Raw genomic sequence first — 122424 nt, forward strand, 5'->3', positions numbered from 1 at the left:
CGGGGTTCAGAGAACGCCGCGACGGCTGCCACGTAAACCTTGAGAGTGGAGGGGGACCTGCCCTTGTCCAGCATCTCTTGAAGGAAAACGAGCAAAGACGGCACCTCGCATGACCGTGGGTCCAGATGTTTGTCGGTGCACCATTTTGAGAACACAGACCATTTAGACGCATAGAGCCTTCTCGTGGAAGGTGCTCTAGCCTGTATGATAGTGTTTCTTACTCCTTCTGGCAAATCAACGAATAGTCGTTGATCACCCATGCATGTAGCGCCCAGCGCCGTGGATGGGGGTGCCAGATCGTGCCGCGAGCCTGAGAGAGGAGATCTGCTCTGACTGGGATGGGCCACGGGGCTGTCTGCGACAGCTGAGTGAGCTCCGGAACCCAATTCTGACTCTCCCAACGCGGGGCTATGAGGAGCACCGAGTGGCGTGTGTCCCTGATCCTCTGAATTACCTGTGGTAGCAGAGCGATCGGAGGGAATGCATAGAGCGGGCGGCGAGGCCATTCCTGGGCTAGCGCGTCCTCGCTCCTTGAGAAAAATATTGGGCAGTGAGCGTTCTCTTCTGACGCCAAGAGGTCCACCTCTGCTCTGCCGAATAGCCGCCACAGTATTTGGACCGTTTGTGTGTTCAGTGACCATTCTCCTGAGGAGATGAGGTTCCTGGACAGTATGTCTGGACCGTCGTTCAGATGGCCCGGCACATGCGTCGCTCTGAGCGAGAGCAGGCGGCTCTGAGACCAAACTAAAATGCGGTGTGTCAGTAGGAAGAGATTCCTGGACCTGACACCGCCCTGACGGTTGAGATAGGAGACCACAGCCATGTTGTCCGAACGGATCAGGACGTGGTGTCCCCGAATGAGCGGGAGGAAGCGCGAAAGCGCGTTCTCGACCGCAAGCATTTCCAGACAGTTTATGTGTAAGTGGCTTTCCTGTGTCGACCAATGGCCGAAGGCCGGTGAGCCCTCGCAGACTGCACCCCAACCCGTGTTGGATGCATCTGTCGAGATGACTTTTCGGCGAGAAAAGTTCCCCATCGTGACGCCCTGTCGAAACCATTCTGCTACTGTCCATGGCTGCAGCGCCGTGAGACATGTCTGCGTAACTCTGATCAGCTGGCGGCCCGTGTTCCACGCGCGGTGGGGTACACGGCTGTTTAACCAAAGCTGAAGCGGACGCATGTGCAGAAGGCCCAGCTGAAGCACAGCGGAGGCTGAGGCCATGTAACCCAGCATCCTCTGAAAAGTTTTCAGAGGTGAGCGGGTGCCCATCTGAAACGAGGCGGCCAGTCGCTGTACACTGCGCGCGCGCTGTGTAGACAGGCGAGCCGTCATCGTGACCGAGTTCAAATCTATTCCTAGAAAGGAAATCGATTGACTGGGTTGAAGGGAGCTCTTTGTCCAGTTGACAGAGAGGCCCAGCGTTTTCAGATGGCCGAGGAGAACTGCGCGGTGCGACAGAAGCTCCGTCTGTGATTGGGCCAAAATCAGCCAGTCGTCCAGATAATTCAATATGCGCAGCCCCTGGCTCCGCAGGGGGGCGAGCGCCGTATCCATGCACTTCGTAAATGTGCGGGGCGCCAGAGATAAGCCGAACGGGAGAACGGCGTATTGATAAACATGACCCTCGAAGGCGAAACGTAAGAATGGCCTGTGACGGGGATTTATCTGGATCTGAAAATAGGCGTCTTTCAGGTCTAGAGAGATGAACCAGTCCCCCTGGCGCACCTGCGCGAGGAGTTTCCTGGTAGTGAGCATCTTGAACGGTCTCTTCATGAGCACTTTGTTCAAAGACCTGAGATCTAAAATCGGTCTGAGGCCGCCGTCTTTCTTGGGAACCAGAAAATAACGGCCGTGAAACCCCGACTCGGTCATAGATGGTGGGACTCTCTCTATGGCGCCCTTTTGCAACAGCGTCGCAATTTCTGAGCGGAGCGTGCCGGCGGCCAGCGGGCTGACTGTAGATTCGAGCCGCACGCGCGCACGAGGCGGGCGGCGGCGAAACTGTAGCAGATAGCCGTTCTTTATAATGCTTAGTACCCACGGGGAAATGCCTGGAATGGCTTCCCACGCTTTGGAGCATGCGGCTAGTGGCCGAATGGCTATATCGCCCTGATTGCTGCACATAGCGGGCTGGACACAGTCTGTGGGCGCGCTTTGAATGTGTGTGGCAACGGGATTTGCACTCAGAGAGGAGTCTATGGGCCGTGAAACAGAGCGAGCAGAGAGGGGACACGCGCACGAGCTCGTGGGCGTGTTTATGTTCTCTGATATTAGAGCGGGCTGTGCCCGTTTCATGTGATGGGGCTCTGATAGAGACACGGGGTATGTTATGCTTGTGTGTATGGGTGAGCACATGATTGTGGGCACATTTTCTACACAACTGGCAAATTTTCTCTTTTTGAGATTTCTCTGGGTAGCCGTAAAAACGGCTTTTTGTCGCTCGCAAGCGGGCTGGAACACCGGCTTGTTTGTGGCGGTCAACACTACAGCAGTCGGCGAAATAACGGGGACTGGCAGAGGGCGAAGCTTTGACGGCGGTCCGGCCGCAGCGGGAGAGCACCGTCGTTTTCTTGACTTTGCTAGGCAGACTTCTGATGATCAGGCTTCAGCGTGATCTTAGGTCGCGGGCCTCGTGGGGGCGGCGGTCTGCGGCGGCTGTCAGAGCGAGAGCGAGGGCGGCCGCCCTGTCTGCGCTGAGCTGTTTGAGTCTGCGGAGGGGGGCGCTGTGGTGGAGCTCTGGCAGGAGGCTCGCGAGAGCGGCCCGCGGAAGAGCTAGCGCGGCGGGGCAGAAACAAATTCATCGCCTGAGTAGCTTTCTGGACCTCAGAAAAGCGATCGACGATTCCCGTGACAGCAAATCCAAAAAGGCCCGTCGGGGAGAGGGGCGCGTTAAGAAACGCGGCGCGCTCAGAATCTCCCATGTCGGCGAGCGTGAGCCATAAGTGTCTCTCGGCAACACAAAGGCTGGCCATGCATCTCCCCAGAGCTTGTGCGGCGGCTTTAGTGGCGCGAAGGGCGAGGTCCGTAGCACTTCTCAGATCCGTGACAGCGGGGGAGGGGTTTCTACCGCCTTCGGCCCACTCACGGAGAATATCGCTCTGTAATACTTGGAGGACAGACATCGAATGTAGCGCTGCGGCGGCCTGACCGGCGGCGGCGTAGGCGCGAGCATGAAAGCTCGAGGTCGCTCTGCAAGCTTTCGAAGGAAGCGTGGGGGAAGAGCGCCATCTAGCAGAGGGCGGGCAGAGGTGTGCGGCGACCAAGTCCTCGACGGGCGGCATGGCTGAGTAGCCTTTCTCGGCGGCTCCGTCCAACGAGCGCAGCGAGGCGGATATATCAGAGCGGTTTCTAGCCGAGAGCGGGGCATTCCAGGACTTCGTCAGCTCTGCGTGAAGTTCAGGCAGGAATGGAGCGGCCCGGTTGCACGCGGGGGTCGAGCGCCGATGAAAAAAGCTGCCGTCCATCCGGTTCGGGGCCTGCTCGGGTGGAGGAGACCACTCGAGACCGAGGCGTTCGACGGCCTGTGAGAGGAGGCGCATTAGTTCCTCCTCTATCCCGGCGCGGACCCCCGCCGATTCTCTCGTGGATCCGAGAGATGACCATTCTTCACTGTCTGATGCGAGCAGTGAACAGGAGTCCTTCTCCTCCGCGGCGTCATCGGAAGCGACAGAGCGGCCACTCGGCGGCAACTGTATGTCCGGCAGGGGCGGGGAGGGAGAGCGGGAAGCGGGAGGCGGCGGCGGCGGCCCGCATTGTTCTGCTGGGGGCTCCGGCGGCCTCTGGGAGCGGCGTTTTTTCTTACGCGGCGAAGAGGAAGGCGGCGCGGGAGCGGATTTTGCTGCCAGAAGTCGTGCCCGCAGGGACGACAACGGCAGGCTCTCACAGAAGTCGCATCCTCCATCCGCGAGGGCGAGTTCTGCGTGCTCGAGTCCCAGGCAGAGAGCGCAGATGACATGGCGGTCTTTATAGGCTAAAAACAGTTTAGCCTATAAAGCTAGTATAACGCTAGTATATTGGGCATAGTGTAATGACAAATAAAAATCGCTTGTTAATACCACTAACAAGGCTGAAAATAGACCCACACTAACACGGTAGCATAATGAGGGTCCCTACCTTCAAACCGAAGCATTGAGAACTTTGTAAGTGTACAGACAGTTTAATAAGAAGATATTTTAAACATACAGTCAACTTCGCGTATACAGGCAGAAGCCATCTTTGAAATACAGCCTTTACCAGTCGATCTACGAACGCCGATCCAAGTGCGCTGGTGAGATGTGAACGAGCTATAAGTTGTGATAAGGTGAGCGCGAACAGCAGGCTTGGATCGGCGTTCGTAGATCGACTGGTAAAGACTGTATTTCAAAGATGGCTTCTGCCTGTATACGCGAAGTTGACTGTATGTTTAAAATATCTTCTTATTAAACTGTCTGGACACTGACAAAGTTCTCAATGCTTCGGTTTGAAGGTAGGGACCCTCATTATGCTACCGTGCTAGTGTGGGGCTATTTTGAGCCTTGTTAGTGGTATTAACAAGCGATTTTTATTTGTCATTACACTATGCCCAATATACTAGCGTTATACTAGCTTTATAGGCTAAACTGTTTGTAGAGATAAAACTATTTACATTCGATAATCATGAAAACAAATCTCAGATAACGGTTGACTAGGTAACAATTTGTAATTAGACCAAAGGTTCATTTTGCGCCGGAGTTCTCCTTTAAGTATAAATTTGAAGTACTTTAGATTGTTATTCAACTCCACTTCACCTCAGTGTCAAATATTGTACTTTTTCTGAAAAACTGACTTTTTACACATGGATATTACATTTTGATATTAGATATTGTTTAAAAAAATATGAACAATATATAATAGAAACACTAAAAATATGTATTCTAGTTCAGGGATAGGCAACATTCTGCGGAGTGTAGCTCATCATAGGACAGTTTTGCATGTTAAAATAAATTATGGTTTGATTTGAGTATGTGAGATAATTTCATTTATTCTTCCCTCTTTCTGAGAACAGTGATTGACAGCCCACGCCTGAGTCAGCCCTGCAAACCTGTTGGTAGACAGTAAAAATATTCACTCATCCCAGATGATGTCCCGCCGCCAGAGGCTTTACCAGGTCTTGTTGCGCCCCTCCCGGTCCAGCAGCACTACCAAAATCTCCTTACTCAGCTCAATAAAAGTCTACAGAAAAATGTTTTCTTCATATCTGTTTTATGTATAGGCCTAATGTTAATTTAAATTTGTATTTTTTTGCTTATCTAAACGTAACTTATCTTGTAAATGCTTGTAAAAATACTGTAAGTAAAAATGTAGCCTATAGAACTATTTATTTTGTTTCAGTTACAAATTAATTTACATGACAAAAAAAAAATGTAGCCTACAGAATCATTTATTTATTACATTTACAAGTTATAACTTGCATTACAAAAATAAAAATATGCAAAGAAATTATGTTTTTTGTTTCATTTACAAATGTAACTTTTAAAAGTAATGTATATGATTGTTTTGATTTACAAATTTTGGGGGAAAGAAAGACGGTAGGCAGGGTTGCCAGGTCTGTGCAACAAAAATAGCCCAAAAAGCCCATCTGCTTTTCTCCATGGGGCGGCCGCGGCCGAATTCTCCACAGGATTTGTGAATATGAGGGATGTTTTGGGGATGTTGGAGCGCCGAAATCATACTTACGGTTGTGGAAATCACCCCGCGAAAAAAAAAAAAGTTTACCCGCGGCAACAACTTAAAAGTAGCCCGATTCCACAATCAGCCTTCAAATGCGACTTTCAGAGGGTGCAGCCCCTGAATTGGAATATGTGCAGATGCAACGCAACCGGACACAATCAGTCACAAATCACAGCCAATCAGAAATGTGTGTGAGAGAGTTCTCTCTTTTTACTTGCTTTCAGACTCAACATATTTAAAAGCTTAATGTGTAAAAGTAAAACTAAGAACAAACGGCATGTTTGTGTCTTTGAAGGGCACTGGGGGAAGGGGACTTCCAATCAAAAGTTGGCATCCGAATCGGGTACATGTGATAATCACATGATCCAGTGCTTTTCATCCTTGCAATTTATATGTTCACTGAGGCACAAGTTACCTTGAATTGAACCCAACTTATCGCCTATCACCTTGTTGCTTTTACCATTTGCCAAATAAAGAGACAGTACACAGTTTAAATAAATTTTAATTAAATAAGCAATTCAAATATATTTGACCCATGCCTTTTATTGCAATCTCAACAGCAAAATTTTCTCAAAATGTATTTAGATGTTACATTATCAAGACGCAACAAATAAAGTGGCACAACCAATTTGTACAAGTGAGAAAAAGGCGGCTAATTACGAATTCACATGACCTCACTCGTACGAATTTGCTTGATTTGTCTAAACCCCGCAGTGATGGGTATAGGTTTAGGGGCGGGGTCAGGGATAGGCCATTCGTACGAATTCATACGAATAAAATATGTACGATTTAGCAAACCGTGAGATCGGGTTCTAGTGACATATGGTTTAATGTCATGGGGTGTCAAACTCAGTTCATGGAGGGCCACAGTCCTACAGAGTTTAGTTCCCATCGCTAATGCAAGTGAAAGTGAGGTAAGGCTTTATAGGTGTTCCATAGGAGATCTTCCCCTCACCCTTTAAAATAGTGATGCTCGAATGGAATTTGCCCAACATTTATTTAATTTTAAACATAATTTTTTACCTTCGCTATCATTAAAGATAATCCTTGGCAATTCTCTTAGGGGCTATTTACACAACATCGTTTTACAACTATAAACTTACATTTTGTATGTGTTTTGCCCATTCATTTACACGAAAAACAGTGTTTTGTGGGCCTGAAAATGCAAACTTTTAAAAACTTTTTACAAAGTGCAATTTTTTGAAAATGAAACCGTTATCTATGGAAATTTGTGAAAACGGTGATGTAATGTTCTGCATAGGCCTTTTACTTGTTCAGTCTATAGGTGTGTAGTGTTTCTGTATAGGAAAAACTTTTCTGTTTTTAGTACATCTGTCACAGGAGGTTGCAGGAAAGCAGATGAAGATGATGAGGATAATTCCAACACGAAGTTTATTGATGATACTACAAAGAATAAACAGACAAGCAACTCTAAATGTAACATAGACTGACCAGAGAAAGAATGCGAGGTATCAACTTATATAGCAAACACAAACGAGGATAATTAATAGAACACAGCTGAAACCAAGAACACGAATGAGGAGTGGGAAAACTGAACACTTAATAATAATTATCATACAGAAAGTATACATACTCGTTAATTGTTCCAATATATAGGTGTCTCGTTATATTTTGACTGGATGGCACAAAAGAGCAGTCAGAATTACTCCAGAGAGCAGATAAGATGCAAATAAAATGACAGAGTGAATTTGTTTTGGTTAATTTGTTAAAACATTTACAGGTTACAAGAGAAGACATATCCACATGTAAATTCAACATTATGATCTGATACTTATCTTGGACTCAAAACAAAAATGTTATAAAAGAACTACACAGATATAGGCTATACATTTTTTAATGTAAGGCATCATAACTGCAGCAGTGGCAACAGAGGTGATGTTGCAGGATTATTTATCCAAGGAGAAAGTAAATTAAAAGGAAGAGATGGCCAAAACCAAACATACTATCAATTAATTATATATTACATCATTTTTTTTTTTTTTTTACAAATGAACAAAATGAAAAGAAATGCAAGATTGCGTTTACTGAGCTAACATAAATTTTCTGCATCAAAATTAAAACAACAAAAAAATTAATCTTATAAAACTTTTTACTTACTTTTTTAGTTACTTATTTTGCCAAACAAGCTGTACCCCCCCCCCCCCCCCCCCCCTCCCCCTCTCCTCTCTACTCTCTCCTCTCTCCTCTCTCCCTCTCCCCTCCCCCCTCTCAAATGCAAGTTTGAATAAAAGCAGCAGCTACATGTATATTTCTATCCTGGCACGTTCTGTCACGTTTTACACAGCAGTTCCCACTGAAGCAATTAGCACATTTCTGGCATCTTCTGCTATGTCATCCAGAGCTCTCTTCAGCATCCCTGAGACTGTCATGTAAGACATTCCTCCTGCCACCACAGTTCCAAGAATGGGTATGAGGCTCGCAACATACTCAACTGCATTTTCAGCCACAACCAGCGATGCAGCACCCAATAAAGATAATATTGAAGCTGGGTTTATCCCAAAACGCAGAGGTGACTTCATCAGACTCTTCAGTTCTTCAATGGTCTTCCCAGATTTCTCACAGAGCTTCTGTAGGGTTGGATCATCCAGACCAAATGTATTGTAGTACGTTTCAATCTCTTTTTTGACAATGGCAAAATCCACAGCAACTGAAAGACCGGGAACAGGAACTGTAGCCACAATAGCAGACAGCAAGGCTACTTTTCCAATATTTGCCTCTAAAATTTTCTTCTTTTTCTCATTAATTTCCAGTGTAATATTTGGCAAAGCCAACATCAGCACACGTCTCTTATGCTGCGGGAGCTCTTTCTCCATTGTCTCCTGAAGTTTATTTAAATCATAGTTGCCGAGCTCCCAACCAGAGATCAGGAACACGACAGGATCCTCTATACCGATCTTTCTCAGACCTATTGACAGAAACAAGAAAGGGCATCATAAAATAAGAAAGAGATTTGTTAAATCTAAAAGATAGGCTATTTACCATTTTCAATATAATCCTTAATATTATTGTTGTTTTTACATTAGTAAACTACATTTGTTCAATGTAACAATTTTAAACACATCTTAAACTTTTTGTTGTTCAAATCATTGTCAATAACTTACCATTTTCACAATCCTCTCGGATGGTATCCAGTGTCTTTTTCTGGTCAAAGTTCTTCTTCTTTTTCTCAGCAATAATGCAAAAGTCCATTTTGGAACGAACAAAATAAAACTTTTTCCCCATTCTCATGATCTCTTTGGCCAGCTGAGTGTGGCATTCTCTGAACCGATCCGAAGCAATGATGATGAAAAAATCATAGCGTTCAAACTGAACCAGTTCAAGATACTCGTCGGCTTTGAAGTTTGGTGTTCCAATTCCAGGAAGATCCCACACCTTCACATTTTTGTATTTAGGATGAAGGTAATCTTTAGACTCCATAGTGGTTTCTACTGGGCCAGTTTCAGCAGAGCCTTCATCTTCATCTCCTAAACCCCTGAATGCATTGACAAACGTGGACTTTCCAGAACCTGACTCTCCCGTCACACCAATGTTAAGTTCTACAAGATCTTGCTGTTTGAGGTATTCTTTGATTGTGTTTATCGCTGATGGAAGATCCTGAGTAGATATGGAATCTTTAATATCCTCCAGGTCCTCCTGAGTTATTATACAATAATCTTCAAACATATCCATCTAAAAAAGTACCGTCAAATTGAACAGTGTTATAAAAAGAAACTGCCGAAAAGATTTTGCTTAAAGGGGTCATGAACTGGCTTTTTAAATTGTTTTATATTGTTGTCTGAGGTAAACAGGTTTTACATTAAAAAACATCAAAATGAACAAGTAATAGCCTATTACTAATAGACTATTTTCTACCCTAGTTTTGAGCCTAGCTCAAAAACGCTCGGTTTTTATGGGCATCTCGCATTGAAGACTTGTAAGTAAACGCCCACTGCTGTGAGTGGATCACAGTTTTGCATATTATAATGAGTTTCGTGTAATGCGCAAATCGGTGGGCGGGGCCGGCCGTGTTGAAGTAGGCGTTGATCTTCTTCTGCGGGGGTGGTGTTTTATCCTCTTTGTCGTCATAGTTCCCCACTTTGAAAAACGAGTCGTTTGCTGAGCCTGGTGTCAATAAAAGCTTTTATTGGACTAACAAGGACGTTTTTTAGTTCTGAAACTTACAGGATATTCTTATAATTTGATGACCTCTTAGATGTCAAAAGCTCAAGGAAAATGTGATTTCTCAGTTCATCACCCCTTTAAAACAACAGTTTTAAATGTCACAAGTACCTTTCTATGTGTTGGCCCATTTTAGCTGAAACTTAAAGGCCCAGTTTTCCAGACAGGGCTTAGAAAAAGCCAGGATTAGGCCTTAGTTTAATTAGAACATTTAAGTAGCTTTTATAAAAGTGCCTTAAAAACATTACTGGTGTGCATCTTGAGACAAAAGAATGGCATTGACTTATTTCAAGATATGTCAGTGCAGGTTGATTTCAGATAAAACATGCATTTTAGTCTGGGACTAGGGTTAAGCATGGTCTGTGAAACTGAGGGAAAATCCCCATTTTGATTGGAGGTAAAATGGGCCATCAACTAAATAGTCTTTTACAGTTTTTAAATTTCTGATTTAATTTCTGAACTGGCTCCATTTCTCAAAACTCTACACACACAACCTCAAACACGCACACAAGATGGAAAACGTCACACATCTCTTACAAAAGCAAACACTTCATTCAAAACTATTTGAACTCTTAAATTGTTTTTTGCGTAGTAACTACACACAAACCATTGCAGTTTTTCTGATTGTTAAAACACTAAACCACATTCTCTGAACCAAATTCTCAATAGCCTAAACCAATTTGTCGAATAAATCACTCTTTCTGTAAAATATTAAACAAGTTCAGGTATAAAACACGGTTTACAAATCTCATGCAGTCTTTTTTTAAAACTCTAAACACATTTTCACTCACTAAGACTTTAAAATTTCTCACTGTGATGCACTTATGTTTCAAAACGCTAAACACAGACAGGCAAAGGTTTAACACATACAACGTCATCGACTCAAAATTGTTCACACTTATTTCTAATGATGTGACCAAACCAATAATACAAGTCAGTTCAGAGTCCCAAAATTGACTCAAAATGTTGCACTGAATGTTGATACCAATAATGGATGGAAACAATATAAGAGGGAAGAGTAGTGTAAAAGAGTTGGTGAACAACGAGGAAGAGGAAGTCAAGAAAGAGCAAGGTGTGGAGAATGTTGTCAAAGGTGGATCTGGCTTTAGGGTTTTTCCCTTTGCCTACAGAGATGAATGTGCCTGTGATGAGGACAAAGTCCTCCGGCCGTACCCAACATGAAGACATGATGCAGAAGCAGAATCAATCTATCTCATTGACTTTGATTTTGCAGTTGCACCACTCTCCTGAATGTACTGTAACATGCTTTTCATTTAGAGTTTTTGCTGTAACCTTTTTGTATTTTGCAGTTGGGTCACTGTATTTTCACAGTATGCAAGTGCTGAATATACAGACATTCAATACTGTCCAATTTTCAGTACAATACAGAAATTCTGTGTTCTCCATTTTTTGATGTTGTGTCTAATGAATGATCTGTAGTGTTAATATGGACTTGTGTGTATGATCTGAAAGCATTGTTTAATTTTGAGCACAGATAAAATGGTTTTGAGGCAATTGTTTGATTTTGCCAGAAGAGTCAGAGGTTCACTGAATGTGGGTTGCAGATTTGGTTTTGTGTTTAAGGTTTTGAGAAAGTGAGTGATAGTTTCAAGAAATGTGTTTTAGCAATTCAGAAAAATTTTAAATGCCAATGTTTCCCAAATGAAACAAAAGAGCTGTTAGTCATGAGTCTAATGTAGAGAACTGTGTTTAGAGTTTTGCAAAAAGTTTATTTTACAAATGAAAAAAATGTAAAGCATATAATGACTTGTTCTGAAGATTAGATACATGAATTAATGGAACATGAACAACCCACGAATGCAGTCTCGGCACGCCTTAAGCCCAGGCATGTGAAACAGTGATCACGGCCGTCAAATGAGGATAGGAAACGACCGCATCCAGAAACACACGTCTTGAATGACATCTTGAAAAAGATGCAGTGTCAAACTATGTATGCTCTTTCAGGAAACTGCTCTCTCTGCCGAGCATACATGGTTATGGTTGCGGCTACACAAACAGGACGATAGTGCAAGCCTGATGTGAGCACTCACATTCTCATTGAAGGCGCAACATTCGAGCTGTAAAAACAGCTGTTTTGCTCTCTGTGCGGCCAGCGCTGTCTTTCGCTGTAAGCTTTGAAGAGCCGTTCTCCCGAAGAAGCAGACTCGTTTTCTTTTTTTTTAATAAAAACACTCTCAGATAAGATTGCAGAGCAGGAACAGTACAACCGTCGGCTTCGAAGCAAAAAGCAAATACGCAGCAAACACATTTACGTTGTGGCAACGTCCATGGCACATTGCAATTTTACTATGGCAACGTCGCTGTCTACGAGCTCGCAACATTGCAACAATGTAGAATTGTTGTAGACAGGGCTGTAGCAACATTGTTGCGTGACATTCAGCAACAGAAGGGCTTCTGAAGTGAAGCGATGCGTTCGTGTAAGAAAAATATTTTTTAACCCTTGAACTTGACGCACAATGTAATGACGTAATTGCCCAGCCTTGTTTGTTTAACCCTCTGGGGACCAGAGTGTTTTTGGGGCCCTTTGGATGTTTTGACATGCTCTGACATTTGTGCTTTTTTCAGTTGCTTATAAACATATTAATGGCACAGGTGAAATTAAACTCTATTTAGCACAAACAGGTCTACCATAATGTGTGAGCAACATGTATGTACATGTTTGTATTTTTGAGAGAATATTGTTTATGCGTGGTTATTGAAAAAACTAAAAAATAAAGTTTTTGAAATAAGGACACAAAAAACATACTAAATATGAGTCCACAAGACTTTTGACTAATGTACGTTGTTGCCTAGAGTTTTTGCTTCAAAATGATCTGAAAATCATCCTTCCTAATCATTCACATAAAACAATAGATTGTTTTAAATTGTGAAAAACATTTTTTTGTTTGCCAAGGCAATATGCGGATGGGCGGAACGGCCCAACCCCTATCATGAATAATTAAGTGGTTCTCAGACAGTGACCCTGCATAATAATGAGCCTTTCATTCAGGGGTGTCACACAAGAAAGAATGTAAGGACAATATATATATATATATATATATATATATATATATATATATATATTGTCATTGCATTCTTTCTTGTATATATATATATAGCCTACATGTATATATATATATATATATATATATTTTGTCATTGCATTCTTTCTTGTATATATATATAACCTACATGTGTATATATATATATATATATATATATATATATACACACACACACACACACACAAACACACACATATATATATATATATACAAACAATCAAAATATAAATGAAAGCCAGAAGCACATTTTTAGTCATACCTGGAAACAAATCCTGGTCAAATGCTATATGGGCCATTCTACAGAATTGGTTCAAAGTTACAGTTGGAAACATCTTGAAAAGAAAATAGTCTTTTCCCATAAATGTCTTATAAAGTATTATTTTTTAAAGTAGACCAATACAATAAAAATAAACCAGTCGCATTTCAAAGTCGCTCGCGAAATGACCGCCAGGTGGCGCAAAGGGACATTTATCAAAACGTAAGTGGGGCTAATGTCAATTAACAACAGTAAGGATGAAATTCTACAAGTTATGGTAATTTACAAATAAGCCTACAACAAACATTTATTTTTAAACAAATATTTTTAAATATGCAACATGCACGTTTAAACAACAAACAATACAATCTGAACCAGCGCTCCTGTATTGAGACATGCAGCGCGTTTCAGTTACGATCCTGGTTCCAGTGGCCTTAATACATTCACGGCTTTTTAAAATGTCACAAAGCGTTTTGAGATGGTTTTGAATGAAATATTGAAGTTTATAATTAGGGTATTTTGGCACACCACGCCGAGTGGCTATGCATTATTCTAAAATCTGGCTTTATTCTGGCATGTTGAATTAGAGTTTGACAAACGCGGCGGCGCGTTCATTTGGATTTATTTTTCTCATAACAGCTAAAAGAACTTACTGCGTAATTGTTGGTCATACAGATAAGATATCATCTTTTAAAACTGTAAAAGGTCTACTTTTATTCATGTAGGTAGGCTAAAGTAGGCCTACACTCACACAGGCTAACGACAAAACGTTTTCTCGCTCATGTGAGAAACAAACGTTTGGGCATTTCTCAGTGAGGAAATTAATAGCCGAGCGGTAGAACTTACGGTTCATCATCAAGATGACACGGGTTCAAATCCCGATCAAACATGGTCTACTGCAAATTTTATATTTATTAATGCAGAGAGATTTGTCTAGCTCTAAAACTCTGTTACGCCATACAGTTTTTTGGTTATATTTATAAAATAAAATTACCATGCATTTCCATTTTACACTAGGAACAATAGTATCGAACACAACGACACTGCATCTGTACCAATCGTACGAGGCTACCAATCGTAATTTCAAAAGCAGTTCTGTAAAAAAAGTAATTTTACATATATAGCCTATATATATATATTTTTTTTTTATTAGGCCTATTATTATTATTATTATTTTGATTCCCTACAACCTAGAGTTTTTAAAAACATGGTTTTAAGTAAAGTGTGATTTGCCAGAGGGGACGGGGATTTCCTTCTGGTCTAAACATCCCTGCTTCTGCTGAATTATTTGAATCCCCACACCCCTCCCTCCACAGTAATCAATGCTATAGGCTACTTCACCAATAGACCATATCAAATATAAAATAGAGATATGCAACAAGCACGTTTAAACAACGACAAACAATAAAATCAAAACCAGCGTTTCAGTTGTTCATTAGTTCAAGTGGCCTTAATGCATGCACGGCTTTTCAAAATTTTACAAAGCGTGTTGAGATTATTTTGAATGAAATATTGAAGTTTATAATTAAGTGTTTTGGCAGACCACGCCGAGTGGCCCTATGCATTTTTCTAAAGTCGGGTTTTATTCGAACTTTTGCTAACGACAAAAACAGTTTATCTGTCGTCTCTGTCTCCGGGAACTGCGCGTCACAAAAATGAACCGAAGCCACTTCAGCTCAGTCACTATAAGAAATCGGCTCTGTCTAAAGCCTTTAAATGTCTAAATATTCTGGCTAATAAATGTTATCTGATTATGTAATCCATATGAAAACGAGAGGTACAGAGGATGTACTCAAACATGTAGCCTGTAAGCGCTTCCCAATGAGAAAATGACAAGGGTGAAAATCTCGCTCTAATTAAATGTAGCAGGCTAAATCGCCCTGAATTAAAATGTAAAAACAGATCAAATAATGTATTTGTCGAAATGTTGCGATATTGTTTCATTTAAGTTCATAATTATTCAATACATGTTATTTAATTTAGCAGCATTACCACAAAGCACCGTGGTTCGATATTTATTTGAATAAAAAAATAAAAAATAAAAAACTTAATTCACAAATTGCATGCCTGGTTGAAAGGATCCAAAGATCCATGTAGACTTTAATATTGAGTTGAACATTTTGTTCATGAAAACAAATTAACATGCGTTTTTTTCAGATTATATTTAGTTTTGCTTGGAAAAAGCTGGCCCAAACCAGTTTTATTTCATCAATTACTGAAATAATGAAATATTTAGTAATAAACTTTTATGATAGAAATATCACTAGGCTACATGTAACTAAATCATTTAATTCCTTCATTATCAACACTGTCTAGAATAGCGATTTAAGTGTGAATTGCGACTTCTCTTTGTGTTAAGTCAGCCTCAGACTCCGATAGCCTGTGGGGGGTTGGAGGGACAGTTCAGTGCTGTATCGAGCGCGCAGGACAATAGGCATAGGTGTTAATGTTCCTCTTTCATATGGAGAGCGAGGGAGACTAAATAAACTTGTTAAAAAGAGATTCAGCGCGAGAGAGGCAAAGAAAAACGCATGTTTTAATTTAATTATGTTGCTTTGGACAATTTTCGTTTTGTAGGCCTACTGTTTTAATTGTTTAATATAGCTGTCATTTCTTTGGCAATACAAATTTAAAATGTCGCAAGAATAAGATTAGCCTAGTGTTTCTTATTTTGCATCGCAAAAGAAATAAACTCTAAACCCGATGCAACCCTGTTTTAAATTAAAAAAACTGTCCCGACACTTTATTTAAACCTTGAAATGTTCGAACTTGGTTTCAAACTTAAGTAATTTTAGTGTTCTTTTACATTACACAATAATTTAGCAGACTAAAGACGAGCTTCTTCATTTTCATTTTCTGATGCAATCGGCTGACAATCTTCCTTCATCAGTTTTTGTCGTTTGTGCAGCGGCTGCGGTTCTACAGGAATGTAGCAAATTTATGTTGTAATAATAATTAAACAAAACTCTTGACTTTAAATAAGTAAACAGTTATAAACAGTTAGCTATTTAAGCATCAAGAAGGTAAAATATAAACGCTGTTGGCCAACATCTACCACTGAGCTATCGTCTGTACGTCTGTAAATGTTTTTATTGCAATGTTTTACTTTTTCATTATTTATTCAATTTCATTTCAGTAGCCTAATTTCAGTATTGTGATTATGAATTATTTTAACTATACGTTTCACTTGTTGAATTCATCTGCTACCAGCTTTCAATCGCTCTGAATCAGTGCGGTGCGGCAGCAGATTACGCATTAGAGAGAATAAACAAACACTTTTCAGAGTCTATGATTGTAGCGCCTCTTGGCGGTAAAAGGCAGAAAATACACCCCAAATTTTACCGCCGCGGTGGAACGGCTGATGTGGGCATTGTCATGGCTTGCCTCAACATTTGCGTTTGAATAGCGCGCGTCCTCCGTGGGCGTGTCAGATTAACGCGTAATGAAGTGTAATGAGCTGGGGAAAAAAAATCTGACAGCACTCTCTTTTCGTACAGATTACATAAACTGAGAATATTTGTTTTTTATATAAATTACATCATTGAAAAGAAGAGAATTCAAGCTTCATAAAGAAAAATCTCTCGTGCCTGTATGACAAGTATTTGCAGAGTTAGAGTTAATTTTTCGGACGTGTTTCAGAATGGACTGCACTGACAGAGAGAAGGCAAAACTCGCATCATGTTTATTTTTCTTTATTTGACAAAAAGCACAAAACTTTGTTTTTATTGTGAGTATACAGAAAAATAATAGACAATTAACAAGATCGATTGATGTATAACACTTATATGTACGATCAAAATCAACAGAGTATTTTAAGTCTATTTTTCTGCTATGTGAAAAAAAAACGGCAAAACGCGCGGGCGCGTTTCTGGTCCCCAGAGGGTTAAACCGCGAGAGGTGTCAATTGCCGTCATTACATTGTGAGTCAAGTTCAAGGGTTACTCTTTTGGCGTAAATCGATGCGTACGGCCATCTGTCGGAAGCTAGTTATTTTAGGCGAGTTTTAAATATGGATATTTTTCTTACACGAACGCATCGCTTCACTTCAGAAGGCCTTTATTAACCCCCGGAGCCGCATGGAGCACTTTAATCATGAATAGATGCGCTTTGATGGACTTCCAAAGACAGACACCCATTCACTCCATTTATAAAGCTTGGAAGAGCCAGGACATTTTACAATATAACTCTGAATGTGTTCGTCTGAAAGAAGAATGTCATATACACCGAGGATGGCTTCAGGGTGAGTAAATCATGGTCTAATTTTTTTTTTTTTTGGGTGAACTATCCCTTTAAGCAATGGCCCTGAATGTCAACATTGTGACAACGCTTGAACAACTTTCACCACACAACGTAGTTATAGCAACCTTTTGGAAACGTTGTTAGAAGGTTGGGTTCGTTGTGCCCGCGTTCTTTGTTGTGTATGCGACGAACCAGCTGCTCAATATGCTCGCTGCGAGGCAGAGCAGCTGATGCAATTGTCTCATGCCAATATGCATTGGCTCGTTTTGTTACACTCGAAGTAGATGGGATCTCAAAGCGATCCTAATCAGTAGGCTACGGACCGAACTGAAAGGGAACTGCATATTGGGCACGTAAAAACTTTTTTTTCACGTATAAATTGCACGATAAATGCATGCTATAGAGGCGCATTTCATGAGATCAGGCTGGGAATTCCAGGGCTGTCAAAATAGTTCCACTTTTAGTGTGTAGGCTATGCATTTTTTTAACTGTAATTTGTAGGTTAGGCTACATTTGTTGCATTTATCAAAACATGATTCATGAAACCATTCTTTTAGATCCAATAATTCAATATGAGTATACAAATCATACACTCATTTTAAGTTTCGTAAAATGATTTGCTCTGCACACTTTTCTGTGCTTATGCAAACCATGTGGACATCACAAGACATATTAAATAAAAAAAAACAAGTTGTTTAGAAACTAAAAGTGGAACTTGAGGCCCACGAAACAATTACACTTGTTCCTTCAGACCAAGTCAGCAAAAATACAAGCACATCACAGGCTTTAAACTCAGCTTGATATTGTAAACCAAACTTTTTGCAAAACTCTAAACGCAGTTCTCTACATTAGACTCATGACTCAAAACTAACAGCTCTTTTGTTTAATTCTTCTTCTTCTTTCAGGATTTAATGGCGGTTGGCAACTCATCTCAAAGGTGCATTACCGCCACCTACTAGACTGGAGTGTGAACATTAAACTGGCATCCAAAAGAGATAGAGGAACTTCTATTAAATTCTTTCGCCTAGCCCAGTGTTTTTTAAAAACAAAATTAACAGCTTGTGTATTTTCCCAGATGTTTTCCCCAATAAACACTCAAGTGTAAAACTTTGTTCATCCATTTGTGCCTTTAATTCTATTCTATCTTCTTCATATTTTTTGCAGTCTAACAATATATGTTTCACTGTCTCTTGTACATCACAATAAGTGCATAATCCAGTGGGGTGTTTTCCTATTTTATACAATGTTGCATTTAAACCAGTGTGACCCATTCTAAGACGTGAAACTAACATCTCCTCCCTTGGGCTTCTGCCCTTCCTCATGCTTGTGACTACTTGATTTTGAATACTGTATAGAGGACGTCCTGTATCCGCTGTGTTCCAATGTTCCTGCGATATTTTAAGTGATTGTTGTTTTATAATGGTTTTAACCTCTGCTCTACTTATTGGTATGTGCACATCTACTGTTTCATGCTTTATAGAGTTTTTTGCTAGCATATCTACAACTTCATTTCCTTCCACCCCTACATGAGCAGGAACCCAAAGGAAAGAGACAGCTACTCTTTTATTATGAAGTATGAGGAGCATGTGGAGTATTTGATGAATGATGTCTTGTCTACATGATGCTCTCCCAGATTGAATGCTTAATAATGCTGATAAACTGTCTGAGGCAATAACAACTCCTTGGTTCTGACTATTTCCTTCCACCCACCCTAACGCCAGTAAAATTACTAACTCCACCATGTAGACTGACAGGTAATCTGTTGTCCTCTTTTTAACTGCTACTTCATACCGAGGAATAAAAAAAGCTGCACCAGTACGGGCTGTTTCTGGCTGTTTCTGGCTGTTTTGATCCATCTGTAAATATGAATAATTCTTCTTGATACTGCTCTACATGATTTTGAACTATTATCCACTCAGGCATTATTTTTTAATTTTCTTTTAGTATTTGTTGTAAACTTATATTCACAGATGGTTTTATAAATTTCCTTCAAGGTGGTATTATTGAAATTGCCACAGTGGGTCCTATTTGCAATTGATTGAGACCTGCATTTTGAGCCTTAACATTTCCCAACCATCCAAAACTGTAAAAATTGCTTTTACTATGCTCTGCACACTCTTGTAAGACATTTTTTGTGGGGTGCACCATACTATGTCCTTGTAAATTAGTCCAATATGCCAACATGATCTTAACCCTCCTAATACGTAGTGGCATCTCTCTTGCCTCCACCTGTATTGCAGTTACTGGTGATGTTTTAAAAGCTCTAGTGCAAATCCGAAGTGCCTGTGCCTGCTCCACATCAAGCTTTTTAAGGTTAGTTTCCGATGCTGACATATACGCTAAGCAACCATAATCAGTGGCCGTTCTCATGAGAGCCTGATAGATGTTTATTAGCGATGCTCTATTCGCTCCCCAGTCACGCCCTGATAGACATCTCAACACATTATTGATCTTCTTACATTTATTTCTAACCTTATCAATATGTTGACACCAAGTCAGCCTCTCATCAAAGAGAACTCCTAAAAACCTCACCACCTTAACCTGTTCCAAATCTTGTCCATACAATTTCAGTGGCACTACTTTATGACTCTTTATGACCAACATATAACTTGAGTTTTTAGGATTGAGAGTTTAAAACCCCATTTTATAGGTCCATTGTTCAACTTTCAATATTACATTTTGCATTTTCTTCCTTAGATATTCTACATTTCGACCCCATTAAACAATATGGGGCTACAGACACTACCCTGTGGGGTACCATTTTCCACAACATGCCTGGTTGACTACTCTGTACCAACCTTAACTTCTATTGTCCTTCTATCCAGAAAGTCTAATACCCACCCGAATAATTGACCTTTTATTCCTAATTTGTCAAGTTTTATAAGTAATCCATCCTTCCACAGCATATCATATGCTTTTTCATCGTCGAAGAACACAGCAATTACACTTTCCTTATTAGTTTGTGCTTTCCTAACTTCTGCTTCTAAGCACAACACAGAATCCATTGTCCCCCTTACCTTACGAAATCCAGATTGATATGCTGAAAACAGACCCTTATCTTCCATATAATAACTTAACCGATCTGTTACCATCCTTTCCATACTTTTCCCTAATTGGGATGTTAATGCTATCGGTCTATAACTTGACGGGTCTACCGCATTTTTACCAGGCTTGAGTATTGGGACTATAACTGCCTGTTTCCATTCAAGCGGGATTCTACCTTCCATACCATATTGATCAGCCTTAACACCATCTCCAGTGACACATCTTTCATATGCCCTAGCATGCTATAACATACAGGATCTTTCCCTGGTGTTGTCTGTCATGCACTTAAGATAGCCCTTTTTAATTGAAACATAGTAAAAGGCAGGTCCATATCTCCTCCTGATACAGTTCTACTCTCTTTAATTCCAGGGTTTTCCAACAGTATCTGGTTCCTATACTGCTTATCCACTGCAGATACATTTCCAGAGCTGTGGATTTTTACAAAGGTTTCTACCAAAAGCTCTGCTTTTTCTGCATTACTAACTGCATTCTTATTATTACTACATAACACTGGCATTTCCATCATTCTTCTAATTGTTCCCCATATATCTGCCAACTGAGTTTCATTTCCAATTTTATTGCAATATTGTCTCCAATACATGCGTTTGGCTGATCTAATCATTTTCCTAACTATTGCTTGTGCCCTTTTGTACTTAACTAATGTTTCTAGTGTATGATAATAAGCTTTAACCTGTCTAAATGCTTTATTTCTTCTTTTAACTGCTATTCTACAGCTCTCATCCCACCACGGCACACTTTTTCCCCGTTTATTTCCTTTGCTTTTAGGAATTGTTTCTTCTGCTGCTTGTATAATGGCTGCAACTACTGCACTATTCATTTCCTCCACATCTGTTATATCTCTACTCAATATTTCTACACATTTAGTCTCATTAATTTCTTGAAATGTCTGCCAATCAGCTTTATCTAATTTCCATCTAGGTATTTCTGCTTCCCCATCCTGGTGCATCTGTCACCAGGTGACGAAGGGCGGAACCATTATTTCGGTGTTGTTTCCATGGGGAGCTATAATTTAATGTAACACCCCGCCGGTTGCCCCAGGAAAAACAGTTCGGCTGGATCCAAGGGGGTAATCCATCGACCGGAAATTGAAGCCAGCCGGGTGCCGCCATGTTGTAGCAGAACTTCACTTGCGTTAGCATTTCCATTGACTCCCATTCATTTTGGCATCACTTTGACAGCGAATAACTTTACATCTGAGGCGTTTAAAGACTCCATTTGTCCATTATTTATTTCTAAAGAAACACGACAATGTATAAAGGGCTCCATTACCTTCTATGTTACATTATGGCCCCGTAGAAACAGATTTAGTAAAAATAGGCTAACGGTTGCGTCATAACCACTCGACTCTCTGTCGCGCTGTACAGAAATTACCGTACAGACAGGAGGAGAAGCTCGCAGGCAATCGGGGGGACGTCCCGTCAAGGGAGAAGCCCATAGATAATGAGTCCATAAAAGCAACGGAATACTTACTCCTGCTCACTCACGCCAAAGAACTCTTTGCTCAAGTTCCCCGTCTCTGCAAGATTAACGTTGGCAATTTTCACGCACAGCTACTAGAGGATTAACGTCTGTCAGACAGGTTGCTTACGTCATCAAGCTTAGTTTGAGTCGGTTTGAGTCGGTTTGAGTCTGCGCGTCAGGAACGGAAGTGCTCAAAAATCGCTAAAAATGGGCTTCAACTGTCTCAACTGAGTTCCAATGAGATGGCTCTGTCCACTTCTTATACTGTCTATGGCTGGATCCCGCAAACGGGAGAAACGAGCGGCAGCTGCGAGATGGGCGGAGATTGAATCACGGCGCTCACGAGGGGGATCATAAAAGCGGATGTTTGAGTGAAGAAAGCACGCAGAGCTGGAAGGGCCGATCCGCGGCAGAGAAGGAGTCTAAAACGGCGATTCAACCTGGACGGGGAAGGAGAGACAACAGTAGCAGCTAACAGAGAAGTGAGACAGTTAGCTGCTAAGTGCCATGGGGAATCCTTATTATCTGACTCAATGCTTGTGTTGTATACAAACGTCTGGCGAGTTTGCCCTGAAGCCTATTGAATTCTGATGATGCCTATTGAAATCGGATGTCTGATGCTGTTGCAGCTTTTAATGTCAGTGGTGTGTGCGTAGTACATTTCCTGTACAGTCTGGATGTGCTGTTTCATCAACTCAGGAGGAGGGAGTCAGCTGGGATAACGAGCGGAGACCTTATTCACTGTGAGTTGGTGTGAGTTGCAGTGCTTAGTGTGAAGTGAACACCTGTTACTATTTGAAGTGATTGATGTATGCACCGGTGTGAGGATTGTCACCTTGTGTCTGTCCGTGTTCCCAGCCGTCACACTCACTGTCCTGGAGTGCTGAGTCAGAAGTAACCATTTGCTGTGTGATGAGTGTGCACTGTACAGGGTTGTAGCTCCAGTCTGTCCAGGGTGAAGAGGATTCGTGAAAGGTTCATGTATGGCTGTTTGATTCTCCTGTTCCAAACAAGAACCAGCATCTGCCCATTGAGCTTTCTCACACTGAAGCAAGCCCCTGCTTTGAGTATTTGAATACTGATGATTTGAAGAGGATTTGTGAAACCTTCATGTGTTGCTGTTTGATTCTCCTGTTCCAAATAAGAACCAGTATCGGCCCATTGAGCTTCTCACACTGAAGAAAGCCCTGTCATGAGTATGTGCATGCTGTTGACTTGAAGAGGAACTGTCGTGAGAATTCCAGATAAGCATCTGCTCCATTACTTACCCCTGGTGGTGTGAAGAGGAACTGTCGTGTGAACTCCTGGAAGCATCTGCTCCCTTACTTACCCTTAGCTGCCCGAAGAGGAACTGTCGTGTGATTTCCAGATAAGCATCCGCTCCCTTACTTACCCCTGGCTGCCCGAAGAGGAACTGTCGTAAGAGTTCCAGATAAGCATCTGCTCCATTACCTACCCCTGGTGGTGTGAAGAGGAACTGTCATGTGAACTCCTGGACGCATCTGCTCCCTTACTTACCCTTGGCTGCCCGAAGAGGAACTGTCGTGCGATTTCCAGATAAGCATCTGCTCCATTGCTTACCCCTGGCTGCCCAAAGAGGAACTGTCGTGAGATTTCAGATCAGCATCTGCTCCCTTACTTACCCTTGGCTGCCCGAAGAGGAACTGTCGTGCGATTTCCAGATAAGCATCTGCTCCATTGCTTACCCCTGGCTGCCCGAAGAGGAACGGCCGTGTGAATTCCAGATAAGCATCTGCTCCCTTACTTACCCCTGGTGGTGTGAAGAGGAACTGTCGTGTGAACTCCTGAGAAGCATCTGCTCATTTACTGGCCTCTGCTGTGAGGAGAACGACGGTGTGAATCCCTTGCAAGAGTCTGTTCCGTGATTTTTACCTTTGGCCGCCCGAAGAGGCCCCGCTGCGTGTATCCACTGTTAGTGCCTGCTCCGTCGCACACCCCTGGCGGCCAGGAAGAGGAGACACCAAGTTTTAGTTTAGGCAATTTTAATTCAATAAAATACTTTTTATACTTGATACCTTGTCTGGTTTCCTGGTGTCTCTGGGTAACTCCTCGGGGTGGTACGCTCACAGGGGTGGTCTGCGCCAGGGGGGGCCATCCCGACCTGTGACACATCTCTATGCCAATCTTAGTTATTATTGGATAGTGATCACTACCCACTGTCGATCTACTTATTACTTCCCATGCACTAACTCCTGCAATTCCAATTGACACTAGTGTTAGACAATAACACTTTCTGTATTACTTGAACTATTATACCGTGTGCCCCTTCCATCATTAATACACACCAGCTCCTTATCTATACATTTCTCTATTACTAATCCATTTATATCTGTATTTTTACTTCCCCATAATGTGCTGTGCATTAAAATCCCCACATACCACTACTTTACCCTGCTTTGATCCACAAACTAATTCCAACATATCAGTACCTAATTTATTGCAAGAGTTGTAAAAATTGACTATTTTTATACTATTTTCCCTTGACCATACTTCAATTCCAACAGATTCATATTCTTTCCCTTTACTAATAAGTTTATATCTTAGCCCACTTTTAACAAAAATTGCTACTCCACCTTTTCCTATTTCCCTATCTCTCCTAATTGAAGTATATCCATACAATACAAAATCCAACTGTGGTTTTAACCATGTTTCTTGCACACATATTACATGAGGTCCATCTGCTAAATCTGAAACAAAATTCTTGAATTCCTGTCCATTTGCTATAAGGCTTTGGGAGTATGACACGCCAATTCGTATTTCCATTTTTGGCGTGCTATCAACACGCATAATCGCTTTTCAGCGTGTTTATCAATGCCGTTGACTTAACGTTACATTACTGTATATATAAATATATGACCTACCCCAACCCCGTCCCTAAACCTACCCGTCACTGGGGTTAATACCATTTATGAGTCTTCCCGTACCATCCTAGGTAAAAAAATATCGCTCGCCAGATGTAGATATAGAATTTGCTTCGTTTCGCTCGGACATTTAACGGCGTACACATACACGCCTAATCACTCGGACATTTAACGGCGTAGACATACACGCGGATAGCTCAAAATGCGTATAGATAACACGCCACTTGACTTAAAAGTGGCGTGTATGTTTACGCAAAGTCATGATGTCATGTTGGCAATATAGCTAAAGAGCCACCAGCCCATACCTGTGAGTTTGCGCTTCCTGCCACTATCATTTCTTCCACTACTTCACAATCAAGCCCTTTTATTCCTAGATATTTTTCTGCTGATTTAACTATTATTTTGATCTTTTCTGTCTTTCTGTCTGTCTGTGCCGAACAGTTAATTACCTAAACCATAAACATCACAAACTCATTTTTACCCACAACTAACAAATCCTTTTTTGTCTCAGTTTTTTCACACTTCTCACAAGACCTACTTTTATTTTCTTTGGTTTCTGGTTTATAGGCTTCCTTTTCCTTAAACACTTTTTTTTTTACAGCTTCTGCATATGTTATTCCTTGCAGCGATCTCAGTCGCTGCACCTCCATTGCTCTCTTGCTAACTTCACACCCACGATAGGCTGCACTGTGCACCCAACCTCACAACATTTCAGCTTTACTCTTTCCCCACATTCCCCATACTCATGCTCACCTGAGCATCTACCACATCTTTGTTTACCCTTACACACTGCTGCTACATGGCCATATCTCTGACACTTAAAACATCTTAGTGGGGGAGGGATGTATGGCCTGACCTCATAGCTCAACCCCATGTATATCCTGCTTGGAAGTCTTTCTTCATCAACCTTAATCATAACAGACAGGCTATCACTCTTCTTCCCATTTCTAGTTGTTTTAAGGCGTTTTACCTCCAACACTTTTGCCCCTGTTACATTGTCTTTGATTTGTTCTTCTGTAACATTTATCGGTATTCCTGTGATAACTCCTCGGACCAACGCCTTGTTTCCAGTCGAGACGCACTTTATCTTCTTGCCATCTATTCTATTCAGTTCTAGGGCTTTCTCTTGTTGTATTTTATTCCTACAGAAAATCAACAACGCTCCATTTCTTAATACTTTTGCATTTTTGATCTCACCTATCAACTTGTTTATTGATTTTGTTATTTGAATCGGATTCCACTCACCAAATGATGACCCCTCCTGAGATAATTTCATGATCACTTTATATTCCTCATCTTGTTGCTTAATTACTATTGTCATACTTTGTTCACTATCTGTTTCATCTCTATGAGATGTCACTTTCTCCTTTTTTTCTACCTCTCCCGCCTTCTTCTTCAACTCCCGTCTCACTTCCTGTCTCCTCACTTCCTTCTGCCATTTCCTGCCCGTTCACAGTCTAGCTGTCGCCAACTGCTCCTCGTGTCGAGCCACAGCGACGCCTGCCCCTAAACAGAACTTCCATAAGCAGCCACCGTCACCCGCTCTCTTTTGTTTAATTTGGGAAACACTGCCATTTAAATGTCACACTCATTTACTGATGACCTACACCCAGTGATCTTGTGAAAACACTTATCAAACATAAATTGATCACTTAGTAATCAAACTTAATGTTTTGAGAAACAAATTTCTTTGTTCTTTTTCCTTGCATTTCTTTTTATTTTGTAAGTCAGGTCAAGTCACCTTTATTTCTGTAGCACTGTAACACAATACAGATTGTTCCAAAGCAGCTTCACAATAGTAAAAAAAATTTAAGTATGCTGTAAAGCAGGTCTAACAGTTCAGTTTTCAAACCGATTTTTGTGTTTATTCAGCTCAAATCAGTTTAGAGTTGAAATGAACAGTTATTGAAATGAACTGAATCAACTCTGAACTGATTTGAGCTGAATAAACACAAAAATCGGTTTGAAAACTGAACTGTTAGACCCGTGTACAGTGTATTTGTGCACATACACCGGTATGTAGGCCTAGGTGTGACAAACTCCATGTACACTCCACACACTGAACAAGCAAAACATTTTAAATTGTTCACATCTGTGTGTAGTTTGGCCTGTATGTGGCTAATCATTTGATGTTTGTGTGTAGAGCTTTTTTTTTTTGTAGAGTTTTGAGAAATGGAGCCTAGTTTAAAAAAAATGTGTTTAAGCATTTTTGAACAACTGTACGGTTTGAAAACTGAAAAGTAAAGTGTTACACATACCCCTTTTTATCTTTTCAAACTCACCTTTATGTTTCAGAGCACGAGACAGGAACTTGGACTAAGAATAGAGGAACTGTTGTTTCCTTCACCAACGTGAAATTCACTGTTGTAAAGAAAAGTTTGAAATATTCAATCAGGAGTGGACTGAAAACGAATGCACAAATTACTCTTATAATATAAAGTCTTATTGATTCAACAGGTATTTTCGATGTAACATTTGATTGCTAAAAAAATGGATTTGACATTATAAGCATTGAAGGAAACTTTAAATAAATTCATACTAGATAGCCTATTTTCTATTTCGCTTGATCACACTAAATGTGAATGAGGATAGCACAACAATTCTGAACATTTCCTTTTACAATATGAAAAATATTGCTGTCAAAAGTTATATAAACATCATTCTTACCAAAATCTTCTAAACAATCCACACAGCAAGAAGACACTGACAGACAGCAGATCTGAAATGAAGCTTGTTGCGCAGACCTATTAACTTTTACACTAGTCATAAAACAAAAGCAGAGATCCGCCCCAAAAAATACTTTCACTTTCACTGCCAAATCACCATAGGAGAGCGACATAAATATTTACCTAGACTTCATGTGTTGAAATATAGACATTAACGTGGCATTGATAGACCACCAGAAAAAAAAAAACAGATAGAAAGGCTTCTCTTACAATATAAGAGTTGAATATACGGCACAAAAAGTCACACAGAACATAGAGAGTGATCATTTCAAATCAAAATATCTGTCAGGTCCATTAAATAAATATGGTTACTAATTTTATTGATTAAATAACAGAACCACCCAATTGAGTATTTATAGATTCAATAAAGATTCATAAACGTTTATATATCTCAAAGTTGTTCATATTTAAATGATTGTCATTTTAGATGCTGTCAGTAACCTATGTTAATATTGTGCGTTTTGGGATCTATAAAAATGTTTGGTTGAACCCCACTTGACGTAAAATACAAGCAAATACTCATGAAATCACATGGCAATCACCAAAACTCCTTAGCGCTTAATAAGTAATTACAAATGATTAAACATTTAATATAAAATTGTTTTAAAAAAGTTATTAAAGTTACTATTTGACAGTAAGATATTTTCCCCTTCAAGGACAAAGAAAGTGGAAAGTGGATGAAATGCTAAAAGTTAGTTTAAACTAGTTAGTTAGTTTAAAAGTTAATCTTTTTTGGTTTAATTTAACCTTATTTTTTTAACTGCCCTGTTTTGGACACTGGGTGGATATCTGCATTCACTGAGGCTTAAAATACCATGGTATGTTAATTCAGAGCTGCATTGACATGTTTGTTTCCTGAAGAGAAACAATGAATGAATTGTGATGAAAGTACTTGCAAATATAAGTTAATGTGGCATATAACACACAAGAACAATCAGAAAAAAAAAATCCTTAATCCTTGATAAATAATTACAAATAAATACACATTTAGTTTAAAATAAAATAAAAAACTTTATTTCAATGTATTATTTGGCTGAATGGAGTAGGTCAGAGTATTCAAACCTGTTCTGTAATTTATCAATGAAAAGCAGTACAATGAGAATAAAGAGTCTCAGGATTTATCGGCACTGCCTCAAAAGAACCCGAGAACGATTGTACACACCCAGGTTTGAAGTTAATCACAAAAGGCTAAATGTTTTCACTGCAGTAATGAGTAAGAGACTTTAAGAATGTGAAAATCACACATGCAAATCTTTCAGCAACAAACAAAATAATGAAAAGGGCAAAATAAAATAATGTGATTACTGAGCAATGTAAGGAAAACCCAGACGTTTCAGCTGAAACTCCCATTTTAACAGTGAGAAAGATCATATGGATCTTTTATTTTGTGATCAAGATATACTGTAAATGAAACCTTACTTTTTACATTAATTTTAAGTTTTGTAAAATTATTTGCCCTGTCCACTGAACAAACTGCAATATCAGTTGATTTATGGCAGTTGTCACTGTGGCAATAGTTTAAACAGCTGATATTAAATCTTAACAACCTTTGACACTCCAGCTTTATCTGGCCAATTGTACTTGTATTTATATTTCAAAATATTGGGATGTAATTGCGCTTCTTAAGTTATTACATTTAAGTTTGAACCCAGATGCTATTTATTCAACACATTATGTACAGGTGGGTAACAACAAAGAAAGAGAAACTGAATGACTGAATCTGGAATATTGATCTTTGTATCTTTCACCAGGTTTGGAGGAGTCCGTTGATGAGCCAACACACAAACGGTAACTTATCACAAAGTGATAAATGTTTTTAATTTAATGTAGTCACGAGTAGCAGTGGCAGCTGAGGATTTATTATGGAAAGTAAATTGGAAGAAGAGAGGGCCAAAAGCAATCTATCAAGTAGAAAGACACAACACGATGTAAAGAAATGCAAATTTTGAGCAAATATTTGCAAACAAAAGTTATTTCTCCAAATGTAAAAATGTTATACATTTAATCACATGTCTGTATTTTAAATCAAATGTATGTTGCTTTGGATAAAAGTAACAGATAATTAAATGCATGTAATGTGAATACAGTGTGAAATCTATATCATGCAGGTCTATTAGATATTTTACATTAAATGTCATAAATGCTTTGTCTATAAATACCTCAATAGCAATTAGATCTAAACGCTGTTGAACATTCTTGTCTTTTACACTTCAGTCTCCAGTGAAGCGATCAGAACATTCCTAGCATCATCAGCGATGTCATTCAGAGCTCTCTTCAGCATTCTTGAGACAGTCAGATAAGACAATCCTCCTGCCACCAAACTGCCAATGATGGGAATAAGGCTCACAAGTAACTCAACAGTATCTTCTGATATTAGAAAAGACGCAGCACCCAGCAAGGTTAATATTGAACTTGTATTTATCCCTTGATGCAGAGGAGACTTCATCAGACTCTTCAATTCTTCTACGGTTTTCCCAGATCTTTCACAAAGCTTCTGTAGGGATGGATCATCCAGACCAAACACACTGTAGTACTTTCTCAGCTCGTCTGCTATGATGGCTATATCTGCAGTGATCGAAAGACCAGGAAGAGGAATAACAGCTATACAAGCAGACAGGAAAGCAACTTTTCCAATGTTTTCCTCCAGAGCTTTCTTCTTTTTCTCATTAATCTCCAGTGTAATATTTGGCAAAGCCAACATCAGCACACGTCTCTTATGCTGTGGAAGCTCTTTCTCCATCCTCTCCTGCAGTTGATTTAAATCATACTTGCCGAGCTCCCAACCAGAGATCAGGAATACGACCGGATCCTCTATACCGATCTTTCTCAGACCTATAGACATAGAAGAAAGGGCATCATAAAATAAGAGATTTGTTAAATCTAAAAAATAGGCTATGTACATTTTCAATATAATCCTTAATATTATTGTTGTTTTTGCATTAGTAAACTACATTTGTTCAATGTAACAATTTTAAACACATCTTAAACTTTTTGTTGTTTAAATCATTATCATAAAATGAAATAACTTACCATTTTCACAATCCTCTCGGATGGTATCAGATGTCTTTTTCTGGTCAAAGTTCTTCTTCCTCTTTTCAGCAGTAATGCACAAGTCCATTTTGGAACGAACAAAATAAAACCTTTTCCCCATTCTCATGATCTCTTTGGCCAGCTGAGTGTGGCATTCTCTGAACCGATCCGAAGCAATGATGATGAAAAAATCATAGCGTTCAAACTGAACCAGTTTAAGATACTCGTCGGCTCTGAAGTTTGGTGTTCCAATTCCAGGAAGATCCCACACCTTCACATTTTTGTATTTAGGGTGAAGGTAAACTTCAGGCTCCATAGTGGTTTCTACTGGGCCAGTTTCAGCAGAGCCTTCATCTTCATCTTCTAAACCCCTGAATGCATTGACAAACGTGGACTTTCCAGAACCGGACTCTCCCGTCACACCAATGTTAAGTTCTACAAGATCTTGCTGTTTGAGGTATTCTTTGATTGTTGTTATTGCTGATGGAAGATCCTGAGTGGATATGGAATCTTTAATATCCTCTAGGTCCTCCTGAGTTATTATACAGTAATCTTCAAACATAGCCATCTTAAAAAAAAGATCTGTCAACAGTGTTATAAAAAATGCTTTAGGAAATATGTAAAAACAGTTTAGGCCATGATATTTAAATGTCTGAAGTCCTTCTCAACAGTCCTTTATTTTGCTTATTATAGTTTGTCCTATAAAGAAAATCAAGACATGTATCAGTTTCTCAATCTCATATTATATTTCAAATCAAGATGCAAGAGGAAGTGCTGTTGTTTCCTTCACAAATGTGAAACTCATCGTTGTAAGAATTAATTACTAATAATGTAACCTGATTCATTTGCCATTTTAAACGTTGCATTTGATTGCTAAAAGAAAATTCAAACACGTGTACTCCACATGACAGTTTTGCTAGACACACATACATACTTGATAAATGTTTGTATTTTGCTGCCTCACAGTCATGTATGATGATAGCTCAGATAGACCAGAAATTCTGACTTTCAGTTTACAACATGAAAGTGATTGCTGTCAAGACATCTGGATGATCAGTGAAACAGTAGGAATTCATTACAATGGCGATCGTAAAGACCTTACCAAAATGTTCCGTGCAATTCACACAGCAAGAACTGACAACAACTTGAACCCTTTGTTTGCGCAAACCAACTTGTCCACTGCAATACTTTCACTTTCACTGCAGATGAAACAGTCGGAGACTTGTAAATACTTGTAAGATACAGTGTTGCCAGATTGGGACGGTGATTTCCAGCCTAAAAGCTCACCAAAACCCGCCCACTACAAGAAAAAACCGCCCAAAATTTTACTGCCAAAATAATGTGATATAATTTCATTACCATGTTATTTAAGGTTGATAAGCACAATTTGTATCTCCTTAAAACAAAATAACGATGATAAAAAAAATAAAAAAATAAAAAATTCCAGCAAAACAGATCAAAACAGGGCAATAATTAAGGATAATTAGCCAATATGACTCAAATGTCCAGGTGGACACTGTCAAAACGGCAATCAAGAAATGAACCGATGACTTTAACCCTCGGGAGTACACATTGCAAAACATAACGCAGAATTTAGCAGTCAAAATTCATCGTTGATTCAAACCTTTTTCAGCAGCTGTCAGGGACAAGTAGAGTGCAGTCTGGATGGTGTAAAGTTGCAGATGTTTGGTTAGGCTAGTGTGCACATATGACATGGACAGGAATCGTCCCATATTTGATTTCAATTCAAGTCATTCAACTGTGCTCTCCTCTCAGAGTTATTCACCATAGAGTGATCTCCTTCCACGTGTGCGTTTTTTAGAGTTGCTCACTAGACTAGTACTACTGTACACTCTTTTGTATAGTAGGCTGTCACTTTGCCTTAGCGATCACTTGAATATACAGCTACAACTTCTCGCGCTCAATCGCGTCTGCCTGCGGATCGCTGATTGGCTAAAAGTGCGTGCTCGTCGGTGATGTCAACACTAACGCCAGCTGACTCTGCATGAGCGTGTGTGTACAATAATGTCATGATGACTGATTTTATGGACTACATGCACTTTAGTTTCGTTTTTTTTTTTTAACCAATTAGACTTTAAAATGTAGATGTTTGAAAACCGCCGAAATGATCCCAAACCAGCCCAAATTTTGACCACCCGCCCAAACCCTTTTTTACCCGCACAATCAAATTTAAAACCGCCCAATTGGGCGGGAACCCGCCCAATCTGGCAACACTGGTAAGATATGTAAATAGTCTATATATGGCCAACATAGATTCCATTGGTTCATATCCGCGCATAAACAGCACGAAAGACGCAACGCGACACAATATGTCACAAATCACAGCCAATCAGAAGTGTGTGCAATTCTCACTCGCAACCCTCGCAACACGTTGCACAGATTAAGTGCGTAAAACTAAAAACACAACTCGCACATTCACGATTTTCGCGATGCTTCTCCATATTATGGTAGGCAATTACTTGTGGAACTTCAGGAATTTGTCATATAATATCAATGTTTCTCAACTTACACTTTCATTAATGCTTCTAGACGTCTTGAATATACCAAAACGTTCCACCAGAGGTCTCTGTCGCATTAAGGTTTTACATGATAAACGGTCTCAAACACTTCAGATGTGCTTTTCCCCCCAGAGAGAGATGTCTGTGCGCGCGCATCATAGGCTCAGGTGGTATTCTATGCATTTACAGCAAAGAAGACACAATGACCTTTACTGAAAAGCTTCTGTTAAATGGAGAGTCTGTTAATAAAATAGTCTGAGGGATGAGAAATGGGGTCATAGCCTGTGACTACCTTGTTGAAAGATAATTGTGGAACAGATGTGACCGTTTTATTGCAAGACAAAAATCATTGTGAGATCTGGATCTATTCACACAACGTATAGGCCTATTTGCTGCTTGCTTTTCTATGCAATGCCCTCAGAAGATAACTTAGGAGCTTAAGAAACCAGGTTACAAGGGCTTGACCAGGCACTACAATAAACTATATGGTTAACTTGTATAAAAATGACTGTCTGCAAGTTAACATAAACCCCCAACAACTATGCTGCTGTTAACATAAAAATGTAACACTGTGACTACCAGTTCATTTTGCTTATAACATCTAGGCTACATAGTTTCCTGAAAGATAGTTCAGATAAATATGTTTGATTCATGAATACAAACAAACACATCTTTATTTCTGTCTTTTTACGTCTCGGGGAGATGTTTTTCTTATTGGTTACTGTATTCCAACCCTCTGTCCTTTCTGTTGATGGTGTGATGCTCTTCAGATCATGAGAACAACAAGAAGAGAAACAAGGAAATTATAATCAGTGTAGCTTCGTCAGCATTGTCCTTATCAGGCGTTTCTGTTTACTGAACCTCTGTCCACCCATTATTTTCCCCACAGTTGAGATTTGTATGTTTGTGTGCCCGAATCAACGTGACGACTGTTATTTTTTATTTTGAAAACTACAGTTTTTGTCTAGGGAGTGTTAAGGGATAGTTGAGGTTAGATATCTCACTAAAACAACTTTGAAAGTCTATCACTCTCACTCACACACACACATACTCACACACACACATACACACACACACACACACACATTTGAACATTGTGTTCCAAGACACGTCTAGCTCTTTAGAATGTTCTGTCCTGCCTCAGCACTATTTACCAACTCCCCACGCTGTGTGACACACGTAACATGAAATCTTATACATCTCAGAAAGATCAGTTACATATGCTGCAGCTGCAGCTGCTGCAATGTACACACCAATACAAATACACAATGTATTTGCAGGTGGATACTAATAGATATAACACTAACGCATGTTGGGTTTCCATGTTTTATGGGAACATAGTAGTGTACTTACAGTGCACAATAATATATAAATAGTAAACTATAAGAATGAGTTCAATTAAAAAAATTACAAGTAGGACACTTGCAGTATAAAACTGCTAAATTAGTAGTTAACAAAGTATACTTCAAAGTGTAGGCCTACTTTCATTAACTACAAAATGTGCTACAAGAATCAGAAATACCTATAAGTTCCCTTGTATTATTGCAGTACAAACGAAAACGTTTAGTACTGTTACACTTAAAAGTATACTATTATACACTAAAAAGAGGGCCAATTTAGTCCCAAGTAGTACACTTACAGGTATACTAGTACATTGATGATTACTACATCACGGCTGCATCTGAAAACATAGGCAGCTGACTTGTTGCCTCGCTGCCCTATCAGGTAATGACTTTGTAGGCAGCGTTTTGCACACGAAGGTTCCTCACGAAACTGATTTCGGACAGACTTCTGAGGCAGCGTATACGGTTTAATGATCTACAGCAAAATAGAGCGAGCTTTGGTGAAAACTAAGTGAATATTTCATTACTAGTGATTTCTCATTAGAAATGACATCATAAGTGGAAAACATTGATACAAATTTTACATTTACACACAAACTGACGACCAGCCGCAACTTTCAGATGCCATCTTTATTTTTCTTGCTCAACTGTCACAGAATGGAAAGCACAGGATTGTGGGATATCAAAGGCAGCGAAGGATACATCTATGCTGGCTTCAAAAATCCATCAGATGAAGGTAGATGAAGGAGACAGGAAGTGAAACTAACATTCAGACATGTCTTTATGCCTTCCGAACTTGGAATGTGTCCTCCAAAGGCAGCATTTATCAGTTTTTGGACGCAGCCAAAGTATAATAAATACTGTATACTTGAACTTTACTTAAGTATACTTAAAATGAAGTATACTTCAAGTATACTTGAAGTAGGCGATACTTATTTGTCTTCTATCAACCCGATCTCATGAAATGCGTTAGCATGCATTGTATTTATCGTGCAATTTATATGCGAAGAAGAGTTTTGACGTGCATATGAAGTATCTCATAGCGTGTGTGCAGTGTGTGAACGAGCAACACACTCTGTACTGCAGCCAGGTAAAGACAATGTATAACCATCTATCCTAAACACTATTAAAAAAAGCAGTATCAAATAGGGACACGTTTTTGTTGGGGGATGGGGGGTCTGAAAGGCTACAACAGAACTTTATTGACTCATAGTGTTTCAGTATTATTAATAAGAGTTGTTTATCTGACCCTCAGTTTTCTCATGAAAGTGAGCAAGTTAATGTTTGGAAATTTTATTTATTGTAATTTAAATAAGGCTAAAAAATGTCTGCATTTAACCATAGAGAGGCACTATTGCAGTCCATACTCAAAGGTCTGTTGTAAAAATCCCAGCTACAGTCTTAATTAAAGCTGCAGTCCGTATCTTTTCCTCTTTGTCGCCATCTCTCTGTTCGAAATCTGTAACTGCAGTGATTCGCGGAATTATTATCTTTACGTGGGTTGTAAATCGGCATGAAACAGCGCGGATGAACACAGTGCTTTGAGGCGAGTGCTGCTGTCAGTCACCGCGCTGTGTGGAGACTGTCATACAGAATCACAGATTCACTTTTTGAAAGTTTGACCAACATAAGAATTTTCATAAGAAAATGTCTTCTGAACAAGTAAGTAAAATCCATTTTTGTTCTGACCAACTAAGGGGGAAAAAGCATTCGACATGATAAGCTTCGTTAGATTTAATCAACGCGATTTACAGCAACCGTGCAAATTATAGCTTACTTTGTTCTCAAATTGTTCATGTTAACAACATCAGCATTGCGTGACTAATGTTGAATTTAATGTGTTTTATGGTTAGCAGCTACCTGTGTAGTTCAGAATTTATATTCTCCATAATAGCAAAACGAGAAAGGCACAACAAAGGAAACTCCTTAACTGTGTGAATTAAGAAAACGTACTGTTACACGATTGAACTATTGAAATGTCTCTTCTTCCGTTTTGAACCCCTTCAAAACACGGAGTTCACGCACTTTTCAAAAGCCCCGCCGATGTTTAAATCCTTGTGTTCGCATGAGACGGTTTCTTTCTCTTTCTCTAGCCACCTTAAATCCGAAGTACGAAGTCTTTTGGGTTTTATAACTGCTGAATCTCCAGTTGACACTGATGATTGTTGTTTGGATATTTCTGGATGCCATAAGTTTAATTATGTAAAGTGCTGCGAGAAAAGCCTATACATCTAAACATCTCGTCACGCGCAGTATAGCCGGCTAGCCGAAACTCCTCCTTTATGTGTACGGGTGTGACGTCATGACACAAAGACATGCTCGAATTTCCCGCGGAAACCCACCAGTACCACTGGAATTAAAATCATTATTACAAGCTAACCGTTTTGAATCTAGCTATGGCAAGCAGATAGTTTTGACCACTGGCAGAATAAGTTTTTTTTTATATAATTATTTTGGATTATTTTTAACTTAAAAAAGTTACGGACTGGAGCTTTAACATAGGGTTGAAGCCAAGGGCGTAGATTTGGTTTGAACATTGGGGGGGTTGAAGTTTGGGTATGCCTCCTGATATTGTGATCATGGTATAAATAATGGGGGGGTTGTAATGCATAGATTTAAATATTGGGGGGGTTATATCCCCCCCATCCCCCCCACAAATTACGCCCCTGGTTGAAGCATTCTTTAAAAAATGTTTTGAAAGTCAGACACAGGTCTTACACAAGTTTGTGTTTTTGACGTGTGCTCACTGAATGATGTGTCATGCAAGATGTGTCAGAGTTGGTCAGCACACCAGGCCAAAGGATCAGGCACAGCAAGAGCTGCTGGAGAACAAGGAAATAACAGGCGATAACCTTCTATCCTGTTCTTATGTGAATGACGTGAGAGAGTTCATGCAAAGGCACACTCATTTACTTGCCCGATAACCTCTGAGTGAGCTGTGAGGGAAAGACGGGAAATCCTCCATGTGAACTTACCAGCTGAAGAGTTTCTGGAAAAGGAGTATGACGTCTGTTTGTCACAGATATAACCAAATCAGACATCTAGGTAACACAATCTATAAACAAAGGTTCGGACAAATTAGACCTTTACTCGATCACTGGGCACAATTTGACATTTGCCCTCAGTTAAAATACTGCCATAAGCCTAATAGTAAATTTTTTGGTGGATTTTTTAGAAGTGATTTTCTTGATTGTTGCTTTTCAGCAAGTGCATTGCATTTACTGTTTTTCAATTTAATATAAATAGCATTATTGTATATTGCTTGGAGAAAAGTCCTAAATGTGCATACTTTGGACCTGTCATAATTGTATGGTTTAATGAATGATTTAAAAAATATTAATAATAATAATCAATCCATCCAATTTATCAATCCAAACCAGTTTGGGATGCTGGAGCCTATCTCGGCATCTCTGGCAGTAAATAAATAATAATAAACAACAATAATAATATTATTATTTATCAATAATGATAATTAATATTACCACACACAAATTATGCACAATTTCTAAATAAAAATAAAATATTCATCATGACATTTAGCATAACAAGACAAAAAAAACTTAAATATATTTAATATTATTTCCATAAGCATAATAAAAAATATGCTGTGGAGGAGTATCTCAATGATCTAAAAAAATTATAATATATTAAATATTCTTAGCTAGTAGCTACAGTTCATGATAAGTTATTTTTGTCCTATGATAAATATGATTACTTGGCTTGGATTAAACGTCTAAATAATAGCCAGAATTCCAACAAAGCCTCTGCCATAAATCCTCATTGTAAAACTTGATGGATAATATGTCACCAGCAAAAAATTAGCCTTGGAGACCGTAATACATTCCAGAGCTGATTATTATTATAAAGTCTTTTTTATGGCATCTTTTTCAGCCGTGTTGTGAAATGACTTGCAGGTGCAAGAGAAAGTGTGTTGTGTTTTACAGTCCTGTCAGAAAAATAGTGATGGTGTTCTTGTGTTTCTCAGTAGGCCTACTCTATTCTTAAAAGCCTGGTTTAGCCAGATGGCAGGCGGGGTGTTGCCGTGTCTCCCTTTCATGAGCCAAGTCAAACACTGGCCTTGGCCGTATAGCTCTCCATTTCTCTGACAGTGTGGGTTTGAAGCCTCCTGAGTTTTCCTCTGCCAGACACCAACAGGAATGAGAAGAATTCCAAGTTATTAGAGAGAGAAAGATCATGTTCTGTGGATTAGCAGAACGGCTAAAAATACTTTGATCTCCTAACAGACTCCACGTAGTCTTGTGTCTTGGAAGAAACACAGTATGCCGCACATTTTTAAGCCCATAAACTTTAGTGGAGGTGGAAGAATTTTGGAGAGCGATCAGTCTGGAGCTGGGTGGCCATAAGCAGATAGAAATCTCTTTGTGAGTCAGCACACACTGATATGGGATTTTATGATGCAGCACAGTCAGCGTTACTCACTAACTTGCATCCAAGTCCTCCTAACTTCAAATGTCTAATTATAACTTGAACAAAGAGATTATATTAGGCCCTTAAAGATTATTTTCTTGATTAAAGGCAGTGGTGCATGTTTGCATACCTTTTGACTGTAGGCACCCCAAAAATCTTTACAGCTAATCACCTTTATGCTTGAGTTTAGTGGTGGATAATCAAATGGTGCATGCAAATCACTTTGGTCGGAGCAAGATGGTGATGTACCTTTTCTACAAAAAAATACAGCATGATTTTTTGAACTCTACTTCTACAAAATGATGGATTAAGAATGCACTTCAGGTGTGTTTTTGTCTAATGTTTCTATTTAATTTATGAGACGCTGCAAACTAAATTATTGTATAATTGTGCAATACTATTATATTGTGTTCATGCAACATAGCTAGTTTTATTGTAGATAAAAATGAATAATTTCATTAATTTCAATAAATTTACCATGAATACAGATGCATCATTCATCGCGTCCATCATATTTTCTCACTGACATGCCTTCAATTTGTAAAATCCAGGCTAAAAGAAATGGTGTATTCAAGTCATGTCGGAAAGATTGTATTTTTGAGTTGAATGCACAGGAACACCGCATTATTTAAAATACGCAAATTTAACATAATTACAAGTGGAACATTCTTTAAGCCCAGAGTTTCTGAGTTGGGGGCGTGTCAGTGAGAAAATATGGCGGACGCAACAGATGCAGTGTGTGTTGATGGTAAATTAGTTTTTTTTTTCATTTATATGTCACTTATTCAAAATACGATAGTATTTTATAATTATGATAACCATAAATAACGATTAAATACACTGATGTGCATTTCTTACTCATTATTTTGAAAGAAGTACAGTTAAAAAAAAATCTTGCTGAATTTTTACGTTTTTTAGAATTGGTACATCGCCATCTTGCGCCAACCAAAGTGTGTCAATTATGACTTCCCAACTCATAAATACGAACTTCCCAGGAGGACTTGAACACACCAAAAAAAGAGTTTCCCCATGCACTTATAGTGACTGTAGTGGCATTCAGGTGTGATCAACTCAACGTAAATATTATCTTTCCTACATGATTTGAACACACCAAAAGTTTTTAAAAGTATTGATAGCACATTGAAATGATTGTTTGAAAAGCTTTAACTGAGATGTCATTAAATCCATAAGCACACTTCACCAGCACACCAATATTTGGCTGAAGGCTAGACTTAATAACAGCTGTTGCAAGTAACGCATTGCAACACATTGCTGTGTTTCATTCCATAAAATGTGCATGGAGCATACCTCAACGTTTTGTAGATGCTGACACATATCCCTGTGGGTCACCGATCACCCCAAATAACTTGAATAGCTCTGGTAATGCACTGCCCTTTGTGGCTTACCCGTCAATGTACTTGAGAAAGAAGTAGAACAGAGTAGAAGTAGAAATGTTTTCTTTTCAGCCCCTTAAGCATGGCTAATGTGTAATTTGTGTTTACAGGGGAGGTTAAGACTGTGGCTCTCCTCTGTGGTAACACTGAAAGTCACTCACTTAAGATTTTCTCTGATTCCCGTGGAGGAGAAAAAGAGAAACAGAGTCCACAACACATCTATCCTCCATTTGTCAAAGTAACCAGTGGAATTTTTACGTAACATGGCTTCCCAATGTAGGAGTGTTTATGTGGTTAAACTATTTTCATTGGAGATTTTCAGTGGGAAATTTCAATTTGGAGAACCTTCAATGATTTTGTTAGGGATGAGTGAAACCACATTTTATTTTCAACCCAATACCAAGGCCAATTGTTTATTTTATTGATACCTCTATTCAATATTATTTTCCCCTGTAATATCCAAAGATAAAATGGATAAAGCCATTCTTAGCATTTAAAAGCCATTTTAACATAGGCCTAGACTATTTGTGTGTGTGTGTGTGTGTGTTCCATTTATTAACCCTTTAAAGCCTGATATATGAAATGATAGTCAGAAAAGTTCATTTTCCTTTTTAAATGGAACAGTGTATTTAAAGGGATAGTTCACCCAAAAATGTAAATTCTGTCAGTAATTACTCACCCTCATGTTGTTCCAACCCCGTAAGACTTTCGTTCATCTTCGGAACACAAATTAAGATATGTTTGATTAAATCTGAGAGCTGGATCACTCCTCTATAGGCTTCTTAAGGGATCAAAGCTGGCCGGCCCAAAAGTTATGAAAGACATCGTTAAAATAGTCCGAGTGACTACCGTGGCTCAACCTTAAGTTTATCAAGCGACGAGAATACTTTTTGTGCGCAAAAAACAAACAAAAATAACGACTTTACTTTATTCAACTAATCATTTCCTTCTCTGTACGGCCGTGATATTTCACATAGTGATATTGCGCAAAGCTTCTAGGTTGCACGTCACACGCAGGCTCACTATTGGCCGACCCTGGTCATGTGTGTGATGCGTGACGTACAACCTAGAAGCTTTGCGTAGTTTCACTACGTGAAATATCACGGCCCACAGAGAAGGAAATGATTAGTTGAATAAAGTCGTTATTTTTTTTATTTTTTTTTGCGCACAAAAAGTATTCTCGTCGCTTGATAAACTTAAGATTGAGCCACTTTAGTCACTCGGACTATTTAACGATGTCTTTCATAACTTTTGGGCCGGTCAGTTTTGATCCCTGAAGAAGCCTATATGGAGGAGTGATCCAGCTCTCAGATTTAATAAAAAATATCTTAATTTGTGTTCCGAAGATGAACGAAAGTCTTACGGGGTTGGAACAACATGAGGGTGAATAATTACTGACAGAATTTTCATTTTTGGGTGAACTAACCCTTTGACCTTTAGGGGTGTCCAATCCAGGCAATGGCACCTGTCAATGTGTGGGATATATTCTTGAATGTCATGTGTGGAAATCAGGAAAAATGGGGAAGCAAAAAGATCTGAGCGACTTTGTCAAGGACCAAATAATGACGGCTAGATAACTGGGTCAGAACATCTTCAAAACGTTATGTCTTGTGGGGTGTTCCCAGTATGCAGTGGTTAGTACCTAACAAAAGTGGCTCAAAGAAGGACAACCAAACAGGCATCAGGGTCATGGGTGCCCAAGACTCATGGATGCACATGGGGAGCGAATGCTATACTGTACAATCACACAGAAGAGCTACCGTAGCTCAAAGGGCTGAAACAAGTAATGCTGCCCACGATAGAAAGGTGTGAGAACACACAGTGCTTCGTATGGGGCTGCAATGCATAGCTGAGAGTCAGATCTGGACCATGAAGCAGTGAAAGAAGGTTACCTGGTTTGATAAATCACCTTTTCGGTTTTTAGATCAGGTGTGCGCCGTTTATTAGTCAGGCAAGCAGAGGCAGTGTTATGGTCTGGGAAATCCTGGGTCCTAGCATTCATGTGGATATTACTTTGACACACACCACCTATCTAAAGATACACCCCTTCTTTGCAACGATGTTCCCTGATGTCAGTGGCCACTTTCAGCAGGATAATGCACCCTGCCACACTGCAAAAATTGATCGGAATGGTTTGATGAAAATTTGAGCTTAAGGAGTTTTGCCTTGGCCTCTAAATTTTCAAGATCTCAATGCAGTTGAGCCCCACCAACAAATTCAATCCATGGAGGCCCAACCTCGCAACTTGCAGGACTTAAAGGATCTGCTGCTAATGTCTTGGTGCTAGATACAACAGGACGCCTTAAGAGGTCTTGTGGAATCCATGCCTTGACGCATAAGAGCGGTTTTGGCACGATGGCACCATGGGGATCTACACAATATTAGGCAGGTGGTTTTCATGTTGTGGCTGATTAGTTTATACTTCAGGATTTTATGGCCCCTATAGTAAGAATTTAGAGCACATGCTTGAGGAAGAAAAAAATATATACATTTTTATTCAGAGGCATGTGCAATTGGTTATTTATATGTTCAAAAAGTAATATGAAATTCTGATAGCTTGTAATGTAAATCAGTGAGATTTATATAATAGTATAACAGACTATTTACATTAATTTACATAAAAATGTATATACAGTAAATATCAGTTGTCACTCTGTATCTCCTATTAAGATGATATTTAAATACTTAGTTTTATATTCAAAGTTCTGTATTTTTTATTGTGGGGGGCAAGCATATAATTCATACCAATGATGACCTAACCCTATGTTTAAACAAACGTTGCTCAAAGGTCTGTTATATTTTTCGAAATAAATACACTCACCGGCCACTTTATTAGTAACACCTTGCTTCTCGACATCCCAAAGCTGCTCTATTGGATTTATCCTTAGGCAACAAAAATATATGGGAATATACTGCAAAATATAATGCGATATATCAATTACATAATACATTTCCATATATGGGAAACTAGTGCTTATATTGATCAATATACTGCAATATATGCATTGACCATGTATTGCTATTAAAGAATATAAAGTATGTATAAATGAAGACAAAAATAGCATTACATGTTATATTCATAAAGTTTATACTTTATTGTGTACATATATAGCACATAGATGTTCCCATATAAATGTGAATGTATGTTCACACACATATACACACACATTCATGGAATGAGTTACAACAGATTTCTAGTTCCCAGCATGCTTTGCTTCTGACTGACTTCTGAAAGGAGAGTAAATGTTAAAATTAAGTGGAAGATATGTTAGTGTTTAATGTTCTATTATTTTGGAATTTAAAAGGTTTTTCTGGTATGTCTAAATTTTTGGGGTTACCATTGTGCTGAAGAGTATAGTCTGTGATTCGTTTGATGATTGGCCAAAGCTAATTAAGACTATAATTACTATATTTATAAAATATTGACTATGCATTTCTTAGAACAGTGATAGTCTCTTGGTTAAATACTGTAAAACACGCAGGTGTGCTTGTGCTTTTGATAACAAGCTCGATAATATGAAAACATTTACACTCACCTAAAGGATTATAGGAACACCATACTAATACTGTGTTTGACCCCCTTTCGCCTTCAGAACTGCCTTAATTCTACGTGGCATTGATTCAGCAAGGTGGTGAAAGCATTCTTTAGAAATGTTGGCCCATATTGATAGGATAGCATCTTGCAGTTGATGGAGATTTGTGGGATGCACATCCAGGGCACGAAGCTCCCGTTCCACCACATCCCAAAGATGCTCTATTGGGTTGAGATCTGGTGACTGTGGGGGCCATTTTAGTACAGTGAACTCATTGTCATGTTCAAGAAACCAATTTGAAATGATTCGAGCTTTGTGACATGGTGCATTATCCTGCTGGAAGTAGCCATCAGAGGATGGGTACATGGTGGCCATAAAGGGATGGACATGGTCAGAAACAATGCTCAGTTAGGCCGTGGCATTTAAATGATGCCCAACTGGCACTAAGGGGCCTAAAGTCTGCCAAGAAAACATCCCCCACACCATTACACCACCACCACCAGCCTGCACAGTGGTAACAAGGCATGATGGATCCATGTTCTCATTCTGTTTACGCCAAATTCTGACTCTACCATCTGAATGTCTCAACAGAAATAGAGACTCATCAGACCAGGCAACATTTTTCCAGTCTTCAACTGTCCAATTTTGGTGAGCTCTTGCAAATTGTAGCCTCTTTTTCCTATTTGTAGTGGAGATGAGTGGTACCCAGTGGGGTCTTCTGCTGTTGTAGCCCATCCGCCTCAAGGTTGTGCGTGTTGAGGCTTCACAAATGCTTTGCTGCATACCTCGGTTGTAACGAGGTTTTTCATCCTTCCGCGTTTGACGCAAGGATGCTCTTGCGTTTCCGGTTGGGGAGATTTAAAGCGGAGGAAAACCGAGGAAAACGGGATTATGAGTCTTCAAAATTTACTGTCCTCTCGTCTTTGAAACGAAACTTTAATACGTTTAGATGTAATTTTATATATAGTTATGTTTATTTAATATAATAAACACAGAAGCATAAACAAAATGTCTGTTTTGTCTGTTTTTGTGACTAACGTTTCTTTAGTATAGCAATAGAGTATAAAAACCAATTTAAATTCTCGGTATAGCATTGGACTCTACGATCGGCGGAAGTAATCCAGCATCCTTAGACCTTCACCGGAAATACCGCCGTGCATAGAGCCCATTGTGATCTCATGTGAGTGACAGGTTGTACCGCCCTTGTGCAGGGAAACACGTCATCAGAAAAGAGATGTCATTGCAAGAGGGAGGGGAAGCTATTTTAATTCAAAATTATGAGGTAGGCTACATGAATTTTACAAAAATAATAATGTGCACTCATAAATAATTTTTAATAAACAATATTCCATAAAATAAAAGACTTGTCAATTTTGATTTCATTACTTTAAGTCTACCGTAAGATGTGCTACACCACGTTTTTACATTGTACTGGAAGGTTTAAATTCTTCCTGATAGTAAGCTCCTTTTCTTATTTAGAAGATGTGCTATTCCTCATGATGTGTTGCACATCCTAGCACAATTAGACAACCAGTCGTAGATAATCCTAAAGGTCTACCCCTGAATTTTAGAACAATGGGTTAAAGTAGGCGGGTTGTAACATAGGAGGTGTGTCTTGTGCTAAGAGGGGGCGGGGCTGGAAGAGTTCGTCACCCTCGTGTGTTTGAAGCAGTCAGCTGAGCACAACTTGTGCGGACGCGGCTCTAACCTCGTACAACATGCGGGATCACAAGGAAAACGTTTAACCCTGTGCACAGTTTGTCATTCCAACGTGTACAGAAAACAATCCAGTTAAACACCCTCCCTTTAAATCAACTTCTCCGTTCTTTTTTCTCGTGAAGATTGCCAGTTTGGAGGTGAGTAGCATACCAGATTGTTTGGATGAATGTGTTGAGAACATATGGTTTCGTGCTCATGCTATATCTAGAGATACCATATGGGGATATAATTTAGGAACATGAATTTATAAAGTGTTTTGTATGGAATTTACAAAACATACCCGTCAACAAACGAGTAACTTACATTTGCAATAAGGTCGACTTGAAGTAAACTTGCACAGATATAGGTTTTGTGAGTGAAACGGTCTCGAATAGAGTCGGGTCTGCTGCCAATAAACCGGTAAACTTTGCGCAGGCGTGTTTACAAACAACTTCAAGAGTCGGTGTATTTTTAGATCGTATTTATAGTCCTAGGTCTTACTGTGAAGTTTTCTTTTTTACGGTTGGGATTTGAGAAATGGATATATTTTAAAACAAATTACTGGAACCGAATGATTGTCATATGATGTGATTTTCATGTTTGATTAACGGTTATCGGACGTGCATTCTTCCGCCGATACGGATAACTTACATGTAGCCCACTGACCGTTTCAACGCGCAATTTAGCACCGCTACTGCAAAAACATCGCGAAACACCAGAGTAGTCCGTGCGAATGGCTTTCTTTGTAGTGAGATAAAAACATAGAGAGCAACCAATGTAGTCTAGCTCGCCACATGAATGACTCCTGGGAGCCGGTTCCTTTCATGTTAGTCAATCAGAAACATTCAAGCACGACTGGGTTAACTTTAGTCCTGGAGGGTCCTGCAGAGTTTAGCTCCAACACTGATGAAAACTCACCTGTAACTTTCAATCCTGAAGACATTGACTTGCTTGTTCAGGTGTGTTTGATTAGAGTTGGAGCTAAACTCTGGAGGAGAGTGGTCCTCCAGGACCGAATTGCCCATCTCTCATATTTACGAACCAAAGACTCTCATGAGCCAGTTCTTTTTTTTTTTTTAGCGAATCAGCTTCATAGGGGCGCCATTGGTGTAGTCAGATTCCAGAGCGAATGACTCCTTATGAGCCGGTTTCTGTAGGCTACTGATTCAAAAGTAGATGAATCGTTTGGAGTGGTTATTGAATTAATCTGAATATTACTTGCTGAACAGTTGTTACTTTCATCGGTATCGTAAAGAATCGAGAAAAGTTAGTGTGTTATTGCGGGGACGTGCATGAGTGTGTTACTGACTAGTTGTCATTATGAATGAATGAATGTAATTTTATGTTACCACGTTTGTTTAGTATTTTTATGTTTAATGTATAGGAACAATTATTGGATTGCATTTATGCCATCTTTAAAAAGTCTATGTAGCACACCTTTTGAATGATTGCATCACTTTTATTTTGTTTGATTTATTTTGAAATCTGACATGATTTTTTGGAAATTCCTATGATTCCCTTTCTAAATTTTGATGCAGAAATGGCACATTTCTTCTAAATTTTTCCACCTTGAAAAAAAAGTTTAACTTTTCTGTTTCTGACTTTTAGATTTGGTTTTAAGATAACAGTTCTAATATGAGAGGAGTTTCAGGAAAAAAGAAAAAAAGGAAGCTTGTTTTCCGCCACAGAATAAAACATTTTAAAAGATAATTGCAAGTTTACATTTTGCAATTCTGACTTTTTTCCTCAGAATTGAACGATATAAACTCGTTAAATAAACTATTGCATGTTTTAAAGTCAGAATTACAAGATTTAAACTCTCTATTGCATGGTAAAGTCAGAATTGCGAGATATAAACTCTCAATTCTGATTTTTTTTCTTCCAATTGCGAGTTTATATCTTGCAGTTCTGACTTCTTTTCTCCGAATTGTGAGAACTCTATTGTCTACATTTGTTTGTTATTGTCTAAAACAAAAATTGTCTCGCAGTTGCGACTTTATATCATGCAATTCTGAGATAAAAAGTCAGATTTAAAAAAAAATATATATTCTTTGGCGGAAACAAGCTTCCATACATCCATTGTACAGTCAAAGTCCCTTTAAGAAGTCTGTAAGTCTTTGCTACAGTGTGCTATTAGACTACAACATTATCTTACATTATGGGATTGTGCAAATAAATGTTTTTTTTTCATGTGCCACAAATGCAAATGAGCTGTCTTTCATTTCAAACAATTGCCCAAAGATATTGTCCAGAAAAGTTATGTAATATTCTTGTGCGAGAACTCTCTCCTTCTTCCACACGCGCTAACACAAAGGAGGTGTATCTTTTTTCTTTTGTCAAGGAAGGAAGGGAAGTTGTTTGGTGGTTCTCTAACAATAGACTGGCCGAGTGCAGGGGTTGGATTTTAAAAGGCATGTTCAGGCACACATATATGAGTTTCTCTCTCTCTCTCTCTCTCTCTCTCTCTCTCTCTCTCTCTCTCTCTCTCTCTCTCTCTCTCTCTCTCTCTCTCTCTCTCTCTCTCTCTCTCTCTCTCTCTCTCTCTCTCTCTCTCTCACACTCACACTCACACTCACACTCACACTCACACTCACACTCACACTCACACTCACACTCACACCTACACCTCAACTAAATGTGTGGGTTTTATTTGGCAGAGATTCTGCAGAATGAAATGAAGCAAGACGACAACTCCAAATTGCCGCCTCCAGGGCTAGAGAGTTCAATTTAATGTCATTTTAGTTCACAAATACATATACCTAGTGCTCACTAAGGGAGGTAAGAATAAGGAGAATCTTGATAACATCAAGCTAGTCAACATATTCTTGTTCAGATGGCACAGATTGTTCCTTACTTCACTTATCCCCATATTTTTGGGCACTGTCTTTAAGCCAAGGTGACATGTTAGTATAGTATATTTATAGTCAATAAATTAGTTATATAGTTGGGTGTTTGAGATATACAGTATCTTAATGTGAAGGTTATTTACACTGACAGTGGTTTGAGGCATCCAAACGGCAAGACGTTTTCATCTTTATTGAATTTTTTTTGTGGATGAAAGTATAGGCAGTTTCCTCATTTTCCTTCTTTATATCTTTCTTTATATCATCTAGTCTCTCGGATGTTGTCTCCCACCATCCTACTTTATTTGACTGTTCCCTCAATCTTTAGCACCAAATGTAAGTGTTCAATTTCATCCTAAAAATAAACAAATCAGAATGTACTCTGCAGTCCTGTGAAACAGCAGTTAGCTTGCTAAGAAAAGAAAAAAAAGATAGATAGAGAGAGAAAAAATGTGTAAGAGTAGTGTATGCATTATTATTAGCATTGGCCACCTAGTGTCTTTAGGGGGAAAGAGAGAATAAGCAAAAGTGCAAAGGTTTAGAAAGGGAGAGTATGTTACATGTGCTCTTAATTTAACCATTGGTGACTGATCCAGACCCATTGTGTTTGTTTTGGTCAGAGTTGCTGAAGTCTATACAAAAGTGGTTTCGGTCAATCCAAAGCCAGTTTATTTAGAGCAAGAGTGCACTAAAACTACACATGGACTGTCATCCAACCCATCATACTCCACTGGCTCGCATGGACAGTTAGTGGGAACTCGTGTTGGTTTGCATTGCGCTTCAGTCTGTCTCCAGTCTGATTTTTCTTTTTCTCGCTAGCTCTTTTGTTTGTGTGTGATCACACGGGTGGTCCATGTTAGAAAGATTCTGACCTGATTTTCTTGGAACACACACATACCCAGCTGCCTCCGATGGACCGCCACTCCGTCACAGGGCAGTAGCTCTTTTGATCCCCCCACCGTACCTCTGCTGGCTTCCAAAGCCTATAGATCCTCCACGCAAGCCAATACGACACAATGCACTGCTCTAACTTTTTCCCATTCACAGCCAAAGCTTAACCTTTTTTGTTTAACTTCTATTTTTTTAATCAAATCATGTTGACCTTTAACCCGAATCACCTTATTAGGCAGGATTACTATTATAAATGTAATCAATATATAAACAATATATATTTAGTATTGGTCAATAACAGATTAAAAAAATGCTATATATCGGCCAATAACCAACATAGCTTGATGTGTTAGAAAATGGGTCTCGTCTTCAGGCAACATTCCTTCAAGGTTTTGGGTGGAGTGAGAGACACTTCGAAGTCTTGGAAGGTTCAAGTTGTATTGGTATTTTCTATTTTTACTTGGATATGTTTTAGGGACTTCAGAGAGTGGCTGTAGTCTCTCAGAAATCAGTGATGTATCAACATTTTTTTTTTTTACTAAACACTAAAGCAGATATTAACTTATTTTGTCAAGAAATTAAAATAAACTATCTGTAAATAAATTCTTATAATTGAACTCGATATTTCAGCCTAACAAATTTTACATGGTTCTACTCTAGAACATAATTTTTGGTTCAGTGAAGTGCGTTTACACTGCTGATATGTTTAGCTGTTGTACCTTATCCACGTTTTAAATGCATCATCAGAGAAGTGCTAATTAAATACTTTTTTTCAGTCAACATATTTGGCTATCCAAAACTATTTCGGCCAAAACCAAAAATGATGTTTTATTGCTGTTTTTGGCCAAATATTTTCAGTTGCTGAAGTTTTATTTTATCTGTCAGTATAGCAACCAGTATAGTTTTATTATACAATCTTGGCTAATAATGTACGATAGATTACCCTTATGGCTGGGTGGTATGACAATATATAGTTTGGCGATGATAATAAGTGTCTGTCGTTAAAGATTTTACTATATTGTTTATATTTAAATATATCCTTGTATCACAGTTATAAGTTATTAACACTTTAGAGTGATGAAATGCACATGAATAGCAAAATAAAGAGCAGGACATGATGTTAAAAAGAGTTTAGTGCAATAAGCAACTGAAAAAACACCTCAGTGCTGTGCTCGTATTGACTGTCACAGTGTGTTTCGTGTGTGCAGAAAACCACCTCTCAGACGGCATGTGATACTTAATTCAGTTCTTTTTCGCATGTAAAATAAAAAAAAAATCAACTTTTTGGTGAGTATTCACTTAAACACACTGATTTCTTAAGTTAACGTAAACCGTAAAAACCTGATGTGTGTTAGTATATTAGATCTGTGCATGCTGTTTTAATGTGCATTGAAATAGCCTAATATACTCGCTGCTGTTTGTCATCAATGTTAATCAAACAACAAAAGACAAAGAGAAAACCACTCAGTGCTCTTGACGGAATAACTTTTGTATGTTTAATAAGAATAACATTTACATTTACCGTAATTCGTACAGTGGAATCTTATTTTTACATTTTATAATTCAGATTTTTACATTGATTATACATTTGTTAAACTTTAATTTCTATATTTGCTCTGTTGTATTTGTTCTATTGTTTGTATTTTGCTACTTTGGGTACGTTTACATGACAACGATATGCTTAAAACGGAGAAGTTTTTCCTTTGAGTTTTCCGCGCACAGACGACACCATTGTCAAAACGATCCCCATTCACACAGATCCGCTGTGTTCTGCTGCCAGGCCATTAGATGGTGATGAAACACTATAGATTTAACACGTAATAATACGCATGTGCATGACGTCATCGTCTTCAGAGATTCGCGTTTTTGTTGTTTACACGGAGATCGTTTTCAAAAACTTTGTGTAAACGAACGGCCAAAACACATAAAAAGTTTGACGTTTTTAGTTGAAACCGGTGTTGTGTAAACAGCCCCTTAGTTCCTATTTTTAATTACAAAAAAATAACTATAGTGATCGTTATCGTGAAATAAAATATCTTCTATTGTGAAATAAGATTTTGGTCATATCGCCCACACCTAATTTCCTTTGATGCCATCTAACGCTGACTTAAAGCTGCAGTCCGTAGCTTTTTTGGGGTTAAAAATTATCCAAAATACATATTTGAGAAAATACATAACCAGCCAGTGTTCAAAACTATCTGCTTGCCTTAGCTCGATTCAAAACGGTAAAGGAGGAGTCTAGGCTAGTAGGCTATGAGTGTGAGGATGCTGGAGGTGGAGATTTATAGCCTTTTCTCACAGCACTTGATATAATTAAACTTATCAATTTGATGGCGGATCCAGAAAGGTTCAAACGACAATCACCAGTGACAACTGGAGACTCACCCGCTGTAAAATGCAAAAGACTTTGTTCGGACTTCGGAGTGGCTACAGAAAACAAGAGACTGCAACCGGCCCATGCGAAAACAAGGAAACATATCGGAAGGACATTACATGTAGTCACGCAATGCTGACGTTGTTAACATTAACAATTTGAGAACAAAGTATAATTTGCACGGTTTTGCGTGATATGATAACTTATAAGCGATTGCTAGATTTAATCAGCACGATTTACTGCAATGTCAGAACCAGAACAAAAGTTACAAAAGTCATCTATTAAGATGTTTCTTAATAGTTCAGATGACATTTTCCAGTGAAAATTCTTATGTTGGTCATACTTCCAAAAAGAATAATCTGTGATTCTGAATGCCAGTATCCACACCGGCGCGGTGACTGACAGTCTCCTCAAACATTGTGTTCATCCGCTCTGTGCCGTGTCGAGGGTGTCGAAGCACAACTCACGTAAAGTTGATAATTCCGCGAATGACTGCAATTGCAGATTTCGAACAGAGATGGCGACAGAGGAAAAACACCGGGCTGCAGCTTTAAAGTTAATCTTAAAAAACATGAATAATTTAATAACACTTTTAAATATAATATTTAGCGAATATCCATTTTGTCTTACTACTTATATCTTTATTCTATGCTATCACCTGTAGCATTTAAAACAGTTTATTTACTCTTATAGTCTTTTATTTTTAGTCTTTTTAGACATAATATTGGCCATTTATCAGTTACTGGCTAATAGACTCCAACTGGTCTATTAGTCATTGGACTTTACATAACGGACAGATACACTGCTGTGACTAGAGCTAAAAGACTTGCATGTTTCTTTCTGAGGCATTATCATCCACGTGGATATTGAAGTCACCGAATTCTACACATATGTACCATTTTTCACGCCATCCTATTGATTAGCCCAGCTGTAACCCCGTACAACTACGATGTAAAGAGGAGGTGGATGAGGCATCCTGGCATTTCCCAGCAAACGTTACAGCACTTGTTTGCATTTAGAATAGCCAAAGTTGCTGTAGACATAAAGCTCAAGGTATCTTTATCTTGTCTTTTTTGGATCCATTTGACCTGGTTGACATTGCGAAGGGCAATATTCACAATGCCTGTCCTTTCTCTACAGGATTTCCCAACCAATGATGGTGGTGGGTGACTCTTGATGTAAGAAAAGAAAGTAGGTTTTAGACTGACTGGTTTTCTTGTTCTCCTAATTGAGCAGTCCAGAAAGAATGGTGCAACTCTTCTCTAAAGGAAAAGGGGCACTTGACCTGTGTTTATGTGCATACTCTAGGGAGGCAGAGGACGGGATTCTCTAGGCCTTGAAATTCCTCAGAAAACATGAGAGGCAATGGTGGGATACATTCACCCGGCCACTTAATTTGCCTCTACTGATAAGACCGTGGCACATCAAGCATTTCACCCATCTCTAAACAATGAAATTCCCCCGTAACAGTTTTGTGTATATTTCTCATTATCGAGTCTGGTTGTGCTTTGCTCTATACACAGCGGTTCTTGTTGGTTCTTGTGCAGAGCTCTACCCAAAACACTGGTGGACCATATCGGTATGTGGCAGCTTTATATAGTGTCTGATATCTTGACAATAACAGGTTGGGTTACGTAACTGAAACAATAGAGCCTCTGTCAATCAGCACTCAGAACTATGGGAGGTGAAGATAAATGAACTGGAGCCATTTGAACTTCGAAAGTCTCTTTTATTTTATTTTTTGCAATGGATTTCAACATCAAGTTTAGGCCCCTGTCTCTTCATTCTCCCAATCACCAGACGATGCAGAGAATGAACCTTTGTGAACTTAAAAAGCACAGAGGCAGTTATGGAAAGTCGATTTGTCATGGACCTGGATTTCACACAAGCTTTAAAACCTCAACCATGGCGATTTCACAAGTTTCACCAGTATTTGCTGTTAAAACTGACTTCATTGTTGTTGTGGTTTTTCAGATTATGAAATGAGGTTTAGTGTCCAGATGTTTTAGACAAAACCATGTTCTTTAAACACATGCAAGACGTCTTTTCAAGTAGCAATGGTCGACAGTGTGCATTGGAAAACTTTTGTGTCTTAAATTCATCCCCTATAATGAGGGGGGGCTCCTGCTACAACCAAACGCATTCAAATCATAAGTGTTATAATAAGTGTTATAGTCTAAGTCTTATTAATAGTCTGTTTTTGAACACAAGAACTGCGTAATTTGCCTGATAAGCCCAATTTTATGGGCTTCCTCAAGATTAGCCAAGTAGTCTTTTCAGGGAAACCTACTAGTCATTTTTTAAAAATGTACCTGATTGAACTTTGCTGGCCTAATAGAGACGACCTAAGAGTGTGGTCTCAATCATCAGCCAGCGTCTCTGTGTGAATGTGCGTGGTGAATGTGTGTCGCTTTTCTTCTCTGTCAGTATAATGAGCTTGGCCATTGATGCGTAGCGGGCCTGAGCGGTCTTTCAATGCTGTTAATTTGAGGTTTCGGTGCCGTGATCATGCTATTCAGCTGCTCCAGAGATGAGCCAGGAGTCCAGCTTTCAGCACCACACGTTTGGGCTTACTGTTCCTCAGTTTGGACTTTTATTCAATGCTAAAGTAGGCTACCCTGTCAAAAAGTGCTTTTGTGCTTCCAAGCATGTTGGATCAATATATTCCGGGATTGAAATCCAAACACCATTTCACTCTTTCTCTTTCTCCAGATCTTTCTTTAATTTTTTTCCAATCCATTTTCTTCCTGCTTCCCTTTTTAAGCTCTACTACTACAGCACAGTCCCCATCTCTCTCTCCAGATAAGATTGAAATGGTGAAGTGCTACTTTAAGTAGTAGATTCTGTCATGCAGGGCCGTAGCTAGAGGATTCGGGGCCCCCTGAAAAAATATTGATGTGGGCCCCCACCACCCTCCACCAATATCATATACTGTACAACAGATGAACATGGAGGCCCACATAACAGAAGATGGTGATGTTGTTGTAAACCTTTATTTTAAAAGTTAAATGTTTATATAAAAATTACAACTAATAAAAACTAACAAAAAAGCAAGAAATTGTTAAATAATAATAAAACCAATTTTTAAAAAGTAATAATTTTTTCTCCCCATCAGTCTGTTATAATTCATAAATCAAAAAGTAAACATTTAGAAATTGACAAGAATGCAGTCTAATTCAAAAAAATAAAACCATTCATTGTCTTATTTTTTAATAAAGATAATATGGAACTGGTAATATTATTAAATAAAGCGAATATGTTGTATTCGTGTTTTCTCGATGTTTTAAATATCATCAGCGGGCAGGTCAGATGCATAATGCAGTGCGTCGTGACTCGTGTCATTTTTTTTAAACTCTCTAGTTACAATAGTGTAAAAAGACAGGAATTTAGACCACGTAATCATTCGGTCGATTGCGGCGCGCACCGATAATAAAAAATGACTGTACACGGCAGACTGTAGACGGAAGTTTTCTAATTCCCAGCGAAATAACAATATATAACCGGTCTTTAAGAACGTCTTGATCGACTGGGATACAACCACTCTCCTTGCCTCCCTCTCCGTCTTTTCCTGGCATTTCTGGTTCCCTGATTTATGTTTTCTTTTCCCCGACATTTTTCAGTCAGTTAGTCTCCTGCTCTTCCACCAAGTTCATCGTTAACTTCAGGCTGCCGCCTCAACTCTGATTGGTTCTGTTCACGAGCTGGGGTGGGACTTACACTTTTATTGGGTCCATCTGATGTTTGTCACTGACTCTGACTGAATAATTAATAAATACTTTAGGTCGGACTAAACCATTTTTATGGAGGTAAGAGAAGCAGATATTTGGAAAAATATTTACCCAAATTGCACGTTTTTGTGGTTTTCATTTAAATCTCAGGCATACAACTAATATAAATATTATAATTATTCATACTACAGGGGCCTAAATAGTATAACTGCTGGATTTTGTGAGGCCCCCTGGGCAGCGGGGGCCCCTATAATTGTCACCACCTCTCACCCCACTAGCGACGGCCCTGCTGTCATGTAGTATGCTGTGTCAAACAAGCTGGCTGTCAAAGTGCTACAGCAGACAAAGTATTACAGTCACTCACAAACTGCCCATATCCTTATCAGCAGCAGCAGATTAAGTTTTACCACACACACACCACATGATTAGATCTATAGAAAGTGGTCGACCGTTATGGGGACGGGAAGGGGGACTTTTATTTTGACTACGCTGAGAACGTTAGCACCTGAGCACAAAGTGCTTCCATTCTCTGTCTTCATTAGTTTACTGTCTCTATTTAACAGTTCTGTCTAATACTTCATTAGATAGAACTGTTAAACAAAAAAATTAAACCGTAGACAAAGTATTAGTTATTAGTAACAGAATGTTTAAGTCAGCTTAAAGTCCCTATCTCATCTACTGTCAGCATTCAGCAAATGCGCATTTATATAATTTAAACAAGTCTTAGAAAATATCTAATAAATAATTAATTTTGCAAACCTTTCAGGCTTTGTCGAATCCAGCTGTGAGATCTTCTGAGGTGTCCATTTGTAGCCTGCATGAATGTGTGTGCGTAACGTGAGTGAGGCCAGCATGGGTTGCTCACTCTGTGGTCTGTGTGGGTCCTAACACCTATAACGCCACTATACTGTCAAAAAGCGCCGTCCTTCGGATGAGACGTTAAATCGAGGTCTTGACATAAAAAAATCCCAGGATGTCTTTTTAAAAGAGTTAAGGGTTTAACCCCAGCATCCGGCCAAATTTGCCCATCGGCTTCTGTCCATCATCATGGCCTCCTAATTATCCCCTTATACTGATTGGCTTCATCACACTGTCTCCTCTCCACCAATAAGGTGGTGTGTGGTGTGTGGTGGGCGTTCTGACGCAATATGGCTGCCGTCGCATCATCCAGGTTGATGCTGCGTATTTCAGCAATGCTACAAATCACGCAGTTAGCTAACAATGTATATTTTAAGGCAGTAATTACTATTTGTCAACATAATGATTATAATATATAGAAATCTAGCATTGGTACATGTGGATTTAAAGTTTGTGTCATCTGAAGTCCTTGCAGGAGTTGGAAACACATCTTCACAGGTGTTGTTGGGTCATCTGAAGTCTTCGTAAGAGTCTGGATCCAAATCAGAACTGACATACTCTAGTTATCTCTGGATGGGCAATTTGAAAATAATTAGCTGCTGTTCATAACATTAAGCAAAGATAATCATGTGTATTTGATCTGATCTAACTGGAGTACAAGCTTATGAGATGCATTAAATGCTCGGCTAAAAAGATGCGTCTTTAATCTAGATTTAAACTGCAGAGTGAGTCTGAGCCCCGAACGTTATTAGGAAAGGTATTCCAGACATTAGTGGACTCTTTAGTGGACTTTGATATCCTTGGTACTGCCAGAAACCCAGAGTCTTGTGACCTTAAAGAGCATGATGGATTGTAGGGTTATAGAAGGTCTAATACTTTGTAATCGATATGGAACATAATAGGTAAACAGTGTAGTGATGATAAAATTTGTGTTATGGTCGTATTTTCTTGACCTGGTAAAAACTCTAGCAGCTGCATTTTGGATTAATTGTAGCTTTCTTTTTGAGGATGCAGGACAACCAGCTAGTAATGCAGTTTAGAGGTCATGAATGCATAAACTAACTATTTTGCATCTGAGACCGATTCCCCCCTTCCATATGTAAAGTGCTTTGAGTACTCAGAAAAGCACTATATAAATATAACAAATTATTCAATGCGGTCATGAGAGTACAGCTGTCACTGAGATGCATGATTGACAAACTTTAAACCCTTGATTTCAAACTATGCTGCGCTATATCCAGTTGGCAACTGTCATATTCATGTCATGTTCATTGTGTGCTGTATGTAAAATTAGTGTTACCTTGTCTTTATTTGAAAAAAAAAAGAAAGATTCGCTCTGTTGGTTCCCCTTGTCTAGTCTTTAGTCTTTATTTTTGAAAAATACTATGGTAGGTTTACTGAATCAAGAAGTTGCCACCCTAACTATAAGCCTGTTTATTTTACAGATTTATTTTTTATCAAGTTGAATTGGTTTCATTTTAATTATTATTTATTTTTTTGTGAATATTAAGTAAAATATATATAAACTTAATTTCGGCAATTGTAATGCATGCGTTTTTAAATCTTTAAATTTGTGATTTAGATACATATATAAGCCACCCTTCTCTCTAAGATATCGGTATTGACCATTAAAAAAAATTTATATTGGCCGACCACTACTATAAGGTGCCTTGCGGGAGCATAGGAATGAGTTGAAATGCAAATTTTGTACAGTTTTATTGCTTCCATTCGAGCACAAAAATATCTTTGGATAATGCTGGATAACATGATCATCTGGTTTTACACAAACTTGTGGAGTTCATTGTTGCTTGAGATTTTCTGTTATTAACATTAAAGACGACATAACCAAATACTAAGAATTAATGAAGTTTATATAATTTTTTACCCATGTATATTAATTGAAAGGGGAAGATTTGCCTTTATGCAATTTTTGTAAGTCTTTATAGTCTAAGACTATAAACTAAAGCATATTTAATTGGAATGTCCCGCTTTAAATTATATTAGGCAACATTCTTATTCAGAAAGTACACTAGCGGGCATTTTAATAAGGTTTCTCCTGGGAAAATATTAGAATTAGAAATATTAGAGTTATCTTAGTGATTTGAATCTTTTGAATGTCTTCATCAAAAAGATTTGTTCAGCTTAGTTCACTGAATTGTTCATGAGTGACTCTTTCTGCAGGTTGCATTGTTACACCAGTAGGTAGTGACAAGTAAATCTTTTGTCTTATGATTGACCTCGAATCATTCACTCAACTGAGTTGTTCATTAATGGCTCACTGATTCAGTTTCCACTTTCCAGTAAATGAAATTTTCCTTTACAACTTGAACTCTAATGTTCTCTAAGGTGCTATAGTCAGTCTTGAAGGCAGGAAAGCTGGCATATCCTTCAAAGAAAAAAAAAAAATGCATGTCAGTGCATGTAATTTGCTTAAAAGATTCATAAAAAAAACATACAAAAAAACACTGATTGGTGAATGAACACAAATGTGACAACCACTGTTTTTGTTTTTAGTGCTGATCCCAACTGAGATTCAAGATATTTTCGATATGAACCAATTCTCTCTCTGTCCTTCTCTCAGGCTGTTGCACTGGGGTTTTGGAGGTGCATTTGACGGCTCACATCAATTGCGGCGATTCTGATCATGGCCTTAGCTGGATGCCCAGACTACTTCCTCCACCATCCAAACTACCAGGTATACTCTAGTGTAGTTGTAGAGCTCTGGAGTCTACAGAGCTTTCAAGTTCAGCAGGGCACTGTGTCAGTGTTTCTTGACCGTGCTGTAATATCTCAAGCAGAATATGCATGTAAAACCCGAATGCTCACACACACATGCACAAATCCTCCTGAACCATCTATTCAGCGCAGCGGTTCCCAAGGGTTCTGTGGCATGTCCGCATGCCTTTCGTCGCCATGGCATTGCCATGGTGCCACACAGCTGACATGCAAAGTGGCGGCTGTTGCTATTTATACCAGGGGTGCACAGTCAGGCCTCTCTCTATATTTGACTCTCCTTATCTTCTCTCTCTTTCTAATATCATTCCTTTCCTTTCGTTTGACCTTATAAACTACCCATCCCTTTCACAAACTATTCCTTTCTCTCAGACCCTCCCCCCTTTTCCCTGCCCCTGCCCCTGCCCCCACCCGGGTCTCCTATAAAGTGGCTGGTGCTTGTGAACCTGGCAGAGCATCAGTGTATACAGTGAAGGCAGGGGTGCAGCCCTCTCTGCAGGGGGTTTCACAGAGCCACAGGCACCTGGCCCGAATCTTTTTCTTTTCTTCCTTTCCTGTCTTTCTCAATATTTATTCTTATCTGAAGTTTATCTCTTAGTTTGAATCTTTAATCTAGAGTATTTTTGCTGCAAATTGTGTTCAGTCAGTCTGTGTCATCTGTTATTCCTCTTCTTTAGTTAAGGTTAGGGAAGTTATGTGGAGAGTTGCAAGTCTTAAGTTGCTTGTAGTTAATGAGGATGAAGATTAGGGTCAGAGGTCATAGGTCAAATGGAGACTTGGAGTTGTGTTTCAGGTTTATAGCGGGGTGTCTGCTCACCAAGAGCCAAATGGGAAAGTTGAGTAGTTGTTTATGTTCGTCAATGCGTTTGTATATCACAGCAGCGCCTAGAATGGCCAAGTTGTAGCTGTCGAGGTCAGAGGTCAACTCCTAAATGCTTTGGCTTTCTAACCACTCTTTGTTAATAGCCTAGGTTCTGCAAGGGTCACATGACCTGTAGGGGTGGGAATCTCTAGGCACCTCACGATTCGATTCGATTACGATTCAGAGGGCTGCGATTCGATGCTAAATCGATTATCAGAATCTTTTTTGTGTGTGTGTGACTATAAATACTTTGCTTTAAAAGTACAAAGTAATGACCCATAAAGAATTAACGTACAATATATTTTATTAACATTGCAAAGAACCAACAGGAAAATACATGTGTGTCTGAACTAGCAGCAGCATATTTGTAGTAAATTAATAATATAACAACGACCGGTAACGTTACAGCCGAGTGTTTTACCTCCTCTGGCTGGAAACGTGTCATTTGGCTTCATGTGTCTTGTTTCCGAAATATTTTAGTTTTACTCTACAAAGCTTACAACTAGTGTGGCTCTTGTCCAGCTCCTTTCCCCCTTCAACTTCAGAAGCCAAAATATTTCCACACGTCAGCTTTTAACGAGGAGGGTGTTTGGATTTGGCGCTCAGCCATCGCGTCCGCGTCTGTTATGTGCACGCCACAGACGGACCGGCCACTGCACTTCCGCGCTTCAGAGTTCCGTCTTTCGCGTTCCGTCAATATTACGTTATTATAAATATATATCTAAAAAAAAATTATTTATTTTTTGAAAATCGATTTTTGACAATTGTGAATCGATTCAGAATCGTCCACGTCCGCATCGCGATGCATCTAAGAATCGATTTTTTCCCCCACCCCTAATGACCTGCCTTTCTAGGAAATTCAGTGCCTTTGTTGCCCTGTGGAATCAGCTGGGGGGTTAAGGTTTACATAACGGACACAAGGCTTGGAGCCTGTCCAAGTACAACACACACATACACACACACCCTCTCGCATTCCTCGGTCATCCCCTGTTATATAGATCCTGGTGCGTTCCACTTTTGTACTCCCTTCGAGGAGAGTAAAAAGTATGTAAATAGCCTTTAAATTTTGAATTTGAAGTAATATGGCCAAGATTAAACCCCACTTAAATGAGAGGATATAAACTGAACACTTTCTGTTGGTGTCGGCGAGCAGCATTTATTGACTTTTTTTGGTCTTTTAACACTGTGGAAGATTAACAGTATGCTGGCTAAAGCATTAGAAAAGCTTTCTCAGAGCTGTAAATATCCCTTCCTGTTTTTATAGATGTTTTTCTCCTTTCTGAGAGCCGGCTGGCTTGGTGCAGCGTGAAGAGAGAGCAGAAGAGAGAAATAGAAAGAAGGCAGGGAGAGAAGAGAGCATGGGGACCTCTGGCAGAGGCTAGTTCCTGGAAACTCGGCTTCCATGTTCTTAGGTTTCCTAGAAAACTGGAAATTAAAAATGTGGCTTTATTATTTTCTTTTTCTTGGACTACTCCTTCTAGCTTTGTACATTCTGCTTTGAAATATATGGTGTGATATTGTGTGTGGTTTGAGAGCACTAGAGCCATTGCTGTGTGCATAGTTTGCCTTTTTTGTTCTTCGTTTTATGTTTATCGACTATACACACACACAAATATGTGCATGTAATTACTACTGCCAAATACATTGATTTTGTTTAGGCATTCAGTACCTATCTCCACATGCAGCATAAGATATACTGTATTTGTCCATTGGTATCAGTTCGTTTAAGGTTATGCACATATAAATCAACATGTTATTTGACTTTTTCCAATAAATAACCTATTTGATGTATTATTTATGATCAGGTTTACATTGCAGTATTTGCCTTATTTCCAAGTTATAACTAAGATGTAAACCAGAACATTAAAGGAATAGATCATCCTTCCTTCCTTCCTTCCTTCCTTCCTTCCTTCCTTCCTTCCTTCCTTCCTTCCTTCCTTCCTTCCTTCCTTCCTTCCTTCCTTCCTTCCTTCCTTCCTTCCTTCCTTCCTTCCTTCCTTCCTTCCTTCCTTCCTTCCTTCCTTCCTTCCTTCCTTCCTTCCTTCCTTCCTTCCTTCCTTCCTTCCTTCCTTCCTTCCTTCCTTCCTTCCTTCCTTCCTTCCTTCCTTCCTTCCTTCCTTCCTTCCTTCCCTCCCTGCCTGCCTGCCTGTGAAAAGCTCTATACTAATAAATGTGAATTGAAAATGTAAAATAAACAGATTTCATAAATAACAGTATTCAGGTATTAAATACTATAGTTAGGGGTGCTCCGATCAGGATTTTTGGGGCCGATCACCGATCGCCGATTACTGGAAGCCGTATCACCCGATACCGATCACCGATCACCGATTACAGGGTCTATTTGAAGAGTTCTTTTTATCATGTAGCATTACTTATTAAACTATATTTAACAACAATGTACATTAAGTATTACATTTAAGAGAAGACAATGCATAATGAATTGACACCTGTGTATTTATTTGCAAGCAACATGTATTAACATAGCAGCTTGGTTATTGGGAGCAGCTTAGGGCTTGACACACAACTTTCCTGTAGAATATAAAATAAAATTAATAAAAGACAGAACATCTGAGTCTTTAAATTTAGCTTTAGACTACTTTAAACTAAAAACAGCCACAAAAAAGGCTATAGCCAAAATAAAGTTTTGAGTCAGTCAGCCATCAGTTTTTCTAATACACTTAAAGGACCACAGGTAGTAAAGTGCACAGCACACTGGATACATTTTTGTCATTGGTTGTTGCGTTAAATCTTACCCAGATACAATAGTGCTATTTTCTGATTGGCTATTGTGTAGCTCGACGAACAACACCAGAGGACACCGGCTTGGTGTTGGCAACACCAACACCGGCTTGATTCATGCCGGTTCCACAGTGAGAGCGGCGCGGCCAGAGTTTTGGCCGCTGCGGCATATTAAATATATTACAAATAGTTTTTCAGCGTGAGAAATACAATGTATGGCGGGAGAGCGTGACAAAAGACCGAAATGAGTGACTGGCACGCTCAATGCTTGACACTTGAGAGCCCTGTTGTAGAATTGCCAGACCGGTAAAGCCATTTTTACCAGGGCGTAAAAAATTGTCTCGCGAGTTTTGCGTCATCTGATCGGCTTTTCTGGATCGGCCTTTATAGAGACCGCCGATCACACATCCCAAAGCAATTATCGGCCGATTATGATCGGCGACCGATCAATCGGAGCACCCTTAACTATAGTGTATACATTTAAATATAAGTTAATTCTATTAAAGCTACATAAGTTATTCAGTCAAGAGCAGATTTCAGTAGTTTTTTTTTTTTGTACTTTAGTTAACATTAATGACACAAGACAGCAGCAGGTACAGCATATTAAAGGATTAGTTCACCCAAAAATGGAAATTATCCCATAATTTACTCGCCCTCGAGTCATCCCTGGTGTATTTGACTTTCTTCTTTCAGCCGAACACAGTCGGAGTTATATTAAATAATATCCTGGCTCTTTCCAGCTTTGTAATGGCATTGAAAAGTGCCCGAGTTTTTGAAGTTCCAAAGAGCGCATCCATCCATCATAAAAGTAGTCCATACGACTCCAGTGGGTTAGATGCCTTCTGAGGAGAAGCGATGGGTTTTTGTAAGAAAAATATCCATATTTAAAACTTTATACACTATAATCACTGGCTTCCGGCTATGGCCGTACACACGTTCACGAGAGAGTCGAGTTCCGGCAGAAGGGTGACCTCTGACCCCGATGCATGTAGGATGTAAGCTTGGGTGAGAATAGACGCCTCTTGTGAAAACCACGTAACTCTCATGTACACGCGTATGGCCGTTGAACTGTCTGACCTCCTCCCTTTCTTTTTCTTCAGGACAATGTTGACCGGACCCCGTCTCACAGACCGTCCAATCTCATTGGTTCAAGCTTCCAGCAGTCCTCTAATCTGAACTCTCCTAATCATCCAGGTGGGTTATTAAAGGGTCTTTCGGTACAGATAAGTTCATTTTCATTTTCATTTCTATACATTAATTTACGTATTTAATTTAATATTATGAATGACAACATTTAATTGCATTGCACAAGCAGCATTGTCCTCAGTGGCATTGTGCAGGTCACAGGGTTCTGTAAGGTCACAGAGGTTACTGGCGACCCCTCCTGTAGCTGCAGCGATTCTGTGCACTTAAGGTTGTATATCCTCCACGAGCTGTGCAAGCCAGGGCCTTCCCCGAATCTCTAACCGTTTTATAGCTGTGAGCAAGGCTGTTGGCCAGGAGTTACATGAGTGTGTGTGTGTTCACGTTCTGTGTGTCCTGCTCTGCTCTCCAGATGCTGCCTTGCTTTAACGTGTCACTACCCTGAAGCATATATATTTTTCAGAAAGCCACAGCAGGCTTTTGTGTGTAGACATGTATACATTGCGGTCTGGGCACATTGGTAAGGGTTGTAAGAAATACTGACATTTATGCATGCATATACATGTGCTTGGCTGTCTAAATGAGGACATGCCATAACCTTCTATTGTTTTGAATTTATGGTAATTATAAATAACCCTATCCCTTAAAGCAGGTATTTTAGAACTTGGTCCACAGACCCACAAAAGGGAGAAAAAAATGCTGTGGGGAAAAATGTTAGATGTAGGGCGTACTCGCACTAGGCACGGTTGCCTTTTACTCAATCTGAGCGCGATTGTCCAAATTCGCAATTCCAAACGATCCGCTAGCTGCCCGCCCCATAAGCAGGCCGTCAAAAAAACGGAGATCTGCACACAAAAACAATTGGTTTCACCAACCACTTAAAACCAAAATAAACAGTGTTCCAACCAATCACCGACAGGGGGTGGGTGTTGTGAGGTTTTGCGCTCGTTAATTTTGGTTTTGAGTGGTTGGTGAAACCAATTGTTTTTGTGTGCAGATCTCAGAGCCTAGGCTGCCTACAGAGACGCGTTTTTTTTGACGGCCTGCTTATGGGGCGGGCAGCGGATCGTTAGGAAAGATTAGATGAATGTGATCATTTATGTTTGGGCCTTTTTTGGGCCTGAAATCGCTGATGCAACCTTTAATCCTTACACGAACTTTTCTGCATTTTTAGATGTTTAATAAGACATTATTTAGTCTGTTTATTAAGCCGTTTTCCTCGTGGGGGCCGTAGAGGCAGTATCCCATATATATACAGACACACACTTGAGAATAGACACTTAATACTGTGGCTAGACAAACAAATAAACAGACCTCGTCTGAACAAAATACCTCGTTACAATTTAGTAGTAATGATTTCATGAACTTCTTCACCGAGAAAATTGAAAGCATCAGAATCATAATCGTAAACGCTCAATCTTTGCTCGCGCCTTATAATTCAGCCGCAATTATCACCCCGCAAGAACAATTACAATGCTTTACAACCATAGAACAAAAAGAGTTAAATAAACTTATCACTTCATCTAAAACAACAACATGTTTATTAGATCCTAATCCTATACCAACTAAACTATTGAAAGAAGTGTTACCTATAGTGGAAGAGCTTCTTCTCAATATTATTAACTCATCTTTATCTTTAGGTCATGTTCCAAGAACGTTCAAGCTGGCAGTTATAAAATCTCTTATTAAGAAACCACAATAACCTAGCAAATTACAGACCCATCTCAAATCTTCCATTCATGTCAAAAATATTAGAAAAAGTTGTGTCTGCTCAACTCGGCTCTTTCTTGCAAGAAAACGACATCTATGAAAAGTTTCAGTCTGGATTCAGGCCACATCATAGCACTGAAACTGCGCTTGTTAGAATCACAAATGATTTACTTTTAGCTTCGGACCAAGGCTGCATCTCAGTACTAGTTTTACTTGATCTTAGTGCTGCGTTCGATACTATAGATCACTCAATACTCTTAGATCGACTACAAAATTACACTGGTGTTCAAGGACAAGCATTAAGCTGGTTCAGGTCATACTTATCTGACTGCTACCATTTCGTCTACTTCAATGGAGAAAAATCGCTCATAACTTCGGCAAACTATGGAGTGCCGCAGGGATCTGTGTTAGGCCCTTTATTATTCTCAATATATATGCTTCCACTTGGTAATATTCTAAGGAAACATGGAATTAGTTTCCATTGTTATGCCGATGACACTCAAATATATATTTCATCATGGCCAGATGAATACGCTAAATTATCTAAATTGACAGATCGTGTTAAAGATATAAAAGATTGGATGACGCGTAATTTTCTTTTATTAAATCCAGACAAGACAGAGGTAATACTTATCGGTTCTAAAAACCGTCCACAAAACCTTTCACAGCACGACTTTAACATATTAGGATGCCCTTTTACTTTATCCGCTACAGTAAAAGACCTGGGTGTTACACTAGACTGCAACCTGTCTTTTGAAAAGCATATTTCATATGTTACAAAAACAGCCTTTTTCCACCTTAGAAACATTGCTAAGCTACGTAATATGCTATCAGTCTCTGATGCAGAAAAGTTAGTTCATGCATTCATGACCTCGAGACTAGATTACTGTAATGCTTTATTTGCTGGTTGTCCTGCATCTTCAATAAACAAGCTACAGTTAGTCCAAAATGCAGCCGCTAGAGTTCTTACTAGATCAAGAAAATATGATCATTTAACACCGATTCTATCATCACTTCATTGGTTACCTATAAAGTTCCGTATTAATTACAAGGTCTTGCTTTTGACTTATAAAGCTCCAAATGGTTTAGCTCCAGTCTATTTAAAGGGTCTTCTATCGCCCTATAATCCACCGCGCTCTTTAAGATCACTAAATTTGAGGCTTCTGGTCATTCCTAGGATATCCAGATCCACCAAAGGAGGGAGAGCATTTTCACATTTAGCTCCGAAGCTCTGGAATAGCCTTCCTGATATTGTTCGTTGCTCAGACTCGTTCTCCCAGTTTAAAACTAGACTAAAGACGCATCTATTTAGCCAGGCATTCATATACATTTTTTATCTTACAGTTACTGTAAATTCGGCCTCTACTTCATAAACGCCAGATGAGAACTGGCCCCGACTGAGCCTGGGTTCTCCCAAGGTTTTTTTTCTCCATTGGGTCATCTGATGGAGTTTTAGGACACCATCGGGTCACTTGATGGAGTTTTTCGGTTCCTTGCCACTGTTGCCTTTGGCTTGCTCAGTTGGGGATATTCAAATTAAATGACCCATCATACCACTGATCAGCTCTACCAAACTTGGATGTCTTTTTCAGTAATAAACAAACACTGTTAAGTTGTTTTGATTGATACTGTGAAGCAGCTTTGATACAATCTGTATTGTGAAAAGCGCTATATAAATATATTTGATTTGACTTGACTTGACACACACACACACACACACACACACACACACACACACACACACACACACACACACACACACACACACACACACACAGCATGAAAGCCCATACATCTTTCTTGTTGTGTTTTTTTTTTTTTCTGGTCATCTGTGACCAGCCATTGAGTGTGTGTGTATGTGCGATTGTGTGCGCATGCTTGCACTTACATGCCTGTTTGCACTCTATAAGTTGAGGCTACAGTTATATGAGGTGACCTATATTCCGTACACACAAAGAGAGAGTGATGGAAAGAGTTGGGCACATGAGGTTGGACCATCTTCTGACACAGAGTTCCACAGTGAGGAAAGAGCGCTGAAAGAAAAACAACAGGAAAGAGACAGTGTCTATATTACGCTCTGAAGAGATCTCTGTATCCTCTTTATAAATTCACTGCTGGCTGGGAATCTTCCATATAGATTTCTGATGAATATTTGACATTTATTTGAACTGTATTGTTGGTTGTTTGGCCAGGTCTGAAGTTCATCATGAAGGTATTGCATCCCTCATACAATACCAACATAAACCTGACTGATTTTGGAACGTTTGTCAGACTTAGCCACTGAATTGGACACACTCCTCCTTTCCTAGTGTGGCATCAACATGAAAACATGTCAAAAAACCTCAGTGTCACCATTGTGCCATGTCAAAATTTTTACTATGGTAGAGTAGTAGCATGTTCTGATATATGTAGCAAGATAATGCGTTGGTTTTTGACATAAACGTGGTTCGGTACCATTTACAAAAAACATGGAATTGTTATGGTAACATAAGAATCTATAGCATCACCATATCACCATATACTATAACACATTCTTTTACATGTAGCATGGTAATGCCACTGTTCTTGAAGTAAAACATAATAAAAACTAAACATAATAAAAATAAAAACGGACTGCTGTAAACCTCGGGATAAACAGAGAGACTAATATTAGCGTAGACGCCATTCTTCTTATGATGTAACGAGTACATCAGGATTTATGGGGAGTGTTCTCGGTTCTGGCTGACCTAATCTATGCAGCCTAACATTGAATTATAAAAGTTTATAATGTGTTGTGTATGCTAGGTCAAAGAGATGTTTTTTTAGTCTAGATTTAAACTGACAGTGTGTGTCTGCTTCCCGGACAATGTTAGGAAGACTGTTCCAAAGTGTTGGTGCTAAATAGGAAAAGGGTCTTCCGTCGATTTTAATATTCGAAGTATTATCAACTGGCCGGAATTTTGAGATCGCAATAGGCATGAAGGACTATAATGCGTTAAGAGCTCGCTCAAGTACTGGGGAGCTAAACCATGTAGTTTAAAGAAATGTGAAATGAATGAGAAGACAGGAAGGGAGTGTTTGGAAAGGCATATTTGGACCACTTAGCGCTGAGAGCAGTAAATGGAAATGCTCTTTGACACTCACTTGTACTGGTTGTACCTCTTAAAGATCTTGTACTTGCTGTACTTCATTGTTTTAACAGTCCTATTCATCGTATGTTCCTGTTTGTGTGTTTGCTTTTAAAAAGACATCTCTTACGCATAGGATACTTGCCGAGCTCTCTTGTTACATACACAAACACTTACGCTCGGACACATGCGGAAGTGTGTGGGTCTGGGGTATGTACGGAATGCACCGTTCGGACGCTGCTGGTATTCTAGTGGAAGTCTGAAGCAGGGCTTTGAATTAGACCTGATTTAGCCTGGTAAATATTAGCTACCTAGCTAAGTTAAAGTGGGCATGAAATAAGAATTTTCCAAATGCATGTTATAGATTTTAATCTTATTGTAAACAATTTATGCATGGGTTAGGGTTCATTTAAAAAAACAATTAAAATTAATTTGTAATTCAAAAACATAACTACAGGTGACTTATGCAGGACTCCTATTTTTTAGTCCACGTAAGGCCGTGCGACACCAAGCCGACATAAAATAACTTGCGGCGACGGACTACAAAGGGACTAGCATGAGAGGACTAGCTATATTTGTCATTCAAAAACAGAAACTATGACTGCAGATATTCAAACCCTAATCAAAGCAGCGCTTGCTTACCATTTTGAATATCTTTGAATATTCTTCATTCCAGGCGTTCTCATGTTGTTATGAAACATTCACGTATTAGAATGCTCATGTAAGATGATAATTAGAACAGCCTTTTGTCTGATCTATCTTGACTTTTTTGCTCACTTTCGTTTTTTATTCTTGTGCACGGACTCATTCGTCAAGCTGAACAGCCAGTCAGAGTTCTCTCTCTCACCGACAGTGCTGACGGACGCCGATTCTACGTGCTCAATCGGCCAAAATAACCCTGACGGGCTTCAACTAGTGCTGACAGTGCAAAACACACTGCAAAAACTGGGCCAGCCGACGCTCAACGACAGCCCGACATTGTCCGACGGCCGATCGCCAGTTTGGTGTCATGGCCTTTAAACCCCACCCCTGCTAAATAACATTCATCTGGCTCTACTTTTGATTGCAATGCCTACATCTCAAAATCCAAATAACAACAGATGCATAAAACCATGTCTATAATCCTAACTTGTTACATTCGTATACATGTTAAAATATGGAAGAAAATATTTGTGGCTACTATTGTTTTATTGCAACTTTACTATTAGCTAGCTAGACTAATATTTGGTTGAAGTTAATGAAAGAAAAAGCTACGGACTGGATCTTTAACTTTCATTAACTGCAACCAATTCAAAACGGTAAGCTTGTAATAATGTTTTTAATTCCAGTGGTACTGGTGGATTTCCGCGGGAGATTCGAGCATGGCTTTGCGTCATTACGTCACATCTTATAAAGGAGGAGTCTCGGCTAGTAGGCTATATTGAGTCATTACGTCACATCTGTACACATAAAGAAGGAGTCTCGGCTAGTAGGCTATATTGCGTGTGAGGATGTTGGAGGTGGAGATTTATAGCCTTTTCTCACAGCACTTGATATAATTAAACTTATCAATTTGATGGCGGATCCAGAAAGGTTCAAACGACAATCACCAGTGACAACTGGAGACTCACCCGGTGTAAAATGCAAAAGACTTTGCTCGGACTTCGGAGTGGCTACAGAAAAAAAGAGACTGCAACCGGACCCATGCGAAAACAAGGAAACATATCGGAAGGACATTACATGTAGTCACGCAATGCTGACGTTGTTAACATTAACAATTTTAAAACAAAGTATAATTTGCACGGTTTTGCGTGATATGATAACTTTAGTGATTGTTAGATTTAATCAGCGCCATTTACTGCAATGCCAGAACCAGAACAAAGGTCGATGTTTCTTACTAATTCAGATGACATTTTCCTCTGAAAATTCTTATGCTGGTCATACTTCCAAAAAGAATAATCTGTGATTCTGAATGCCAGTATCCACACCGGCGCGGTGACTGACAGTCTCCTCAAACATTGTGTTCATCCGCGCTGTGCCGTGTCGAGGGTGTTGAAGTACAACTCACATAAAGTTGATAATTCCGCGAATGACTGCAATTGCAGATTTCGAACAGAGATGGCGACAAAGAGGGAAAACGCCCGACTGCAGCTTTAAATAAAAAGATTGAAGGCCCGTTCACTTAAAACGATAACTACATAGCATCCTTACCAACACACAATAAAGTTCTGTTTATTACAAGCACGTGCTGCAGTCCTTTTTGGATGGTCTACAAATAGTCTGCTGATAGCATGGTCATCTCGCTGCCTTCTTTACTAGCCTGGATCAATACAGATATTACATTTCATCAATGATAACTGTTTGACCTGATGAGGGAAAAGCACTTTGGTGGCTTGCATTGCACTAGCATTACATTTTAGCATGATTTGCTAACCTTTTAAACGCACCAGTTGTTAAAAGAAATCACTCTACGGCCTTAAAAGCTTGGTTTTTATGGGTCTTCATTGCACAGAGTGCTTCTCAACTGACAGGTCATGACCCAGAAAATGTGTCTCAGGGCTGTTTTGATAAGGTTGCAGATGGGCAGATGAAAAACAATGCTAAATACTAATTATAAAATGCAGTACTGTGGTTTTTCTTGGGACCTCAAGTGGTGACCCTCAGTTGAGAATCAATAGGTAAAGCATTCCAGTCATCAAGTTAGCGAAAATACACATGCCAACTATTGAACCTGTATTTCTTGCTTCATTTAACAGGCATGTAGCGTCACATGCGGCCGTTATTACAGAGTAATTCCACAAACCACCTGCTGTTCCTCCCACATCACAGAATACATTTATGGTGACCTGTTTTCTGTGTGAGAACTATTAGTGGAATATTTGGTTTTGGAAGTGTCCGTGTGTAGTGTTGAGAGATCACTATCTCGATGAATCTATATGAGTGTGACTTGAGGGATATGATCAGGTCAGGGAACACTGGGAAATGTGACCAAAGGGCTGACCATTTGAGTGTTTACTCATTTAACTTGATACTGCCATCTTGTGGCAATTTATTGCTAGTTGCACGATATATTGCATTGTTTTCATGATTAATGCTAATACTGTTCAAATCAGACTATGAAAATCTTTTGATTACTGTCCCAGATATTTAACCACTACGCCACAGCATCTCAAGATGCAAACGTATTTGAGTAAACAATCCATACTCAAATAAAATAACTTGAAACACAAGGGACTAACTTTTTTTTTTTAGCACCTTTTGCTGAGGACATTTCTGAAATTCTGGGACACCACCACTGAACCATAATGCATATAGAGAACAAGTGGACATGGTAGTGAATGTTCTGTAGCCAATCTGTCAAAGTGTGTCCAAAGGATCAGCCTAAAATTATTCAGGAAGCCACAGAGGATCTTAAAAAAACTCTTCCAAAGAAATGTGGGCTGAGAGAGGAGCAATGTGGAAACCACTGCTAACCAAGAACATAAACTCTCATCTCTCATCTGCCAAAAGAGCACCTGGCTGATCCCCAAGACTTTTGGAAGAATGTTCTACGAGTCAAAAAATTGAACATTTTGGATGACATGTGACCCATTATGTCTGGCATGAAGTGAAAATGGCATTCCAGAATCTAAGAGCATCTTACCAACAGTCAAACATGGTGGTGCCAGGGTGAGGATGCCTTGTTGCTTCAGAACTCGCCATGGTCGAATTGATAGTTAAATGAAGTTGTGCTTTATCAAAACTAATAAAAATGAAACCTCTAATATAAAAGTTATGTAGTGATGCATTTGTTCAGTGTAACATGAAATTTTTTTTTATTCAGTCACACACACAAATAAAGAAAGAAATACACACACGCTAACATTAAGAAGTTTGGGGTTGGTAAGGTTTTTTTGTTTTGTTTTTGAAAGTAGTCTCTTTTAGTATTGTGTAATATTACTATTTAAAATGACTCTTTCTATTGTAATATATTTTAAAGTGTAATTTATTCCTGTCATGACAGAGCTGAATTTCCAGTTTTCATTGTTACATGATCCTTCAGAAATCATTCTAATATGATTTTGGTGCTCAAGAAACATTTCTTATTATTTTCAATGTTAAACACAATTGTGCTGCTGTGATGTATTTTTCTTTGCATAGATTTTTGTTTGTTTAAAACAGCATTTATTGGAAATAGAAAATGTTTTGTAACATTATTAATGTTTTTATTGTCACTCAATTAAATGTATACTTGGTGAATAAAAGTATTATTTTTGTCATCATTTTTAAATATCTTTTTTGCCTATTTTTAATAAATTTCTTCTGCAGCATGAAAATTCAAAAACAGTACAAATATTACACAGTCTCTTAAGTAATATGCATAATAATCAGTTATTAAATACAGTGTCCTATGTGAATTGTATGTATTTGTTTGGCTGTTCTTAGTATCGGGGCTGCTGCTGATACACTTTAGTTGCTTGTGAATGACGTAAGACTCAATCTCTGTCTCTCTCTCCATGCATGTTTTGCTTTGCTGCAGAGGATGATGTAGATCTGGAGGCCCTGGTGAATGACATGGCCTCTCTTTCATCCTATGAGAGCATCTATGCAACCTGTGGGACCCAGCATTCGGACTCCGCCCCCCTCTTGCACCGCACCGATGGCAGTGGGCTCCATGGCAACAGAGCGGCCCCACAGCTACGGGCCCCAAGTAATAAAGTGACCGCCCCCCACTCTCCAGCCCAAAAGCTCCGGGGATCTCAGCCAATGCACATACAGGCTGTCAGGTAATGTACATGCACAGTGCACACAAAGAAATGGGAAGTTATGATTTCCAGTTCTGGAAAATCGTGCAAAATTTGAAATTGAAAGTCATTTTTCTACACTTGAAAAAATACAGTGAAAACAGTAATATTGAATAATTACAAAATACATCATCACAATTCAAATTCAATTTATTCCTGTGATGGCAAAGCAAATTTTCAGCAGCCATTACTCCAGTCTTCAGTGTTCATTACATGATTCTTCAGAAATCAATCTAATATGCTGATTTGGTGAGCAGTGTTGAAAACAATTGTGCTGCTAAACAGGATTCTCTGATGAATAGAAAGTTCAAAAGAACAGCATTTATTTGAAATTACATTTTTCTCTAATGTAATAATCTTTACTGCCATTTGTGATCAATTTAAAGCAATTGAATCCTTGCTAAATAAAAGTATCAATGTATTATATTATATTAAATATTACTGACCCAAAACTCTTGAACGGTAGTGTAATTGTGCTTCATTATGCTTTAATATTTCATCTTTTTAAACTTGATTTTTATTGAAATGAATTGGTCTATAGCTGTCGGAACCCTGCAATTTGTGCAATTTAATAATTAACAAATAGTTATTACTAAAATATTACCACAGTTGATTAAAAAGGTATTTTTAAGTGTGTGTGTGTAATATATATATATACACTCACCGGCCACTTTATTAGGTACACCTGTCCAACTGCTCGTTAACACTTAATTTCTAAGCAGCCAATCACATGGCGGCAACTCAGTGCATTTAGGCATGTAGACATGGTCAAGACAATCTCCTGCAGTTCAAACCGAGCATCAGTATGGGGAAGAAAGGTGATTTGAGTGACTTTGAACGTGGCATGATTGTTGGTGCCAGAAGGGCTGGTCTGAGTATTTCAGAAACTGCTAATCTACTGGGATTTTCACGCACAACCATCTCTAGGGTTTACAGAGAATGGTCCGAAAAAGAAAAAACATCCAGTGAGCGGCAGTTCTGTGGGCGGAAATGCCTTGTTGATGCCAGAGGTCAGAGGAGAATGGCCAGACTGGTTCGAGCTAATAGAAGGGCAACAGTGACTGAAATAACCACTCGTTACAACCGAGGTATGCAGCAAAGCATTTGTGAAGCCACAACACGCACAACCTTGAGGCGGATGGGCTACAACAGCAGAAGACTCCACCGGGTACCACTCATCTCCACTACAGATAGGTAAAAGAGGCTACAATTTGCAAGAGCTCACCAAAATTGAACAGTTGAAGACTGGAAAAATGTTGCCTGGTCTGATGAGTCTCGATTTCTGTTGAGACATTCAGATGTTAGAGTCAGAATTTGGCGTAAACAGAATGAGAACATGGAACCATCATGCCTTGTTACCACTGTGCAGGCTGGTGGTGGTGGTGTAATGGTGTGGGGGATGTTTTCCTGGCACACTTTAGGCCCCTTAGTGCCGATTGGGCATCGTTTAAATGCCACGGCCTACCTGAGCATTGTTTCTGACCATGTCCATCCCTTTATGGCCACCATGTACCCATCCTCTGATGGCTACTTCCACCATGTCACAAAGCTCTAATCATTTCAAATTGGTTTCTTGAACATGACAATGAGTTCACTGTACTAAAATGGCCTCCACAGTCATCAGATCTCAACCCAATAGAGCATCTTTGGGATGTGGTGGAACGGGAGATTCGCATCATGGATGTGCAGCCGACAAATCTGCGGCAACTGTGTGATGCCATCATGTCAATATGGACCAAACTCCCTGAGGAATGCTTCCAGCACCTTGTTGAATCTATGCCACGAAGAATTGAGGCAGTTCTGAAGGCAAAAGGGGGTCCAACCCGTTACTAGCATGGGGTACCTAATAAAGTGGCCGGTGAGTGTATATATATATATATATATATATACACACTATATACACATACATATATATATGTATGTGTGTATATAGTGTATATATATATTATGTATGTATAATGTGTGTGTGTGTATTTATTTATTTATTTTTTGACATATGAATCATTGGGTTTAATTAGCACTTTCTTGTTTTGGATCTAAAAAACAGTATTCATACCCTCCCGTAAGCCGTAAGTTTTCAAGTCATCTTCTCAAAGTCATAATCTTTTCTCTTTCCGAAATCCTCTCCGAGTGCTTGTTCTAATCAGCTCTTTTACACCTCACCTTTCTGCAGGGATTCTGTGTCGTTCGCTGTCTTTCATCCGCTCTTCTCTGATCTCCGTGACAGCGGGGTGTAGTTTCACACACATACACACATCGAGATGGGTTCACTCAGAGGTTTCCGTCTCTACACACTCACACAGACACACGGTCTTCTTTTCGTACTGACTCGGCCATGAACCCTGAACGGCCCACCCCCTGCCACGGTTTGGATTTTAAAAATTCCCTCAGTTATTATGGTCGCTCAAACTACGCTGAGGCAGTCATGTATTATTCCCGGTCTTATTGATGTAGATCAAAGACCCGAAGATGAGTTTTAAAATCTGCAGTCGATGTGTCTGTCTGCTGAACTCTGCCGCACACTATGAGAGTTCATGAACCGATTCTCGGTTGGCTAAGTGGGTTTCGAATCCCTCGCTTTCATTCATATATTCTGTAGTAGAATCCGTAATGCAGCGGTGAGAATGTCATGTGGATTCTTCTGATTTATTTTTCATTAGCCTATCACTTTACAGCACTGAAGTTTTCAGGGCTTTAATTCCCTGCTCGGTTTCATATTGATTAAAATACAGATGATTTCGTGAACACTGCATGGTTAATGAAGCAATGAGACCCTAATGAGATGAAAATGACAAGGTTCGGTTAGATGTTTTAGTCCTGGGCATTTTAGCCTCAGGAACGGTATGTATATTTGAATAGTACTGAGCTTATCTTTAAAACAAAAGTACAACTTTTCTTTTTCCTTTTCTCTCTTTGTCACCCCTCGTAGGCGACTTCAAGAAGAAGAGTTGCAAGTTCGTCCTGCGTCTTTGCCAGCTATTCCGAACCCTTTCCCTGAGCTCTGCAGCCCCTCGGGATCTCCTGTGCTGAGTCCTGGATCTCTGCCACAGCCATCAGAATCACATGTAAGAGTTGAAAACAGACACTGCGGCTCTTTGCCTTGTGGCTATTATCTATCTGATACACATGAGATGTTACATGAGTGATTTATTGCAGGTACCAGTATGAGACTTGAACCTCACTTCCTGGTACAAAAAAACCTGATGGGGGTTCAGTGAGGTTAAGAGAAACTCGCATGAATAGAGGTTACCGTAATTAGGTCTCGGCAGGTTTTATTGTATTTCCTGGAAAACTAGTTCTGCCCAACCTTGCATTATAGAAATGCCACATTGGTTGTTTTAGAATTGAATGGGCTGCCTATAGGCATCAGAGGCACATAAGCAAAGACTATACTCTTATAATTGGTAGCAAAGTTCTGGTACCAATATTTTGTTTCCTCAAGTCATGAAGATGAGGGAAAATCAATTCCCGATTTGAGAAGCCATTCTACTCGGATATACATCACAATAGGGAAGAAAAGACTACCACAACTTCCATTTCATGTCCCATTATTTCACTCAGTGTTTCTGTGAGCTCTTTGTATTTTTTCACTCAGAGCTGCTAACGTCAGCCTCTGAGTGAGTTACACAAACACTTAAAGTGCATCAACTGATTTTCAACCCGCTTTGTATTGTTATAATGTTGGTAGTATATGTAAATGAACTATGATTATTCATTCTCCATGTTACCTGGACAAAGAAATTCACGTTTATTTGTCAGCGAAAGTCTGCCGGATGACGTGTTTTCCTTTTTCCTTTTGACAGCTCCAGGGCTTTCGGGAATACTACAGATTATGCTTCCGCTTTTTTGTGTCCCTGCCCATCGGCAGTCGGATCGACAGAAGGTTATATTAAAGGGGTCATATAATGCCATTTTTGTACAAGCTAATATGATTCTTTAGGGTCTAAATTAAAAGTTTGTAATATACTTAAATTAAAAATTCTCATTAGTATTGTAAGAAAACACTTATTTTAGCTCTGTTTTCAGCACGCCGTTTCAGTGCACATGCCTTTAAATGATAATGAGCTCTGCTCACCCCGCCTCTCTGTTCTGTGCGTACACCGTTTGTAACACAATAACACAATAACCATAACGCGTTGTTCATTATAAATGTGGGATTATGAATTATATTGAGAACGTCGTACATAGAAAACATGCCGTAATGTACCCTGAGTGTAAACCTTAGCCGCATTCATCGTGAAGCGTGCAAGCGATTTGCAAAGATTAATATAAATATTAGTATAAAGGTTAATAAAACGTACACTCACTTCAGTTCTTCTGGAGGTTCAGCAGGAACACGAATTGCTGGTACCGATCCTTTTTCCAGGAGCAGCTTCTTATCAAAACCAGCTTTATACTGACCCTCCTCGTTTATAAAGCAGTCTGGTGAGAAATTATTCGCGCAAACATGAAAGCATTGACGTTGCTCGTGGGGAATATTCCCTTCAAAAACAAACTCAGCCACTGGGTCTTCAGCGGTTCGGATTTAGGAACATTAAAATGACTGCTCTGTTCATTATTACACCCAAGAACAGAACAACACACTCGCTTAGACGCCATTCTGCTCATAGACAGTGCTCCAGTATCAACGCGGACTATGATTGACAGCTCCCTCACGAGCGAGGGCGGGTCTGTGTTGAAACGCTGCTGTCAATCAACAATCGTGGGAGGGGCGTCCGTTTTATTGACGTCACGCGGTCGAACGGCTCAATTTGAGGCAGGGGAAAACATATAAGGAGATTTAAAAAAAACACTGGATGGATTTTTATCATTATATGATGGTTGTGTACAGGCACTGCCAACACACATTTCAGTACAATCAACTTGTAAAAGTGCATGTACCATTATATGACCCCTTTAACAAAACCGTTATTGTAAGTAGGTTAATCACTGGAAATGTTATCATAGGTTGTCTACTCTTTAAACAGCATTATGGTAAAAAGGGAACACTATGGAAACAGATTTCTTACCTGTACGCGACAGCGTTTTGCTTTGGGTGGAACTGACAGAACGGTTGGTCTTTTTAGTTTTTGGCCTAAAACACTGTTTGTCCTATTTGAAATGTTGACTACAAACACAGTTTTTTAGATTTTCCGTCACGGTGTTCTCTCCATATTATTCTTTGCAGCCTTCACCTGCTGCCTACAACGTGATGGATCCTTCACTGGACCGACACTGAAAGTAACTCACTCACGCTAGACTCTTTGAATTCTTGCACCTGGGACCAATACAAGTCGACACCTTTGTGACTAAAAAATTGCTAAGAAGTATTTAATACTAAAGCAAGGCAGTATTTGACTCTGGATTAGTGTATCCACAGCAGACTGGGAGTGGCCTTGGATGGCAACATGCCCAGTGCATTATGGGTGTTGAAGTTTTTCTATTTGGGAAAAGGGAAGACAACAGCCTTTTTTCTCTGTTTTCACTAGTCGGGTAGCACAGATAAAAAAAAATCACCTCTCTACTTCATAGTTTTATTGAAATCCCCTTTTGCCTGTGGTGAATAAGCCTTTATGCTCAAAGTATAGATCAGTTTTGACATGAATGCTTAAAGGTGCTTAAAGGTACCAATGTTTTATTAGACCAAAGGTTCATTTTGCGCCGGAGTTCTCCTTTAATGGCAAGGAAAGCCTTTTACACTTGGGAGCGGCTGCGTATGAGGTGTTTTCCTCATATCTGCTTCGAGGTCTTGATTGTGGGATTTCTTAGTGGTTTAGAATCCAGTATTCCGTAATTCTTTTGTCTTTTATGAGGTTAATAAACAACTACGCCATCTACGTCAGGTGACCTGTAAATGCGCAAAAACGGTTTCCATTGCATTTTTGCGAAATATTCCTTTTTCGAACTGCCTGAAAAACCACTTGCGAGCGTGAAAACATTTTTGCGATATAGGGACTTTTTGTGGAATTGATGTGTTTCCATATTGGGCGTATTTTCAATTCGCAATTAAAATTTTCGCTATTTGAAGGGTAATGGAAACACGGTTTAATCTTAAAAAATCTTTGTGCAATGTCTGTGCTATATCTCTAAATAAGTTGTGCTTGATAATGGCTTAGTGCTATAGATTAAACTAGAGTCGCAGGTATCTCTGAACCCCCTCGCACAGAAGTGCGTCTATTGTTGTTGCAGTCTCCAGCGGTTGTTTGTTGTTCCGTCTCTTCCGTTTCTTTTTTGTCTGTGAAACAACAGCCTGGGTCAGTGTTGCCACTCTGTGGACCAACTAATTAGTGCAAAAAGAGTCAAGACATATTCACGATTAGAAAAATCTGCTAGTGTGCATTATGCAAGTACTTTGCTGTTGATAAAATGTACGTTGCACACACTGGACGCATGCTCTAGTGTATATATAAAATTAAAGTATTCTTGGCCTTTAACAAGTGTTAAACAAGCCATGACTGAAAACTGAAACCCCCTCCCCTGAGACAACATTGTGAATGCAGTAATGTATGTAGCATTATGAATTGCGGTCTGATAGATGCAGGCCCGTAACCACCACACGGGGGCAATCCCACAATAATTGGATAGCCAAAAATGTCAGTGTTTTGAATTTGAAAATAGCCTGTATCATTTACGTGATGTAATTCGTAATTTAACTTGAGAGATAATTAACTTTAACAGAGCTATTTCAGGCATACAATTAAGAGTGAATGTGCTTATTTGGAAATAAAATTATTATTTGCAAATAATTCGAATGCACATTTTCTTCGTCCCTCTCCCCAATGTTCAAGACATGATTACGGCCTTGCTAAGATGTTCTGTAATGCTACCATCTAAAAGTCTATCTTATGTAGCTAGAATTGTTTGTTTTAGGCTTTAGTATGTGCTAATTGAGGAGCACTATTTTTAAATCAGTCATTAATGAGGTTACAATTCAACTAGGATACTGACTTAGAAGGTAACAGCCAACTTGCCGAGTTTTAGTACAGAACTAATGACTCAAAGCTTATCAGGTTGCCGTTGCATGGAACGTTTCCTCTTTAATCTCCTGTACACTCTTTGGACTTCACCGGGTCAGTCTGAGGGATTGTTCGTAAAGCTTTTACTTTCCAAGTGCGCACTATTGTTGTGTAACAAGTGCCCTGCGAGATAATATGTGCATTCGTCAAGCATTGTCACAAGTGTGAGATCCTGAAGGGAAAAATGTCAGTCTCCTTTTTTGGCCTTCAACTCCCATTATATCTTTCCTTAGCATCGTCTGAGCGGTGGCTTTTTTTCTTGGAGATGAGAGTTGCTTTCCTTTCACACGCCGCTTGCGTTTCCACTTGCGAGTGTGCATGGATGTTTGTCCAGATCTGTGCCAGCAGTCAAAGCCCTTCCTTCCTCCTTCCTATCCTCTCTGTCCTTTCCCACAATGCCCTTAAGCTCCCCTTTAAAAAAAAAAATAAAAAAAAATTGTATTTATATACATTGGCATGCACACGCACATTAGAGAGATCATGTTTTGTACGTAAAGGCTTTGAGAAGTTAAGTGTCATTATGGAATGGCCCTGTGTTTCCAGTGACCTCACCTCGGGTGTGTGTGTGTGTGTGTGTGTGTGTGTGGGGGGCTCATCTTGTGATGTCCTGTATGTGCTGCCTGACTCTATTTCTGTCTTTTCAAGTGAATATGATCATTTTGTTGTTGTCAACACCCTGAGGACAGTCTATCCATCACTCCTTTGTCCAATTTCTCTCTATTCTTTCATTTGAGTCCAATCACCTACAGCCCCATCTGCTGTTATAGACTACTACATTTCTCTCTTTTGTTCCGTCTTCCTTTTCTTTGTGCTTCAGTTCATTCGTTTTGTCATGCGCTCTTTCCTTCTTTTGTTTGTTCTGTCGTTGTTTCTTTTTAATTCTTTCTTTCTTTCTTTCTTTTTCATTCATTCTCTTTCTTTTTCATTCATTCTCTTTCTTTGATTTGGTTGTTCTTTCTGTTTTGTTCATTCGTTCTTTGTTTCATTCTTTTTGTTTGTTCTTTAATTAATTTGTTCGTTCTTAAATTTTTCTTTTTCTTTGATTTGTTTGCTTTTTGCTTTGCTCGTTCTTTTTCTTTTGTTCTTTCATTAAGTTCATACTTTTTCGTTATTTCTTTCTTTTATTCGTCCTTTCTTTGTTCTCTCTCTCTCTCTTTCTCTCTCTCTCTCTCTCTCTCTCTCTCTCTGCTATGGCAGAAGAAGCTGAATTTTGAAAGATGAAGCTGAACGTTTAGTTCTTTTAAACAATACAGCTGGAAGAGATTCTTCATCTAGACTAGGGGTCAGAAGATTGTTTTAAACGTCTAAACATGGTCTTCCTCTCCTTTTGTGCTTTTGCCCTTGAGTGAGTCTAGAACAACCGAACAAATCTGAAAACAGGATGTGACTGTAGCGTTGAGGTTGAACCAAAGGCAGTCTGCTGAGGTATGAGTTCCGTAGTCAAGACGTATGGGGCATCCTGAGTGCTCATGTTGATTTCGGTTCCACAAATAAGTGATTCCAATAAGTGAACAAGATGTCAGTTGAGTGTTCTTGGTTTTGCCTTTATTTATTTAATTATTGGTGTATTCTTTTTATTAGAAAAGCATATATTGTTATGTGAATATGATATTATATATTAACATTTCAAATACATTAAATAGTAATATTGTGAAATATAACAATTTACAATTTTTTTTAAAAAATTTTTTTATATAATTTAAAATGTGTTTTTTTCCCCCCACTATATTGGCAAAGATGAATTTTCAGCATCATTACTCCAGTCTTCAGTGTCACATGATCCTTCAGAAATCATTCTAATATGCTGATTTGGTATAAAAATAAGAATAATTTACTTTTATTATCAGTGTTCAAATGTTTTTTTTTTTAGTGTGGAAATTAATAAAAAAAATTCAGGACTGTTTGCTGAATAGAAAGTTAAAAAAAACCAGTATTTATATGAAATATAAATCTTTTGTAACATTATAAATGCTTACACTGTCACTGCTGAAAGTAGTATTTTTTTTTACTGATACGGACTTTGGTGTTAATGGATGTGTGTATATATAATACAAATATTTGGCTGATGTTTGTCATTATAAAACATCCTTCTCATAATGATTAAACAATTGTGCATGTATACCACAAAATAGTTATTTTTTTCTCAAAAAAAAAAGAAAAGATTTATATACAAACAACAATGTGGCACTGCCAATTTGTTATATAATCCAGTGAATATTATGTGATTTATCTCTTTTATCTGGAACTTCAGGGACACAGACCAAAAGATAAGACCATTCATAATAAACGAATACGCCTGGCATCGGTGCACAAACCGTTTCAAATTACCTGAGTAAAAACAGTAAATCTAATATTATAAACCGTGTCCAGACTCTAAATCCTGATTGGATGAGACATATTGCAAGTTAAACGGCAAATGTACGTCAGATGAATTCTACATTAATGTGACAAGTTGCAACATGGTTTTTCCTCATCTTGACTTTTTTTTTGGACACATTCTGCTCTGCATTTTCGAATGACTCCATTGCTGCGTCCCAATTCACCTATTTATAATGCCCTAAACATACTGTTTTTGTGAAGAAAAAGTACATACATTTGAGTGTGTAGCAGAAGAGTAGGCGAGCTTTGCTGATCTCGATTTCTTACAACAGTGTGCTTTTTCTGAGCGAGTCGGTGTGAATTGTGGCACTAATAGAGTCTCGCGCACGTTGTGCAGAGAAGACCAATGACAAGAATTTCATTAAATACATTAAAGTTCGATTTATTTTTCACCAAACCCTATCTTGTACCCCCAGAATACTTGGAATATACAGTTTATGCATGGGATCATTCTGTGATTACTTTTGTGTCTTAAAAAAAAAAAAAAAAAAAAAAAGCTTGATGCTGATCGCTATTTACTGCCATTATATGGATGAGCGCAAGCGGGACATTTTCTTTTAAAAATTCTACTTTTGTGATCCATAAAAGAAGGGCATACAGCATTAGAAAAATACCAGGGTGAGTAAATGATGACTTGATTTTCATTTTAGGGTGAACTATCCCTTTAAACATTGGTCTCACATATCCGCCATGTTTGTAGTTTTTAACACTTTTTATTAGTGTTTGTAGTTCTGATCGAATCCTCGTTCAACACACAATGGGCTGTGAGCAATATTTTCCGTTAGTGTGCAAGGATCTGCACTTCAAATTCTAACCAGAAATAGTATACCAACCGGGTATCTGGAATACTAGTTTTAACTATGGTTTAGGACACACTCATTCTAATGTTGTTGAATACTATTTAGGGTGGATACTATACGAATTGGAATGCAGCATGTTTCTTCATCACTATAGCAAAATGTCTAACTGCTGGCACATTTCTTTTAACTGACATGATAACTATTGAATTTTTTTTTTTATATCATGATTATCGTCAATACGGTAAATCGTGACACCACTAGTTTTTGACCTTCGTTCATACCAAGTATGCCGCGCACTTCCTGAGAAATGAAGCATTTCGATCGCCCCCTGATGGCTGAGTGCAGTATAGGTTACAAACCCCGCCCTCTCCATGTAATTGTATGGATTGTGGTGTAATCGGCATTGACCTTTTTTTTGGGCTTAATTTTTCTACAGCAGTGGAGATGTCTCATGCATCTTTTTTTTTTTTTTACAGTCTATGGTTAATAATTTGTTCCCAGTAGTTCTGACTAAATTCATGTTAGCTATGTTGTTGTTTACGGAGCCCCTAAAGGGATATGTTGGTGGCGAATAAAATGAGATGGGAGGAAAAATATATTTCAAAACTTTTGTGTTGCCCTGAGAAACTTTGCTTTCCCCAGAGAAACTTTGCATTCGCTTGCAAAGAGCTCAAAAGTGTTGCGAGAAAACTGCAAGTTTCTCGGGGGAACGCAAACATTTTGCGAGAGAATGCAAAAACATTGACATATCCCGTTTCCATCACCAAGACCCTTTAGGAGCTCTGTAGTTTTTAAGAGTTTTTGAAGGTTACACTTCCAGTAAGCATGGCTGCAGATGGTTGGCAATACTGATTGGGTATTATTTTGAACATGATATTACTCCTGAAGAATGCAGCAGATGGGTTATGCACACATATGGTTTCTTAATGATCTCTTGAGGATTGTCTGACCCTAGTGACCGGCGGGCATCAGACAGAATTGGCCAGGCATCGGCAGGCACGGCGTGGGCACATTATGCGTTGCTCAATGTAGTTAGTAGTCTCTTGCTGAGCGTGGGAATGGAATAAATGCTGCTGCTGTGTTTGTGATACTGACAGTGCGTTAGTGTGATTATAATCAGGTGCTTGAGATCTCTGTCAATATGCGTCACAAAGATGGAATCTTTTGTAATTTCTTGTGCATGCTCCACAGAGGTCTTTCTGTGTGTGTGTTTATCTGAGCGTCTTTGTATTTTTACTGGCTCTGCCCTCAGACTAGACAAGATAACACACTGCCTGCATCTGCAACTGAAATCATACACTCCGTCTTGCACAAAAACATGCATAACAGATTGAATCTGAGTTTTTTGACAGGTGAAAACTATGATGTATGGATTTACAACTCTATTGTGATCTTAAAAAAGTATTTAGACACGGAAGCCACTCTTGTGTGTAACAAAATATCAAACCAATATATTTTGAGGATTTTAATTATCATCAGGACTTTAACTTCTTAAATTAACTTGCTTGAAAAGTTGGATTTCAAATTATAAAACAGTAGATAAAGGCTATCTGAACTTGAGATCAGATCACATTAAGATTACAAGAAATAGAGGAGTTATTAGGGTCATATGTTTGAAAATGTCACTTAATTTGCTGTTTGTTCCTTTAATGCAATGACCATTTGTCTAAAGTGTCACTGTACATTTTGTCTCTTTCTCAGTCCCAACTTTTGGAGGATTCTAGGATTCCTCTTCTGGACTGATGGTCCACATTTAACATAAGTTCACATAACTTAATTTTTTCGAATACGCATGAAGTTTATTACTTAACAATTTTAAGACAACGGGTTTCCTCACTTTAAGTAATAAACTTGATGCATAGTTGAAAAAAATAAGTTATGTGAACCTGACAATTCCACATAACCTAATTTTTTCAATTAAGCATGTGTTTCCTAACTTTTTTTTTAAGGTAAGTCAACTGATCACTTTTTACAGTGTTGGCATATTTTCGGTAAAAGCACATTTATTTAAAATGACCCTAGACCTGAGGTTACAAATATCAGACCGACCAGTGTCCAAGGCCCTCATCAAAGTTTTGGACCCGAACCCAATTTGGTTTCAGGGCAGATCTCAGGTTTTTTGGATCTGTGAACATCTCAAATTTGAATGCCCTGTAGATTACTTTGGATAGGAGCATCTCCCAAATTCATAAACGTAAATATTTTTCAGAATGACGTGCATTGATGCATCGCCCACAAAAAGACCATAAGAAAATAAATGGGATCAATTCTGATTGCATGTCGACTTCTCGGAGTGGTGTGTGTGCTTGTTTAAAACTGCACGAGCGCACAGGTCCGCCGCAGTGGGATTAATTAGGATTCGCTAGATTTTATTTATTTATATCTTCCTTATTTATGTGTCAGCTTTCCCATCATGCACATACAAAAACTAATACGGCATTTCTGTTGCATGAGCGATCCATCTCTGATGTAGTAACTCGAGTTTCAAGCACTGAACCTGCCGTGAACTCCGCTGGATTCTGCGAGCGAGTGATTAATGGCGGTGAGCCAGAGTGTGGAGCCACAGGGGGTGCGTGTCTGTGAGTTTGTGTACAGTGCGAAACGACACCAGGCCCTGAAGATGCTCGTAAAAGTCAGACCAAAAAGTGACAAGTGATTGAGTGCTAGCAACACACAAAGTTAGTGTGTGAGCGAAAGTGACACCTAATGTGTTTGTTGAGTCGTCTTTGTTTTCAATCTGTCTGGATTTTTGGAACATACACATAGCAACAAATCAAAACAACGCAGCTGCACTTCATTGCGTCACAATATATATAAATGTAGGTATACGTGCTCATGCAGAGAGAGAAAAGAATGTTAAGGCTGTTGACTTGGGTTCTTATTTGGGAATGATTGTCACACTAGCCTATCTTTTTTTTCCGAATGACATCATCAATATTGACTTACAAGGATGGAGAAATTTGCAGGCTTTGAGAAATATTTATATACCATTTATATACTATTATAGTTTTAATAAATATTATGAATTAGTTTTTATATTTTTCATTTTAATTAGTAGTAATTGTGTTATTTTGTTGTTATATTTTATTTAATAAAAAAACTTGTCTGTATAGTTTTTCTTTTTTCCTTCAGTTTTAGTTTATTTTAGTGCATTGTTAAACTAAATGAAAATGGCGAATGTTGTAAAATAAGGTTACTTTTTTTTTAAATTGTATTTAATATTTTAATATTTTTTTTATACAAGACAGTGTAGGTAGTGTATTTCATTTCAAGTAACTAAAATATGTTTATGGTTTTAGTTAACTGTAATATAAATTTTGTTATCCTAGTTATAGTTTAGTTGTGAAACATTTGGGCTGTCAAGTTGTAGGTTCAAACCCTTTAAGCTGTTGTAACAGTGCAAAAAAATTCCTCAGCCTGTATTTTGGTTTAGCTTATTGTAATTTAGCCAGCAAAACTTGACGTTTTCTGCGAATTTTCTGATTCATCACATTCTCTCTCTCTCTCTTTCCTTGCGCTCTTTCTGAAATAACAATAGCATACATTAGATCATATTTGAGATATTACATTGAGTTTTATTCTTTGCCTTTTTGGCCACATCTAAGTTGTAAAATAAACCTTTGTCTACCATGTCCTCACTTATAGTCTTTAAACTGCAGTTCTCAAACTAGCTTTGCTTTGATGATAGGGTGACATTTGTTAACTTATAAGTGAGCTCAACTGCTTCGAGCAGCATGGGACAAAACTTTTTTTTAGTCTATCTTGTCCTCGGGATGTTGCTATCAGCTGACAAGACTTTGCACGCATGCTTTGCATGATTGGAAAAAATCGAATTTCTCTGTCATCTTTCTTTCTCTTCGAATGGCTCTCTTCATTGTGTGTAAAGAGAGTGTAAGATAATGTACAATCTGTAAGTTATCTCTGTCATATTAACTAACATGCACAGTGTGCATATACAATTGGATTATTTGTTTCGGTTGTATTTTAGGTTTCCTCGCGTGTTTACCCAAAACATTTGTCTTGCGTTCGGCTTGTTTGCGCTGTTCCATTTCACATCCATCCAACACTCACCCAAGATGGGAGGGATTTCAAAGAAGCTTGTTACAAATTCACGATGTAAATTTCACATGTGAATATATGGGTGTTGTAGTTTCTATATTCTTCTTTACCTGATCTGATACACATACAGTTGTTTTTACAGTATTTGAGGCATGGTCAGTCACGCTTATGTGTTTAAGGTAAGACTGCAAGTGGCAAAGGTCACGCAGTTCAATTCACATGTATTTATGTAGCATTTGTAACAATAGTGAATGTCGCAAATGAGCTTTTCTGGGTGTGTTGCGAGAGAGAAAAGTGAGATCCTTGTGAGTCAGCACAAAGTAACTGGCACAGAAACATTTGTGAAATTGACGGTTTATGAATGTGGTATTGTCTGGCCATGAGAAGTTTTAAATCCTTCCTTTTATTTCTATAGGCAGATAAATGTTTATATAGTTAAGTACACAGTATGTATCTTGTATATGCATGTATGTATGTGTATATATATTCAATATATATGTATATTGAATGTTCATTTATAATTATACTAATGCATTTTTTACATTTCTGGTTGTAAATAATTATTAATATATCATGGACAAAGATAAATAAACAATAGTATATTCATTAACAATGAACAGTAGTATATTTGTACATTTTAGGGAAGTTTTTAAAGATTTGTTAACTTTTAGAATTTTCAACTTAAATGTTATTAGTATATATAGAAATGAACATTAATGTGGATTGCTTGGTATGCAAGACTTTCCCGTCTTGCCAAAATGTTGCGTTTAACTAAAAATCGTTTAATTCAATCTAAAAACAATTATACGGGTAGATTTTGATCCGCTATATGTAATAAGATAAAATATACAGGGACATTTTACTGTGCTGTTGGTTTGTATTGTGGAATAAATGTAAGAAAGCTTTAAAGGTTATAACTAACTTTAGAAATATACTTCATATTAATAAGTAATTAATAAACATTAGTTACATTGGTAATATACAAAATATAACTGTATTGCTGGTGGTTGTTGTTTTCCTGAAAGTGTAAGTAATATTTATTTAACCTGAAAACTGTCAATATTAAGTGAAACTGGAACATGAATTTATTTAAAACATTTAAAATACATTTAAAAAACCCAGTGAGGACTCCTTTTAAGAATGCCGCTGGTTAAAAAAAATAAATATTTTTTATACCTTACTAACCTACCAAATGAGTCATATTGATCAGTTTGATTTGATGAGAAAGACTTTGAATCTGTGTAGTAAAAACAGTGAGAAGGGCATTACGTTCCCTGTCTTGTTTCATGTAGTTGATTTGAGTAGAGTGATGCACATGCTGAATTTAAACACTGTTTGGATCTCCATCACACCACTGACAATCCACATATTTGTTTACCTGTCTCCTGAGTCACGCTGTTTGTGAGAACCACTTTGTATTCTTAGTTCACACAGTCAAACAAACTCAAATGCCCCATTTAGCAAAAGCTTTGCCAAAAATCTCCTCCCAGGTGACCCACTAAATGTTCGTGCTGTGAAATGAGACACCGTCACAGTGGAGTTTAATGTCTCTGCGTGTGGATCCTGTCTCCACCCTAGTGTACACTCAACACCAGTTTGCTTCGATTTGTGTGCCAGAGCCTTAGGACACACTACAAAACACGCGCACACACACACACACACACACTCTGCCCAGTCAGCTGACTGCAACACCAACCCTTAAGAGATGACATGACCCAACATTACTAAAAACATCAGCATGAGAAAATAATCCTCTCCTCAGACTACCCTTGTCCCTCTTGATTCTTTATTCTTCTTGTCTGCTTTCTTTATGTCTGGTCTTTTGTTGTCAGTTAATTGGAAAATTACATTTTAGGAGAATTAATGTACCAACTCACGATGTTTCCTGAGTGATGTGGACACTGAGTCCTTGTGCCAGACACGCATATATAATATATCAGGGTCTGAATTTTGTTTTGAAAAATGTCTTTATTCTACAATATGAGAGAAATTAAAAGAGAAACATTTTTTTGGGGTAGGTCTAACACTAGTATTCAGGTACAGAAATACTACAGAAACTGAATAAAGTAATCAAACGTAAAATGACCCTGGCCTGGATTGTCTTTTAGTACTGTATAAATTAAATACATAGGCTATTCTATTCGCAATTAAAGCCATCTTTTGTGGATTTTGTTGTTTTATCAACATTAATGACAGACACATATAAGGCTGCTGTCACTTTAAGAGCTAGTGCATGGATCCATTATACTGTTATACATGCATTTTCTTTCTGTTTGTTTAAAACATAACCGACTGTGTTTACAAGGATACTCGCCAAGACCTTAATGTTGACCTAATTTTGTGTGTTTTTGACCGTTTAAGCGCAATAATTGTACTTTTATATCCATCCATATATAATGTCTTTTGACCATTTGGGTCATGACAAAGAAATACGTATTTGAAAACATTAGTATTTTGCATTGCATTCTCTGTAGCCTTTTGTTAAATATGCTTAAAAATGCCAAATTGGCTGGAAAATGCAAATGTGGATTAAAACTCAGTAATAGCTCATTTGGGATACTGTTGTATTATATACAGCATTATAATGTGCAGTGAAATTCAAAAGTCTGAAACTATAATAAGCTTAATCTGTCTAGCATTATACCTGGCTAACTAACTTCATATCGTTTTTGCTGATAATATAATTTGTGATAATCTTTGTATTATATTAGAAACTAATGTAAAAACACTAACTAACTAACTAACTTTTATACCGGTCTGATTAATTTGATATCTGTCTAACTAAATAACCAAATACTTGTCTTTCTAACTAGTGTTACTGTATATATATATATATATATATATATATAGATTATACAGTATTTCTCATAATGGGTGTATATATGTTCCATGAGTCCTAGTGTTTGTATTTGGTTATAAAAATGTGGTAAATATTCACTTCTCCAGTTGAGGGTGGTTTCACTCTACTGTTATACTGATATGCAAATGTTGAAAAGAAAATGCATCTTGCGGCAAAAGTATCCTGTTTATCTGTGTTTATACTTTATTTATTCGGTTTCCACTTGCTGATAAACTGTCAAACATGTCAGGTTGCACAAACATGTCTCTCTCTCTCTCTCTCTCTCTCTCTCTCTCTCTCTCTCTCTCTCTCTCTCTCTCTCTCTCTCTCATCTCTCTCTCTCTCCTCTCTCTCTCTCTCTCTCTCTCTCTCTCTCTCTCTCTCTCTCTCTCTCTCTCTCTCTCTCTCTCTCTCTCTCTCTCTCTCTCTCTCTCTCTCTCTCTCTCTCTCTCTCTCTCTCTATATATATATATATATATATATATATATATATATATATATATTATATATATATATATATATATATATATAATATTACACACACTGACTGGCTCCGCTCCTCTCCATGAAACCTGAAACTTCCAAAGCTGTCACTAAAGTTTATCCCCTGAGATCTCTAAACAAAGGTGTGTGTGTATGAATGTCAGGGCAGGTTATATTTTTTGCCTGTGTGAATGTGGATTTTTACAGTACGTTTGTGATGTCATTGAAAGGCAGGTTCACATAGAGTTCAGTAATCTACTGGTTGTAATAATACATGCGTTTGAGTGTACATGCATGTGCGTCAGACCTGCGTGGGGTTGAAATTGAATTTGCTGTCTAGTTAGGTAATAGGAGTGAGGTGACTGATCGCAGCACACAGGTCTGTTCAGAAATGAACACATTTGGGCTGTTTTACTTGGCAGCCACAGGTGTCTCGCACTTTTTACAATTGTTTTACTCTAGCTTAGACAGGGTGAATTGTACAATTCTTAGAACATTATTTCCTTTAACATATTTCTGTTGGCTGGAAAAAAAAGCATAATTTTCAAATGCCTTCTTACCTAAGCTAAGTGTATATATATACATATATATATATATATATATATATATATATATAATGTCGGTCGTACCCCCTGCGGCATTTAACAACCTCTCTTCCACTTAGACTGCAGTGTCACCTTTTCCATTAAGGGACAATATTTGCCCCTTAAATTGATTTTACCCTATTACATGTGTGTGTCATGTCTTATGTCAAATTATTAATTCCATTAATATAATTATTAATAAATAAAGCAGTAATTTACTAATATTTCAATCAAATGAAATAATTATCAACAAAAGCCTCCTGCAGTGAAGCTGTATTTAGATGTATTTATACAGTGTAATCCTGCTCAGAGATGGCATGAATTCAATTACAATAGAACAAATCATATTTTAAATAAAATAAATGTTCAATAGAGAAATATGAAATGATGGTAAAACAAAGTGATAGTTTTAAATATTAAACTAAAAGCACCAGGTGGCGGCAAGTCACTACTGTCTTAATAAACGAGTCATCAATTCATTAATTTAGTAAGCAGGTGGCTGTATTTAATGGGTCATTGAATCATTGATTCTTCCCATTCGTTCAGTAACGAAATACCGCTGTGTGTTGCGCAACTGTTCCGCTGTGGCTTTTGTTGGAACTATTATTTCGTTGCAAAATAGAGCAAAAAATATTGACAATACTATTTAAAATGTAGGCTAAATCACTTAATAATATTACCTTTTTGTTTGTTGAACTACAAAGAGTACAGAATCTCTGGATCAAAACACAGGCGAAAAGAAGCAGAAACAAGCGATAGCATATGTTAGCAGGTGCATATGTAAAATAACGCGATCATTAACATTAAACGTCATATAAATCAAAACTGCCTAATGTTACTGAATGAAATGTCGAGCCAGTACGAGGTAGGGTTGCAAAGGGGCGGAAAATTTCCGGTAAATTTCCGGAAAGTTTCCGGTAAATTTCCATGGGAAGTTAAGCTGGGGAATTTTGGACATATTCCATATTAGAAACTTTCCATGGGAATAATGGGAATTATGGGAATTAATGGGAATTTAGGGGAACTAACTGGGAATTCATTGTAATGTGAAGATCATTGTATCATATCCACATGGTCCATATCCATATGGTCTGTCAGCCATCACGATGGACGATGATATTGTCCATCGGCCCAACCCTAGTAAGAATACTAATCCAATGGCATGAACAGATACATAAATAGTAAGGCTAGCTAAACAACTGGAATGATCTTGAAACATATTGCAGGAGGCAGAGAAAAACAGCCACATGAGGTAGCTTGCATCTGCCTTATGTGGTAAATAAAGTTATGCTAGCTTATAGCATCTAACTTATACAAATGTGTTCATCTTATAGCAATGCTGATGTGATATTTGCAATTTAAACATTTAATAAATATATTTCCCCATAATATCATCAAAACTTACTTCACTTTGTTTAGTCCACAGGCTCAAATGTGTGCCTTCAATAGTCTTGTGCTTTGGGTTTCTGTACATGTGATGGAGGCATGCACAGTGCCAGTAGGGGGTGTGGTCTTAATAGTCATGCAGTAAGCAGTGTTCTATGTGCATTTGATTGAGGAATGGCATGGATATTCAAGTGTACTTGAATGGCATCTGTTTGTTTTAGTCAAGATTATGCTAAAATATACTTTTCTCAACTATATTTAAGTTCCCTCAACTTCTACTTTGAAAATTCCCACTTTATTCCCGTTTATAAATTCCTGTTAATTCCCTTAAATTCCCATTAATTCCCATGGAAAGTTTCCATCTTTGAAAATTCCCAGAAGTTTGCAACCCTAGTACGAGGTGTAGGACTGTACAAGCTTTGGGGGTGTTGATGGACTCGATCTACTCCATCTGTGTTTTGATCATCATTCTGAATCCCATCCAGACGTAGTCTTTGACAAAAACGCTATTTTCTCAGCTTTTTGCTCAAAATGTTGTTGTTTTTCTGAAACTTTCCCACATTCAGGTGTTGATAAAAGAATAATACATGAAGCTAGTATAAAAGTTTTTTTTTTTTTTTTTTTTTTCAAAAGCAGAGGGTCTGTTCTTTCGTTTGATTGCATGTTCAGATATTCACACAACAAGATATTCTGGGGGCCATGAAACTTTTGTGAAAATGATAAAAAATGCTGCCGCTGGCGGGGAAAGAGTTAAATCGATGTCTATGCACAGTCTGTCTCTATTTGTTCTACAAGTGCTAAACCCCCACTTTTACTCTAGTACAAATGTACATTGCCGAGAACGGCAGTAATGTAGCGTAATTTGCTAAGGCAACATACTCTGCACGCAAATTATCAGATGCACGCTTTTTGTGTGGATGCCGTCAGTTTTCACCGCAAAGGGTAATTTGTTTGGATGTCATGTATTTGACCTTTTACAGCATGACAATTTTCCTGTTTTTACACTAGAGGTGGCATTCTTCCTGTTAGGTACACATGCTCATTTAAATGTTATTTTAAGGTGGGGTAGAATTAAATGAACGGCAAAACTCAGCATTTTGTTTGCGTACCCCCCTCCGTCAGCTCACATACCCCAGTTTGGGAACCACTGTTAGAATGGAAACGGGTACATATACCATAATGAAAACAGGTGACTGGTTAAGTTAGGTAGACCATTTCCGGTAACCAGTCTCTTATTCAGTTCTGATAGCTCACATTTCTTGTTTCTGATGTCTTTGATCTTCCACTGTGAAGGTCAGTCTTGCTACAGTGTTAGTGTGCTGTGGCCACTCAATTTAATTGTTGTCTTATCCATGTGTTCATGAATGCATGTATGCATCTGTGTGCTTGTGAGCATAGCCAGTGCTTAGTTTGCTTTTCTAGTGTTGTATCCAACACACACACACACACACACACACACACACACACACACACACACACACACACACACACACACACACAATTATGGTCAAACCAAAGGCAGGAGGACTGTCATAGCTCCTCAAATTGTTCCTCTCTCTTTCGTTTCGGCATGTTTGAAAGCTGTTTACGAAGAGCTTCTATGCTCCAATTGGTTATTGTCACAGATGTGACGGACCCCGTCATGGAAGACCAAATATTAAGTGGAAAAATATTAAATATGCTACTTTCTCTCGTGACCTTGTGAATCAACTGTCTGTCTGTCTATCACTCTATTGGTCTGTCTGTATAGCTGTGTATATATATCACAGAACCTAATGTATCATAAGTATTGGCCATATACTGTGACCTCCATTCTATTCTTGGATTATCTCTTCCCCCTTTATACAAACTGTGAACAATGCTTGGACAGCCCTCTATTAACTCCCAACAAACACTTTGTTGCCATGTGACCCTCAGAATGTTTGCAAAACCTTTATTTAACATTTAAAGATCCTCCCATGTGACCGGCAGAGGCGGGACAGAGCAGTGCAGAGCAAACGTTTGTTCAGAGCCACATGACTATAAGGATGCGTTTAAACAACATTGGGTAAACGCTCTTAAATCGTAAAGCTTGTAGAAAATAGCATTTACGGCAGTAGAACGGCGCATGTATAACTCAGCATGAGCAATGAAACAATGCTCTGCAAACAGTTCCCACTGCTATAATGGTCTTGCCAATAACTCAACCCCCAACATCCTTTTCTTCATGGTGTCGAGTCAGATTACATGATACAGTTGTCTTCCGTCTGAGACCGACAGAATGGTGTTTTAGAATTTGTTTTTATTCTTTAACACACTTAAAGTGAACGTACATATTTCAAATAGTGAGAAATTGTTTGGTATTGAGTTTGTTCCGTATGAGAAAGAGAATCACTCATTTTAGTGAAGTGTTGTGGGAGGAGGGATTTTGCTGGGATTTGGCCTCTGTTGTGTGTGTTTAAGAAACACTCTCCAGTTGTGATATGCTGAGTTTTGAGAAAAAGAGAGGGAAAGGTTTTCTTTGGCTGTGGAGTTCAAAGACAAACTTCAGGGGGGAAATGGGAGTGAAAAAAAAGAATGAGAACAAAATCTCACTCTGTGTGTGTCGTGAGAGCTGGATGTGGAGCTCTGTCTCAAGGCTTTCTGAGAATTTGAAACTTTGACAGAAGCCAAGGCAAAGTTTGGTGTGGGGGAGAAAGAGAGAGTTAGGTTGAGGGAAAAGAGAGCGGGAGAGACAAAGGAAGGGATGATGGAAGGTAAGGGGAAGAGGGAGATGGAAGGAAAAAGAATTGTGGTTGTCGGATGTGCCTGATGCTTTAGTACATATGTAATATAATGACAAATGTAATGAAATGAACATACATTATTCACTATTTATTTTACTTTACAATTGTACTTTCTTGTACCGTATTATTCCATAAAATGCTTGTATTTTTATTACATTTTAAATATTAAATAAAGTAAAATAAATAATATATTTTTTTAAATGCTTATTAGTTGGCAAATATAAGTTGATAAATCAGTTAATTATCAATATCAGTTGATTAACCAGTAATCTTGCCTATGTTATTATTGTTATTATTATTTTTCTTAATATAAGTAAACTTGAAAGTTAAACACCAGTGATCAAATTATTTTATTACTAAATCTATGTTTATATTCTTTTTACTTTATTATTGATATTTGTTATCATATCTTGATATTTGTTATTGTAAAGCAGTTTATAGAATGTCTAAATAAACAAAATAATGTTATCAGTCACATAATCCATGTTGTATAATTAAATTAATTGTGACAGCAAGACAGCCTCAGTCCCTATTCATTTTCCTTGTTGAGGTCGCTCTTTCCCATAAAATATATTTTTGTTCCATGGTAGAATTAAAAGTTATACATGTTTGGAAAAACTAAATGATGTAAGTGAAGAAACAATTTTCATTATTGGGTGAACGATCTATTTAATATAGAGAAACCCAGTGTGTCAGTTTTATTAACAAATTGAAGCACTAGTCATCTCTCCCCGTTTCTCTCTCACCTAGACTTTCTTTCTCGCTGCTTAATCCACTGGAGTATTGTAAGGCACAAGCTGCTTGTCAGCTGAGTGTCTCTCCCTTCTTTCTCTCTCTCTCTCTCTCTCTCTCTTGCTCTCTCTCGCTCTTGTTTCAGCAACTCTCTTGGTCTCATCTCAACCCTCTGCCCAGTCTCAACTCCTCTCATCCTCTCGCTTTCCTTCCCTCCTCCCCTTCTTTCCTCCCTTGCCCTCCCTCTTTCTCTTTCTTTTTCTCTCACTCTCTCACTCACTCTCTCTCGCCGCGTGAGTGAGCAGAGGTTGTCTCAGAGAGAAAATGCCATCGTGTTCGCCGGACTGTTGCTTGTATCAGGCAGTAGAGGTAAGACTGACAGTAACTACTTTTTCAGAAGAGAAGCGTCCTGCAGATGCCAGTCTACAAAAAATACCAAATTTAGTCATGCAGATTATCTTTGTGCATAAATTGCACGCTACTCTGTGGGCTTCTTCCGTGATTTTCAGATGGTTAAAGTGTTTGTTGAAAATGTTTGCTTTTGTGGATGCGTGTGTATGTTTAGCTGTGCGTTTACATACATTTAGGTTACTAGTCATTTCTGTGTTGTGTGCACGGTCATTGGAAGAATCGAAAGCATTTCTCTTTCTTTTCCCTTTATCTGGGCCGTTGGCTTTGGCATTCATGTGAATTCAGCCTCTTAATGGAGTATATCCTCTTGTGCGTGTTCAAGTCAGTCACGCTTATGAGAGCCGGGCTCAACCTAAACACTAAGAGTCCATGTAGATTAAGCTAAGGGCCACATAAACATTGAGATATGCATGGTTTGCAAGAACAAAAACATAATCAACAAGCACAAATAAACTTTTTTTTTTTCCTCCAAGCATCATTTTTACTCTTAGGTAACCGAAAAGTTTGTATTTGAACATATTTGTTTCTTTGGACGGTTCACGCAGGACGAGCACAAGGCTAAGTTGTCAAAACACAAGCTATGTAATTATCCCATCTGGAGCATTGTGCAAAAGTGTGTCTGTAATTGTTCGACAAATTAGACTCATTAAGAAACATCGCCTTGTGGTCATATTAAACAATGTACGCATCTGTAATGGACATTCTGTGTATGTGTTTTGAACAGATCATCAAAGTTTTCAGCGAGGATGGTGTGGGAAAAGTTGTGGAGGTCCCTGCCGACATGACGGCCAGAGATGTGTGTCAGTTCCTGGTCTACAAGACCCACTGCCTGGATGACAACTGCTGGTCGCTAGTGGAGCATCATTCCCTGCTTGGTCTGGGTAAGCCATGCCATCATATGTGTATAGTCTTTTTCTGCATCTGTTTGACTTATTCGTGCAGCACACACCCAGTCTAGGAGGACACGCTGTTCTGTCCAGGGACACTGGGTTCCCAGTGCACTGCACTGTGCAACAGGAAATCACCTTTCAGCAAGCCCAGACTCAGAGTCTTATATACACATACTTGTTCTCCTATTAACACTTAAGCTCTCAAATACAACATTATACATCACGCACGGCTGCGCATTTTGCATGCGCAACCGCTCATAGAGCGTCTAACCTGAAGGAAAGGAAAAGCGTTCACAATGCAGAAGCTTTTGAGAAAATGAGTGTAGAGTATGAGAGGTCATGAAGAACTAGTGCTTAATCTCGCCGGCAATCAATCAGGGCACGTGTGGCTGTGTGTTTCTCAGGCAGATTACAGATTAACCCTTGCCCAAATCATACTAAACAGATTTAACTCTGCCTGACCTTTAGAGATGCAGTCATTGCTCTTGTAGGCTCTTGAAAATCCCTTTATTGAGATTCTGAAATAATTCGGACTGACACAATCTGCTCTTTATTTGAATGCGTCCACTTTAAAGCCTTCAAGGAAAGTTGTTACTTATGCTTAGGCACTGATCGTGCAGGTCACATGATATGATGTCAAAATGTGACAGGGTGTGGTCTGTTTTGGTCATCTGACATCTCTAGAGAGGCTTAGCATTATGTGGTGTAGTTGGATGTGTTTCCCTCATCACTTCTGGAGACATCAGCGTGCCAACGTTACGGAAACCTTCTAGAAACGTTGCTCTTACGTAAGCCATTAGCAGAGAGACTCTGCTGACTTTGCTGCCATCAACCCTCAGTGCAATCAAGCTAAATACATGACCTCATCCCTCTGCAATGCCTCTCGCTTTCCCTCGCTTTCTCTTTCATACACAGTCATGCTCTCTCTCCTTCTCTCCTGCTCTTCTCGGAGGAGTGAATTAGCGGATGAGGGATCAGATACACAACAGATACATTAGATGGGGTTTGAGCCAGTGCTTTATTGTCTTTGACATATGAGTTATGCTATACTTAAAAAGCATAGACATTACAATATACAGTTCATTTGGATCATTTTCTCATTATAGGACATCACATAGTGCTGGATGCTGAAATATTTGTAATGCTTTGTTTGTTTTTGTTGTTAAACTGGTAGAGCATGCCGTTAGCAATGCCAAGGTCATGGGTTTGATTCCCAGGGAACACGTCGCATACTAAAAAAAAAATAGCTTGACTTCACTATAAGGTACTTTAGATAAAAGCTTCTGCCAAATACACGAATTTAAATGTTTAACAGGAGATTACTGTATATTTCTAAAATATTTGGATTATTATTTAGAGCATGAATATATAAATATTATATTAAATTCACTTTAATATTTTCATATGTATTATATATTATGTGAATAATTTATTTTATGCATTTAATTATTATATTATAAATTCATATATATTTTAATATTTAATTAAATATATATAAGTAGTATTTTATATTAAATATTAAAATTATTAGAGCATTAATGATTCACACTAATATTTATTTTTATATATATGTAATGCAAATCATTTATTCTTTGTATTTTTATGAATTTCTCTCTCTCTCTCTCTCTATATATATATATATATATATATATATATATATATGTATATATATATGTATATATGTATATATATATATATATATATATAATGTACACTCACCGGCCACTTTATTAGGTACACCTGTCCAACTGCTCGTTAACACTTAATTTCTAAGCAGCCAATCACATGGCGGCAACTCAGTGCATTTAGGCATGTAGACATGGTCAAGACAATCTCCTGCAGTTCAAACCGAGCATCAGTATGGGGAAGAAAGGTGATTTGAGTGACTTTGAACGTGGCATGATTGTTGGTGCCAGAAGGGCTGGTCTGAGTATTTCAGAAACTGCTAATCTACTGGGATTTTCACGCACAACCATCTCTAGGGTTTACAGAGAATGGTCCGAAAAAGAAAAAACATCCAGTGAGCGGCAGTTCTGTGGGCGGAAATGCCTTGTTGATGCCAGAGGTCAGAGGAGAATGGCCAGACTGGTTCGAGCTGATAGAAGGGCAACAGTGACTGAAATAACCACTCGTTACAACCGAGGTATGCAGCAAAGCATTTGTGAAGCCACAACACGCACAACCTTGAGGCGGATGGGCTACAACAGCAGAAGACTCCACCGGGTACCACTCATCTCCACTACAAATAGGAAAAAGAGGCTACAATTTGCAAGAGCTCACCAAAATTGAACAGTTGAAGACTTGAAAAATGTTGCCTGGTCTGATGAGTCTCGATTTCTGTTGAGACATTCAGATGTTAGAGTCAGAATTTGGCGTAAACAGAATGAGAACATGGAACCATCATGCCTTGTTACCACTGTGCAGGCTGGTGGTGGTGGTGTAATGGTGTGGGGGATGTTTTCTTGGCACACTTTAGGCCCCTTAGTGCCAATTGGGCATTGTTTAAATGCCACGGCTTACCTGAGCATTGTTTCTGACCATGTCCATCCCTTTATGGCCACCATGTACCCATCCTCTGATGGCTACTTCCACCATGTCACAAAGCTCTAATCATTTCAAATTGGTTTCTTGAACATGACAATGAGTTCACTGTACTAAAATGGCCTCCACAGTCACCAGATCTCAACCCAATAGAGCATCTTTGGGATGTGGTGGAACGGGAGATTTGCATCATGGATGTGCAGCCGACAAATCTGCGGCAACTGTGTGATGCCATCATGTCAATATGGACCAAACTCCCTGAGGAATGCTTCCAGCACCTTGTTGAATCTATGCCACGAAGAATTGAGGCAGTTCTGAAGGCAAAAGGGGGTCCAACCCGTTACTAGCATGGGGTGCCTAATAAAGTGGCCGGTGAGTGTATATGTGTGTATATAACAACACAAGCCTAATTTCAAATTCTGAATTGAATTCACACAAAAAAAGTCAGTGATAAAATAAGAACAAATAATCAAAGTACAAGCAATAGCACAAACAAATAAAATAGAATAAAGATACAAATTAAATAAACAGTGCTTTAAGTTTTTTTTTTGGTAGGTATAACAGTAGTATTAAGGTAAAAAATACTAAAGAAATTTAATAAGGAATCAAATGTAAAATAATACTGGATAGCCTTCCCTGAATAAATGAAATACAAATTCATTCTTACAATTAAAGTTACAAAAGTTATTTATTCATGAGCAGTGAGTGTCATTAATATTAATAAAAAATGTATAGAGAAATTTGGATTTCGGAGACAGCAGCACGATTATTAGGCTATGGTCACTTTAAGACCAAAATGCACTGATCTAGGGGTGTCGCAATATACCGGTATTGACGATAATCGTGATATTCAAAGCGTGAAATATCGACATCGTGTTAATTTAGAGTGTGGCAATATACCGGTATTGGCGATAACCACGATGTTTAAAATGAATAGGACTTTTATGATAACACGTATACTCCAGCGCCCGTTGAGGTGGCAGTATTGCACCCGCGACATCTATCAAATGAGAAGAAAGCCCCGTTCAAGCCCCGTTCACACTACACGCGACCAAGCGACGCGATACCATTCATTTCAATGGGGAGCTGGCGATTTCCGGCGACACGCGCGACAGCGACCGTTGGCGACCGGATGGGGATTAAAATCTGTTTAACTTTATGCAAATGAGGAGCGACTTTCGGGAGCGACAACCAATAGGAGCGGAGCGCGTATGATCCTTCTCCACATCATTGGATGTCATTCATAAAGGCAACCAGTAGTGGGAACTCCCACTAGCGACCTCATCGCCAGCCACTGGCGACATGCAGCGACAAAGTCGCTTGTAGTGTGAACGGGGCTTCACACCGCCAGCGACACGCAGCGACAAAGCGACACGATCCCATTCATTTCAATGGAGCGCTGGCGACATCCGGCGACACGAGCGACAGTGACCGTTGGCGACAGAATGTGGGCGTGTCAAGCGACAAGAGACAAGCGACAAAAGTTGAGAATTTTCAACTTTATGCAAATGAGAAGCGATTTTCGCGAGCGACAACCAACAGGAAAGAAGACTTTCAGTGGAGCTCACGTCACCGTCTCGAGTGCAGGCAAGACAGAAGAGTTCGAGGGAGATTTCACTGTTTTATATGATTTGACTGTAACCACATACATGGATATAATAAAATGACGAATGGAAAAGAAACTGTCGACAGTCTCAGTGAGTTTAATTCATATACATTTATAGTTCGAGTGTTGTAATTTTATGATGCAAGTTTAGCACTGCTGCAGATCATTTTACAGTTTCCCTTGCATTATGTTGACTATTAGGGACAAGAAAATTGATTATTTGTCAAATTCGAATGACGTTTTAGTAATTTATGACAGAATGAGTGAGTTTAATTTGTTGATTGATCGATCGTTAATCTAGTAAATGATTTAATCCACTGAACACTGCTGTGGTAATATAAAAACACTCTCCCAACAGCATACTGTTTCTTTTGAGCCTAATTCCTAGTCAAATTAAAATGATATAGTTGTATGTCACTTCTGATGGTATTTTGAGTTAGCCTAGAAATCTAGACGCACCCTAGCGGCAGCGAAAATTATTTCGCAGCCAGTGTGGTCTAGCAACTCTCCATAGGCTTTTGAGCTGGAAAAACCAAAAACTGGTCGGGCCAATCACATCGTGTATAGAGTCGGCGGGCGGGCTTAACACAATGACGGCACAGTTCATGACGTTCCGTGTGATTTCCATAGGTGATTTCCCTGCTACTTGAAAACAATGAAGATGCAGCGGTCTTTCGAATCGGCTTTGGCCGCGACTCTGGAAGACTTGGAGTTAAGAGAACGTCACTTAAGTCATTCTTAAAAAAGGAAGATGTGTTCGGAGTTTTGCCGACCTGATACGGCAAAAGGTTAATATATCAATTAGCTCCGCTGGTGGAAAAACGCATGGGACTCACTCATCCACAACCGTTCGTTGCTCTGGTTGGTTGTAGCGTTATCCTATTGCGTGCAGAGGGATTTTGAAAGGTAACCGTTTATCCCGCCCCTCGGATTGAGGCATGTCAATGGAGAGTTCCCAGACCTAACATCTTGATGTAGGTCTAGCATGCCAGGCTAATTTTGAGTAGATATATGGCCAGACGTGCAGTCAACCAATAACATTAGAGCGACAGCACTACGAACGCCCACAAGCGACTTCACAGTACAGAAACAAGCGACGTGTAGCGACAAAATCGCTGGCGGTGTGAACGGGGCTGAAGACGCAGCGCGCGCCCGCGCAGCCACTCTGGTATGGGAGTTCTTCGGCTTCAAAGAAAACAGCACTTTAAAGGGGGTCGCACACCGGACGAGAAGCGCAGAGAATTCTTTAAAATTCGAACACATTATTTTCTAGGAGTTTACACACACTACCGGCACCATTCGGCGTCTGTCCGCGACGCCCAGCAATGGCTCGGATTTTCAGGTGAGATTCTCAAATTATTCAATTAACGGATGCGCTCTGACTGAGGTAAAGTGTTCAGACTGCAGTCTTAGCAACGATTGTATTTAATTGTACAGTACAATCATAACATAGTACAGACATGATCTTAATTTCATAATGTCCTTAAACATAACAATATTGCTGGCCATGAACTGAGAAAGTGCGCGTCCGGTGTGCTACACGCGACGCGGAGCTGCGCTTCTCGTCCGGTGTGCGACCCCCTTAAACCCAATCTGCAGAATGTGTAGCCACCAACCTTTTTACCCATCTCCGTGTCCATCACACTGCGGATTACGCTATTTTACAGAGAGTAAATTGCGATTATTTTACTAGTCATGGAATGGGAAATGTGACATTAACCTGTTAACAGTGTGTTTTTGTTTTCATATGTTTAAATAAAGGGTGATTTATTAAGTGCCCCGTTTTCTTTACTCGTCTTATTTTTGTATTTTTGTATTTGCACTTGATTTGTTTTGTTCAAATCTGCATGACTTGCACCGGCGCAACAATAGGTTTTCAGTTCTTCAGGAAACATTCAGACAGTGTTTCGCTCCAGTTTGAAACCAGATATACTTAACATGCTTGTCTTACTTCACAAAAAATGTGCATTCAAATATAAGAACGCAAGAAGTAAAAATGCAAAAAAGAAAAATTAAATAAACAAAGTAAAAATTAATTTGACTGATTTGACATTTTTTTCCCCCAAGGTTTCTATAGATATCGCGATATATCGATATCGTGAATTATTTTGGCCACAATAACCGTGGTGTGAAAAATCTAACATCGTGACAGCCCTACACTGATCCAATAAACTGTTACACATACATTTTCTTTCTCAACAGTTTACGTTCACTCAAGACAAAACCAACTGTGTTTACGAGAGTACTCAAGTAATTTTGTACATACATTTGTGTGTATTTGACCATTTAAGTGCAATTTGGTACTCGCGAGGTGTTTGAGGCGGCTTTATGTTTGCGTGCTTTGAGTGTGCAACGTCTCGAGAGCGTGCAAGTGCTGACTGGTTTAAACACTGGCAATAAAGAAATGCAAATTATAAACTTTTGTGATGATGCGACACTGCCTCAATTGTGCAAGTGACAATTCCTGTGTCAACTGTGCAACTCACTTATAGTGCAGACACATTGGGGTGATGTGAAGCTATTTTTGCATTTTGAGAGGGAAATATAGACAGAGCGCGCGGTGATTCACTCTGTTTGAGTTGCGCCTCACCTTCAGCATTATAATTATTTTACCCGCGCCATACAGGTATTGAGACGCCGCCGCTGCATGTCATGCCATATACATCTCACGGCAGGCACGTGTCTTTATGCATCGTCAGCATGAGATCGGCAATTAAGAGATTGCGATCCAATTTTTACCTTCCCTGTTTTGTTCAGTGCCTTGTCGGTTATTGTCTTTTGTAATGTGTACTTCTCCTGAGTTCATGATTTAAGTCAGTTTTGAATATATTCCTATATCCGTGCGTGTTCTACGACACCAAACAGTTACAAAATATACATATATAAACCCCACCCCCCTTTTGGAGCCGTGGCTTAGTGGTTAGCAGGGAAAAAAAAATTCCCCCTGACAGACATTTTAATATTCCCAAGCTTCAGAGGTCACAACTCATTCCATATGCTCTGATTCAAAGTGTTTGGCGATTTTAAAGTAATCGTGTTAAAATCCATTACAGCATTAACGGCCACCATACCAGTAACTAACATAGTTTTGATGTCATCTTTGTTTGTTTGAATACAGAGAGGTGCCTGGAAGATCATGAAGTGGTGGTTGCAGTGCAGGCCTGCATGTCTCCAGAGAGCAAGTTTCTCTTCAGGAAGAACTACGCCAAGTACGAGTTCTTCAGAAACCCACTGGTGAGTTGTGGCCGAGAACAACCGCTCCCATTCAGCCCACCCATGTGTTTCCTTACCTCTCCAGACCACCACTACAAGCTTAAATCCCTTGAAATTAAAGTCAGATTATCCTTGAAAATCTCACTAAGAATACTTGATGCATGACCTGCAAGCTATAAATCCCTTAAATATGTAAATGTCAAACAAACCAACAAGTTCCCACATTCCTGTTTTCCATATGTGAGAAAAAACCTCCCTGTTAATCCATTTCCAGCCATTCAAGTACAGCTTGTACATGTTCCACCTCACTAAGCAAGTAACCTGCTTTTTTAAATTTTATAAGCCTGTACTCGACACCTTTTAACTGATTGAATTTCGACAAGTACTTTTGAACATGTGTCGTATAAGCACCTTACGGTGTGAACACTGTGAACCATTTTATCATTCTTTATAAGCCACAGACTTTTTGTACGCTTGAAAAAATATGTTCTCGCAAAGGCTTAATCTTATTTGAGCCTGTGCTTTAGTATGGTATGTACAGTATGTGTCAGTGCTTGAGGCGTCTTTGGGCCGGTTAGTTCGAGTCTATTTGACAGAGCACTTAACCTGCTCTTGGTAATCCCTGGCTTTGGCAAATGCTTAGTGCAACTCACCCAAATTAGCTTTAGATGAGTTTCAGCTCGTGCGTATGTGAATTTGTGCATGCTTCTTACCATGTTCAACTGGTAAAGGTCACACCTGGATTTACTGATTATTCAAAAATTGAGTTGTTGATTTAGTGTGATCAGCTCATGTACAATGTGTCTATTGCTGTGCACTTTTTTGCTGCATCGTGGCTGATTTGTATATTTTACACATCAACAAATTTCTCTGTATGGTAACAACGCAAGTGCGACTTTTTTTTATGACCAAAAGTCAAGTACTTCACACAGAAGTAGCGATTTTAAATTGGTCTAAAATGACCAAACAACACCAGAGGGCTAAATATATTATCATATATATGTAATCTGTCGTATCTATTTAAGGAGATTTTTTTATATATATAATCTATATATCGTATCTATGGAGAGAAGAAAATTCTGTTAAAACCTTGAAAAAGTTGTACATTCAATTCTCAAAGTTTGTCCCATTCGGTAACACTTTACAATACGGGTGCACTAATAATCATTAATTCATGCTTAACTAATGCACAGATAATACTGAATTAATGTGTAACTAATGATTATTTAAGCTATTCATTAATGATAACCACATTAGGAACTAATTAAGAGTCTGTATGGTTAATGTATTAGTTCATACATTAATTGTTTTTAATTAATTATGTAATTGTGGATTAATTCCCTAATAACTCATTTTTTTAACTAATAGTGTTAATTACCAGAATGAGCCAAAGCCTTGTATTTCAACTTCCAGATAATACAGGTACACTAATATGCATTAATACATGATTAATTACTTCATTGTTAGTGCAAATTCATGTGTAAATTACTACAATTACTAAATGACTAGTTAATAATGATGTGCCTCAACAAGTAAAGTCACAACATAATTATATATTTGCAAACCATTAGCTAATGATTAATTTATCATTAATGACCATCACTAGAGTTTATAAAAGCTGTTTATTAAGCACTTTCCAAAAACACATTTCCATAAAATATTACGGTAACACTTTACCCATAACCATAATTACATATTACTTAACAATTAGTTAATAGTCATGTGCCTCAACTAGTAAAGTCATAACATAATGATACCTTTGCAAATCATTAGCTTATGATTAATTAAAGCAGACAACTGGAAGTTGAAGTGCATAGCTTTGACTAATTGTGGTAATTAACACATTCATTTACACTATAAGTTAATAAAATGTGTTATTAAGGAATTAATACACAATGACACATTGAATTAATAGCAATTCATGTATTACTTAATCTATTAATCATATAGACTCTTCATTAGTTGCTGATGCAGTAATAATTAATTAATGGTTTAGTTCTTCATGAGTTATACATTAACTCATGATTATCTGTGCATTAGTTAAACATGAATTAATGCATATTAGTGCACCCGTATTGTAAAGTGTTACCGAATCATCTTATGTAATTGCCCACTAAGAAAGGCATCCGATCTGGGTCAGGTGAACCTAAAAACGTAATTGTATATGGGATATGGCTTCCAATTACTGGTCATTCAAACTAAAAGGTATTTTTAAATACTTTCTTCTGAGTTGCTGGCATATGTTCAGTGCAGACGGTCTTTTCTTACCTCTCTTCCTCTCATAGAACTTCTTTCCGGAGCAGATGGTTGCATGGTGTCAGGAATCTAATGGCTCTATCCCACAGTCCCAGCTCTTACAGGTGAGGAAGACGCGCAAATGGATCTGATACACAGCAAAATCTGGATTAGCCTACATTATGAACATGTGCGTCACACTTACATGACTGTGTGATTGCCAGTGCAGCCGAATAAGCATTTTGGTGGATTCAAACAGCTTTTAAACTGCATACTCATGTCTTGTGATAGCAGAGAGGCCGTGTTATTAAAGCATGGAAGGCATTCAGGTTTGAAAAACTCATTTTCCAGATGGTCCTCTGCTTTTTTTTCCCCTCCTGCACAGAATTTCTTGAATTCCAGCAGCTGTCCAGAGATCCAGGGCTTCCTTTATTTGAAAGAGACGGGCCGAAAGTCCTGGAAAAAGCACTACATGTTCTTGCGGCGTTCTGGGCTGTACTGCTCTACTAAAGGAATGTCTAAGGCAAGCTTCTCTTTAAACTTATTTTAATGTTATATTATGAATTCAAGTCTCTAAATTTCACATAAGAGCATATCAATGTTTTTACAACTTTTGTTGTTCTACGGCTGTTATACATCTTATATTTGTAATTTTTCCTGCAAATAAATACAGTGAGCTACAAAAGTCCACATTTAAAGACTGGGATTCATAATCTAATTTGCACCTGAATTTATTTAAAAAAATTAGGATTTTGGAAATACAAAGAAAGTTTCGACTTAAAATGAGTTCGAAATTTTCATTTTCAAACATTAACATATTAATAATAAAAAAAAGAAAAGAAATAAAAAATAGAATTTCTAATAAATATTTAATGAATATTTAATATAGTTATTGTAATGTAAGGAGCTTAATTGTATATTATTATTATTATTTTTATATAAATAAAAACGTTTGGTAATCTGTTAATAAATAAATTTATGCTTATAATACAAATTGCAACAAAGTGCATCAAAGTAGTTTAGAATAATAATGGAAAAGTAGAATTTTTACTAGAGTTGAAATGCTAAATACTAGACGTCTCAGATTTTTGGACCATATTTATTTTAATAAATTATTTCAGGATAACGGTTTCACTGTACCACTCATTATGCAGGACTGTCTGCGAGTTGTAATATGATGAAGTTTTAACTGGGTTGTTTAGGAGCCAAGGCACCTGCAGTTACTGTCAGACTTGGAGGAGAGCAATATTTTCACTGTGACCACGGGCAGAAAGATGCACAATGCGCCCACAGACTTCCAATTCTGCATTAAGGTGAGCAGGACGACGGTCAGTGTTGTCATGCATAAAATGAACAGAATCAGCGGCATTGAGAATAGAGGAAGGATGGATGGCACAATTTCAAAATCAATGATTTTCCCCTTTAAATAACTACCCATGCCTCACCTGGTACAGTGCATGCTTGTCCATTTTAACTTGAGTGCCTTGATTTGACAGTAGATATCTTGCTTGATTGACAGCCCAGTAAGGGCAGGACTGAACTGAAGGAGTTGAAGATGCTGTGTGCCGAGGACGAGCAGAGCCGAACGTGCTGGATGACTGCTTTCAGACTGCTCAAGGTATACACGCATATCACTGCTACACTCTATACACACTCTTAAAACCGTGTACATTTAGAAGTGTGAAATGTTTTTCTATATTAAAATACACTACTGTTTAAAAGTTTGGGATGGGTGTTTTTGAAAGTAGTTTTCAAAATTACAGTAAAAACAGTGAAATTATGGAATATTATTACAATTTAAAATAACTGTTATTCTGTTTTTAATACATTTTAAATTCAAATTTATTCCTGTGATAGTAAAGCTGAATTTTAGGCAGCCTTTACTTCAGTCTTCAGTGTCACATGATCCTTCAAAAATCATTCTAATATGCTGATTTTGGTGCTCAGGAAACATTTATCAGTGTTGAAAAAAGTTGTGCTGCTTAATTTTATTGGACATCATGATACTTTTCAGGATTCTCTGATGAACAGAAATTCCAAAAAAACAGCATTTTACATTATAAATGTCGCTTGTGATAGCTTTAATGTGTCCTGGCTGAAAAAAGTATTAATTTACTTTTCAAAAATCTGTGTACTAGACAGCTACTGTATAAGTCAGCTATTTGTTGGCTTATTTTCTCTCAAGCTTATTAATTTTTTAGAGTCATATTATAAAAATAAATAAAAGTAATAATAATAATAATAGACTACTATAAGTGAGCCATTTGTTGTAACGCATAATATTTCATTTTTATTAGACCTTTTTCTTTTTAGAGGCTTGGAAAATCTTATAAAAGATAATACAATTTATAATGATCATAATTATAACAACAACAGTAATGGGAAATTATTTGGGAACATTTTACATGCTTAAACTTTCATATTGTTTAGTCGCAACAGACTTGGTGTGAACAAGCTTTTACTCAGATATCCCCTCTACCCTCTTGTCCATTCTTGTTAACTCGTTCAAACGCACTCTTTTCTTTCTAGTTTGGAATTCTGCTATATCAGAACTACAAGACCCCACACCAGAGAAAGACTGCCATATCAAACTTCACTACACCTGTGGTAAGAAACATGTTAATATGTTACTTAGTGCTGACTCTCTAGTGCAGTTGATGGGTTAAATGTGCTGCATTCACGCTTCTGTGAGTTCACCTGGTATTATATGCACCCCGTGTACTCATGAGGAACGCTCTTGCTGAGAGTTCACTTAATCTGCTCATAACAGTATGAACAGCGTGCTAATGAAGCGTGCGGCTATAGATTCCTTTACGCCGATTTGCATTGGGAACTTGCAGCGGAAATGTACAAAACACAGTGCTTGCTGTAAGGATTCATTTAGAAGGTATTTAATAAGGCTTTATTGGTTTAATCAGAGGGGTATAATGCCGATCATAATAGGTTGTTTTTGAGAACAACCTGTAGGTTTTGGTCATAGACTTTAGCTGCTTTTCCACTGTCGGGCCGAACCACTTGAGCCTGGTACGGCACGGCTCGATTTCAAACCGTTCTCGGCCCCATATTCTCAGCACGGTTGGCTAAGTAATAGACAACTGATCAAGTGTAATACTGTTTTTACTATAGCGGAGTGTGTCTGAGAATTCGCTGGTCGCCATGGATTTCTCAGGAAGGACGGGTCGTGTGATTGACAACCCTGTGGAGGCTCAAAGCGCTGCCATGGAAGAGGGACACACTTGGAGAGTGAGTAGTTAGATACAAGTTTACTCAAGTTAAATCCTCTGTCAGTTTGTCAGTAATGAATTAGGGCAGTCTAATCCTTCTCCTGGTGGGCCACTGTCCTGTCAAGTTCATCTCCAACCCCAATTAAACACACCTGAACCAGTTAATCAAGGTCTTACTAGCCATACAAAGAAACTTCCAGGCCGGTGTGTTGAGCCAAGTTAGAGCTAAACTCTGCAGGACAGTGGCCCTCCAGGACCGAGTTTGGACATCCCTGAATTAGGGTTTTTAGGTCATTTATAATAATTTTTTTTAATCTCTGTACAGAAGCGAAGTCAGAGAATGAATGTTTTGGGAAGCCCTAGTCCTCTACATCCCTCACCGTTAAGTTCAGGTGAGTACTGCATTGTTTACTCCAATGTTTAGCGACTACAATATCAGTTGATTTAAAGAGGATCTATCATGCCCTTTTACAATGTCTTGGTTTTCTTTTTGGGGCCTACTAGAATAGGTTTTCATGCTCAAATGTAAAAAAACAACAACATTATTTTCCACATATTTTACATTGTAGCAGCACCTCTCTTCCCAGTCTGTCAGTAACGCTCTGGGGTGCGCTTCCCAAAAGCATTGTTAGCCAACTATAGGTGCAAGTTCAATTGAACTCTATTGGTAACAACTGAACTTGCGACCATAGTTGGCTTTGGGAAACCAGCCCTGTTTAGTTCCTCTCTCAATTAAGGCCTTTCTTCCGAAAAGCACAATGTGCTCTGATTGGTCGGCTGGACCAGTGTGTTGTGCTTTGCGCGCATTTCAGAAATGCCACGCCCCTTACCATAACCGCATGTTTCAACACACCGCTAACACAACTCAACCAGGCCTCGCCTTTTTTTGGGCAGGAAATTTGTGACGTGCGTTCCCGGAAGGAAACTACAATTGAGGTGTTTCAGGGAATTCAGAAACAGTGCTTATTGATATAGGGAATAACTCCCTTTAAAGTAAACTTTGTGCTTTGTATAACTTTGCAGACCTTTTTCATGCTCAAACAGCAACATTTCACACTTAAAGTTGAAAAGGTAGAAAAGCATAACAGATCCTCTTTACATAGTTCTTTAATCGATATAACAATATTTCATGCCGGTTAAATGTGCACTTTGCGTTCATGTCCCCAGTGATTCACAGGACGCAGTTATGGTTCCACGGCCGCATTATGAGAGAGGAATCCCACAGGATGATTATGCAGCAGGGCCAAGTTGATGGGTATGACATTTTCCATATTGATATGATGGGCAATATTAACTGCTGTTTTGAAAGAGGGCAGTAAAATTAATCATAGTATTTTGCCTTACAGGTTATTCCTATTGAGAGACAGCCAGAGCAATCCAAAAGCATTCGTACTCACTTTGTGCCATCATCAGAAGATTAAACACTTCCAGATTTTACCTGTGAGTCCCTAATAAACATTGAATACATATTTCCCTTTGCATGTATTAATATTATGTATAATTTGGGGGAGCGGGGCTAACTGCAAATTCTTTCTTATACTTAAAATGTTAAAAAGTTAATAAATTTACTGAATTCATGAATTGTCCAAAATTGTCCAGCCTGCACACACAAAAAGCTCTGTTGTATTCAATGATTTTCACAAGTGCAAGTACAAAAAGTAGGAAAATAAAAAGTGCTTAATTCACAGCTGTAAGTGTTTGAGAGAGGCACGTTAAAAAAGAAAATTTTGTTCTGTTTTATATTTTAACCAAATATTTCCAGGTCTAATATTATATTTTGTGCATGTTAGTGACTTCCCACTGTAGCTGAAAATAAGCCATGATTTATTAAAGGAAACACTATTAAACTTTTTTCAATTGTCAAATATTGGTTATATTAATGATTAATTAATGAGAATTATATTTATGATTGTTTATATTATTGTATTATATTATTTGTACTTAAATGGTGAATTATAATTGTATTTTATTTAGTGTAATATTTTTTTTATTTTAGTATTTAGTAATTGGTACATTTTACCCCAATCTCCTTTATGTTATGGAATAGCATATAATTTTTTTATTGAGAGATTGGCTCATTTTAGGCTCTTGTTATCTTGACAGGAGAGTTTAATACTTTAAAAATGTATTTACTGTTTCTCTTCTCTCCACCTCCACTCTCTTCTTGCATTTCTTTTCACTCTCTGGCAGTTTGAGGAGGATGGCCAGGTCTTTTTTAGTCTTGACGACGGCTCTACCAAGTTCACAGACCTGATCCACCTGGTAGAGTTCTACCAGCTCAACAGGGGTGTCCTGCCCTGCAAACTCAAACACCCCTGCACCATGGTGGCCTTATGACCCCCTCCTGAACCTGACAACACACACAAATATAACGGAGAAACAGGATTTTTTTTTTTTTTTTTTTATATAATTTCCGTTCATTTTCACAATAAGTTGACGCAACCCACGGGCATGAAAATGATCTCCATTTTTCTCACTGCTCTGGGATTAGCATAAAAGGTTTGGGAATAATTATAGGACAAAATCAACTTTTCCAGACACCCTGTCCTTTGGTTTTGACAAGGGTGCCTGAATGGTTTTTATTTTAATTTTATTAGTCTCTGTGGTGAACTTTCACTGAATTCAAGATTTTTTCTTCATTCAGGACATGACAGCAGACACACACCCCATGAACTGATTGGATCGGGACGGTCGTTTCGTTTGGTGTGTCTGCGGGGACTTGCATTGCAAAAAGTTACTTGATGACAATTGATATGTATTGTGTTATTTCCTACCTGAACGTTTTGCACTCTCAAGCTGAAAACAGGTGATCCACTTCATCCTGAGCTTACCGCAACAACTGTTACCCATTTGCCTTCCTCCTACCGTTCACCCTTTCTGTCGTTTGTCCTCTTCTGAACTCTTCCTGGGGATTCCCTGTGTAATGATGGGATAAGTGCAAAGGCAATGACAGTACTGACCATTTGAGGTGTGACATCCTCAGTGACAGCCAAATAACATAACCCGGTCTTTCATACATCGCTATGTCTGTGTCTGCAAGGAGGGACTAGCCTCAAGGGGTGGCAGACTTGCACTTCATTAAATGATACTTGATTGCTATGCTTTTCCAGCATACGAATTAGTTAAGTTTGGAGTTCTAATCAAGCTTTGCCTTAAAGGAATGTTCTGGGTTAAATATAACTTAAGCTCCATCGACACTATCTGTCACATGCTGTCGATTACAACAGAAAATGTGCTTTGAAATACAAAAAGGCAGTCACCTGGTTATAATTCAACTCTATTCGGTAACAAACAAACCCTCTTATTTTTCTCAATATTTGTTTTTCAATTCCAAACCGTCAAACAAGTATTTGTCATAATTGACATTATGACACATAGCTTAAAGGGACAGTTCACCCAAATAATGAAAATTTTAATGTCAAAAATGTCATCATCATGTCGTTCCAAACGTGTATGACAGTCTTTCTTTAGTGGAACACAAAAGAAGATATTTTGAAGAATGTTTTTGTCCTTAGAATAAAAGTCAGCGGGGTCTAAAACAAAATTTTTGACACTACTGGCTTTTTTTTTGTTGCATTATTTGAAACTTATAATAATATATTAGTTTATATACATTATAAATGTATTATATTAATATTTGATTATTTCTAATATTTTATTTTGTGTTTCACTGAAGAAAAAAGTCTTTAGAACTACTTGAAGGTGAGAGAATTATAGATTTTTTTTATTTGAGAAAACTGATTTAACTCAGAACGCATGAATATTGTTTAGGGCGTAAGGGTTAACGATCAGTAACCAAGATATGTTCATTAATATCTTTTGAGAATCATCCATATCATGTTAATCTGTTTAGGAAGATACATGGCCTGTTTGAGTATGGAATTACCTTTTCTTTTCTGTCAGATTTCGCTCCTGGCATTGAAATGTCGAATCGATTGTTCGTAAATTATATTTGGAGCCGTCAAAAACTTGACTCGGGCCTAGAGTGCCACTGAAACTTGACCCAGGCCTCGTATCCCACCCTGAGCACAATTCAAGAGGGTAATTATTAGTTTCCTACACTGACTCCGGGTCGTCTTACTTCGTGAACGTACCTAGCTGTTAGTATAGCCTGAAGCTTAACAACTGCCTTTTCAAATCACTGTGCTGTTCTTGAGCCAATGCTAAACCCCTAAAAGTGACAGGCCAGGCCGGGACTGAGCGCCTGCAGGGATCGGACTTTGCGAAGTCACGTCTCACGGGTGTGTCTGTAATCCTCCGGGGCTGTGTGACATAATGCGGTGAGGAGATTATCTCGCGTACCAGCTTTTGCTACAAGGAGGTTAACAGGAAAAGCTGGTGTACGGTTACCTGAGGCGCTACATCAGCAGTCTCCTGTCTGTCCCCTTGTTACCCCTCCAACACTGGCCCAGCAAGACTAAGCTATGTTTTTTTTATATGCTAACTCTGACAGCTGACTGTTACTGCTGAGCTACAACCACACGCGCCTAGGACGAGAGTGTGTAGCCAGACAGCAACAGTGTCGGCCCACATCTGGTACTCGTCGAACCCACCTGTACCAGATGTGGGCCGGATCTGGGCCGACACTATGTTGCTGTCTGGGATATGCGCACTGCGATTGTGAAACACTTTATGATACCACACACAAGCACCTTTTTAATTTTCACATACGATTCACGCTGTTTAACGTGTGAAATGCTTTAAGGATGTTTTTTTGTCTCAGATGTTCAGCTACAACTCTGATCTGCCTTATCTTACGTTATCGCTTCCTTGCCGCTTCATACGTAAATCGAATTTGTAAATTGTTAGGAAAAGTGGAAAGTACAAGCATTACGCATTCAGTGGTTGGGATTCTGGTTGGCTATCATCACGTTGTTTAAATATAGTCATTTAGTCACAATTCCAGCCTGCACGAGCTGGACGCCTGAAAACATATCTAACTGGAATACGCAAGTGTGAACGCTGATTGGTTTCGTCCAGCTCGAGCTCAGAGTGTTTGGATGATGCATATTTTTGTCAGACCTGTGCTGTTGTGTGGCTCACAATTATGAAATGCCAAACATGCATGTGAAATATTAACTTCCCCAACCTTGATTATGCCGTTTTGGTATTGATTTATTGAACACAGGTGATTGAGTTTGTTTCACCTGTAGATATGGCTCATATGCAGCAGTCACACTCTTTTAAGTATGTGAAGCCTATGGACGGAGAGGTAGTAGATCTAACACTGTATTAAAACACCATCTATTACTATATAAATGTGGTGCGCTCCAAAACAGAATGATTTGTTGATTTATGTTGTGCATAAAGTGCAAATTATGCATATTCCCTCTCGACATGTACCAGTGTGAAATATTTTTTAGCTTGTATCGTGTTTTCATTTTTATGTCACAAATGTCTTTTTATAAAGAGTATATATTACAGTATTAAATTAAGATTGTCTTCTGTTGTCATTTTCCACTCTTGAGAATGTCCAGAATTTTCCAGACTGCACAAATAGCTCTAAGATTGCATTCAATGATTCGCACATGCAAAAGTGCAAGTAGGCTAGCTACATATGTACTTTATAATGATTGAAACATAAGTTTAAAAGTTTGAACACATAAAAGTATATTATTGTTGATTATTTTATAACTTTATAAAATGATTTTATTTTATAATAGGCCTACTTTAAAACTATAGCCTATACACTCCAATACTGACTTACTGATTATGAATAATTGTAGTATTTCTCTGTATGTGAAAGGGCCGTGGCCGTTCCAAAAAAAAATATTATACAAAAACATAAAATCAATGCAAAATTGGGCTCATCCGGGATTTGAACCCGGGACCTCTCGCACCCTAAGCGAGAATCATACCCCTAGACCAACGAGCCGTGAACATTTTAGTAAGTATGGTGTGCCACGTAGGATAGGAAGAAGAGGACAGGACCATATGACTTTCGATGGAGTGAGTTTATGATGTTTATTTTGGTTTTGACGAATGGCGCCATCTGGTGGCATCAACATGCAGTTACAGAGGTCGCAGTGGCCTTTAGAAGTTAAATAAGTTACACACAGTTTGCGACACCGAGGCTGGATTAGCACGGCTTTGAAAGCCAGCAGATAGTTAAAAAGATTAATGCCCATGTGTTATGAAAACATGATCTTAAAATAAGAATATGAGTAGCCTATGCTTGAAAAAACCACAGCTCTTTGGTTAGCTGATTTCGAGCTGGTCCGCGTTAGACTTACCATTTACAAAGAAATTAAGACCTAGACAGACTAAACAATGTTGCTGAATAAAATATGATTTTCATAGTTGTACCAACGTGGTAGAGGCCTTAGCCTAGGCTACTTTGTGTTTGTTTGGCTTTATAGTGTGATCTGAAAATCTCTCAATAAAACGGGAATCACCTGTATAGAATACCTTGGTAAGTGAGGTAAAACGGACTACAGAAAGTACTTTAATAAATATGCTGAAAACGTGTATCACATTTACAGGCTCCCTATACAATACATGATGCATTTCTCGGCAACATCATCACTGCTTGCGCACGCAACCGGGAGGCAGAACGTGACGTGTTTCGTGTAGTAGGCACTAGGCATAGACAGTAGCATAGTGCTGGGTGGTGTCTGTAACGTAGGCTAAACAAGTGTAACGTAACTTATATAAAAGCAAATTCGGGCTGTCCAGTAGATGCTGCACTGCTAACATTGGCTATTACATTACTAGCCTAACATGATAATTCAGGTGGTTTGCTGTTGCTGTGTGAGTGAGCTGTCCCGCCCTTGCGCCAGTAAACACGTCATCAGAGAAGAGAGGCATGACATTGCAAGTGTGAGGGAATTTATTTTTATTAAACATGATTTTTTTTTATAATAGTGATGTTAAATAGGCGACTGCAATAGTCCATAAAATTAAGAATTGTTAATTTTGATTTCATGTTGACTTTGCCAGTGCCAAGATTCTAAAGCCTATGAAAATATTGGGCTCGTCCGGGATTTGAACCCGGGACCTCTCGCACCCTAAGCGAGAATCATACCCCTAGACCAACGAGCCTTATATAAAGCTTGAAGTATCACACATTTCACACAGGAGATACAGGCCCATTTTTGCCAACGTGGATGTGGGATGCTTGTTCTGTTGGATTTCTGGTGACATCAAGTGTCTAATGGCGACATCTAGTGGTGGACAAGCAGATGTAAAGCTCTTCAGTGGACGTGTCTTTTATTCAAAATAGATGCGGTAGGCATATTACAATTTTTCAATTTTGATTTGTTTTTTAAAAGAGGCTGTTCGGTATAGAAGTTAAAAGTACCTTTAGTGCCTACAACAAAACACTGTTCACACAGATGTAAAGCTCTTCAGTGGACGTGTCTTTTATTCAAAATAGATGCGGTAGGCATATTACAATTTTTAATTTTGATTTGTTTTTAAAAGAGGCTGTTCGGTATAGAAGTTAAAAGTACCTTTAGTGCCTACAACAAAACTGAATACAATTAATTGTACTTAATTGTAATTGAGTGTTGGAATAGATCAATATAGGCCAGGCAACTGTGTGAATTTGACTTTTTTTTTTATAAGATGTGTTTCAATTTTTTTTACAATTCACCCCACAGTCCGGGTCAGTAACATACCCTGGGGTGAGATACAATTATGATATCCACCGGGGTGTGATGTAACATTATGAAATAAGGATTATGAGGATTTATTTTTGGTCCAGAAAGCTTATTTTATTTCATTTTGATAATATTTTTTCTGTTTTTTAATGCAATTTTTTATTTTTTAAATTTAATTTACCTTTAAATTACTAGATTTGATCAATAATAATAAATAAATAGTAATTCAAGCACATTCCTCACATTCTTTCAAGTTAAATTCAAAATAACTCACAATTTCCCGCATTACCCTTTGAATTCAGCTCAAAATATCTTACATTGGGTGTCTTTGCCGACCTCTTGAATTATATAACATGATATTTGAGCCCGTTCTCATCCCAAGGCGTAATATACTGACTCTTTTGCCAAAGCGTCTATATCCAACGCACATGGCACCCTTTAGCGTCATATGAGACGCAGATATATGGCGCCTCCTAGTGGTCTAACCCTAACACTACCCCAGACCTAAACCTACCCAAAACCAAAGCGTGTTATATTGACGCTAAAGGGTGCCATATGCGTTGGATATAGACGCTTTGGCAAAAGAGTCAATATATTACGCTTTGGGATGAGAATGCGTTGGATATTTCATTACTCTTGCCACTAGATGGCCTAACAGCTCTATATATGAACAGCAAATGAGCTGTTTCACTGGATCCTAAAGTCAGTTTCTCTTCAGAATGCATTATTCATGTAGACATTATAAAATAATCTTTGGTAAAGGTTTAGCATTTTTAGTTAGAATTTTGAGCATTTTTAGGTTTTTCTGTGTGTATTGAAGCATTCCTCACATTCCATTCATTCCTAAGGGGGTCAAATTGACCTGCGAGGGAAGGATTTGATACTTTTTTAAATTTCAACCACAAAACTCCTCGAATCCATTACGTTTTTTTGTGTGTGTAAAAGTCCTAAGGTAAAAGTCCTAGACCCCTCTGATGAACACTCAATTTTTAAAATGTTTTTAAAAATGAGTTTCGGGTCAAAATGACCCGAGGGAAGGATGAAGGTACACACCTGAACCAGCTAACCAAGGTCTAGGCAAACTTCCAGACATGTGTGTTGAGGCAAGTTAGAGCTATAACTCTGCAGGACAGTGGCCCTCCAGGATCGAGTTTGGACACCCCTGACCTATACATACTGAAATTTCAAAACAACAACAACATAAATTCAATTAAAAATTGACTTGGGGTAGGAACATGCTTTATTGATGTTACAGCTAACCCAGAGTCTTGTAGCCATGAACTAACTCACCTTACAGCTAACAGACAAAACTTTAGCACTAACAACATGCATGAAAAATATCTACCGACACACAATAAACATAATTTAATTACATACATAACAAAAATAAATGAAGTAAAAAGAAAAAAAGTACTTTCTTACATCAAAATGAGTTTTTCTCCTCTAAATTCTGCTGTGTCTGCACAGGGCTCTACTTTCGCACATGTGGAAGAAGAACTAAACCGAGCATGTGTGAAGTTTATTTTTAACTTGTTCCTGATTGGAGAAATTGGAAGTGTTACAATTAACCCGTGTTACAATCCTCCCCGTCTCCCCTGTGCGATCCATTTCCATTTGGACTCTGCCAACTAATGCAAAATGGCACCTGTTTTTGAGTACAAACAGAGACTATTTATATCAAGGGGGTAATCCATCGACCGGAAGTTGAAGCCGGCCGGGTGCCGCCATGTTGTAGCAGAACTTCACTTGCGTTAGCATTTCCATTGACTCCCATTCATTTTGGCGTCACTTTGACAGCGAATAACTTTACATCTGAGGCGTTTAAAGACTCCATTTGTCCATTATTTATTTCTAAAGAAACACGACAATGTATAAAGGGCTCCATTACCTTCTATGTTACATTATGGCCCCGTAGAAACAGATTTAGTAAAAATAGGCTAACGATTGCGTCATAACCACTCGACTCTCTGTCGCGCTGTACAGAATTTACCGTACAGACAGGAGGAGAAGCTCGCAGGCAATCGGGGGGACGCCCCGTCAAGGGAGAAGCCCATAGATAATGAGTCCATAAAAGCAACGGAATACTTACTCCTGCTCACTCATGCCAAATAACTCTTTGCTCAAGTTCCCCGTCTCTGCAAGATTAACGTTGGCAATTTTCACGCACAGCTACTAGAAGATTAACGTCTGTCAGACAGGTTGCTCACGTCATCAAGCTTAATTTGAGTCGGTTTGAGTAGGTTGTAGTCTGCGCGTCACGAACGGAAGTGCTCAAAAATCGCTAAAAATGGGCTTCAACTGTCTCAACTGAGTTCCAATGAGATGGCTCTGTCCACTTCTTATACTGTCTATGATTTATATAGAGACATGCCACTTACTCAATCCTCAATACAACTATATAGGGAAAACCCGTAACGCCAAAGATGGCGGTTGTATGCACATGTCCCGCCCCTCCCGCTGGAAAGCCAATCGTCTGCCTTTAACAGTCAAGCCGGGAAACATTTAAGCCTATCGTCTGGTTCCACTGACGCATGCGCACAGTTGAGGTTTGCAACAGTGTAAAATACGTTACTGTTTGAAAAGGCGGCAGATTTGATATGCAGTGTATGTGTGCGTTGTGTAAATATCAGACATCCCAAGTGTCTACCGCATATTTATAGCGGCTCCCGGATGCCCAAAATTAGTTAAAATCTCCCGGAAACTAGAGCGAGCGAGCGAGAGCTCACACATACTGTGTTTCAAACCGTGCAGCGCGCGCACGTCAGAGGGAGAGAACCCTTGCGCATGCGTAGTAAAGTATAACCTGTGGGGGAAAAGGCGTTTTAAACCTTATTTTGGGGCAAAGTCATCAAACTTTTTCAGCGATTTTTATCATATTTTACTGCTGTTTCTATACATGCAGTTTTTATGTCCCGGTGACCAGTGAAAGTGCAGTTCTGACTCTCTGCCCATTCATTTAGATAGGAGCCTGGTCTTGTTAGTCCGAAATAGCTGCCCGGAGGCGTTGCCAAGATGGCGGCCGAGTGGCATGACTTGCCTAAAAGGACTTTGGTACAAATGAACAGGACTGTGAAGCAGTGGCCCTGCTCCGGCCCTAGCTCCACCTCTGAAAACTCTTTGCATATGAACTGCATGCTTCAGTGCTCTGGAGGTCTTTATAGATCTGTGAATTTATTATTTTCTGACTGACAGCTCTCCTTCATGATAACAGATCAAAAAGCAAACATGACTTTAATAGCCGTCATTATTTGGACACTCGCAACCTGCACCTGGAGTAAGTATAGGCTATAGCAATTTATATCATCAACCAATTTAGAGGAACCTAAATTAACGGAGAACTCCGGCGCAAAATGAACCTTTGGTCTAATAACACATTGTTACCTAGTCAACCGTTATCTGAGATTTGTTTTCATGATTATCGAATGTAAATAGTTTTATCTCTAAAAACAGTTTAGCCTATAAAGCTAGTATAACACTAGTATATTGGGCATAGAGTAATGACAAATAAAAATCGCTTGTTAATACCACTAACAAGGCTCAAAATAGCCCCACACTAACACGGTAGCATAATGAGGGTCCCTACCTTCAAACCGAAGCATTGAGAACTTTGTCAGTGTCCAGACAGTTTAATAAGAAGATATTTTTTACATAGTCAACTTCGCGTATACAGGCAGAAGCCATCTTTGAAAAAGAGTCTCTACCAGTTGATCTACGAACGCCGAAATATTGTTTGCTCAAGCTGACAGATGCATTATAAGCGTTGGACTTTTAAATCATCAGTTTAATATTATTCTCAGTGTTTTCTGTCTCTCTCTTCAGGTTCTGTGGGACAAACTCTGACTCAATCTGAAGCTCAAACACTGCAGCCTGATCAGACCGTCTCTATTCACTGTAATCATAAACCAGCAATAAGTAAGGGTTAATGCCCGACGAGGTGTCCGTTGTAAGGTTTTAATGGACGACGGCGAGGTGTAAACCGGCCGACGCGCAGCGGAGGACGGTTGCCTCCGCCGAAGTCCATTAAAACCTTACAACGGACACCTCGAAGGGCATTAACCCGCTTATACCATGGTCACTTGCCAAATAAAACATTTTTAAAACATTAGTTTATATTTTAGGCTTTTAGGCTATAAATTAGGCTAAATCTAGTTTTTTTAAATAATAACTTGCCTGACGATTTATTTAGCAACTTGAGATATATAGTCCGCTCAACTTGTAGAACCCTTCAGGTTCAAAAATGCATTTTTTTTTCATGAAACACAAAGGTAGGCATAGTTATTTTTTATTACACATAAAACACTATGTGTTACACGAGTCTACACTAACCACAGCCTCCGAAGCACCGCTGTAGGTCGACTCTCCGATGCTGGACTGGAGAGCCGTCAAATAATGTCGGTGACAGCCAGGCCATCGATGCGAGAG

The 122424-nt window shown here is 38.8% G+C and overlaps 3 protein-coding genes and 2 non-coding genes across 5 annotated transcripts; 1 reads left to right on the forward strand and 4 right to left on the reverse strand.

The window, feature by feature from the left end:
- Nucleotides 1–7932: 7932 nt before the first annotated feature.
- LOC130076460 (interferon-inducible GTPase 5-like) lies at nt 7933–27573 on the reverse strand. The gene is made up of 4 exons (XM_056241538.1): nt 27505–27573; nt 27120–27198; nt 8812–9379; nt 7933–8615 (listed from the first exon to the last, which is right to left on the reverse strand). The coding sequence occupies exons 3-4, from the start codon at nt 9377–9379 to the stop codon at nt 7987–7989; spliced, it is 1197 nt and encodes a 398-aa protein (XP_056097513.1). The 5' UTR covers nt 27120–27198; nt 27505–27573; the 3' UTR covers nt 7933–7986.
- A 2134-nt stretch (nt 27574–29707) lies between these two features.
- On the reverse strand, nt 29708–31786 carry LOC130076454 (interferon-inducible GTPase 5-like). The gene is made up of 3 exons (XM_056241533.1): nt 31696–31786; nt 30594–31161; nt 29708–30395 (listed from the first exon to the last, which is right to left on the reverse strand). The coding sequence occupies exons 2-3, from the start codon at nt 31159–31161 to the stop codon at nt 29767–29769; spliced, it is 1197 nt and encodes a 398-aa protein (XP_056097508.1). The 5' UTR covers nt 31696–31786; the 3' UTR covers nt 29708–29766.
- Nucleotides 31787–45473: 13687 nt separating this feature from the next.
- grb10a (growth factor receptor-bound protein 10a) lies at nt 45474–113647 on the forward strand. The gene is made up of 17 exons (XM_056241528.1): nt 45474–45666; nt 58784–58897; nt 63637–63730; nt 72995–73241; nt 76189–76324; nt 97417–97573; nt 104848–104963; nt 107228–107302; nt 107563–107700; nt 108380–108490; nt 108697–108795; nt 109707–109784; nt 110304–110420; nt 110727–110793; nt 111569–111656; nt 111748–111841; nt 112592–113647. The coding sequence occupies exons 2-17, from the start codon at nt 58847–58849 to the stop codon at nt 112736–112738; spliced, it is 1815 nt and encodes a 604-aa protein (XP_056097503.1). The 5' UTR covers nt 45474–45666; nt 58784–58846; the 3' UTR covers nt 112739–113647.
- A 2557-nt stretch (nt 113648–116204) lies between these two features.
- On the reverse strand, nt 116205–116276 carry trnap-agg (transfer RNA proline (anticodon AGG)). The gene has a single exon. It is a non-coding gene; the product is annotated as a tRNA-Pro (tRNA).
- Nucleotides 116277–117370: 1094 nt separating this feature from the next.
- trnap-agg (transfer RNA proline (anticodon AGG)) lies at nt 117371–117442 on the reverse strand. The gene has a single exon. It is a non-coding gene; the product is annotated as a tRNA-Pro (tRNA).
- Between the last annotated feature and the right edge of the window lie 4982 nt (nt 117443–122424).

This window comes from Rhinichthys klamathensis, unplaced genomic scaffold (genome assembly GCF_029890125.1).
Source record: "Rhinichthys klamathensis goyatoka isolate OS25496 unplaced genomic scaffold, OSU_Roscu_1.1 h1tg000653l_1, whole genome shotgun sequence".
Lineage (NCBI taxonomy): Eukaryota > Metazoa > Chordata > Actinopteri > Cypriniformes > Leuciscidae > Rhinichthys > Rhinichthys klamathensis.

Coding starts and splice junctions, on each gene's coding strand:
- LOC130076460 (XM_056241538.1), bottom strand. CDS start 9,379: ATGGATATGTTTGAAGATTATTGTATAATAACTCAGGAGGACCTGGAG. Junction 8,616..8,811: donor CCGAGAGGATTGTGAAAATG/GTAAGTTATTGA, acceptor TTCTGTCAATAG/GTCTGAGAAAGATCGGTATA.
- LOC130076454 (XM_056241533.1), bottom strand. CDS start 31,161: ATGGCTATGTTTGAAGATTACTGTATAATAACTCAGGAGGACCTAGAG. Junction 30,396..30,593: donor CCGAGAGGATTGTGAAAATG/GTAAGTTATTTC, acceptor CTATGTCTATAG/GTCTGAGAAAGATCGGTATA.
- grb10a (XM_056241528.1), top strand. CDS start 58,847: ATGGCCTTAGCTGGATGCCCAGACTACTTCCTCCACCATCCAAACTAC. Junction 108,491..108,696: donor ACTTCCAATTCTGCATTAAG/GTGAGCAGGACG, acceptor CTTGATTGACAG/CCCAGTAAGGGCAGGACTGA. Junction 111,842..112,591: donor AACACTTCCAGATTTTACCT/GTGAGTCCCTAA, acceptor ACTCTCTGGCAG/TTTGAGGAGGATGGCCAGGT.